This window comes from Gopherus evgoodei, chromosome 4 (genome assembly GCF_007399415.2).
Source record: "Gopherus evgoodei ecotype Sinaloan lineage chromosome 4, rGopEvg1_v1.p, whole genome shotgun sequence".
In the NCBI taxonomy this organism is placed as follows: domain Eukaryota; kingdom Metazoa; phylum Chordata; order Testudines; family Testudinidae; genus Gopherus; species Gopherus evgoodei.
Genome location: NC_044325.1, coordinates 19,378,390 through 19,509,111, shown reverse-complemented (window position 1 = coordinate 19,509,111; position 130,722 = coordinate 19,378,390). Strand labels below are relative to the sequence as shown.

Sequence of the window (130,722 nt, the reverse complement as noted above, 5' to 3'; positions counted from 1 at the left end):
TTAAACAAACTTGTTTGTCTTTGCAATTGTCAGAATAAGAAGTAGGAGTGAGTGGACTGGTAGGCTCTAAAGTTTTACACTGTTTTGTTTATGTGTGCAGTTATGTAACAAAAAATTCTGCCTTTGTAAGTTACACTTTCATGATAGAGACTGCACTTCAGTACTTGTATAAGGTGAATTGAAAAATACTATTTCTTTTGTTTATCATTTTAGTGCATGTATTTGTAAAAAAAATAGTAATATTAAGTGAGCACTGTGCACTTTGTATTCTGTGTTGTAATTGAAATCAATATTGAAAATGTAAAAAACAAAAATATTTAATAAATTTCAATTGGTATTCTATTGTTATAAGTACAATTAATTGTGATTTTTTATCACGATTAATTTTTTTGAGTTAATCGCATGAGTTAAGTGCTATTAATTGACAGACCTATTTGTATTGTAAGTAGTTGGTAGCCAGTTAGTTTATTTGTACAGGCTAATGGGCAGAGAAGTACAAAGGCTGCAGTGATATTCTGTCTGAACACCACCCAAAGCTCCTCAACTGCTGTACCAAAATCTCTTTACTGGTGTTAGTGTTACAATTACTGCACCCCAGGCCAACTTCTGACCTTACCTAAAACACAGCCTTTCATTGATACTCCCTCCCCAACAACACCATCTCTTCCCAAATCAGAAAAGAACAGAATTAGGGGCAGCGAGCCATGACTAAGCATGATCACTGATTTAATGAATAGCAAGGGTGTCAGTAAACAGCCATTAGCAGTCTTCCTTTTTCTGTAAGTGCAGGGGAGTAAGACATCCACATTCTTCTGGGATGAAGCTAGAGTTGGGCAAATATTGCAAAAGTCGTTCACATTCACCTGATTTTTTTAAATGAGTTTTCTTTCAACATGCTCACACGTCTTTTATATTTGTTTTCCATGCACATTTGCGTAATCAAGGTATATTGGCACAAATGTTTATGCAAAGCAAACAGAAATACTTTTATGTGCAGTTTTGAAAGATCGATTTGGAGTTCTTTTAAACAATACTATGACTTTACCTTACAACTTACAGCTAAGCAACACTGCTCACATTTAAGATATAAGCCCAGGGACTGATTCAGATCCAAAATACAAGGCTAAAGAAATCTTTAAAAAGAAATTAAACTTTTTAAATCGGTAAGTTTGTAAGCAAACTGGGATTTCTCTGAAAAATAGTTTGCAGGACCCTCTGTTCCAGCAGATTGTTACCCCTGCTGCATCTCTGGATGGGCAACAGTGAGGTGGGGGGCTAGGGCTGTGGCCTGAAAGAAGGGCAGAGGCCAAAGGGGCACAGCAAACCATGACCAAACCAGGTAAAATCCCTTGCTAGAGGCAGAAGAACTGTCCCTCCAGGTTCCTTTCAGCTTCCTCCCTGCCTCAACATGCTGCCTCTGGCTCCTCCTGGGCCACAGCTGTGCTCTGACCTCGCTGCTGGGGGTCACAGAACACAGAAGGGGAGCAAATGCTGCTGCAAGCAGCATTCATGAATCTTTTTTGACACATTACTTGGGCAGTATTGGAGAGGCACATGCCACTTAGAAAGGCTGTTCAGTGACTCCCCCTCCCCCACAGTCCATCTGCTGCATTGAGTTTATGCAGAGTGACTGGTGGCAGCTTTGAGGGGAAGTAGCTGCATTTCCCATCCATACAGCTTCTCCCTACCACACAGATGGACATAAATCGAAGAAACTAGCTGTAAGATTCAGAGTGGTAGCCGTGTTAGTCTGTATCAGCAAAAAGAATGAAGAGTACTTGTGGCGCCTTAGAGACTAACACATTTATTTGGGCATAAGCTTTTGTGAGCTAAAACCCACTTCATCGGATGCATGCAGTGGAAAATACATGTTCTCTGTATATATATCTTCCTACTGTGTTTTTTCAATTGCAGTTATTTTTTTGAGTTAATTGTGTGAGTTAACAGCAATTAGACAGCCCTGATTAGAATCCTTTCATATTCCACCTCCCTGCTGACAGTATCCTTTGTAATAAAAGCATATGCCTTGCTACTGATGTCACCTATGCAATTCTGCACAGAAATGATGCAGACTGCATCCCGAAGGCAAACATGCAACTCTTCTGTTTTCTCACACAATGGCTGGAAAACACAGAGCTCCTTATATCACAATTACAGCTCTGTCACGCACCTCAAAGTAAACCAGAGAGCTCACAAATACACCTCTATCCAGCTGAGCTAACTATTGCCTCTGCCAGTCATTGACCACACTGGAGTGTGCCTGCAGATAATGAATGCTTAGACTAGGGTGATGGATTCTTCCTAAAAGTGTGGGGGGAGGAAGGGCGGGCATGAGTCCCTGCCCCCTCTATGGCCCCACTCCTGACCCTCATCTTCCCCCGAGGCCCTGATGGGCAAACCCATGTCATCACCTAGGGCAAGTGGAGGGTCCGTGGCTGCCCACGTGGCACTTACCCCAAGGTGGCTCCGGCTTATGTTACATCTCAAAGTAATCTGTATGTACTCATATCCCAAACACACCTTTACCAAGCCAGCCCAACTACTGCCTCCGCCATTTAGTTCAGGAAAATCTAATACATTGACTGCACTTGGAGTGTATGCAAATAATTCCCATTGGCCAGTGCAGCTTCTAGGAAACAAGAGGGAAGGTGGCATGGGCAAAGTTCTTTTCCCACGCCTTTTTGTCCTTTAATGGCATTTGATGGAATCCTGTAGTTGAGAGTGAAGGGGTTGTAAAGGAGGTGAAGAGAGTTTAAATTTCAGTGACTGCAGAGTAAAGGTATGTTTTAACAGGGTATGTTGGGTCATTACTGAAAGACAGCAGAGTTAAGGTTACATGGGTAATCATAACTGTATATTTCCTGGTTTTCAAGTTTGAGTTTTGCTCAATTCAGCATTCTGAAAGGGGATGAGCTACCACCAAGCAATCTTAACTCTGCATTCATATAGCTTTCCCCCCCATTGAATAACTTGCCAAGTGTTAAACCACTGTAAAAGTTAGATGGCCAAAACCAAGCCAGTCTTCTAGGTAATCTCTCAGTGTGGACACTGTACAGACGGTTTTACTCATAACCCTTAAGAGCGGTAAGGTATCACTTCAAATAAGTTATTGTCTAGTGTCTGCTACCAGCTAATACCTCAATAAGAACAGCAAGGGCAGGCCTGTAATTTGAGATACATAGGATAAGTAGTCTAATATAGCTGACTGGTTTACAGGGTGGAAAGTTTTTTACCTAAGGATACGTCTTCTCTAGAGTAAATGAGTTCTGATATTTCCCCAAAAGTTGAGGCAAATCTATGCATGCTCTGACAAAGATCTATGAAAACTCATTAACACAATCCTGTCTAATGGATAATCACAAAGCAAAGATCTGATGAATGTAATTTATAATACAATAACTGCTAAAACTGCCACTCTGGTAGAGGCTAGTGTGGAAGGCAGATTTCAGAGTTAGTTATATAACTATTTGCTGCAGGTCAGAAACAATGACAAAAAGTGTTGAAGATAATAGGGTAAATAAAAGAAGTGGGGTCCAAACTTTGTTTAAAAGCCTTAAAAATGAGCCAAACAGTTGTATATATAGCTCTCACATGTCTGAGGCAGATCACCAATATTCACGGCATCTCTCACTAGTGGATAATTGTATATGCTTTGTAAAATCTCACATTTCTGAGCTCACATTTAAAGTTTTTTCTTGACAAGTGCCCTTACAGATTTATATATAGATTTCCCTACACGCCCCCTGAATTTCCCCAACACCAACCCACCCCGCTACACACACTTTTGTGAACTAATTACATGCAGTGTTGCCAATTTAGTGATTGTTTGGAAATTTGAATTGAAATATTAATACACACTTTAAAAGCATATACAGTGTATGATAAAATATGTGTATCTGAAAAGGTATAATCGATTTGAAAAGTATAGACTAGCTTCCTTATACAGCTGTGGTTTTATGATAGTGTCAGTGCATTCATTTTGGTGATGTCGGCCAACCTAATAATTTCAAATTATGATTTGTAAGCAAAATCTAAATGAGCTCTCCCTGACAGCTAGTGATGAGCTAGGGGCTGGAGAGAAAGGCTTCAGGACCAGATTGTATTTACATTGACACCTAATCTAACTAGGTATCCAGCAAACAGAGCTGCATTACTGAAGTGATATATTTTGGCTAGGGTTGGGTTACAAATCACTTGAATGCGGGACGGGAGGCAGGGGGAAATGAAATTTTATTCTTATTGTAAGAGTAAAGGGCAGTAGAACTGTACTTAGCCTGTGCTGATTGAGGGCATCGAGAGAGAGTGTATTTTGCTGGAAGGATTTTAATTTGTATTTGTGCTGGGGGGAAGGCTTCTCTCTAGTGTCTATAAGTTGAAAGACCCTGTAACTTTACCATCTAAATTACAGAGACAACTTTTACTTTTTCCTTTCTTTTATTAAAAACTTTTTTTTTTAAGACCTGATTCTTTCCCCCTTGTTGAGGCTCAAGGGAATTGAGTCTGTACTCACCAGGGAATTGGTGGGAGGCAGGGAGAGAAAGAGGAGGGGGGAAGGTGCATTTCCCTTTGTTTTAAGATTCAAGGAGTTTGAATCACAGGGATCTTCCAGGATAACCCAGGGAGGGAAAGCCTGGGAGAGGCAACGGTGGGGGAAAGGGTTTACTTTCCTGGTGTAAGATCCAGGGGGTCTGGGTCTTGGGGTGCTCTGGGAAGGTTTTGGGGGGACCAGAGTGTACAAGGCACTGCAAGTCCTGGTTGGTGGCAGCACTACAAGATCTAAGCTGGTAATTAAGCTTAGGGGGGGATTCATGCTGGTACCCCATCTTTTGGATGCTAAGGTTCAGAGTGGGGGTTATACCATGACAGCTCCCCCCCCCCCCCGGAGCACTGCTTTACCACATTATAGCCGAATTCATGTTATATCGGGTCATGTTATATCGAGGTAGAAGTGTATTTGACTTGCTCCTCTCCACTGTTTAAAGACAGAGCTGATTAGGCTCCATAGATAGACCTGATTATCAGGTCACTTAAAACAAAAGACTAAGTGCTCAGACCTGCTGTGGGACAGTGTTTCTGTGGAAGCGATGGTCCAGTCTGTACTAGCAGCGAGGTTTCCCCACTGAGAGCTCAGCTGAAATCACAGAGCTGGGCAGAACCTCGAGACCAATTATCAGAGGTCACAGTAGCAGGTGGCAGCAGAAGGAGATGGTGCAGGGCCACTGGCAACAGAGCAATAGAGTGAACAGTGGCCAGAGCAAACAGTGAGCAGTTGGAGGAACGAGCAAGGTGCCTTCCTTCTCCCCATGTGGGAGGTGAACTCATGTGACAGCACCTCTGAACTGTGAGTCTCCACTGGCCAAGGACAACAACAGTGAGTGTTAATGAGGCTGTTAAGAAGGCTGGAGACACAACACAGTTCATGCGAACAAACATGGCTGTGGCATCATACTTTCTATTTAAGCAAGAGAGAGCACACACAACAAAGCACTTAACATTGGCCTCCAGTTTGTAACTTTTTCATCCTGAAGTTGAACACTGGTTCCGAACAAGACCAGCAAATGCTCACTGTCTTTCTGCAAGAAACTCAACTGACCGGCTAGAAGCCTGTGGCACAACGGAGAAAGCCTCAGTTGAAAAAGTGAAGAACTCTCTCACCACATTCAAAAAATTTGGATACATGGCTGATCAATGTACCAATGCAAATGGGCATCAAGTATTAAGTCATTGCGTATGTTATCTTGATGTCAGTGATAGGCCAGTAGATGCATTTCTAGATGTTCAAGTTATAGAAGACACATCAGCTGCATCTGTGACAACCCACATCTTAGAATAGTTAAATGCTTGTCAATTGGACCCCAAAGAGATGACTGCTTGTGCATTTGATGGAACTGCATACTTTTCTGGAAGACATAGTGGAGTACAAGCTTTGCTCAGAGAAAAGTGTAACCCTAATCTCTCCTATACACACTGCAGAGGCCATCTACTCCAACTAAGGTTAGTATGAGCAGCAGACTCTTCAAAAGACATTAAAAAAGGCTATAAATTTAATGTCTTCATTATATTATTTTTTCAGCAAGAGTCCAAAAAGACTGAATATCTTGGAAAATATAGAAGATACACTGGGACTGAAGTTCAAATTTGTCCATCCTGGGAAAGCCCTCTGGTTTTCTCATAAGTGATCCTTGGCTGTTGTCTTAAAATTACTCCAGCCATTATTACTGGCTTTGGAAAATATCTACCAAGATGGGATGGATCTAAGCAATGAGGCTGGTGGATGACTTTTGCCACTATGTTCAGGGAAGACAATTGCCATTCTCTCTTGTAAGTCTACTGTTGAAACCAGTTGAGTCATTAAACAATACCATCAAGGCATCTGCTACAATAGTAGATCTTTGTCCAGAAAATAGAAGCTATATTTGGATCAGAGAGATATCCACTGAAAAAGTACTGGAAGAAGCAAAGACTTCTGTCCAGAAGTTGACTAATGAAGGCATTTATATTGAATTCTTAAGTGAAAAGGACAAGAAGTGTTTGTTAAGACAACTGAAAAAGTACACAGGCTTGATTCTTAAAAATCTATAACAGTGACTTCTAGATTTTACTCAAACTCTACATAGCTTTTACAGATCCCTGTCCTATAAAACACTGACAGTTGAGCGGAGTGAGGCACTGCCAGCAATGGGCCTGCTATGTGCTCAAGATATAATAGAGAATTTGAACATAGAGTGGAATATCATACAAGGAATTAATGAAGATTTGACTTCAACTTCTTTTTTATCATCACTAGTGGCTCGACCCGATCTTTGTGCTAAGCTTCCTAGGATGAAAGAAGTAGGAATTCATCTCTTGCTACTCCCAATCATAACAGCTACAGTTGAGCATTCTTTTGCCTCATTGAATAGAATTTTGTGTTCTGAAAGAAGTCGCCTTTTGCCTGATCACGTGAATGAACTAATGAGCATATCAATTGAAGGAATGGAAGTATCGGACACACGAGAAACCACCAAAGATGAACGCACTGCATTTAATAGGTTCATTAACAGAGTTGTGCAAAATTATAACAAGAAACCAAGAAGGATGTAGATGTAGTGCTTCATAGAAGGCTTGAGTAGCCAACTTTAATATGTGATGGTTTTAAAACATGAGTTAAATCTAATAAAATGGTCATGAAACATTTTTCAGTTTTTACTATGGTGCCATACGGCCCCCTTTCACCCTCACAGTCTCACCCCTTATCAGCCCTGACCTCTTCCCCCCCCACCCTAAATTCGAACACCCCTCCCCTAATTTCAATTCCTGGGGAAAACACTGGCTCTATACTTTCTCACAGAGGAGAGGTCACCTTCTAATTTTCCCTATTTTATCTCAGATCCCACAGCATGAAGTACTCAAGGATTAAATGTTGTCTTTCTGTTTGACTACACCCAGTGCAATTTGAACAGAATACCATCTTAACTGCACTTCTACCCTTGCAATAAATATCATGGGAACCTAAATGACCAAAAATGATCAGGACCTCAATTTAATATCTCAGCTGAAAGACAGTACCTCCAGCAGCCTTTATTGACCTTTGCATTAGGATAGCATTGATTCAAAAATAAGTAGAAAGAATGCCTTCTACTGGATCAATGCCACTTCCTGTAACACCTATGTAGTCCCTGGAGGTCTCCCATACAACTACCAAATTAGATCCAAAACCACCCAAGGTGATATAGATACAGTATTAAATAGAACTTAAATCTATTTTGTGATAAGGTTCATGGCTGTATAAAAAAAGTGCTTTTTCTTTTGTTTAAACATTATAATATAATTTATGTCTAAAAGTGTAGGTTTTTTTCTGCAAGTTAGCTTTAAAAAAAACAGCTTACTATAGAAAATAACCAATAGTTTGCACTTCAATAGTTTCTTTCATCTGAGAATTTCAAAGATGAATCTAAAAAATTTAATTTGCCCTCAACACCTGTAGTAGGTAAGAACCCTCCTTCTACAGAAGATAAAAACAACCCCCCCACACACAAGTAAGCCAGTGGGAGGTTAAGTGACTTGTGCAGAGTCACAGAAGTAGTCACTGGCAGATCTAAGAACAGAACCGAGGTCTCTTGCCATACAGTTCTCTGCCTCAAATACAAGATCTTCGCCTACTTCCAGGAGTTAAATGGAGGTATGATTAATGATTTAAGTGTTTCAAGGACAATATAGTACATTGTATGAAGATTTCATGTAGTATTTTTATAGCAACTTATTCCCTGTTAATTTTTATTTAGACTAAACATCTGTATCTTCTCACCTTCATCTTCCACATAAGTTCAAATATGGCAACGGAAGTACTATTTTGGATGCCAACATCTTTGATATACTGAACTGCAAGCAGCATTAAAGTAGCCAGAGCTGTGTGAACTCTGAATTCTCTCTTTTTAAAAAAGGCAATAAAAGTAATTGTCTTCCCATCTGATGGGCTCCTCATACTGGTCCTTGTTCTAACAGCCTAAACATTAACTAACAAGTTTGAAGGCTCCGTTTTGCAGAAGTACAACCTGCCACTACACTCTCACTCTCTCTTCACACACACACACACCCTCTTTTAGAGGCTTCCACAGCAGTCCCATAATTCATTAAACGGAAATTCCTCCAAGACGTCATCTGTGACCAATGACTGCAAAATGAATTTGGATTCAAAATATCCCATTAATTGTAAAGTGACAGTTTATTACTTAAATGCATGCACACTGCCACTACCCACACAGTCAAAAGGGACCTTCAAATATAGCCAACATAAGGGATACAGTTTCTTCCTAATTATGTTTTTTCGAGTTCTCCTATCACTGTTCATGCATTTGATTATTCTTCCCTATGAAGGTGATGTTTGAACTTACTGGAAATTTTTCCTATTATAAGAAGCCATCTCTGGCTTCATGTTTTCCAGTGGATAGATTAGTCAAATTTTAACATTTACACAACTGCACGCAAATCTCTGGAGTTCTCCTGGAGCAGTACAAGAATGCTTCCCCAAACAAAGGACACTATTCTGCCTATCTTACTTGATCACAGCTCCTTCTGAGCTCGATGGGAGTTTTGTCCAAGCACGTTCTGAGTACAGCCTTACATTAGTAAGCTAGCACTAGGCTGCAAGCCATGGGCATTCCAAGAAAGGGTATAGTTGGTAACATAAAAGCAAGATTGGGTGCAACTGATTTCTTCTTGCTTAAGGCCAACAAGAGACGCCAGAACTTGACACAGCAGAAGTAAATTATGTTTCTTGTAACAAACAAAAAAATTCATGGTTTTATGACCTTGAACACAGAACTTCCTGGAAATAAGAGGTTTAGCATCTGTCTTCCCTTGTATGGAAGTAGTAAAGAATGACTATTTCTTCTGTTATAGAGATAGACTTAAGACTGAGTTTAAAGATACTAAATGTCATGTTTTCATATATTGTATCAAACTTTTGAAATTCTACTTGTTTGAATTTTTTGATATAAAAAAACACTTTTAACAGCCCATTATCAATCATGATAGAGTAGTTTTTGTACATGGGCCAGTACATTTTTTGTATAAATTTTGGATGGATAGTTATGTTTCTAGTGTAAACAGGGCTGCTTTAAAAACATTTGTATTTGTGCTTTACACTTGGTGTCTGAATATAAATAGATCTTTTGTTTCAACCTGTATTTGTCACCCAATACATTTAGTTATCAGGGAATATAGAGGAATTGTCTAATTTCAAAATTAAAATCAGTTAAATCAAATCAATATGAGACATGTGCTGTTTCAACTGTGGCCTGAAAAAACCTAAGCCTGTAGTACTAGTGTAAATTTTGAGAATAGTCTAACATGGAGAACGTGTTACAGCAAGTTAACCTTGACCTACATTTGCTAAACCCTTCTAGACACATGTGGCTTTGGAACAGTATACAGACTGGCTTGAAAAGAGAATTCCCATTGAATTTGGAGACCACCATATGAAATACTAACTTGCCTCCTGAAGGATGAAAACCACAGCTGAGTTATACTGTCACTGCACCTGAGATATCTGAAAAAGGTGCTTTTCAGCCCAGACCAGCCACACTCAGTTCTTTCCTTGCCTCCCAATCTCCCTCTTGATATAAGTTGCTGTTCATTTCATCAGTCTGGATTCTTATGCTTTTTGCCCTTGCTGAATGCCTGAAACTACAAGAGCTCCAACTACTATGGATTCTTAAATGACACAGAGGATGGGGGACAAAACCATAGATAGGGTTAGAAATTTAACTTATCTGAAAAGGAAGAGCAGCTTTAGTCTTAGCTTGGGCATCATGGCCAAGATTATCTTTCTTCTACAAATTGTAATGTGACAGTCATAGGTAGGGTGACCAGATAGCAAGTGTGAAAAAATCAGGACAGGAGATGTGTGTGGGGGGGTATTGTGTAATAGAAGCCTATATAAGAAAAAGCCCCAAATATCAGAACTGTCCCTATAAAATCAGGACATCTGGTCACCCTAGTCATAAGATGCATCAAAAGAAACAAGTTTGCCAGAGGCACCAGTGAATCTTACAGAAACCTTAAACGATCTAAAGAAGCTGCCTTCTTAGCTTGTAGATCTAGAATAAAATCTCAGCATAATGCCAGAAATGTTGATAGCTAACTCTGTTCTATTTCTGTGCAAAGTAGAGCCTATCACAGTCATACATGCTAGTGCTGACTCCTGATGACAGTTTTGTTCTAGCCAGTTCGGTCCCAGGATATTAAAAAGAAAGTGAGATAATATCTTTTATTCAACCAACTTTTGTTGGTGAGGCTTTTTCTACACTGGACTTTCTTCAGCAAAACTTTTGTCGTTCAGGGGTGTGAAACCCCCCCCGCCCCCGATCCCCAACGACAAAAGTTTTGCTGACAAAAAGCACCAGTGTGAACAGCGTTTTGTTGGTAGGAGAGCTCTCTCCTGTTGACAAACAGCGGCTGCACTGTGTGCCTTTCAGCAGCATGGCTGTAGTGGCACAGCTGTGTTGCTAAAAGGTGTATGGTGTAGACATAGCCAAAGAGAGAGACACTTTCGAGCTTATACATTGTTCTTCTGGGAAAGGTATTCAGTGTGTCACAGTTGAATACAAGATCCAACAAATAGTTTAGCAAAAGTAATTATCCCATCTTCTAAGAGACAATTCAATGTGAAGTATCAGAGGGGTAGCCCTGTTAGTCTGGATCTGTAAAAGCAGCAGAGTCCCGTGGCACCTTATAGACTAACAGACGTATTGGAGCATGAGCTTTCTATGTGAAGTAGCCCATTAACACCCTCTTTTTCTCCTATGAGGGTGGGGCTAGTGGGTTACAGAGTAAGGTAAAAAAAAGACATAAATCCAGTATCTTAAAGACCATGATTTTTAGCGTCTGCTAAAGTTATGAACTTAGTTCCCTAGCTCATCTTTTGAAAGTACTGTGCGGGTTTCCCTTGAGGATAAGAGCTGACAGGTTAGATATAGAATGATCGCTTCACCCACAGGTGAGATAGTGTTTGTCTTTCCTCAGTTCATTTGAGAGCACAGTGATTGTCTGGTTTCACATACCTAGTTAATAGGGTATTTATTGCATTAGATAGGTACACCACCTGCGTTTGGCATATTCAAGACCCATGGATCTTGAAAGGTGCATTGTTGACCTTGTAGTAGTAGAGATAGGTCTGCAGGTTTTGCATCTGTTTTTCTGGTAAGGGCCCGTGCAGCTTTGAGTTGGTGGGTCTTGGGCTGTAGGGAGCTTGTTTCTGATGTTGATGAGCTTGGAGAGAGTGGGAGGGTTATGTGAAGGCTAAAAGTCTGGATGGTAGTTTGATGATACCCCATATGGATTCCAGTGTGAGGTGGTAGGTGGCAACTATGTGTGTGTGTGTGTGGTCAGAGGGGGTTTTATTTCTGTACTGAAGCAGGTTCTCTGAGTATTCGGATGGCCTGTTCCATGATGTGAGCTACTTCGCTGGTGGAGTGTCCTTGTTTGGTGAAGGCAGTTTTGAGTATATTAGTGTATATCCCAGAATGCCTCCCCAGAGCATAGCACCTGGCTAGAGATAGCATTTCTTGGTGCATTTGTGAAGGTTACTGGATCTATAAAGGTAGTTGTGCTGATCTGTGGGTTTCTTAGTTGCCTGAAGTGTTCCAATGCTGAAGCTGATTGTGGCAGCTGGCAAGTAGATGCTAGTGGGGAAATGTTCCAGAGAGTTTAATGTACACATGGTTGGTGGTTGTTGATGAAAATCTGAGGGTGTTTGTTATTTGTCTAGAGGATGAAAATACCATCAGTGTATCTCATATCATTTGCAAATGTATTACAAAACCAATTATCTTGGACCTAGCACATAAGTGACTAAATGGACTACAGAATAAACAGAATTAACAGATTTACGACAGAAAAAGTGAAACAAGTTAGAGTATAGAGGCATAGGGAAACTCAATTAGTCCCGCAGACAGACAGAATACCAATGAAAACCTTATGTTAAACGTTGGCTGGAAACTTCTGGGAAAGTCTAGAAATGGAGCTTCAAGGTGTGACCAAAAAGTAATTTAGCAAATCTCTTCAGAAGCATGTTTTCTTTTCAAGTTTCTGTTAAGTACTCAGGCATTACTGTGCTCAGCATTACAATACTTAACTGATTTAGGAGTCTATATTTCACTATCAAAAAGGGATTCAGGCACTTAGGTGCCTAAATCCAAGGTGCAGTAATGCCTAAATACCTTCAAAAAATCTAGGCCTCAGTTTAGGGTAACTGACATGCAATATTACATATTTAAAACCAACATTTTAAAGTTAATTTTAGGAGTCAAGTGAAATAAGATGCATGTATCTTTTGAAAGGCCAATTCTATAAATGCATACATTAGCCAAAGCAGATAATACTTGGCTTAGCTGGAAAGACTCTCTGCACACTAAACAGCTAAGTATAATTGCATAATAGAAAAAATATTCTCTCAGTTCATAGAACATGCTTGTCAAGATGCTTAGTACAGCTATGCTGCGTTTAATCTGTGCACTTACATATTTGACAAGTCCCATACACAACTGTAGACGCATCCTAGCTCAGTCATTGTACAGAATGCTGAACATGTGTCTTCCCTACATCTGTAATTTAACGTAATCATTCTTGAAAAAGCTAGCCCTTTAAAAGGAAAGGCATCAGCAACTTCCACCTGCCGAAGACAGAAGAGTCAATTAAGAATGTTTAAACATCAAACCAATCTTGGGGGAAGATTTTCAGATTCTAGGTACACAACTAGAGTAATGCTCCTCTGTATGCCTTTTGAGCATCTCGGGGGGGAAAATGCCTCAGATGTTTAACCCTAACTCACTCTCACCCTTTGGATCCATCCAGAAAACAGACATCTTAAGCAAGTTTCCATGAGTATTAGATTTGGGAAGGAGTGAGTCATCACCATCCATGCTGTGGTCACACCAATTGCAACGTAAAACCTAGGTTGTATTTATAAAACAATTATTTGACTACAATAAATAAAGAGAAAGGTTACAGCACTTATATCCAGTTTAATAAGGATTACCTGCTGTGTCACCTTCTAATTTGTGTGTTGATGCAAATATTTTCTAATCTAAAAATTCTTAAATATTCGAGCCCTCTGTAGTACATTTTCAATTCAGCCAAATCGTACCAATTTAACTTGCAAGTTTTCATGTGGTGCTCCATCTAGCTACTTTTCATAATTCCAAGCAGAATTTTTATTAAAGCAATGTTTTACTACTAAGCAAATAAAGACCACCTCATGTCCAAGTTTAATAGAAAACACACTTTTTTCATGTTCACTGAAAGCTCACATACCAACGGTATTGTCCGACACAAACTTGAGTTAAAAATATGCATCCACCTACTGTAGTGGGAAAGCTTAGCTACTCAATGCTGCCTTTTCAACCAGCCATTTTCAAAAGCACTTAAACTATTAAAATTCTAAGTTAAAGACACATGCAGCTACACACTAGAAACAAGAGTATTTATATTTAGAAACAAGGTTCATGGAAGTGAGGAACTGGAATGTACTTAAAATCCCTAGTTAGAGATTTGAGAATCACAAGACAGACATGAAGTGTCAGATCACCTGTGGGAGGACAAAAAGGTCTGCTAAACGCAAAACACGTTTATTTTTTCCACGTTGTTCTCAGTCCCTTGATACACTAGTGAAAACTACTGAACTATCTGCAATCTCTTCTCCCTATACAGACAATACCAAAAGGTTCCAGGAACAACATCTTTCCCTCCCTTTCTTATCATATATTTTGATTTTTTTCCCCAGCACCGGTTTACCAAGGTAAAAATTGCTCATTTTATAGCAAAAAATGAGCATCAAATTTGATTCTGGCCCCCCCAAAAGTGCCCTTAGGGACAAGATGAATTACACACACTCTAAAACGAATGTGTAAGTCCTTAATGAAAGCAAATACTAACCCACATTATATTAACTTTGTTAATCAAAAAATAGTTTGATAAGAAAGTCTAGATAGAGTGGGACATACTAATCTAGACAAGACATCGGAACACATCATTAGAGATTTAAAGGCCTCTAGTAATACTTTTTGTAGTAATTAGCGCAAGACAGTTCTCATATAAACAACTATTTGATGGTCGACTTCAATGATAAACAATTCATTTGATGACATTTACATATAAATACACATAAATAAAAACCTGTATAATTTAGGTCTGAAATTAACAAAGATGTGGTTTGAACTGGAATTGCACCTAGCTGTATCAGCTTTTCCTCTAACGATGCTCAAGTTGTATAAAAAGCATAATTGTACAATTCTTAGTTTAGTAAAGTACTACTCTATAAAACAATGAAAACAGCGCTTACATTTTAATGTAACGTATAAAACGTATATTTACACTTACACACTTGGCTGAACTACATAAGGTAGCTCATGGTAAAAATAAATCCCTTCTTCAAAGTCTTTCAAAAATACATCAACTGCAAATATTTATGATTAAAAGTTACTAAATTAGCAGCTGACAGGACATTTATAGTAAAAATATACTTTAGGAAAATAGCTGGAAAAATCTAAACATTGATAAACACTTTAAAAACTATATTTAAACGACTTTTTTTGCACAGAAAGACTAAAAACTAGGATAATAGGAACTATTGCATATTGCTCCTCAAGACCCTGCAGTAACTGCCAGCAGAACAGAGGAAGTGGATAGAGAAGGAATTAAGTGGTGGTAGGAATGAAGTGTTGATCCAGAGTCAGGAGGTAAAGAAGAACCCAGTCTTTCTAACTGCTGCCTCTTTGGGGGGGGGGGGGAGGGGAGGGGGGGAAGGAAAACAAAAGAGAGAAACCCTCACTGAACATACACCCCCTTCAAAAAGCTAGAAATTTTGCAAAAAAAAAAAAAAAAAAAAAAAGCTCAATTCTGAAAGCCTTGGGCTCTAACTTAAATCATTTACAGTATGTATTTACAGTCAAATGGACAAAACAGAGTGACACTACAAATTGCATGTAACTTCAAAATTAACGTTCTGCAATATGAAGCGCTTTATATATTTTTTTTTATAAAATACATGTGCAGTTTAGATAGAATAAACTAAGTCCTCTGTTTCCTTGAAGGATCTTTGTCTTCTGCACATTTAACAGTTTCAAGATTCAACAAGGATCTCCACAATATGATCAAGCTCATTAAGATCAGATTTACAGTTAGACTTAGAATTTGTGGATGTCTGAGAAGGAAATGTTTCGAGATCACAGTGTCCCATTTTTGTGTTGCTCATCATTCCTGTTAATACTGTATCTAGATCATAGTAAGAATTGTCAACTTCTGAAAATAGATCTTCAACTGTATTAGGACTTTTATTCTCTAACGTCTCAAATATTTGATCTAATGATTTTTGAAAGTTTCCTCTATTTTCTTGTGGGTTCTCCATTTCCCACATGTTACTTTGTAGGTTTTTTGGAACTTGAGGTGACGTAACTGTTGACATAATTTCTGAATTATCTTGTGACTGGGTACCCTCACAGTCTTTAGTGAAGGTACTGTAAACTGGAACAAGTTTTCCTTCAGCTTGTTCCTTGGATGAACGGCAAAGGATATCTGTTGAAACTAGACGATCCAGAGAAGTCTGTCCTGCACTCTGTGTATTTATCATCTGCCAAGTCCCATCCTGGGTCATTTCCTCTTGGATTTGCCGCACTGTATTGGCTATAAGTACCGAACGACAAAGATTAGGTTCAACGAGCATGTGACATAATTGAAGTTTGACCAAAGACATATCTAAAAGCGACTGTCGCTGAAGATTATATGAAGGGATAGCCTTAAAGCCAGCCAGAGTTCCTTCAATATCTTCTTCACCATCAAAACATTTTCTCTTCAGTCCTCGCACAAACATTGTGTCCTGTGGAGAAAAAAATAGAGACTCTTTAGCACAATCCAGTGGCCTAACAAGTTAAACACTGCAGAAATGAAACTACTGCAAAAAACACTTCAGAATCTTTCATTTCAGAAACAATTAAAATCACTTGAAGACATAAGAATTGTCATACCAGGTGTTAGCAATGATGTATCTTGTACAAGATGCTTCAGAGGGATGTGTAAAACACAATGGACAATTTTACAGCAACATACCTACATAGGAAAGTGTTTCAAAACTACAGGCAGCCAGTCAGTGATTGATTTATCTTCTGAAATGTGTGTGTTACCTGTATCTGCAGTTAGACTAGATAGCTCTGATAAGCATACAAATGTTCTCTGAATTTTACTGATATCGACCACATCTTAGAGTTGTGAGTGCCACAAGGTAATTTGTTAGGTATTTAAAAAAAAAATTTTTAAATTGGCCTTGAATTTCAATGGGTGCCCCGATTCTAATGTAACAGTCAGGGTAAGTCAGAAGATACATCTGTACTGTGGGTATTGATCAATCTATCAGGGATCGATTTATTGCATGTAGTATAGATATGATAAAATTGATCCCCAATCGCTCTGTCAACTGCTGAACTCCAGCTCAGCAAGAGGCGGAAGCAAAGTCAACAGGGGAGCGGCAGCAGTCAATCCTGGCCGCGAGGACGTGAAGTGATTCTAAGTTGATCTAAGATACATCGACTTCAGCTACGCTATTCTCTTAGCTGAAGTTGCATATCTTAGACCGACCCCCTCCCAGTGTAGACCAGACTGCACACAATGTTCACTACACAATTTACTATTCTATACACCTTTATAGTGCCCCTTCTTAATCCCTCCTCATATAGAAGTCTTAGCATGCCTAGGTTCAAAAAAACTAAAGCTCACGGAGGACAGGTCCACCCCTGGCTATTAACCAAGATCATCAGGGACACAACCCCATCCTCTGGGTGTCCCTAAACCTCTGACTGCCAGAAACTGAGACTGTGTGACCGGACGGATCACTCAAAATTAACCTATTCTTTTCAGGCCTCTGAAACACCTGTCACTGGCCACCGTCAGACAGCATACTGAGCTAGATGAACCACTGGTCTGACCCAGTATGTTTTATGTCTGACATATTTCCCCCCCCCTTTATTTTTTTTGAAGGGGTAACCAAACCTAAACAAGTTATTCAGATGAAAATGTACTAACTTCCCCCATGACCTCATCAGTATTTTTCTCTACTTCCCTCAGTACACACTAATCTCTCATTTTATGTTTCTGACTGCTACTGTGCATCAAGCAGATGTTTTTCTATGAGCTCTCCTCCACTTCTTTTTCCTGTGTGGTTAGTTAACTCAAAACCCAACAAATGAAAGATAAATTGTTCCTTCCAACATGTTAGGTTGCATTTGTCTACATCGACTTTAAACTAGGGAACAGAATGGCAGGTCAAAGGGCTTCAAAAATTCCTTACAATACAATGCTCACTTAAAAAAAAAAGTATCAAAAGAGTCCTGTGGCACCTTATAAACTAACAGATGTATTGGAGCATAAGCTTTTGTGGATGAATACCCACTTCATCTGATACTTTTTACAGATCCAGACTAACACGGCTACCCCTCTTTTAAAGTATGTCACCGGAGCGTTCACCCCTCTTCCAGATCGTTAATATATTACACTGCCAATACTATGGTTCCGTGGGTACCTCACTTTAAAATTCCACACACACAGTGAAGATGCTTGCCCTGCTAAAATTGTGGTTCTCAGAAATCAAGTGTCTGTTTGGACAGACACACTCCTGGGATAAGTATGCCTTGCTTGTGGGATACTGGAAAATTCTGGAAAGCAGTGCATATCGGGGCTACTTACCCCACGCTTGTGTGGTTAATGTCACCTTAATTCTGCATTTCCTGGTTTGCTACATTGTTTTTCCATTAACTGTGATGTTATGGTAAGGGATATATTTGACCCTACTGACCATAAACTGTTTTTCAAACATTTGATATTTGAAAAGTAAACTCATTGAATGGAAAGGAACGTGGAACAAATATTAAGAACCTGCAACCTAACTCTACCTTACTGCTTTGTGGGGGAATTCATATATAGGAACAGCATCAAGCAGAGATGAAACTAAATTAAAAAAATTCAGATTTTGCCAGAATGTCCCACTGGTTTCTATTGCATTGATTCACTTGCAAATTGATAACCCACATCATAAGTATAGAATCTTGGTGCCCAATTTCTGAGACTGCACAAAATATAGCTGATTTTAAAGTTTCACTTAAGAAATTACATACCAGTAACTGTGTTTGGTGGAGTCCTTCCTCTTCTCCCATGCTACAGAACAAGATTCCATACAGCAAGTCTTATAGCTTCACCTACCAGGCAGCAGGAGACAGGAAGTCAGTCAATTACAGGAGTCAAACTTCATCCCTTGTTTGCTATTTCACATACTTGATATAGTCTCCATTACTTGATTATCTGAGTGCCTCACAAACTTTAATGAGCTGAGCCTTGCAACACACCTGTAAGGCAGGGCGGTGCTATTATCCCCATTGTACAGATTTTGAGCAAAGAGGCTGAGTGATTCACCCAAAGTCACACAGAAAATGTGTGAAAGCAAGAACTTAAACTCAGGGTCTCCTAAGTCCTAGGCTAATGCCCTAACCACTGGACCATTCTTATTCCTTTCTTCTCTTCTTTCTTGGCCACTGAAATAGTAAACTAAATATTTAGCGGTCACTTGGGGTATTGAAATATACATAAAAATTACCTAAGAGGGGAGAAAAGAAATCTCTGTAAAACAAAAGAAAAAACATGCAGAATACTCCCATTTACCTGAAACCCTATTATCCAAACCTCCATATTATCCAAATCCCTTCCTTGTCCCAACGTTATTTAATGTTGGGAGATAAGGAATTTAGATAGGGCAGAGGTTCCATTAATAGAGACCCCCCAGCCAGGACTGCAAGAAGGAAAAGGATGACAAGCCCCAAGCCACGGGAAAGCCACCCTGCTGCTGAATGGTCCTGCAGCAGCGCAGGGAGCCCTTTACAGCCCTGCTGTCCTAGGAGCGAGTGAGTGCAGGGTTGTGACAGCAGAGCTTCAGGACTCCCTGCACTGTCACAGAGCCAGTGACACTTGATCCCTACAGGCACAGGGAAGGTTGCATTTTTGGCAGGGCAGAACAAAGCCTAGCCTTGGCCAGAGATTTCTGCTCTGTCCCATACCTGCAAGGATTGGGTGTCACTGGTCATGGCACCACAGAGAGCCCTCTGCAGCCCCACTGTCATGGGAGCAAGCGGGGCAGAGCAGAAACCCTCGGTCAGGACTGCAAAGAGCCGGCCTCTGCATGTCTCCTCCCTCTCTATTAGCTGAGCTCCCAATTATCCACATAAAAGCTGCGTGCCTCATGCCACTGGAATAACTGGGGTATACTATATACTAATTTTGTCACTCTTCTCCCATTCTACATGATTATAATATAAGGATATTTAAGTGGTAAGCTGTGAAATAAGGAGGTGAGTTTTCCTATAGTAGCAGCCATGAGACCTTTGACTAAAATTTGCCTCGCAAGGGGATAGATTTGCTAGCATATAGCGTAAGAGAGATATGTTTTGTTCATAAAAGCAAGTAGACTTTCAAACTTTATTTAGCCCCAAATTTGTTTTGATAGACCTCTTAACATATTGACTATGAATGTTCTTTGCACTAGAGTTACTGGATCGGGAAAAAATAGCTAATTCATTTGAAATTCTGAAAGCTTCAAGGGTAAAGTATGAAAATAACCCAAGTTTTCTTCTAGAAACATCTGTCATAAATAAGAATTCAGTGACCCCAGCTCAATTAAATAAAAAGTGCAGGAGGGGAGAGATTTCCCCAATAATGCTACTTTTTACCAGTTGTACACCCTAAGGACAATGTTACAGAATGCATCTGGACTACATGGTAGTCATCTGCATCCTGAATCTGACTGAACCCTCTTAAAATAAAATCAAGACATTCTAGTAAAGATCAAGCAACATTAAAAGATGCTGCAGATTTGAGAATAATTAACCAAGATAGGAGTGTTTTCTATTACTATATAGATATTTGAGCATTCTAGAAAATAAAGCCTTACTTCAGAAGACAGTCGTCAAAACAACTGAATGAAATGGGAATGCCTGCTGAAGAGAACATGAGCTTTCGATTCAAGGAGGTGAGGATTCATTATCAGGTCCAGGAACTAAAGGACAAAGTGATACTATAGAGATGGTTTCAGCCAGTCAAACTGGAACTTCAGTAATACACACTCGGAAAGCAACAGGTACCCAACACAAAGAAAACAATACACGTGACCTGTTGCATGTGATTTTTGCTCACGAGAACAAATAGGTTCTCTTTGCTTCCTCTTTTTAAGTAGAGTCCTATTTTTCATAGTTATATGGTAACAAAGCCTACTGCAGATTCCACTCACTGACACACAATTGTGCCCCAGAATCTAAAATTTAATTTAAAAACTTGAGTTTTTAGTCCTTCTGATTTTTTTTTTAAAAAGCATGCAATATACACATATTGCTGTTTTTCCTGCACCTGCAGAGAACCCATAGTAGTTATGAACTGGCCATTCACCGCAAAAGGGTGCTAACGCTAACAACTAAGGACATATCTACATTACAATCTTAAATCAAGCTAGGTTAGGTCAATTTATACTACCACACTCCTTCTGTCGGTGGTGTCTCCCTTCACCTGGAGTACTTCCACTGACTAAAGAGGGGCAGTGTAGGGGCCTGAGCGCCAGATGCCCCAGGGCTTCTTGCTTTGCCACTCTCCAGCTGGGGGCAAGGGAGGGAGGGAGAAGACAGGAGGAAGAAAACTGCCTGGGGCTTCTGATCTCTGGTGTGGAGATCTGAGCTTCAAGTCCAGTTGGCTGCTATGCTCCTGACAGGGAACCAAGAGTCCAGGTGGGGGCAGTCAGGCTTCCTGCTGGGAGTGGTGGGGAGTGGGTGGGCAGAAGCCCAGGCAGGAGCTTGGGTGGTGGCCCAGTTTGGAGTGGACACCAACAGCTGATATAGGTAATTCAGTGTCTATATAGGTCATCCTAACTATACTGACACAAGCCCTCTGCCTCTCGTGGAGTGGGAGTTATATTCAGTGTGGCAGTACACTTACATCAGTGGGAGCAAGGCTGTAGTGTGTATATGGACATAGTTCAGTAGACATAAGGTGCCTTATGTCAACCCAACTATGTACTGTAGACCAGGGCTAATAAATTTAATTGTAAACACTTGTTTCTCTGCTGATCACTATATCAGAGCAATTCAACAAGTGTGCTTGGTCCACACTGAGCTGTTGGACTTAGTGACAGATGAAGTCAAGACTGTTGTCTGTTTGGAAGATAAAAGTTCAAGTACCCTGCCTGCAACAATTTCAAGTAAACTTTAACCTTGTCTAAAAAGGGGAAGAAAAGTTACAGCCTTTCCCTAGCACTCTACTACATGAGTGCCAAAAGCCCAAACTGTTCTGTTTTCCTGTTTGCCAAAAGCTGCAAGAGTCCCTCGATTTTGTGGTTAATCTTTGACAGCTCCTACAATACAGATATGTCAAAACAAAAATCTGCGGCAGATGGACATCTGAAAATTTAAAGAATAGCATGAAATATATTGGATTGAATATAAAAAGTAGTTCAAGGAATAGTATTATTGTGCTGAATTCATTAAAATAATTAAGTTTTAAATTTACTTAAATCAGGCACAGAGCTTCCAATTTGCTGTAGAAACACAGTGACTTTACCACAGAATTTAGGTCCAGATTTTGTTAAAGTAGAAATGACTGCACAAACACCATTTCCGAGACACAATACCCAAGCAGAGCATGTGGTTGTGGGAAAAGGCAACCCTTAGGAGCCCAGTGGGGACAGTGCCAGGACACTCACCCCCTAGCAATATAGAGTTGTGTGTGATGGATGTGGGAGTACAGGGATGTATATAATGGTAATGAGAGGATGGGACAAAGGATAGTTTAGTTTTCCCCCTAACATACAGAGGATGTAGCTGAAAGAATAAAAAGTTGCATGTGGGGGTGAGAGGGCCGGAAAAGTGCAGAGGTGCATATGGCTGTCTGCGGGGAGCAGGGGTCATCCCCCGGGGATTACAAAGGTGTCCTCCCACAGTGGCAGGGCAGTGCCCCCCCCCCCCCAAAAGTGCAGGCCCCGCGAGGTGGCAGGAGTCACTCTCCCAGAAGCACAGAGCCGGTATGGGCTGGTGATGGCAGAGGACGTGAGGGTGAGGGGGGAAAACACCGCCCCGGAGTAAGGAGGTGGGGGAGGAGCCAAGGGCTGCGGCGGGGATTAAGAACTGGGGGGCAGGGTGCGTGTGGGGAGCTGCTGGCCAGGGTGAAGGTGGGTCCCGGTCAGCGCACTGGACCTGCGGGGCAGCACGCGCCAGGGGGGCACTGAGACTGGGGGGCGAAAGGGAAGCAGTGAGTGGAGACTGGGGAGTACTCGGGGGGCGCCTTCCCCGCCGCAAAGCGACCTACCCCGCTCCGAGGAGACACCGGGCGGCAGCAACTGCTGCTCGTCGCCCCTCTCTGCCCTAGGACCCCGGGAGGGGGACCCGCCGCCATTTTGAATCCGCTCTCCACCCCGGGTTCTCCCCCGCCTACCCGCCTCCAGACCCGGCGCCTCATTTCCCTGCCCGCGGGGCAACGACAAATCCCGCCGGCGGCTAATCGCGGGCCCGCAGAGCGCTGAGCCCGACCCTACTCACCGCCTAGTCGCCTCCCGCTCCTCCCCGACCCGAGCCCGGCTCCCGCCTCAGCGACCGCTCCGCGCCTGAGAGAGGGGGCGGGACCAAGCACACTAGCCAACCCCGCCTCCCCCCACCCGCCATTTTATTGTCAAAGCCCACAAAGAAACGGCCGCCCGCCCCCCCCCGCCCGGCCTGCCATTGGGGAATGCCTCCACCATGAAGCCCCGCCCACAGCTAACAGCTGGTCGTCATTGGCTGTCTTTTGAGCGTGTAGCACCGCCCACATGGGATTCAGCCTTCCATTGGGTGATGGGTTACCATGGTGCTCAGCCCCAGCCGCCCCTTTAACGTGCTACTGGCTGAGGGGTTACCATGGGGCTCAGACCCGCCCCTTAGCTGTAACTGGCTGAAGGAAAGGACGAGGTGGAGTCTAGTGTTCAAATATCTGCCAATGAGCTAGGCGGGACTGCCTGGGCTCCTGGCCATTGACTCCAATGCTGGCAGAAGTGGGGCCTGGCTGAGAGCAGCCCTGTAATCCCTCCTTCCCGCCACGTGCCCGCCAGGAGGTGGTGGCAGAGGAGCCCCCACCTCACCAGGGCACCTGCCCTTTTGCTGCACCATGCACATTATAGCTGGGCACAGTGTACCCTTGGCCTACTGCTTTCCCCCTCACTGGAGGCTTCTCTGCTCTCAGCATGAAACCTAGTGTGTCTGGCCATCTCACAAATTCCTTGCCTGGCCTGTCTGTTACACAGCAACACCTCCAGCACCTATGGCCGGAACCGCAAGGGAACGTATAAACAGTCCTGGGTCAGGCAATGGTCCAGCTAGCTCAGTACCCTCTTCTTCTGGCAGTAGCCACTGCCAGGTGCTTCAGAGGGAATGAACAGAGCAGGGCAATTATTGAGCGATCCTTGCCCTGTCGTCCGATCTCAGCTTCTAGCAGTTGGTGGTTTAGGGCAGTGGTTTTCAAACTTTTTTCCTGGGGACCCAGTTGAACAAAATTGTTGACGCCTGCAACTCAGTGGTCCCCAACGTGGTGCCCACAGGTGCCATGGCGCCTGCCGGGGCATTTATGTGCGCCTGCCTAGTGCCCAGAGCCTGCTGGGGACAGAGAACTCCAGGACTGCGGGCGCCGGCGTTCTCTGTCCCTGGCTGGCCCGGGGCTGCGGATTGTTTCCGGCTTCCCCGGGGTTGCAGGCTGCGGGCACCGGTTTTCTCTGTCCCCGGCAGGCATGGTGCCGCAGCTTAAGCCAGAGAGAAACCATGGCCCCGCGCCTGCTAGGGACAGAGAACTCTGGGGCTGCAGGAGTCATTCTATGTTAAAGTAAGAATAATAAATATATTTGGACCAGCAGTTCAACAATGTTTTACTTTTTAAAAATAAATAAGATGAAAACTGTTTATGATATTTATTTTGTAAAAACTCTTTAATTTTTCTTACAGGTAGATAAAAAAGAGCAAATTCATATGGTAAGGTGAAAGAGTAATTGCCGAATAATTTAATTAATACCTTTTATATGTAAAATTCCCCTTTTTATCTTATGGATTCATATATAATATTAAATATGATTTTTTCATATTATTTAATATACAAATACAAAATAAGCCTTGAAAAATTGTTGGCGCCCGCCACACTCTTCTGAAAACATGAATGTGCTACTGGCCACAAAAAGGTTGGGGACCACTGCTGCAACCCAACGGTGCTGGGGATGAGGGGTTTGGAGTGTGGGAGGAGGCTCAGGGCTGGGGCAGAGGGTTGGGGTGTGGGGTTGAGGGCTGTGGAGTGGTGCTGGGAATGAGGGGTTCAGGGTGTGAGAGGGGGCTGGGGCAGGGGTGCAGAAGGGGGTCAGAGTTCTGGACTGGAGGTGCAGCCTTGGGTGGTGCCAGGGATGAGGGGTTTGGGGTGCAGGAAGGGGTTCTGGTTTGGGGGGACTGGAGCAGGGGGTCAGGGTCAGGGCTTTGGGCTGGGGATGAGGCGTTTGGGGTGCAGGAGGGGCTCCAAGTTTGGGTGGGCTTAGGGCTGGGGCAAGTGGTTGGGGTCAGGGATCTGGGTTGAGGATGAGGGGTTTGGGTGCAGGAGGGGCTCCAGGTTTTGGGGGGACGCAGGGCTGGGGATTGGGGCACAGACTTATCTTTGGCAGCTCCTGGTCAGCAGTGCAGCTGGGTGCACCGCGGACCACGTTGCACCCTGGAAGCAGCCAGCAATAGGTCTGGCTCCTAGGCGGAGGTACGACTCTTGCCTGCAGGGACGCCCCCCATCCCCATTCTCATTGGCCAGTTGCCAGCCAATGGGAATGCAGAGCCAGTAGTGGCCCACCTGCCTAGAAGCCGGACCCGCTGCTGGCTGCTTCCAGGGCAGAGCACGGTGTCGAAAAAAGTCCCAGTTGGCAGTGCTGACTAGAGCAAGGTGACCCAGTGCCTTACATGCTGTGACCCAGTAGTGGGTCGCAACCCACGGCTTGAAAAACACTGGTTTAGGAACATCCAAAGCATGAGGGTTGCAGCCCTGATGATCTTGGCTAATAGCCATTAATGGACCTATCCTCCAGGAATTTATCCAGCGGTTGGCAACCTTTCAGAAGCGGTATGCCGAGTCTTCATTTATTCACTCTCATTTAAGGTTTCACGTACCAGTAATATATTTTAACATTTTTAGAAGGTCTCTTTCTATAAGTCTATAATATGTAACTAAACTATTGTTGTAGGTAAATTAAATAAGGTTTTTTAAATGTTTAAGAAGCTTCATTTAAAATTAAATTAAAATGCAGAGCCTCCCGGACTGGTGGCCAGGACCCAGGCAGTGTGGGTGCCACTGAAAATCAGCTCATGTGTTGCCTTTGGCACACGTGCCATAGGTTGCCTACCCCTGAACTTATCTAATTCTTTTTTAAGCCCATTTTATGCTTTTGGCCTTCACAACATCCTCTGGCAATGAGTTCTACAAGTTGACTCAATGTTGTGTGAAAAAGTGCTTCCTAATGTTTGTTTTAAACCTGCTGTCTATCAATTTTATCAGGTGACCCCTACTTCTTGGGTATGTGAAGGGAAAATAATATTTCCCTGTTCATTTTCTCCATACCATTCGTGATTTTATAGACCTCTCATCTTCCCCTTTATTCATCTCCTTTCTAAGCTGAACATATCTCAAATCCCTATCCCCATTGGACATGGGCTTCATTCTTCTCTTAATGTTGTCCTCAAGACTCAAACATTTTCACACATCTAATTATTTTTCTCTGGCCAATCTAGCTAATCTCATAGTGCCACCAAATCTCACGATTTGAGAAGAGTCATTCAATATTTGGTGTTTTTCTTAAAGCCTCAGCACCTAGACTCAGGTGATTATGTGAAAATCTCTGCTTTAAATTTTTTTAAATTACCGTAAGTTTGCAACTCTCATAGTCGCGGAGACACTCTGGAAAATGCAAAACTCTCGAGGCAACTAAAAAGATTTTTAAAATCTCATTTTTGAACACTTGGAGTTGGCAATACTGATTCAGTCTTGATGTTGTTGCCCTCTGTAAACACTTTGTTCCTAACGCTTAGATGCTGTAAGCTTTCCCCAGCTCCCTACCCACTGGTTGGCTCTCAATTGAGCAGAAAGGAAGGGCAAGTCAGGTCTAGTTCACAACTGAAAGCTGCTCTGCTGTTTCTGGCCCTCAGCTGGTAGAAAGAGGATCTGCAGCCTTGAGGGAAGATTTGGGGAGGAGAATGTAGGACAGAAAATTAAACTCTGAAAACGGAGAGGAGGAGTAGGATGAGCTGTAGAAGGAGCAAGAAATAAGACAGAAGTTGGAGATTAGGTATAGGGAAGGTTGAAAACAAGTAATAATGGTCTGCGCAGAGTAAAATTAGCCAGAAGTTGGGAACAGGTTTAGGCTAAAAATTATAATGTCTTTTTTATTCTTGGGTCTAACCTGCACTGCTCTTACCACAACATGGTGCAGAGTTCCCAGGCAAAACACTAAAAGAAAAGAAAGTGATATCACAGAGGAAAAATTGCCACATGTTCAGACAGACAGACACTAATTCCTTCTGGCCTAGTTGCAAAGAACTTAGGACCGATCCTGCAGTAAGCCCCGAAAGGGCTATCCTTGTGCTAGCATAGAGCTCTATTACTGGGTTTAATAGGTGTGGTTCTTTGCAGGACCAAGACAGTAAAGTAAAGTGCAAAGAAAGAAGTGTTAACAAACAAAGGGCATAAACGAGTATATAAAGGGACTTAAGATTTTTCTCCCTCAAAATTATTTTTTCCTTGAAGTTAGAAATATCAGGTCTCAACATCTCCTAACTTTCAAAAAGTTCTCCAGCAAAATGAGGGACCTAGTTAGATTCTGATACAACAGGAGACTGAGCAGGGAAAAAGTTTTACTGTTTAAAACTCTGATTTTGTCAATGCAAACTGACATAAGGCCAGGGAGAAAAACTGTGAAAGATTCAACCTTCTGTCTCTTCAGTTAAGGTCCGAGGAAGCTCCCATGGCAGATCTCTAGTCAAGGCATGACAAGACTTGATATTTTTAGGAAAAAAATGAAACAATCCTTGTGTTTCCTTTATACATGAGAAATAAAACCTAGCAAATCACAATGATATGATCTGGATAAACCTATACAAAACAATGTAACCCAAGAGATTTACTAGAGAACAAACCATCACAAAGCTAAAAATAAAGCAATAACCAGTACAACAAGGCTGTGTCACCTTTACCCTTTCCACCCACTCACCCACCACACTGAACCAAACTCTCTTGGGTTGGAAAGAACATAAAAAGCTAGACTGCTAGTTTCCTATACAGAACTTTCGTATTAGCAGGCTCCCTCAGCACTGTGAAATGCAGCCCCACCTCCTTGCTCTGTGCTAGGCTGTGCTGGGTTGGGTGACCTGCCAGGGACACAGATGCTAATGAGCGCTGCTGAAAGCTACAATCTGTCTGCCACCTCCCTGCTGGATTGCGTGAGCCCCTGCTCGGCTAAGCATTAGGCAGGGGTGGCAGGTTTGTTTAATTTTTGGTGGTGCCCAGAACAGGTCAAAGTCTCGCCCCTTCCCCCCCACCTTGTAAGCCAATATATATTTTTTAAAATAATATAAAAATGTGAGGGCTCGGGGGTGGGGCTGGGGATGAGGGGTTTGGGGTGTGGGAGGGGGCTCTGGGCTGGGACAGAAGGTTAGGGTGCGGGGAGATGAGTGCTCTGGCTGGGGACGAGGGGTTTGGGGTGTGGGAGGGGCTCAGGGCTAGGGCAGAGGGTTAGGGTACAGGGGTGAGGGCTGTGGGGTGGGGCTGGGGATGAGGGGCTTAGGATTCGGAGGGGGCTCAGGACTAGGGCAGAGGCAGGGGCAGCTCTAGGTAGGACCGGCGCTAGGGGTTTTAGCGCCCTAGGCGCACGGCAATTTCGCCGCCTCGCACGCTGGTCCCGTGGCTCCAGTGGAGCTGCCGCAGTCGTGGCTGTGGACAGTCGGCTGCTCCGCGGCTCTTAGCCCTGGCTCTAGGTATTTTGCCGCCCCAAGCATGGCAGGCAGGCTGCCTTCGGCGGCTTGCCTGCAGGAGGTCCCTGGTCCCGTGAATTCGGAGGCAGCCTGCGAGAAGTCCGCTGAAGCCGCAGAACCAGCAGACCCTCCACAGGCATGCCGCCGAAGGCAGCCTGCCTGCCGCCCTCACGACGACCGGCAGAGCGCCCCCCGTGCCTTGATTTTGAGTTTGTTTGTACAACGACTAGTGCAAGAGGCTCCTGGTCTGTGACTGGAACACCTTGGAGCTACTGCAGTACAAATATTAATACAATAGAAATTAACGTCCCTTAAGCCTGGCATCAGATCTGATCCTGCTCACGCTTACACACGTGAGCAGCGAATGAAAATACTCCTGTGAGTTAAGTTACTCACACACGTACGTGCTTACAGGATGAGATCCTTAGAGTGCAGTCATTTTTAGGAGAGAAACTCCTTAGAGTGTTTCCTTTGGGCACTGTCTCCTACTGGGTGTTTGTACATCCCTTAGCAATGTTTCTCAACCAGTGGGTTATGATTAGGGTGATGCTACTTCCCAGTTTGGCTGGGACAGTTGCTTTTTTAAGTCCTGTCCTGGCCAGCCTGACTTTTTTGGCAAAAGTGGGCATTTGTCCTGTTTGCTCTTGCTGACTTGATCAGTTGGCAAGAGCAAACGAGACAAATACTCACTTTTGTCAAAAAAGTGTGGTGTGGTATGGAGGAATATACGGGGGCAAGCAACGATGTCAGCCCCTTGCAGGGGAGCGGGGCAGTGTTCCAGCAACCCCAGCCATGAGGGCGGGGAGGGCAAGGGAGGGTTCCAGCGACCCCCATCTCGCACCAAGGGAGTGGGAGAGGGCTCAGGCCAAGCCAGCATGGTGTCCCATTTTCCCTTTGGGAAATGCGGTCACCATAGTTATGACCCCAGGAGGTGGTGTCATAAAAGTCAGTTGACGGGGTTGAGATGCTTTGAAATTTTATTATAATGCAAAGCAAAAAAATCTCTCTCCCCCTCTCCCTGCCCACCCTTACCCTTGAAGGTCAAGTATTCTTTGTCAACCTCTGGAAACACACTCGCAAAGAAATTATAAAACTTAGCTTTGTTATCGCCAATACCTTTTTACTCTTGCAGTAGCTGTAAGGGGATTGTAAACATTTTTTACTTTAAATAAGGAGTTGCCAACCTGAAAAAGTTGAGAAATATTAGCCTAGCACCATGGGTCCCTGTTCCTGAATGGAACCCCTGACAGCTACTGCAATACAAATAATAATGAATGAAGAAAAAAATGTATAAGCTTAAGTTCTGACTGTGACAGATATGGCAATTTCCTGCAATACCTTTGGGAGATTTTACTGTATTAAGTCTGTGTATAATTGTGGGCCAGGGATTGTATGCAGTTACATGGGGGAGGGTGACAACAGTCCTCCAGGAACTACGAACAGTGGGGGGTGATTAGGCAAATTCACTCAGATTGTAACACCTCCAGAGAGGTACCACCACCTGGAAAGACTCGCATTTACTGGTTCAAACTGGATTCTCCAGAGCCTAATAAAGAAAGGACAAAAACAATGAGGAGGTGGAACCTTAAAGAGTGACAGATTTATTTATTCGGGCATGAGCTTTCATGGGTAAAAAGAAGTGGGGTTTTTTTACCCACAAAAGCTTATGCCCAAATAAATCTGTTAGGGTATGTCTACATCTACAATTTTGCAGCGCTGGTTGTTACAGCTGTATTAGTACAGCTGTATAGGGCCAGCGCTGCAGAGTGGCCACACTTACGGCAACCAGCGCTGCAAGTGGTGTTAGATGTGGCCACACTGCAGCGCTGTTGGGCAGCTTCAAGGGGGGTTCGGGGAACGCGAGAGCAAACCGCGGGGAAGCAGGTCTCCTTCCCCGGGTTGCTCCAGTATTCCGCGAACCCCCCTGCAAGCAGATCTCCTTCCCCGCGGTTTGCTCTCGCTTTCCCCGAAGCCCCGTGCAAGCAGGTCTTTCCTTCCCCGCGGTTTGCTCTCGTGTTCCCCGAACCCCCCCTGCAAACCGCGGGGAAGGAGACTTGCTTGCATGGGGGTTTGGGGAAAGCAAGAGCACACTGCGGGGAAAGAGACCTGCTTGCACGGGGGTTCGGGGAACGCAAGAGCACACCGCGGGGAAGGAGACCTGCTTCCCCGCGGTTTGCTCTCGCGTTCCCTGAACCCCCCTGCAAACCGTGGGGAAGGAGACCCGCTTGGGGGGGGATTCGGAGAACACCGGAGCAAACCGCGGGGAAGGAGACCTGCTTGATTACCAGAGAGGTATCCTCAGGTATGCTGGGATACCTTCTTATTCCACGGAGGTCAAGAAAAGAGCTGGTAGTGTCTACACTTGATTACCAGCGCTAGATCACTAGCGCTGGATCCTCTACACCCGAGACAAAACAGGAGTATGGCCAGCGCTGCAAACAGGGCCTCACCAGCGCTGCAACTTTGTGATGTAGGCAAGCCCCTAGTCTTAAGGTACCACCGGACTCCTCATTGTTTTTGTGGATACAGCCTAACACAGCTACCCCTCTGAAAGAAAGGACAATTTAAACTGGAGTTTAAACCTTCTGTCCAAAGCGGGTCCCAAATTCTTCCTGGGAAGGTTTGGAAGGCCCCATAAGACTGATGAGTGAGCTCTCACAGGCTTGTAGCATGCATGTGGGAAATTTTATTGATTTTATATGTTTTCTTTGTAATGATTTCACCTTAAGAATAAATGTGCTTAGAGGGCACTGTGGGGTAACTTACAATGTGGGTAATTACACTCTTTATAGCTTCTAAAGAGAGAGCAAAGCACAGATGCTGGCCTGTTAAGGTAGTCTGGGTTGCTGGGAATAACACAATGCAGGCGGGAAACTGTGCAGCTTGCAAAAATCCTGCTCACGGGGGTGGGAGAGCGACACGGATCTCCATCTGAGAGGTGACAGTGAGAAGCCTGGCGCCTAGAGTGTGTGTACCCCTGAGGGAGCAATACACGTGCACAGTTGCCCTGAACTGTGGCACCCTCTATAGCAGCAAAAAGTTTCTGCTGACGTGAAACAGTTAAATAGGTAATGCTGACACTTCATTTACTGGTTTCAGAGTAGCAGCCGCATTAGTCTGTATCCCCAAAAAGAACAGGAGTACTTGTGGCACCTTAAGGTATGGCTACACTTACAGTTGTACAGCGCTGGGAGTTACAGCTGTCTTTGTACAGTTGTGTAGGGAAAGCGCTGCAGTGTGGCCACACTGACAGCTACCAGCGCTGCAGTGTGGCCACATTTGAAGCATTTGCAGCGCTGTTGGGAGTGGTGCATTATGGGCAGCTATCCCAGCTTTCAAGTGGCTGCAACGTGCTTTTCAAAAGAGGGGGGTGGGGTGGAGTGTGACAGGGAGCGTGGGGGAGACAGAGAGAGTGGATTTTTGGAGCTGACACTGTGTCAGCTCCTTGCCTTGCAAGTTCTAAGGACTGGAAGATACACAGCACCAACCTGCAATCAATTTAAAAGTTTCGAGCCCTTCCCCCACCCTTCTCTTATTCACTAAATGCAAATTATGCACTCCTAAATAGCCGTCAGACCACATAAGCAGCTGCTCAACACGGACACCCACCCTCCCCCTCTGCCGTGTGACTTCTCTCTTCAAGCAAACAGCTGTGAGCCTTCCAAAGCAATTCCCCTGCCTGCCTCCGATCGAGCAAACAGGAGCTGTGTTTGTTTTTTAGATAAGCAGCTCGGGCAAGCTCGGAGTTCAGCCATTCTTCCTGTTTCTTGTGAGCAGGCATTCTGGGATACCTCCTAATACCCTGGAGGCCAATAACAGTGCTTTTGGTGACCACACTTGATGAGCAGCGCTGCATCACCAGTGCTGCAATCGTTACACCCCAAGCAGACCAGATGTACAGCCAGCACTACAGCCAGGGAGTTGCAGCGCTGGATGTGCCTTGCAGGTATGGACAGTTACTAAATTGCAGCGCTGTAAACCCGCCACCAGCGCTGCAACTCTCCAGTGTAGCCAAGCCCTTAGAGACTAACAAATTTGTCTGAGCATAAGCTTTCGTGGGCTACAGCCCACTTCATCAGATGCATGTAGTGGAAAATTCAGTAGCTGGCAAACACTAACCCAGGAACCTATCCTTGCAACAAAGCCCGTTGCCAACTCTGTCCACATATCTATTCAGGGAACACCACCATAGAACCTAACCGCATCAGCCACGCCATCAGGGGCTCATTCACCTGCACATCTACCAATGTGATATATGCCATCATGTGCCAGCAATGCCCCTCTGCCATGTACATTGGCCAAACCGGACAGTCTCGACATAAAAGAATAAAGCGACACAAATCAGACGTCAGGAATTATAACATAAATACCAGTTGGAGAACACTTCAATCTTCCTGGCCACTTGATTACAAACCTAAAAGTCATAATATTACAATAAAAAAACTTCAAAAACAGACTCCAAGGAGAGACTGCTGAATTGGAAGTAATTTTCAAATTGGACACCATCAAATTAGACTGGGAGTGGATGGGCCATTACACAAAGTAAAACTATTTCACCACCACCCCCTCTCCCCCACCCCACAGTTCCTCACATGTCCTTGTCAATTGCTGGAAATGGGTCATTTTCATTACCACTACAAACAGTTCTTTTTCTCTCCTGCTGATAATAGCTCACCTTAACTGATCACTCTCCTTATAGTGTGTATGGTAACACCCATTGTTTCATGTTCTCTGTGTATAGATATATTTTCCTACTGTATTTTCCACTACATGCATCCAATGAAGTGGGCTGTAGCCCACGAAAGCTTATGCTCAAATAAATTTGTTAGTCACTAAGGGTACGTCTACACTACAGGATAAATTTGATTTAACATAAACCAGTTTTATAAAACAGATAGTATAAAGTCGATTGCATGCGGTCACAGTAGGTACATTAATTCGGCGGTGTACGTCCATGGTCCTAGGCTAGCGTCGATTTCTGGAGCGTTGCACTGTGGGTAGCTATCCCATAGCCATCCCATAGTTCCCGCAGTCTCCCCCGCCCCTTGGAATTCTGGTTTGACAGCCCAGTGCCTGATGGGCAAAAATCATTGTCGCAGGTGGTTCTGGGTACAGCCTCACCCCTCCCTACGTGAAAGCAGCAGACAACCGTTTCACGCCTTTTTTCCTGGGTGAACTGTGCAGATGCCATAGCACTGCACGCAGGGACCCCGCTCAGATCAACACCGCGATCATGAACGTTGTAAACACCTCGCGCATTCTCGTGCAGTCTATGGTGAACCATGAACTGCAAAGCCAGGCGAGGAGGAGGAGGAGGCGGCTACAGCAGAGCGACGACGAGAGTGATGAGGACATGCAAACTGAATTCTCCTTAACCATGGGCCCCTGCGCTTTGGAGCTCCTGCTGGTAATGAGGCAGGTTCTACCCATTGAATGCCGATTTTGGGCCCGAGAAACAAGCACAGACTGGTGGGACCGCATAGTTTTGCAGGTGTGGGACGATTCGCAGTGGCTGCGAAACTTTTGCATGTGTAAGAGCACTTTCATGGAATTTTGTGACTTGCTTTCCCCTGCCCTGAAACGTCATAATACCAAGATGAGAGCAGCCCTCACAGTGGAGAAGCAAGTGGCAATAGCCCTGTGGAAGCTTGCAATGCCAGACAGCTACTGGTCAGTTGGGAATCAATTTGGAGTGGGCAAATCTACTGTGGGGGCTGCTGTGATGCAAGTAGCCAAAGCAATCATTAAGCTGCTGCTACAAAAGGTTGTGACTCTAGGAAACGTGCAGGCCATAGTGGATGGCTTTGCTGCAATGGGATTCCCTAACTGTGGGGGGGCGATAGATGGAACCCATATCCCTATCTTGGCACCGGCGCACCAGGCCACCCAGTACGTAAACTGCAAGGGGTACTTTTCAATGGTGCTGCAAGCACTGGTGGATCACAAGGGACATTTCACCAACATCCACATGGGATGGCCAGGAAGGGTTCATGACGCTCGCATCTTCAGAAGCACTGCTCTGTTTAAAATGCTGCAGCAAGGAATTTACTTCCCAGACCAGAAAATAACCGTTGGGGATGTTGAAATGCCTGTAGTTATCCTGGGGGACCCAGCCTACCCCTTGATGCCATGGCTCATGAAGCCATACATAGGCAGCCTGGACAGTGGTCAGGAGCAGTTCAACTACAGGCTGAGCAACTGCAGAATGGTGGTAGAATGTGCATTTGGCCATTTAAAGGCGCGCTGGCGCACATTACTGACTCGCTCAGACCTCAACCAAACCAGTGTCCTCTTTGTTATTGCTGCTTGCTGTGTGCTCCGCAATCTCTGTGAGAGTAAGGGGGAGACCTTTATGGCGGGGTGGGAGGCTGAGGCAAATCACCTGGCTGCTGATTACGCGCAGCCAGACACCAGGGCGATTAGAAAAGCACACCACGGAGCGGTGCACATCAGAGAAGCTTTGAAAACAAGTTTCACCACGGGCCAGGGTACGGTGTGACTGCTGTGTTTGTTTCCCCTTGATGAACCCCACCCCCTTGATTGACTCATTCCCTGTAAGCAACCCACCCTCCCCCTTCGATTACAGCTTGCTTAAGAAAATAAAGTCACCATCGTTTAAAAATCATGTATTCTTTATTAAAAAGCTCATTATACAAAAAGGGAGAGAACTGGCAAGGTAGCCCGGGTGCAGTTTGGGAGGAGGATAGGAGGGAAGGAAAAGGCCACTAAAATTATTTTAACGTAATGACAGCCTTTTGGTTGAGCTGTCCACGGGGGTGGAGTGGGTGGGTGTACAAAGCCTTCCCCCACGCGTTTTTACACGTCTGGGTGAGGAAGATATGGAACATGGTGAGTACTGAGGGTGGTGACACAGGAGCTGCAGCCGCACTCTGTGACCTCGCTGCTCTTCCTGAAGCTCCACCAGACGTCGGAGGATGTCAGTTTGATCACGCAGCAGCCCCAGCGTTTCATTCCGCCACTGCTGATCTTCCTGCCTACACCTCTGATCTTCCTGCCGCCACCTCTCATCTTGAGCGTCTCTCCTGTCCTCACGTTCACTGGCATCTTTCCTGTAATTTGATACCACGTCCTTCCACTGATTCAGATGAGCTCTTTCATTGCAGGTTACTTCCATGATTTCAGAGAACATTTCGTCTCGCGTCCTCTTCTTCCTCCGCCTTATCTGAGCTAGCCTTCGGGATGGAGTAGGGAGGCTTGAAAAATGTGCAGCTGCATGAGGGAGGGAAAAAAGGGAGAGAAATTTAAAAAGATACATTTTACAGAACAATGCTTATACTCTTTCACAGTGAATAACACTATTCACCTTACACAGCACATGTGATTTCACTACAAGGTCGCATTTTGCATCTTAAGTTTGAGTGCCTGGGCTCTGGTGTTACAGATCTCACAGATGCAGGTCCGGGCATCAGAATTCAGCTTGCATGCAGCCATGGTAAGCCATTGTCTTTCGGCTTCAGCAGCCTTCCCTTCCATTCACAGAAGCCCCCCCCCACCCCCCCTCCAATTCTCTAGGATGATCGCTTTACCCCCTCCCCCACTGCATGGCTGGTATCATGAAAGATCACTGCTAATCACCCCCCTTACCCCCCACCGCGTGGCCGGTAGCTGGGAAGATTCCTGCTAGCCAAACGCGAGAAAGCTCAGTGCTATCCTTCCTCCTCTCCCCCTGCTTGGCTACATGCAAGGAAGGATTTCTTGTAAGCAACAGGCAAACACTCCTGTAAGAAAAAGGCCATCTCTGTCCTCTTAATTAAAATCCTGAATTTCAACCAGGTTACCATGAACGATATCACTTTGCTGAGGATAACAGAGCGAGATAAAGAACGGATGTTTCTTGAATGCCTGCAATCACCGGGACCATACGCAGCTATGCTTTGTCATGCAATGATACCCGATTACTTGCTACATGCATGGTGTGGTAAAGTGTCCTACCTTGGTAGACGGAACAAGGCTGCCTTGCCCAGAAACCTTCTGCAAAGGCTTTTGGAGTACCTCTGTCTGTTACAGCTGTCCCCCTGCTGCATTCCTTTTTCCCCTCTCCTTTCTGTTTGTTCTGTGTGGCCGCCCCTCCCGGCCATTGTGCTAACTAAAGTCACAGCCCTATTCATAGGAATGGCTTGTACAGACTAACTGGAGCCATTGCTCTGCCTAGGGAGGGGGCTTCTTGCTTCTTTGTTTGGCTCCTTTGTTCAGACTCGGGCTCGGTGTGGGGGGCACTCCCCAGAAATGCAGTGGCCAACTAATTAAGCATATGAGTCATACCTGTGGCTCAGAACATGCCCAGGCATGCCTATGCTTACCTGCAGCCTTTCTCTGCCTTCTCTCCTCCCCTGTATCAAGAGGAGCCAATCAAAAGTACTGATGGGAAACTGCCTAAGTTTGCCTTTAAAGCCGGACATTTTCTGATCAGACCTCGGAGAAGGTCCTTGCTTTGCCACCTGGTCTGATCAGCTAGGGGTTTTGGGGGGGCCCTCTCCCCGCTCTCGTTTGTTTTTGAGCGTACCCATGTTTTTAAACTCCCCTCCCATGAACAACGAATTTGTGCCTGGAGATCTCCTGATTATTGTAAGCGAATCGAGTTCTCTCTCCATCCTCCGATGCTACTGCTGTTCCTGCCTCTGTGCTTGCTGCTGTCCTGGGGATTGGTGAGAACTCCCTCTTGCAGACTCCCCCTGTCCTAGCTGCTGGCCTTGTTTCCCCAGCAGACAGACCCAAGCTCCTTGGTCTGTATCTGTAATCTGTTTCTTGCTCCGCAGCACCTTTGCTGCTAAAAATAAGCCTGTGCTGCTGCTAAGCTGTGCCTTCCTGGACTGTATCCTGGGCCGCCGGCTTGCAGCCGCGCCACCGCTGCAGCCGCCACCCCCCCCCGGGGGCTGTACCCTGGGCACACACCACTCTGCCCTCTGGAACTGCTCCCCCTCCCGATCAAAGAATCGGCATAGTGTAAGGTGCACCTATTAGAATCAGGTTCTTAGTCTAGATAAGTTGTAATTTCATTTTGCGTAGCTGTGGTTAAGTTAGGTTTAAAGAATTGTTTGTATTGTGCTCTGTAAGTTAGGTTTACAAAAGAATTGTTGCATTGTGTTCTGTTACTTGCTAATTTGTGCAGTCTTGGTTAAGTTAGATCATAAATAAGATTTTGCTGTTGTCTGTATAATTGTGGTTAAGTCTGTCTTCCTGCTGCCCTAACCCCCCACCCCCAAGCTTGCCCGTATCTCCCCCCGAGCTCCCCAGTCACTCGTTGCAGTCTCTCTGCTGTTTAAAATTGCAGCCTGTCTGCTCTCTGTGTCTCCTTGAGTTTAAATCTCCCTCTGCAGCACCTCTGCCTTTGGTCTCTGCTCCACCACGTGCTCCTCTTCCCCCATCCCCCAACCTCATTCCTCTACCACTGCCTTTCTTTCTCTCTCTCTCTCTCTCTTTTAATCCCTTCACCCACGTGTTCACCCCGCTCCTACTGCTGCCAAACCTCCATTGTATTACTGAAGTCTAGCATAAAACCCCATTGGTTACCCTCTTTCTCTCTGACACACCTCACATTTTACATCTACGCCACTGTGACAAATTTTTACCTAGAGTTGTTGTTGTTTAACACATTTTACCCATAACTGTTAGTTGGTTATATGCTGCTGTGACACACCCTTTACATAGAAATTGTTAGCTACCTGTTATATTTATACTTCAGTGTTAATTGGTTACCAACTGTATTGTACCCCACTGTATTGTACCCCACTATTGAAACCCCCTGTACTATTTACTAAAAGAAACCCCTCCCCAATTGTCTACCTTAACAAACCCCATACCCCTCACTATTGAATTTTCCCTGTTTTTGCATTTTCTTAATGAAGTTTATTTTGTACCCCACCAGTGCAGTAGTTGTCCCCCAAGATCCCCTACCTGCTGGCAGGGTCAACTTCCAAGAGCACTTCATGGAGATGTCCCTGGAGGATTTCTGCTCCATCCCCAGACATGTTAACAAACTTTTCCAGTAACTTTACTGCCCGCGAATGCATCCCAAGCCCTCAGGGCAAATCAATCATTAAAAAAAGCTTGCTTTTAAACCATGTTTTGTATTTACAAAGGTACACTCACCAAAGGTACACTCACCAGAGGTCGCTTCCATGGTTGCACTGTCTGGGCTAGTGGCTTGGGAGGGCTGAGACGGTAATTCCGTCTGGATCAGAAAAAGCTCCTGGCTGTTAGGGCTAACAGAGTGCTGTGTGCTCTCTTCAAGCTTGTCCTCTTCTTCCTCCTCCTCACCTTCCCCGTCCGCATAATCCTCAGGCATGGCTGAGATTACAACCCCCACTACGGAATCCAAGGATGGGGGGGTGGGGCGTAGTGGTGGCGCAGCCCCCTAAAATTGCATGCAGCTCAGCGTAGAAGTGGCATGTTTTCAGCCCTGCCCCAGACCTTCCGTTTGCCTCTTTGGTTTTCTGGTAGGCTTGTCTGAGCTCCTTCACTTTCACTCTGCACTGCACTGAGTCCCTGGTGTGGCCTCTCTCCTTCATGGTCTTGGAAATTTTTTCAAATATTTTTTCATTTCGTCTTTTTGAACGGAGTTCTGTTAGCACAGAATCCTCTCCCCATATAGTGATCAGATCCAGTACCTCCCGTGCGGTCCATGCTGGAGCTCTTTTTCTATTCTCAGGAGACTGCATTGTTACCTGTGCTGATGGGCTCTGCGTGGTCACCTGTGCTGATCAGAGCTCCACGCTGGCCAAACAGGAAATGAAATTCAAAAGTTCGCGGGGCTTTTCCTGTCTACCTGGCCAGTGCATCCGAGTTCAGATAGCTGTCCAGAGCGGTCAGTGGTGTACTGTGGGATACGGCCTGGAGGCCAATACCATCGATTTGCGGCCACACTAACCCTAATCTGATATAATAATACCGATTTTAGTGCTACTCCTCTCATTGAGGAGGAGTACAGAAACCAATTTAAAGAGCCCTTTATATCGATTTAAAGGGCATCGTAGTGTGGACGGGTGCGGCGTTAAATCGGTTTAACCCTGCTAAAATCGGTATAAACACGTAGTGTAGACCAGGCTTAAGGTGCCACAAGTACTCCTGTACTTCATTTACTGTCACCAGTCTCCAGATAGAGGCCCCAGGCCTGCAAACACTTAACAGCTTTACTCATGTTACTACAGTTACATGCATACTTAAATCAGTGGGACTACTCCTGTGAACAAAGTTATGCACCTTCTTAAGTGTTTGCAGACTAGGGCCTTAGATGAGACAGAATAACTACCCCATTGAGATAAATGGAAGCAACTCACTCCTCTTAGGGCTACTGTTTCAGTTTGCAGACTCAGTAAGGCCCCAATCTTGCAAACACTTACACATATACTTTACTTTAAGCTCATGAGTAGTGTCACTGGATTTTTTTCTCACTCTTGTTGCTGGGTGAAGTCAGTGGATATATTCACACACTTAAAATTAAGCACAGGTGTGTTTGCAGGATCAGGGCCAGCACCTTAGCAGGCCACATTTGGAATAGAATCATAGAAGATTAGGGTTGGAAAATACCTGAGGAGGTCATCTAGTCCAACTCCCTGCTCAAAGCAGGAAGGGTTTTGTTTGCATCCATAGGGGCTAGAAACCAACTTGAAAAAACAAGAAATCTTAAGTTTTGAAGAAACTAATGGTTTTAGACAATACCACTGTGTGATTGATCAAACCACTCCTGTCTACAACTGCATTAAAGAACTCCCCACCAAACTACTGTACTCTGCAGCTGTACTTAGCCTTAGGGCATGGCTACACTGGAAAGTTGCAGCGCTGGTGATGGGGTTACAGCGCTGCAACTCAGTCTGTGTCCACACTTGCAAAGCACAGCCAGCGCTGCAACTCCCTGGTTGCAGCGCTGGCTGTACACCTGGTTTGCCTGGGGTGTAGCAATTCCAGCACTGGTGATGCAGCGCTGGTCATCAAGTGTAGCCACCAAAAGCCTCCAGGGTATTAGGAGGTATCCCAGAATTCCTGTCCACAACAAACTGGAAGAATGGCTGAACTCCAATCTCCCCGTAGCTACTTAGCTAAAAAACAAACACAGCTGCTCTTTGCTCCAGCGAGCCAGCGAGCGGAGGCAGGGGAATTGCTTTGGAATGTTCACAGCTGTTTGCTTGAGGAGAGGGGCGAAGGGGGAGTCCGTGCTGAGCAGCTGCTTATATGGTCTAAAGACTATTTAGGAGTGCATAATTTGCATTTAGTGAATAAGAGACAGGTGGGGGAAAGGTCAAAACTTTTAAAATGATTGAAGGTAGGCATTGTGTATCTTCCAGTCCTTAGAACTTGCAAGGCAGGGAGCTGAGAACAGTGTCAGCTCCAAAAATCCACTCTCTCTGTCTCCTCCATGCTCCCTGTCACACTCCACCCCACCCCCCTCTTTTGAAAAGCACGTTGCAGCCACTTGAAAGCTGGGATAGCTGCCCATAATGCACCACTCCCAACAGCGCTGCAAATGCTGCAAATGTGGCTGCCCTGCAGCGCTGGTAGCTGTCAGTGTGGCCACCCTGCAGCGCTTTCCCTACACAGCTGTACAAACACAGCTGTAACTCCCTGCGCTGCACATCTCCAAGTGTAGCCATACCCTTACCTGTGAATGTGGGGGGTTAGTAGTTACAGAGAAACTGCCACTCCAAATCAGACTAGTAGCCCATTTAGTCCAGTATCCTTGATCTGTCAGTTACAGAGCTTGACTGACACATTTAGGGTTTATTTTTCATCTAGGGAAGCTGATTGTGCCTCCTTTGTTTAACTTGGCACAGCAGCCGATCAGGAGGGTGTCTAGTAGGAAGTATGTTATGTTCTTTAAACTTCATATAGCTAGGATGGATTGCCTTAAAAATAGCCAGTAGTCTTTGTCAATATGGAAAAACAACTCGGAAGAACTTCTGCAGACTCTCATCTTCCCAGGGCAGGGCTCAAGCTCATAGACTTTAAGGTCAGAAGGGACCATTATGATCATCTAGTCTGACCTCCTGCACAAGGCAGGCCACAGAATCTCACCCATCCACTTCTATAACAAACCTCTAACCTATGTTTGAGTTATTGAAGTCCTCAAATTGTGGTTTGAAGACCTCAAGCTGCAGAGACTCCTCCAGCAAGTGACCCATGCCCCATGCTGCAGAGGAAGATGAAAAACCTCCAGGGCCTCTGCCAACCTGCCCTGGAGGAAAATTCCTTCCCGACCCCAAATATGGTGATCAGCTAAACCCTGAGCATGTGGGCAAGACTCACCAGCCAGCACCCAGGAAAGAATTCTCTGTAGTAACTCAGATCCCATCCCATCTAACATCCCATCACAGACCACTGGGCATACTTACCTGCTGATAATCAAAGATCAATTGCCAAATTAATTGCCAAAATTAGGCTATCCCATCATACCATCCCTTCCATAAACTTATCAAGCTTAGTCTTGAAGCCAGATATGTCTTTTGCCCCCACTACTCCCCTTGGAAGGCTGTTCCAGAACTTCACTCCTCTGAGGGTTAGAAACCTTCGTCTAATTTCAAGTCTAAACTTCCTAGTGTCCAGTTTATATCCAGTATGATCATTCCCTGGGAAACAGGCCCTGTTATTGCAGTAGTTCAACTGGGCACATGACAGCTCTAAGCTTTGGAAGGCTGCCTGCTCCACCTATTAAAGGGGTCGGAAAGAGAGGGGGCTGGAATAAAGTTCTAGCTGCATTCCAGCCAATGATGAGACAACAGAAAAGGGCCATCGTTGGATGACAGTGAGCCAGATGGACAGTGATACGTTGCTAACATGCTCCAGCAGAAATGTTCTGTCTCACATATAAGCTACGTTCCCTGGGTAAAATATTGTCCCTTCTTATTCCCACATCCTAAATCTACTAGTTCCATACTCTCCCTTCTTCTAACCCCATTAGTCCTTCTAACAGCATTTTCTGGTCTAGTGTATCAGTGCTTTCCTCCTTGAGGTGGTTTCACTGATCTTTTTGCTACTTCGTTTACTGAAAGTAGGGCATACAAGTCTTGATCTCTGGCTGGATATCATCAGTCTGCATTCTAAGAAAGAGCTTGCCCTACCAAGAAGGTATCAAGAAGTCTATTTCCTCTTAGGGTATTCATCCAGAAGCAGCACAGTGTGAGTTTTCAGAAATTTAGCTACAATGGCATGTCACACGCTGGCTACCTGTATCATGTCCCCCTCTAGTGGCTAGAAGCTCTTATTGTTGTCAGGTAACAACATTTCTCCTTTAACTCCTGTTGGAGAGGCTTGTGCTTTTGGTTCAGAAGGTCCAGTCTCTGCGAACAACCCTGATGAGGTCATTACATACACCTGCTAGCTGTGTGATAAAACTAGTCCATGAGGTAGTTACTGGTGATGGTGTGTAGCATAAAGATCTGTGCATTACATAGTACTTGTCAGCAAAGAAACAGTATAAAAATGCTGCAGATTGTTTAGGGCTTTCTTTTAACATCCTAAAGCACTCTCCTGGATAATCACCATAGTTGGTTTATTACTGTAAGGAGAGGACTTGTTCTGTTGTTGCAAAGCATCATGTCAGAAAGAACTTCTAACAACATACTTGTTCACTTCATAACAGGTATTTTTTTTAAACATGTATTTTTAAATACTTGACACGTGCATGCTGGGCATCCCTGTGTTGCTTAAAAAAAGGTGTTCCACCATAGCACAGCATAAATACCATAGGATATGACAGTTGCTATAGCAACTAAGAATCTACTATTATATAGCACCGACTAGCTCATAAAACACGTGGAGCCTTTCAGTGCCTCAGTACTCCTGACTTTGCAGTAACGTAGGTACCATATTGTCTTCAAAAGAGTTTGCCAGTTTAGAAATGAATGTCAATTTGATTATATTTTGCATCTTTTTTGTCAGCCAACTCTGTTGTCTTTTGGGAATGGCAAATCCATAGGAACAAAACAGACTGAAACAAATACGGTCTGGAGAGGAAAGGTTAACAAAGTAATTGTCTTATCATGCAGTCATTCTGAAACAGCAGCTTTTAGACCCTTGCTCTGGTGCTGCCCTTTGTTGTTCTCTAGCATCTGGTTTTCCAAGGTTGTAGTAAGACAGTGATTCCAGAGCACTGTTCTGCTTTCAAACACCAGTATTTCCAGTAGTGTAGTATCCTATGCAGAAGAATTTTCCGTGAAAGGCACAATACAAATGCGTGATGTGGTGGCCAAGTTAGTGCAGCTTCACCAATCCCAAGAGGTAAAAAGCAGAAATCAGGACCCCAAATCATGAACATAGCTAAAAATTATGACTTTTTTCCCCAGAAATAATACATTAGGTTCTTTTTCTTTGCCTTTTGGTTTCTGAGCCTGTAGAATGCACTTGGCTCAAGTTTCCAAGGTTTCTATGCAAATACAAGGGCTAGAAATGTACTTTAACTCCTGAGATTCTCATGCAACACCTTAATTTCAACAGCTCAGGCTTTAAGAAAAACACCAACTATTACAAGACTTGCAATAATAGAGTTGGTAACCTTGCAATAGACAATGATGCCAATGTACCTGGACTTTTTCTTTGGAAGTGCTATTTCAGTACTTATTTAACGTTAAGATATCAAGGTGATTGGCTCCACACAAATACCTTAGATCATGGGTTTGCAACCTAGAGGGAGTCAGAAAGAGATCCAGGCAGGTTGCACTCACCCTGCCTTTATTACTTTATTGTTAGATAAAAAGGAGGTCTCTGTACAGTGGACTCCTTCTCTGGAACAGATTGAGACCCCCTGCCTTAGATTGATAAATATCACAACCCCACCTTACATATGGCTCAGCAGATACCTAAATATTCAGAGCATCATTAGCGTTTTCAATCCCAGTCAGTTGGAGGTGCTGAAATTGTCCTTTTTCCTGAAGCTACGTCTCTAGACTCTAGAGGTTTAATTCTTAGAAACAAATACAGATCCCCAGTTTTTCATTTTTTAAATTTGTGAATTATTTTTCCCCATAGACCACGTTTATCACAGCGTAGATCAGATTTGCCCTTTATATTTCCTCGCTCTCCTTTTTTTAAACCTTAGTATCATGCAGGCTGAGAATTCGTGATAGACAAAGAAAAATGAAGAGAGACGCTCGTTTTCTTTCCTCTGCTGAAAGGTCCAGCATGTCCTAGAAGTGAGACGAAATAGATTAGGGTTTGGTGCCCTCATGTGGCCATGTGCATTGTTATTGAAACATGACATTCAATGCATTGAAATGCAGCATGAATCAGACCTTCTTGTTGACGTTTCTTTTCCCTTAGCTGCATTTGGAAGCCAAATTGACAATAAAGCTGCCAGCTAGACAATTTCAAAACACTTTTAGGCCAGGCCTTTTTGCTTTGTATATTAAAACAGTTATATTTCCTTGTACCAGGTTAATATAATATCATTTAAAGTTTATAATATAGAGACTAGTGCTTGATTTATACTGGCTAAACAGACCACAGGTACCTGGAACAGAGGGAAACTGGCAACTCCCTGAGGGCATACTGCCACATCATCCCAGGGATCTTATGAGCTCCCTTTGTAGTCATGCCACAGTATTGGAGGTCTGGATGGAGGCAGAGGCGTCACTCTCCACAGCCTCTATTGTGTCCATAGTCTGTTTGACACAGACCATAATATGATGTCATAATAATTAAAAAGTAACAACAATGAAAATAATATGAATGATGCATTCCTGGTATATAATGTTATCTCTGTGTAGCCCAAGGTCCCGTGTGCTTCAACAATTCACCTGGGAACTACAAGTTGTGGACTACAAACTGCAGCATATTGGGAGAACTTCCTGGTTACTGCCAGGATGTACCTCTGCCCCCGCCCCAGCAGGAGGTCTCAGCACTGACTGAGCTGGGAGCATGTAGCAGGCAAGGAGAGAGGAGGCTGCTGGACTGAAATCCTGTTCTATGTTCTTTACAGAATAAAGCTCTGTTCCTGGTGTTTTGTCTGAGTGGGTCTGGTCAGGGCCATCCTTAGGATTTATGGGGCCCTATGCAGTATTATTAAACAGGTGCCCTTACGCTTGATGGCAGCTGGGGCTCACGTGTGTATATTAGACAAGGGTGGTCTTTTGAAGGATTTATTTAATACACGATATGTCTGAAGATCCAAGCATTTAAGGCTAAAGATGAATACTCAGATTGTGCATCTAAAAATCTATGCAAGGATTTTTTAGAGACGTGATTTCATAATCTTCAGCAACTCACTAGTGAAATATTTTTAAAGAAAATTTTAAACTAAGGTCCCATAGACTAACATGTTCTGAATAGATATTACAGTATTGCACAGCTGTTTTTGTCAGTAAATTCAGAAACTGACCATATACCTGGGCGTTGGCAAATGCCTGTGAAATGGCTTCATTACCACTTGAATGGCTTTTTAACAGTTTCAGTGTTATGTTAATAGGTCTGGCAGACTGGAAAGCTTTTTCACTTTTAAGTACTAGATCCCCTTTGGAGGGAGACTTAGCAGGCTGCAGCAGCCGGCTGTGGTGAGAGCCTGCAGAACGGGTCAGAACAGGGATAGGAAGAAGTGGGGGGAGGAGGGGGGAGGGAAAGGAGATGTGGACACTAAGACCCAGGGGTGCCCCAAGTTTTCCGGTGCCCTACGCAGCAACAGATGCTGCGTATGCCCAAGGACAGCCCTGGGTCTGGTCTCAGGTGAACACATACTGACACACAACACAGAGCACACAAAGGAGCCTCGGCAGGCTTCCCCTATCTTGAACAACCTCCCACTGGGCTAGTGAACAGGAGAGGGGGGATGCGGGTTACATCAGCGTGAGTGAACTGGATGCCTAATGCTGGAGCCTAGAGACGTTAAGGTTATCTGTTATAACTGTAACCCTTCTGCCCCTCTGAGTTGGCAGCAACAAGGGCCGGATTCAGTATCCAGGGGTTCCGTTTCAATAACACAATGCATTACCAGCTCGAGCCCCCACCCAGTGACCTGGGACACTTACATACCGCCCCCCTGGGCGCCTCTAGGAGGCAATACTTCCCTTCTCGCAAGCACGGAGTCTGAGTGTAGCAAAATCTTTTTAATAAAGGAAGGAAACAATGCAGCATCCCACTGGAGAAACACCATAAACAGGATTATAACACAAATCATAAACAATAACAAAAAAACAACCCCACCCCCAGGTACGTTTGGCAATGTCCTTTTCCCCTTAGGGTCTTAAGTCCAATCACCCTAAAGTCCAACAACCCAAAAGTCTCTTGTCAGTGCCACCCCAGAATTCAAGAGTTTATCTGCAGAGTTTCCCCCCACCCCCAGCCTGGGTGGAAAGTGGGGGGGGGAAGTCCACACAGGGTGTTAAGGGGCACCTTATGTGGGCCAGGGCCAACTGCTCCGCCTCTCCGTGGAGTTCTGCTGCAGCCTTCACCATGACCAGCTCTACCACACCAGCTATGCTGCTCCTCCAGCTGTCCCTGCAAATCGCTTCACTCCGCTCACTGTTCCATGGGCTGCTCCAACACACTGCAAACTGCTCTGCTCTGCCAGCCGCTTAACAATAGGTCTTCAGGCTCCTCCATTAGTTAGCACAGCACTCAGTGATCTCAATTCAGTTCTTTCAGTGATTTCAGCTCTTAGTAGGGGAGTCCTGGTGCTGGTGCACCATTGGCCCAACATGAATTCAGCTCAGCAGTCTCTAGATAGACTCCTAATAGAATTAAAAATTAGCTCTACTCTTTAACAGTGGAGAGATGAGGATATGCAATTGGTGTTCCAGACCCTCAAAAGGGGCCCATACTATCAGATACACACACACCAGTCCCCAACCTCTCTCCATTCATGGGGTTTTGGAACCCATGTCCCATGTTTAGCAAGTACCACCCAACTGAGGTTGAGTCATTTCTGTCACAAAGCAGTCCCATCCCAAACTGCTGTGGGATTATGCTAAGTGTGTGGGAGGGGTACATGCCAATGCAAATTCTTAAAATTCTTTCCACACTCTCTACAATTCACCACCAGATGTCAGGGTAGCGCTCATCCTGACTCTGCTTACATAACTACTGATCATTTTACAGCATTGTCAATTACAATAGAGAGGTGGACCTGAGTCACACTGTTTGAATCCAGACAGGAATTTTCCCAACCTCTGGAAGTTTGAGGGGTGGGGATCATTGTTTCTCTTCTTTCTTTCCACAGACAAAAACATACGTTCTTTTATTTTCTTGGCAGGACTTTCCAGCTCTGTTAGACTAAGGTAGCCATCCAGGTATCTTCAGGAGAGACCCTGAACCAGCATACAGAAAAGAAAAGGCCCAGGAATGCCCCGCTACATGAATGGTCTAGGTATACTTAGTCATGCCTCTGCACAGAGGGCTAGACAAGATGACCTCTTGAGGGCCCTTCCAGCCTTACATTTCTGTGATCCTGATGCCTGCCACAAGGTTCAGATTCTGCTCCAATCTTCCACTGACTTCAGGGGTGTCTGGATCCAGAATTTGGGTTCAACCTCAAGTCAAGTTGTCTGTAATTGCTTCATATGTCCTCATACATGAGATGGATGTGATAAGATCTGATTTCTTTTATGCTGTTATTCCTCATGTGGATATTTGGATAAAAAAGCAGGTTTTCACCCTGAAGAAAAATAAATTAGAGGCAATTCCATAAAGGAGGGAATCCAGTTCTAGTGCTACACTCAGCTGATGCAGCAACTCCTGGTGTCGAATGCCATCAGGTGGTTGAGGGTCATCTCCTTAGAATACATCCTCGGACATCAGCAATACCAGGAGGGATGAGCTGGAGTGCTGATGAGAAGCGCAGTGGGGAAAGTATCTGAAATACTTTCCTCATGGATTGTATTTTCCAAATGGACACTCTACCCTAAATACTAAATTAATTACTGAGGGAGAATCTACACTCATTCCTATATTTGCTTTCTACGACCAACTCTCTGTATAACTTTTCATGAGTGATGTATCCGAGTATTTGGATTCTAATATCTGAACTGTATTGTTAAATTTATTCACCTTAATTTGGGTTATTGCTCGGGTGACCAGACAGGAACTGTGAAAAAACAGGATGGGGGTGAGGGGTAATAGGTGCCTATATAAGAAAAAGTCCCCAAAAATGGGACTGTCCCTTTAAAAATGGGACATCTGATCACTCTAGTTATTGCTGATTATGCACAATATGTATCTTATGACTTTTTAAAACAAACTTTGTATTGTGGATAATCTAAGCTCTATACCCAGATGTACAGAAACTCTTTTCTTAACCTGTGTACTATATAATTTTTTTTAACATTAGCTTTAATAAAATTTTTAAATCTGACATTGACTAACATGCCAGCACAAAGCCCAAAGCCTTATCACAATTACTGACTTCCTCATGTGAGAGGGAAATTTCTAGTCAGGCAATGTGGTTCTTTGAATTGAGAAACACTGACATAATAATTCTGTTAACTCTTGGGAAGACCCTTGGCTGAGTCATAAGGGAAAGTGCATTTACAAAGCCCCATGCGGTATGTGGAGTTTCCAGAAGTACTGGAGATGGTCTCCCAAAGCCTTGTCTTCTGTTGCAGTAGGGTTTGGTAAATCTCCCCTTCTAATTGACCTGCAGGACTTTCATCTATCTCTCCACAGACCTGGCAGAGACAACTTCTTCTCTGTCCCACGGCGGGTGCTCTGGCTTTCACTTCCCCTTTTATTCTGGGTTATTCCCCACCCCTACATATGTATATCATGACGTCCATAATTAAACCTCAGGAGATCAGGGAGTACATTAAGCTGAGTAATTATGAGAAATACTTGTTTTAGATTTATACAGTAGTCTGCTTAGTGGTAGCCGATTTGTATATTCTGTTTAGGTGTCAGTCTTCTCTGAAGATATTCCTGTTAATGCTGCAAACATATCTCCTAAATTGCAGTAAATTTACTACTCCTCGAGGGGCTATGTACCGACAGTCACCAAAACTCTTGTCAAGGAAAGACTTGAGTTGAATGGAAGAATTAAAGAAACAGACAGGATTTTATGCATAGCTAATTGGAAATGACCTGGTGTACTTTAATAGCTCATGGAGCACCTATCAGTATTGAATCTTAAATGCTTACTTACAAATGTTTGAATCATGCAGTAAACAAAGCTACCTGCAGTGGGTAGTATTAGCCTTAACTGCTGCTGCCACCAGAAGTATTCACAAAGCAAAAGAATCAACCCAAATTAAGCAAAGGAATGCATAGCAGATGATGCCCTTAAACTTTGCTATGCCTGGGATTCTACAGGCTGTCAAAGCCATCCAGGCTCATGGTCCTCTGCTCAGAAAGTCCCATAGTGACAGCAGGCGCCTCTCACCTACCTTAATTGCTGCTGTGGGGGAAGATGGGAAGAGGCTTTGTCAGACAATCAGATCACTCAGGCTTGTAAAGATTCTTGCCAATACTCTGAGCTGCCACCACAAGTGAACAGGAGTTATAATGGTAGATGCTATTAGTATTACTGGTCATTATTTGTGTTGCAGCCAATGGTGTCCTATTTGTCTCACTGAACACAGGCACTTGTCCCAGAGGGTTTATACTCTAGATGCAGACATTACATACATACTGCCATTATTAATTTACTCTTTTGATTGTGGGAGCATGTAAGGGCCAAGAAGTGCCTTAAAAGTATCCCAGAAAGGTCCAGAAAGAATTTATGAAGTGGTTAAAAAGCATGTCAGAAAATTCCCCAAAGGTCCAGAAACAGGCCCCAAATCACCTTCGGAAGGTCAAAAAGCTCCAAAATTTCCAGAAAAGTTAAAAGGTTCCAAAACTGTCCCAGAAAAATTGATGTAAACAATTTGCTCTGGACCTGTCCCAGCAAATGCTGAAACAGCATTATTTGCCTTTCAGTAGCTTATGGAGGCCGCGACTAAGAGCTGAGCTGTAGTGTGCTAGGCACTGTACGAACACATAGTAAGTGTCGCTCTCTGCCCCAAAGTGAGTTACAGTCTAACTAGACAAGACAGACAAAGGGTGGGAGACAGGAAGGATTATTATCTCCACTTTACAAATAGGGAGCTGAAGCACAGACTGATTTAGACTGTGAGCAACTGTAGGTACGTGTGTAATGTTAAGCACACGCATTAGTGGTTGCAGAGTTAGGGTCTTCACCAGTGTGTACATGGCTGTCCTGTGCCTTGCACACTCAAATGCCAACTCTTTGTCAAGAAAATGTTAGGGTAAGACCTTGTGATTTGATAGATTTGATCTTTTCTGGTTATAGGCCTATTCTGGGCCCTGTTATGTAGCGAGGCCTCCAAAAGAGATGCGTTCTTTCCGGTACTGAAAAGGCAGCTGCCTCTGACCGCTTGTGTACAGCATTTGGGTTTCACATGATGTTCCGTGACGTATTTTTACCACATTTCATATCTTAGACCTTCATCGCTCTGCAAATGTTTAGCCTTTTTGCAAAACCATGTTGGCTTTTTTTCTTTTTTTGTTTGTTTTTTGCTTCATATCTGTGAAACTCTCTGGAAGGGTAAAAAATCTGACTACAACCCCCAACAGTTATCAATGAGCTAAATGAGATGGATGAGGTATAAATTATTAGTTTAAAATCCTAGTTAAAGGTTCTTGTCCTTGCTGGTAATGAGAGCAGCTGCTCCAGTTAAAGTGTCAAATAATATTTCAGCTAAGCTTTTCTTTTTACAGCTCGTGTCAGTTTCTTTTTAAATGTGTGTGTTATAGGGCTAGTTTGTGCCCTTGCAGTGGCTGATTACGGCACAAGCCCACAGTGTCTGTGCCCAGGGCCCCTAACCAATTTGGGGGCCCATGCAGGAGAGCTGGAGCCTTGGCCCTGCCCCCTGCTCTTCCTCTCCCCCGGGACTCTGCTGCCATGCTCTTTCTCCTCCCCTGAGGCTCTGCCCCCTGGCCAGATCAGAAGTCGGAGCCTGGCTGTGGTAGGGTGAGCATATTCCCTCCTCCCTCCCCTGCGTGAAGCTGACCCAAGCCCCTCTCCCCTGTCTCCCATGTGGAGTTGGCCCAAGCCCTTCCACTCACCCTCCCAACCCCTTTTTGGCAAAACTGGGCATTTGTCCCATTTGCTTCTGCCACCTGATCATCAGTTGGCATGAGCAACCGGGACAAATGCCCAGTTTTGCCAAAAAGTCAGGCTATTTGGAGCAGGGCTTAAAAAGGGGACCATCTCAGCTAAAGGACAGGACACAGGGTCACCCTGGGCTGTAGTAAGAACCACCCAGAGAGACCTGGCAGATGTGGGGAGCCCGGAACCTTCCAGCTGCCCTGGGCAAGAGGCCAGGGTGCTCGAGAGCAGCCCCCAGCCTGTGTTCCTGCCCCCCAGAGCACATGAAGGGTCTAGGGCTCCCCACAGTGGCCTGGGCTTCCTGGGCAGCTCTTACCATGGCCCGGCTTCTGGTCAGGCCAAGGGGGCGGGGCCTTGGGGGGGGGGGAGGAAGAACAGAGCGTGGGAACCTGTGTCAGGGGTTCTTTGTGCCCAGGGTCCCAAAAATCTTAATCCGCCTCTGGACCCTTGTGCAAATACAGGGCAAGGTGGTCCCCTCTCTTGTAAAAGGGTTAATTGCACAAGGGGACCAGAGAGACTGCTACATTTGTTTCAGGGTGCATGTCACCCCAGCAGGGATGGGGAAGGGACAGGCCATGTCCTCAGCAGCCCTAAATCCTGACCACAAGAACCATCTGGGCACGCTAGGAGGTGCAACATAGAGGACACTGCACCCTGCACACTCCCCACGCACACCAGGAGGTTTGAAGGGCAATTGCATCTCATTGAGACATATTTCCTCTCTGAGCAGTCTCTGGGGCGGGGAGGCTCTGCATTGCTCCAGGCTACATCAAAAAAGCACAACCTAGCCCATGCTCTACAGGAAGACAAAGTGGTTAAGAAGAAGAGCTATCAAATTGCAGCATGAAAAAATTACTTGGAGTCCCTGAAAAAAGTACACAGGCCAGTCTGTGCGGGATCATGGGAGGTGTGAGCTTAGAGGCTCTTGTTAGAAACTTGGCCCTGAGTTAGTTTTCACAGACTTATTGAACTGAAGAGAGTTTGCCATGCAAAAATGCTGGCAGACACTGAGTCAGGGTAGCCACAAGCACAGCAACCACAGACTTCAAAATCTCCTATCTAGCCATCAAGGAGTTTGAGCTTACGCTCATCATAGCATGTCTATTTCCTGCCTGTTAAAGAACTTCAGGTACCAACTACACAAATACCGCATGTAATAATACCTTTTAAAGCAGAGTTTAAAAGCATCACTCCTACTACAATTCATCTATTGGAAGGATTTCTTAGTTTTTCAAACATCTTAGCAGTAACAATATCAGCACACTGAAGCCCAAGGCATGGAAGTTTTAAATAAGTCTACTGTTTTTCATGTTCTCACAAAAAGTGGCTAAAAATAAGATGATTATTTTGAAAGAATCTGATGAGTCACTGAAAAAATCCCAGTCAGATAAATTGGTTGCAGTGAATTATTTGAGTGGCTCTAATTACCAGTAAGAAATGATTCATGTTAATAAATATTTACCAGAGATGCTTACAGTCACCACCAAGGTACTCATCCTCCAGTCATGTTATGAATGTCTGGGCAACAACACAGCGAAAGCAATGGTTTATTTTTCCCAGCCAAATCAAGTCATGAAAATTAGGCTTGAGTAAAGATTGAGGTAACACTATGTAGGACTTCAGAATGTGGCCCCTGTTGCACATCAAAAACTCTCACCCTCTTTAGTGGGAAGCATGGGTGTGCAGGGAATGGAGGATTGGATCTCTGAAGACCAGTTACAGGGAAATCCAGGTTTCTTCAGGAACAGAGCCAAACCTGATGCTATATCCTCACCGACTTGTCTCCAAACTCAGGCTTAGTCTAGCAGTCTGGAGGGTCACATGGGCGTCACGTCCAAGTAGCTATGATGAATGCTCTGTGTGTGTGTGCGTGTGTGTGTGTGTGTGTGTGTGTGTGTGTGTGTGTGTGTGTGTGTGTGTGTGTGTAGGTGGAAGTAGAATTTTCCTCCCTAAGATGAAATGGCACCTGTCAGCTTTTAGGCAATACCCCTGTAGCAGGAAAGGCTGGAAAAATGCACATCATCACAAATCTCCTGTGCTCCTCTTTCCTGAGTATTGCCATGCTGGGGACTTGCATGGGACAGAGCCATGTACTGAGTTCCCCTTTTTGTCTAGGCCATGGAGTCCTTGGAGAAACTTGAGATAACTAGCAAAGTCACACACCCTTGCATTTGTATTACAAGACCCAGCAATTCATTGGACTTGATATTTTTAGTCATTTGGAGCTAAAATGTCTTGGTGCTGAAGTATACAGTACCCCTTTTGTGCCTATGAAGAGAAGTGGAGGTTTGAAGTACCCTTGCAGTGCCTGATGCAATGCCCATTGACTTCAGTTGACGTTGGATCAGACCCTTGTAACATCCGTGTCCCTGCATTTATGACATTAAGCCAGCTCCAATGTTAGTAACTGTAAGCCAACTTTTAATTTCAGTTCAGTGCAGCTTTACCATCAGAAATACATCAGGCTGACATTTCCAAAATGAGCAGATGATGCAGATGCCCAATTCCCATAGATTTTAATCAGATTTGGGAGTCCAGATCCCTTCAGTGAATGAAAATCTCACCCTTAATGTCTTAAATTTAAGTAACGAGGAGACCGGTGGCATCTTAAAGACTAACAGATTTATTTGGGTATAAGCTTTCATGGGTAAAAACCCCCACTTCTTCAGATGCATGGAGTGAAAATTACAGATGCAGGCATAAATATACTGACCCATGAAGAGAAGGGAGTTACCTTACAAATAAAGGACCAGTGCTGACAGGGCCAATTCAGTCAGGGTGGCTGTAGTCCACTCCCAATAACTGATGAGGAGGTGTCAATACCAAGAGAGGGAAAATTGCTTTTGTGGTGAGCCAGCCACTCCTTTCTTGATATTGGTCCCTTCCCAGCAACATTGTATCTATTTGTTAATAATGGAAGGCCTGATTTTCAGAAGACTTCATGAGAAATTTTAGGTATTCAGCAATTTCCAAAAAATTAAGTCATAAATCTGGGGAAAGTGTAATCTCTTGTGTCTATATACAAGTATTGGAAAACAACATTGCTAATAAGAAACACATTAGAATTCATTCTGTTACCCAGCAGTTCTGAATTCTTGGGGAACCAGGGCACAGTACCCAGCCTGTCTGACTCATGAAAGACCTTTCCACCCCCAGCCTCTGCTTGTACCAAAATTGACTAGAAGAAAGACTTACAAAAAGCAATGAAAAGGCAGTGGTAGACACACTTAAATCCCTAGGACAAGGATGACAGGATTAAAGAAACTCCCCTAGCCTCATTTGCATCAAAGATGGGACAGGGAGACATCTCCTTTAGCATACAGAACGGAGAACAGAGATTCCAAGTCAAGAACTGCACGGAACTCTGGGACCAGAAAAGCAGGGAAGCACTGCATGATGGGGGATCTCTGCTCCAGATGTTAATGAACCCATGCTGCACACACCCAGTTCAGTAGCTATCAGACAAATCTAGTAATAAATCCTTTCTTGGTATTCAAAATCGTGAAGCTCCCTAACTGCATTGTGAGCTCCCTCCAAGGAACACGACCCAAAGCCAGGAATGATCAGCTCCTATTGTCTAGCCTGAACAAAACAACTCTGGTATACTCCCTTAAGCCATCAGTTTACCCATAAACAAATCTAGTGTTCTCCCTTGAACCACTGTTGTTTCTCTACAAAAACCCCTATGCATGCTCAAGTAAATGTTCTGATGCCTGGATCAAAAATCTGCACCACTGGGACTTCATCTTCTCCTGAATATAATTTAGGTAAAGTCCTGCTGGCTCAAAGGTATCTTTTTCAAAATGCAAAAAGGAATAGAGAATGATGCATTTAAATGGTAATACAAGTTACAATAAATGTTACAGTAAATATGCAGTCATATCTGATTCTGGTTTAGTCCAAGAAAGCAACATTAATTAAACAAAAGAAATACTGGAGCAACAGTACAAATAAATTACAATGACATTACTGTATTTTATAAGAACATTGAAAGTCTAATTTAAATAAAGAAATACCAAGGATATTTCAAGATAAGATTTCTTGTCATCTTTTGCCCACTTTATCTAGGGACTGTAAGAGTCTGAAAGGCATGAGATCTCATCACAGACCATGTGCTGCCATCTGACAATTATTTGTTTTCGTTTTTTTGTTCCTTTTTAATTTGTCCTCATGAGACATGCTGGATTGAAGGCACTGGACGGTACATATCTCCATTTATTCGCAGGGACAGTGTAGCCAGCAATAATGAAAGTTCCTCAACTCTGTCTCACCAGCATACCACTACCCTGTCCTGGGGAGCTCTTACGTAGTGCCAGAAGGTAGATCAGTCTCACTATCTCACTACCTTGCTGTTAATAAGGCAGCCAACAGTGCCGTGGACTACTATCTGCTAGTACCTGAACCAAACACTAACACTGAATGATCAGCTCACAACTTAGACTCTACAGTTCTATTGGCAAGGGATTGATGCCAAGCCATACCTTGCAGATATAAGCTTCAAGCTGAAACAAACTGTGGAGGAATTATCAAAAATAGTCATAAATGTACTAGGTGCTACAACTTCTTACAAGCTTTGTTAAGTACAGTACAAGATTTGAACAAACATAAAGAATCAAAAACATTTGAAATATACATTTCCATGGATTCCAGACCTGTACAGTAGCTTGATGCAGGGGTTTTATCTGTATGCTCTAAGCTGATAATTTATGGTAACGCTTAATGCAAGGAACTCTTCTTGATTTCTGCCTTCCCTGATGATGTCAGGTAAATTAAATCCAAATGTCAAAGCTTATTAGAAATATTTACAGGGCTTTAATTTGGATCTACCATTTCCAGTGTTTAACTACAAATGCTACTGCATGCATGTAAACCCTGAGATGTTCCTTTTTGATTAGAACTAAAAAGTCCCCTTAGAAGCTAAAGTTGGTGCTGAAAGTGTACGAGAAAAGGATTGAGCCCTGAGAATAAATTTGTCAAGTTTTAGTCTGACTTGAAGGAAACCAGTCAATTGACTGTAGCTGCTCCTTGCAAAGTGTGGTTTAGAATGAAAATACTGGTGGGCTGTGGTTTAAGTAAGTTGGGAGGCAGACAGCAGATCCCTCATCTGATAGGCATTAGTACTCCTCCAACATAGCCTCCAAGAAATTAGTGCTGGGACCATGCATTGGGACAAAGCCATATCAAGATGATGAGATACCCCAAACATGTGACCTCCAACTCTTTTGGGGGACACCTTAATCACTGCGAGAAGAACCCTCATTAAGGCACTGTTGATGGTTGAAACCTCTACTGTTCATTTGAAAGTGTGATGAAATTTTGATTTTCTGATGTCTGTGCTGCTTCCTGTGATTCTTTTGAATTTTTCAACTTGAGGCTGGTATTGATGGGTGACTGATATCTCCATTTTGTCAGACTGGTGTAGAAATCTTTTCTAGCATGTTCACTAGCCAATACATAGATGATTGGATCAGCAACGCTGTTAGCAGTGGATAAACATAGAAATGCCGCAGAAGTAGAATATATGTGGTGTTCAAATGAACATGAGTCCTTCTGATGCAAAAGAAAGTTTATGGATCTTATCAGGAGCACCAAGTGGTAGGGAGCAAAGCAGATCAGAAAAATGGTGATGATGGCTATAGCCAAGTACTTCACTTTGGCTTTTTGGCGTTTGCCCAAACTGCTGCTTATTTCGGTACTTTGGAAAATTCTGTGGTTTGTGAAAATGAGGATTGTGCAAGGAATGGCAAATCCAATTAGGAACCTGGCAAGGTTGAAATAAGCCAATTGCAAGTTGAGTGGCAAAGTCTCAAAGCAGGTTGTACGGTTTGAAGTCTGTTCGCCATCCTGTAAAATAAATACTGGGCAGTGGATTACTAAAACTATAGAAAAGAGAATGAATGTGATGAAGATTGCAGTTCTCTGCTGCCTCGTCCCCTTGGATTCCAAAGCATACACCACTGCTACATAGCGATCAATAGAAATGCAACACAAGAGCAGAATGCTGATATATATATTGCAGAAAAAGATATATCCTGTTAGCTTGCAAGCCATTGACCCCATCTCCCACTTGTGTTTGTTTTGTACATAGACAGCCCAGAGCGGCAGGGTACTCAAGTACATCAGCTCGCACAGCGATAAGCCAAAAATGTAGATGGCAAGAACGTTCTTCTTTTGGATTTGTACGAATGTGAGCCATGTAGTAAAGCAATTCGCTGGCAAGCCTAAGGCAAAAACAATACTGTAGCACACAACCAGCAGTATCCTGCTGTCCTCAAAGGGCATTGCTGGGCAGCAGACTTCTGGACTGCAGGATTCATTCATTATGGGGACGCAGCATGTGCAGAAACCCCAGGATAGCTTTTTCCAATTTGTGTTTCCTGTGAATTAAAAGACACGATGGAAAGTTAGCAGCTGTAAAAGACCATTAAAAATGTGACAGTAGAGGTAACGGTCTGATAACACAGAGCTAGATTGAACAGCCCTTCCTCACCTTGATTTCACGGGCACTGCTTACGTGAACGGGTGCTCACCAGGACAGTTACACAAGCTAGCCCATAGGGAGTTTGTGGATGCTGCCATGTTGCAGGTGGTTTTAAACCAGAGCTACTCCACTGAAGTCAAAACTGGTGTACGTGAGTGGAGGATCAGGCCCATTGAGTTTGTGACTTCTTACTGTTCGTATTGCAGGGGTGCCTCGGAGCCTCAATCACAGACTAAGGACCCCTTTGTGCTAGGCTCTGTACAACCACAAAACAAATGGATGGGCCCAGCCCCAAAGAGCTTACCATCTAATCGAGTTTACACTCTCTTTCCATAGGGCCCACCTGAGAACTACTCTTTTGTGACTGTGACCTAGTACATAAATCAGAGAATCTGTGACATAAATGAGATGCTGCCTTCTCCTAATTGTCTGTTTGTGTGATCAGGTTTCTTTCTCCACCTCCCACAGATCTGCCACAGGCAGGGTGAGTAGTGCCATATGCTTACCAGATGCCTTCCCCCACCCCCAACTCTTTGCCTACACACCCGACTTCTGATTTCAAACCCTAATGGATCTGTAGGATAACAACCTGTTTAAGCTTTTCTGTCGCTGCCTGCTGTCCCAGTGCTTTCGAAGGGAGATGGGGGGTGGGGGAGAAATGGTACCCATGTCCTATGGAGGAAGAAGTGTCAGGGAAAGCAGGAGGCTTTGGGAACTCATGGCCAATACAGGGCCACACTGAGCACCAGTCATTTTCCCAGTTATGTATAACACAGGATTCATTTTCACACCGTTTCCCAATTAGTCACATTATTTAAAAAAATATCCCTAAAGCATGCTATTCAGTGCACAGAGTACAACCTGCACTGTTTTAGTTCAATGAGGAATAGGAATGATTCTCTCCATCGGAGGTGCTCCAAATGCTTCACAAACTTGAAGGGCTCCGTTGCACATTGGGCATGGCGAGGAGCTACACTACCACGAGAGACTGTGCCTTGGAGCTCATGTGTGTGCACATGAACCACACGCACTTCTAAACCTGTGATGGGATGCATCCATCTTCCTCCAGCATGCTAGGCCCACTCCAGAAGCTGGTATGTAAGGGGGCAGAGCCACAACTCCACCATTTCCCCACCCACCCCAGATCCCTTTGATGCTCCATGTTCAGAGAGGCAGTAGACTGCTAACCTGCTTGTGTAACATTATTAATACAAACTGTGACCATATAGATCAATGTTGCAACCAAGGTCTTATAGTGGCACCAAATCTTGTACAAAGGAGATCAAGTAAGGTATCTATGAAAAGGTTGTAATTTGCTGGTTATGATTATGCTCTCTATATGTGTGTATCATTTTTGTATTTGAAGTTATGAATATTGGCTATGTACTTGTATCTCAATGTATTTGATTTTAAGTAGCATTAGTGAAGCATTTAGTCAGTTTCTTGAGAAAGGAATCTTCAGATTAAGTGCCCAATCAAGATACACTTAACTGACAATGGACCTTGGGAGACTCCAATCCACATATGAGGAGCTCCCTGGGAACGTTCAAGGCAGCATGTTAGCAATGGCTGCTCTACCTGTAAAGAACTGAGTCATGCATGGACACGTGACTACAAATGCCACCTTAATGCTGTGATTTTCCACAAAGGGGTCCTTCCACAAGGCAGAGAATATAAAAGGCCCTGGAAACCTCTCCACTTTGGCTTCAATCCTACTTCTTACCTCTGGAGGAACTTTGCTTCATTGAAGCTCTGAATAAGGGACTGAATGACCCGTCCAACTTGTGGATGTACTCCAGAGACTTGATTTGAGCCTGCAGCTTATTCCATCACTGCTACAAGCCTGAACCAAGAACTTTGCCATTGCTGTATGTAATTGATTCCTTTAACACATTTTAGCACTCATCTATATTTCTTTTTTATGAATAAACCTTTAGATTTTAGATTCTAAAGGATTGGCAACAGCATGATTTGTGGATAGGATCTGACCAGTATATTGACCTGGGTCTGGGACTTGGTCCTTTGGGATCAGGAGAACCTTTTTTCTTTTACTAGGGTATTGGTTTTCATAACCATTCATCCCCATAAGGAGCAGTGCTGGTGGTGATACAAGGGAACTGGAGTATCTGAGGGAATTGCTTGTATGACTTCTGGTTAGCCAGTGGGGTAAAACCGAAGTCCTCTCTATTTGGCTGGTTTGGTGTGCCTCAATAGTAAAGGAACTCCAGCTTTGGGCTGTAAGTGCCCTGCTCTAAGCAATTTGTCTTGAATTGATACTCTGAGTAGTGTCCCACCACAGGCAGCTTTCTTGCAGTGGTGTAGCCATGCTAGGATCCACAGAACCAGGTCAATCAAGCTTTGGATCAGAATACCACACTATCCAAATTGGAATTTTGGTATTGAGAACTTTGTTGGTTAAAGATCAGTGACCATGACCCGGAAAGTATCAGCAGAAGCAATGAAACTGCAGGCCCTGAGAGAGTCTGCAACTGGAACATAAACAAAAACTGGCAGAAATTTGAATGAGAGAGAAGCAAGCCTTGGCCCAGCTGGAAAAAGAAGTCACTGAAAGACAGAAAGAAGCTGCCGAAAGACAGACAGAAGCTAAAGAAAGAATGGCTGAACTGGAAAGAGAAGCTGCTGAGAGAGAGGAAAGGGCTCATAGAAGGCACATGAAACAGCTGGCGCAACAAGAAACACGCTCCAAGTCAAAAAAGCAATGGAAGAACAACAGAAACTGTATCAGCTTGAAAGTCCAGTTTATAACAATGTTGGTATGTTGTATTACTCTGAGCAGTTTTCTGTATTAACCCATTATGCTATGACCAGGGGGAGGGGGACTCTAACCTGGTGGGAAATAGCTGTTTGTCGGTGCAAAAAAGCAATTTGTCCTGAATAGATACTCTCAGTAGTGTCCCACCATAGGCAGCATCATTACAGCTTGGCCTTTATGTGACCTATGCAAGGTCCTTGCTCTCCCCACAATGTGCACCCTGGTAAGTGCTGAGCAAAACTTGATCCTAACTAATTAACTCTTATAACATCCCAATGAGGCAGGTAAGTAACAGAGACGGGAAGTATAAGGCACAGGGAGGTGAAGTGCCCCAAGCTGCACTGGAAGCCCATGTCTGAGATAGAAGATCTGGCTCTACCCTATCTGTCAGCCTTGTGCCCTGTTCCCTGGGAGCCAGTTTCTGGTTCCTTCTCTCCTGGGGAAGAGCACCATCCTCCACAAGAAATCTCACTGACTTCAGTGCAGCCTAGCACGACTCACTGGGGGAGGGCATCATAAGCTGGCCCTAAACCATGCTGCCTCTTTAATAAAACAGTCCCAGAGCTGCCACCACCATCAAATGCTCCCCATCAAACCGAAGAGCAAAGACACAAGCAAGACGCCAGGTGCTAGTGGGGACTGCAAAGGCAGATTCCTGAAAGTAGCCATCATGTAGGGCCAGCCTGTGGTCCCCTTGCTCACTGGAGTCAACGGGGATACCCATGGAGTAAGATGGGACTCATCGGGGTGCAGGGGGGGGAATCAGAATTTGACTCTTTACAGATACCTTTGCCTTTTAATGCACTGTTTTTGCTCTCACTTAGGGATTGGATTCTACCCTCCATTCCCAGCTATTCACCTGGAGAAGCCAATCATTTCAGTGAAGTGAGGTAGCAGTTCAGACGAGTAAGGGAGTTCATCAGGCTCCTCATCAGAACGTGGGCAGCACCTGTCTGACACTTCTTGGAAACAACAGGAAATCACGGTGCAAATGGCCCTCGCTTTTATAAATAAGTTGAAGACACGAGAACAAAGAGAAGAATGTAAACAAATGTCGGAAGCGAAGGCCAAGGAAAGGAAGAAAAGCACCGTGCTCTGAACAGGAAGGCTAAGCACCCTTGTGGGGCCACTAATGATGAGAACAAGACATGGAGCACGTCATCAGCGTTAATCACCCTGGCCTAGGCGAGTGAGGGAAATGCTAGCCCATAGCATTCCAACTGGCCACCTAGACACAGCCCAGTGTAAGGGGATGTGGAAAGGAACCAAAATATGATCAGATTTGGCCACCTGGAGCTCCTGGGCACATGCAGGTAGCATGCTTACTGCTCTGTTCCTTTACAGTTTGCAGCTAACCGCCCCCCTGCTCAGCTGGCTAGCTCTGTGGCTCAGGGCACAAGTGCTTGTCAGGAACAGGGCCTCAGCTCCTCTTTGCCATTCCCTTGCCCTGTTGGGGCATCCTGCACCCCTAGCGTTCAGGCACAGAGCAGCCCCTGCACTCCCCTCATGCAGGGATTGCTGTTTTGCGTGGCTCTAAGAGGTGAACATTTTTCATTTTTTTTTTACTACATTTTTCATAAAATGATGATGGGAAGAAAAGAAACCACTGGAAAGCACTGCCAAAATCTTCATCAGGATTGCTACAGAGTGGGTAGAAATTGCTGAGAGGCTTGAAAACAATCAAAATTAAAAAAACAAAACAAAACATACTCCCCCGCCCAATCCAGTGTTTTCTTTTTAAGCAGCTCTATTCTGGCTTTTCTGTGGGATGAACAATTGATTTGGGCAGGTTTCTTTTACTCATAGAATCAGAGAATATCAGGGTTGGAAGGGACCTCAGGAGGTCATCGAGTCTAACCCCCTACTCAAAGCAGGACCAATCCCCAACTAAATCATCCCAGCCAGGGCTTTGTCAAGCCTGACCTTAAAAACCTCTAAGGAAGGAGATTCCACCACCTCCCTAGGTAACCCATTCCAGTGCTTCACCACCCTCCTAGTGAAAAAGTTTTTCCTAATATCCAATCTAAACCTCTCCCACTGCAACTTGAGACCATTACTCCTTGTTCTGTCATCTGCTAGCACTGGGAACAGTCTAGATCTATTACTCCTGGGTTTTCTCTGACTCTACACCACTATAACGACCAGGCAAAATCTGGCCTGTAGGCTTTTTCTCCATGAATTTTTTTAAATCCATACAAACAAAAGGGAAGGCTGTTGTTGCAGGTGTTGTTGTTTTGGGGAGGTTTAACAACCGTCACTCATAATCAGGCGAGTGTGAAGGGCTATGGTTTTGCTAGGTAGGAGCTCATGTTGTTTGGTTCTAATCCACATGCAGTCACATCCCGAGACTCAGGTTCAAACTGAGCCAAAACCTCAAAGCACAGAAAGCGCAGCCCAAGAGAGCAGAGGTGGCTGAAGCCTCCCTCAGGCGCTGGTCTAACTTATGGCAGCCTTCCCCAGGCTGTCTATTGACTACTTCACAACCCAGAATCCCCCCATAATGTCAAGCACTACAAGCATGGCCCCACCAACTATCCCACCATCTACACTGGGGCCTGAGAAGGGAAGCCGCACACAGCTACACTACTCGTGTGTGTGTGTGGGGGGGAAGTTCTATGCTGGCTCCTCTGTGGCCCCTATATACCACTGGAATGATGTCTAAGGGGGCAGAATCCATCCCACTTTTGCAACATTTTAAAAAGCTAAGATAAAAGCAAATGAGCATTTTAAAAAAAGGTTTATGGACAAGCTGCGGAAGTAACACTAGCTTCCCTAATGAGCTGGCACTGTTATGACTATGAGCCGCCAATGTGATATGGCCGTTAAAAAAGCTAATGCGGTTTTAGGATGCATTAGGCGAGGTATTTCCAGCAAAGATAAGGAGGTGTTAGTACCGTTATATAAGGCGCTGGTGAGACCCCACCTGGAATACTGTGTGCAGTTCTGGTCTCCCATGTTTAAGAAGGATGAATTCAAACTGGAACAGGTTCAGAGACGGGCTACTAGGATGATCCAAGGAATGGAAAACCTGTCATATGAAAGGAGACTCCAAGAGCTTGGCTTGTTTAGTCTAGCCAAAAGAAGGCTGAGGGAGGATATGCTTGCTCTTTATAAATATATCAGAGGGATTAATATTAGGGAGGGAGAGGAATTATTTAAGCTTAGTACCAATGTAGACGCAAGAACGAATGGGTATAAACTGGACACTACGAAGTTTAGACTTGAAATTAGACGAAGGTTTCTAACCATTAGAGGAGTGAAGTTCTGGAACAGCCTTCCAAGGGGAGTAGTGGGGGCAAAAGACATATCTGGCTTTAAGATTAAGCTTGATAAGTTTATGGAAGGGATGGTATGATGGGAGAGCCTAATTTTGGCAATTGATCTTTGATTATCACCAGATATGTATGCCCAGTGGTTGGTGATGGGATGTTGGATGGGATGGGATCTGAGTTACTGCAGAGAATTCTTTTCTGAGTGCTGGCTGGTGAGTCTTGCCCACATGCTCAGGGTTTAGCTGATCGCCATATTTGGGGTTGGGAAGGAATTTTCCTCCAGGGCAGATTGGCAGAGGCCCTGGAGGTTTTTCGCCTTCCCCTGCAGTGTGGGGCATGGGTCACTTGCTGGTGGATTCTCTGTAGCTTGAGGTCTTCAGACCACAATTTGAAGACTTCAATAACTCAGGCATAGGTTAGGGGTTTGTTATAGAAGTGGATGGGTAGGGTTTTGTGGCCTGCTTTGTGCAGGGGGTCGGACTAGATGATCACATTGGTCCCTTCTGACCCTAGAATCTATGAATCTATGTTATGTCACCTCCCATCTTCTGTGTTGCATCTGGCTCCTGATCCTGTAAACACTTACACACACAAGGAAGTTTACTTCATTGGGACTATGTGTGTAAGTGCTGCCATAGAATATGGGTGGTCCAGTGGTTGGGGAGCTAGTCTGAGACTTGAGAGACCAGAGTGCAATTCCTTGCTCTGCCACAGACTTCATGTGTGACCACAGGCAAGTCATTTAGTCGCTCTGTGCCACAGCTGCAAGAGGGGGATAACAGCACTGCCTTACCTTACAGGCTCAGATACAATGGTAATGGGAGCCGTAGGAGCATTCTGGGTAGATTAGGCCCTTAGACAGTAAGCTGCTTGGGGTAGCAAAGCTCTATGTGCATCTGTAAAGCGATATAAATAGTAACAGGAATGTAAGAGTTTATATATATATAGCTCTGTGTAACTCACCACAACCAGAGGTTTGCTTGCTGTCAGGAGTGTCTGAGTGAAGACAAATTTCCAGGCATGACAAATGAGTGGGCAAAGTACAGGAAGGAACATGTGTGTTGGGTTCTGACACCCTCACTCCTAAATGCCTTACTCCTACAGTAGTCCTGGCACTGCTGGGGGGGTAAGGTGCTACTTAGTGTGAGCGCAGGGATAGGAACCCGGCTGTGTGTTTGTAGACGAATTAAAGAATCAGCTCTATGCAAAGGAAACAAACTAACTGAGCTGTCGTATGACGGCACACCATGCCCCACAGAATAGGTGTTAGGAGCCAGTGGCCACTACATTAATCAGGTTGATTAGCTTCTGCCCCAGCAGGGGCCACAATGCCTCATGTTTTTTCGCTGGAGAGTTGAACTTTCCTGCTCTCAGTGTGTTGATCCAGATAGAGTTTTTTGGAACATCAAGGGTCAGAATGATTCGACAATGAAGCAATGTTGATTTTGTGATGGAATCTACAGATGACTAAGCAACTGTTTTGAGGCTGTCAAACTGTTCTGTATAGGTTCCTATACTGTTGCAATCACCATAGTATCTGAGATCCTTTCAGTAGTGCATTAAGCACAATGTGACTTACATCTCTCATGCATTATTTGTTCTCTCCCCTTCTCCCTAGGGGGTGAGATGTGTGCAGTGGAGGGTCTTGTTTTGGTAGGGTTTTAGGGTATATTTTTAAAACTGTTGCTATATATTTATATTAACGGAGGTAGATCAAAGAAATGCTCCTTGCACTTGGAGCAAAAGGTGGTGAGTTTTGTGATATGCCGTAGTTCCTGGGGGTGTACACTGAACAGTCTGGGAGTGCCTCCGGGAAAGCCCTGTCTCCTGCTCAGATGAGCTTTACCCTTATTCTAGAGAGCTCCGTTAGGCACAAGGAGCAGAGTTGTTGACCATATTTTTTATCCTCGAGTTTTATGTGGTCTTTTATATACCTAGTCCCAGGCCATGGATCGTCCTGAAGATAAGAACTGAGATTGTGACTTTGATTTAAAATTCTACGGGAAGCCAGTGCAGAGAGCGGCAGAGAGGTGCGATGTGCTTGTGGTAGCCCATGTTGCTAAGGAGATGGGCTGCGGCATTCCATACTAGCTGGAGTTTCTGAGGTGCTGAATTCTTCATGCCCATGTAAAATTTATGTTTAATTATTTAGGTTTAAATTTATGACTGTGGCATAGCTAGTGATTTATGACTAAGTCCCAAATATACACTTGCTTGAAAGTTGACATACAAGGGCTTAACCTCAGAACAAATACTGTGTGATAAACTTATAAAAAAGAAAAGAGTCTATTAGTGTTAGTATGGCAGCACCCAAGGACCACAATCAAGTGGAAGGTCCCAGTGCGCCAGGCACTGTACAAACACCGCAAAACCAGTTCTGTCTTAGAGAGCTCATAATCCAAGACAACATGTAGCTGATGAATAAACTACAAAGCAGGGGACAAGCTAGCAGGAGAGACCAATGCATCTGCATATTCACAGTGGTCACTAATCTAGCCAGTGCCAGTTTGACCATTAAAAGTTATAACAGTGCAAAAAGCTTTTTTTGTATGTTTGTTGAAGTAACTGTTGTTTATTTAATGTCACCTTTCTGCACTGCCTACACCCACCTGCTGCTAGTCACCGAAAGGACACATTTCTGCCCAAGAATACCTGCAGTGTAGCATAGGAATCAGCTGCAAGGCAGAAGCAGGAAGGAAGTGGTTACAGTAGGTGGTGCCCTATTGACCTGATGGACAAGATACTGCTAAAAATAAGTCATAAAGCAACAACAAGGGCTAGGTATGCCTTGAGTAGAGGCCAGTGCAGAGTAACCCATCCTCTATGGAAGCATCAGGAATCATTGTTCCTCAATAGTGCCTGGAGCAGCCTGACATTCCTCAGAAGGGGTGGGCTGCTCTCTTCCCCTCCTCAGTCAGCCAATGAGGGAGAATCACTGCCCTGGCTCCTCTCCATACCTCCCAGCTGTTCTGGGGAATTTGTGGCTAGGCCCTGGAAGGAGATGTGTACTATTTCTTTGAGTTTATTTAGGTCTCTGTAGATAGCAGTGCTTATTTTTTGGCCTTGGGCATACTGTTGAAACCAAAAAGCGGATGCCAATAAACTTTCTCCTTAAACGACTGTCAAATGTCCATGAGAAAATCTAAGGCGGTAAGAAAGAACAGTTGTTTGCATTGGTATAGGTGTGGCAGGGCCAGTGCTACCATTTAGGCAGCCTAGGCAATCGCCTAGGGCGCCAGAATAAATGATGGGCGCCGTTTTGCCAGAGGGGGCGGCAGGCGGCTCTGGTGGAGCTGCCGCAGTGGTGCCTGCGGAGGGTCCAGTGCTCCGCGGCTCTGATGGAGCTGCTGCCGTCGTGCCTGCGGACAGTCGGCTGCTTGCATGGCTCCGGTGGACTGCCGCAGGCATCACTGCGGCAGCTCCACCGGAGCCACGGAGCACCGGACCCTCCGCAGGCACCACTGTGGCAGCTCCAGCGGAGCCGCGGGACCAGCGCGCTGGGCGGCGAAATTGCCGTCCGCCTAGGGCGCTCAAACCCCTAGCGCCGGTCCTGAGGAGCGGGCAAAGAAAAAAGAGCCATTAAAAGCCTCTTCTGGAGAGACAGGCCCAGATCCTCAAAGGCATTGGTTTCAATGGAGTGTAAATATCTTTGTGGTTCTCAGCCATGATCTTTGATGTCATTTTGCAGCTTAGGTCCACAGTGCACATTCTTTTCACAAACAGTGCACCTTTGGAAATAAGCCTTTCAAAGCACTAGTGTTGTGTCACCAAATAAGTCTAAGGTAGAGCTATGTTTCAGAACCTTATAGTCAAGTATGAAGGGGAAATTGTTTTCCACAAGCAACCTTCTCCTCTGTCACTGGCACTGTATAAATATGATTATTATTCTGCACTTGTGCCATATCCCACACTCATGTTTATATCACTGTGTAGAAAATAGGCAAATATCTCAAAAAATGTTCTTAGACTATTCTTTCAAATAAAAAAAATGATCTATTTGAGTTGTGTTTGCACTTTTTTTGTATTTACTTCCTGCAAATAGTCTAGTGGGTGAGCTTTCCAGAAGCAGTGTTAATGAACATGGTTGAATTTTGAGTAAATGGTACAGATTTTTCAGAGGCAGTGAGCTTTAGCTTGTAAACATTAGTACTTGCATCAGAATCATGTTCCTAAGAGTGATGCCCATCCAATGATTACCTCATCAAAGATCAACAGAGAGTCCTGTGGCACCTTTAAGACTAACGGATGTATTGGAGCATAACCTTTCGTGGGTGAATACCCACTTCGTCATGTCATGTCATGCGTCTGATGAAGTGGGTATTCACCCACAAAAGCTTATGCTCCAATACGTCTGTTAGTCTTAAAGGTGCCACAGGACACTCTGTTGCTTTTTACAGATCCAGACTAACATGGCTATCCCTCTGATACTTCTCACTAAAGATGACTTTAGATGCTTAGCCGGACTTCCAGTGCTTCTGAAGTTCACGCATCACTGCCAGAAATTTCAAATGAAAGACAGGAGGAAGCTCATAGACGTCATGTAAACAACTGATTGTATGTAACAGCACACTTTCCTATTGCTGGGCCTTGGAGCACCTGCCTGTAACACCTTCACATCACGGCTCACCTGTAACCCATATAAATGCATCACAGTGTTGACGGGAGTCAAACTGCCTCTCTAGTCTGCACTACAATGCGGGTCTCCACTGGCTAGTCTGTACTTGTTCCGTATGCAGAAGGCTCACTGAGAGAACTGAGTGAAAAGTTCAGAGTCAATCATTTACTCAACAGTTGTAGGCTGGGCACTACAGTAGTAGCCTGTCTGCTTTACTGTGCTCCAGCCGTTCCAGTTAAATGTAGCTGCACACTGGGGCGCCTCTATTCCCTTGGGTCTACTGAACACAAATGACACAACTCAGAGTAGCACATGTAAATTCCTACCCTTCCAGGGCCGGATTAACTTTTTGTGGGCCTGGTGCCAAACATATTTGTGGCCCTCCTTGGGGAATGAAGAGGCTGGGGCAAAAGCACAGTGAGCAGGGTGGATTTGATTTAAATCATGATTTAAATCACTAGTTAGGAAGACTTGATTTAATCATGGGTTTCTACATAAAAGTCCATTCTTGTTGGTTGTTATAACCTTAAAACATATTCTTCACAACTCAGAGATAGATGTAGGTTTCATTTTTAGAAAGTACACACTATACATTTTTAAACCGTGATTTATTTTGAAAACTTTTCAGGTGAGTTTTGCAGCTATATCAGAAAATGAATGATTGTTTGGCTATTTCATTTACCAAAGATAATTGAAGCAGATATTTATGAAGTTGTTGGGAGGTGAACTATCTCCAATTCAAGAGGTTAATCATTAATAACTGGAGGATTTTCTTGCTAGGCTGTATTAGGAGGAGAACATCACTGACAGACATTTAAATAGTTTTATTTAACTAAAACAATAACGTTAAGTATTCTGGATTTTTTTCCTTCAACAGCAAACATAATATTTTAACCAAAAAAAAAAATGTCCCTCACTTCTCACATTTATCTCCAGACTTCTTCTTGTCCAGAGCTATTCTGCCCCCAACAATCTTCTATTCACTGAACTTTTTGAAACTTTTCACTTTAAGGGAGGTAAGGGGTTGACCCTGTGTACACAAATTTGCAGAGGGACAATAGAGTTGAGGTCTGTTATTTCTTACCTGTATACATTACTTATTTATTCAAAAACATTTTTGCTGTTAACAAGCATGTTACCTCTGGAGACACAAATCCACAGTTTGAGAACTGCAAAACTAAGCATCTCTGATGGTATCTTCTAGACTGAGCCCAGAGTCCCATTGGGTAGATAGAAAAATTAACCTAAACAATCTATACAGAAGTCTGCTGAACCCCATAAGATTGGGTCCCTAAGCCTGTAGAACTGATGAATGAAATTGTTTGTAATTGTTCACTTTATTAATGTAACTTCATAAGTACAGTTTACGAATGAAAAAACATTCATTCATAAAACCAGTTACCCCAATAACTGGCTAATTGACACTTAAGATGCTTGTTAAGAGCCATAGCTGTTCAGCCAGTTGCCCTTGGAAGTTTCACTGTCAATCCAATTCCTGCTTAAATCACTGAGACTTGGGCTTGGTCTACACTACATGTTTAAACCGATTTTAGCAGTGTTAAACCAATTTAATGCTGTACCCGTCCACACTACGAGGCCCTTTATATTGATATAAAGGGCTCTTTAAATCGGTTTCTGTACTCCTCCCCAACGAGAGGAGTAGCGCTAAAATCGGTATTACCATATCGGATTAGGGTTAGTGTGGCCGCAAATCGATGGTATTGGCCTCCGGGCGGTATCCCACAGTGAACCACTGTGACCGCTCTGGACAGCAATCTGAACTCAGATGCAGTGGCCAAGTAAACAGGAAAAGCCCCACGAAATTTTGAATGTCATTTCCTGTTTACCCAGCGTGGAGCTCTGATCAGCACGGGTGGCGATGCAGTCCCAAATCCAAAAAGAGCTCCAGCATAGACCATACGGGAGACACTAGATCTGATCGCTGTATGGGGAGACAAATCTGTTCTATCAGAGCTCTGTTACAGAAGACGAAATGCCAAAGCGTTTGAAAAAAATCTTCAGGCTACACAGTGCTGTGTGACAAGGGTAACAGAAAGCCAAAGAATCAAATGGATGCTCATGGAGGGAGGGAGGGGGTACTGAGGACTCCAGCTATCCCACAGTCCACAGCAGTTTCCGAAAAATATTTACATTCTTGGCTGAGCTCCCAATCCCTGTAGGTTCAAACACATTGTCCAGCGTGGTTCAGGGTATAACTCGACAATTTACTCCCTCCCCTCCCATGTGAAAGAAAAGGGAAAGAAATTGTTTCTTGACTTCTTTCAATGTCACCCTATGTCTACTGAATGCTGCTGGTAGATGCGATGCTGCGGCAGTGAAGAGCAGTATCCACTCCTCTCCCCTGCCCGGTGGCAGATGGTGCAGTAGGACTGCTAGCCGTCCTTGTCATCAGCCCGTGAGTGCTCCTGGCTGGCCTCAGGAGAGGCTGGCCGGGGGCGCCTGGGTAAAAATAGGAATGATTCCCGGTCATTCCCAGTAGATGGTACAGAACAGCTGGTAAGCATCCTCATCATAGCAATTGGGGGCTGAGCTCCATCAGCCCCCTCCCTTTCCTGTGTAAGGAAAAGATTCTGTACTGCCTGGAGTATCATAGCAGTGGGATGCTGGGCTCCTCTCCCCCGCACCGCTTAATGTTCTGCCTGGACTGTCATAGCAGCGGGAGGCTGCCTCCTCCTCATTTTATCTCACTAAAAAGTCACTGTTTCTTATTCCTGCATTCTTTATAACTTCATGACACAAATGGGGGGGGACACTGCCATGGTAGCCCGGGAAAGTTGGGGAGGAGGGAAGCAATGGGTGGGGTTGTTGCAGGGGCAACCCCTGTGAATGGCATGCAGCTCGTCATTTCTGAGGGATCTGACATGGAGCAGCTGTGCTCTCTGATACACTGGTTCTCTAGTACACTTGCCCCATATTCTAGGCAGGACTGATTCTATTTTTAGATACCATAAAGGAGGGATTGACTCGGGGAGTCATTCCCATTTTTGCCTTTGCGCCCCTGGCCGACCTCAGCCAGGGGCACCCATGTTAGCAGCAGACAGTACAGAACGACAGATAACGGTCATCTCATTGCCAATTTACAATGGCAGCAGACGGTACAGAATGACTGATAACCATCTCTGCTATCACGCAAAAGCAAGTCAATGCTGCTGTGTAGCACTGCAGTATCACCTCTGTCAGCGGCATCAGGTAGACATACGGTGACAGTTAAAAAAAAAAAAAGCTGAACGGGGTCCATGGTTGCCGTGCTATGGCGTCTGCCAGGGCAATCCAGGGAAAAAGGGCGCAAAATGATTGTCTGCCGTTGCTTTCCCAGAGGAAGGAATGAGTAACAACATTTACTCAGAAACACCCACGACAATGATTTTTGCCCCATCAGGCACTGGGATCTCAACCCAGAATTCCAAGGGGCTGGAGAGACTGTGGGAACTATGGGATAGCTATGGAATAGCTACCCACAGCGCAACGCTCCGGAAATTGATGCTAGCCTCGGACCATGGACGCACACCACCGAATTAATGTGCTTAGTGTGGCCGCGTGCACTCGACTTTATACAATCTGTTTTACAAAACCGGTTTATCTAAAATCGGAATAATCCCGTAGTGTAGACATACCCTCAGTGTGGATTTGTAAATGCAACAAAGAATCCTGTGGCACCTTATAGACTAACAGACATACTGGAGCATGCATCCGACGAAGTGGGTATTCACCCACGAAAGCTCATGCTCCAATACGTCTGTTAGTCTATAAGGTGCCACAGGACCCTTTGCTGCTGTTTCAGTATTGTAATTTCTGTTCATTGTTTGCCATTCACTACACTTGTCTACTTCTGTTCACTGTTTCCAATATTGTAACTCAAACTTCATTTTGCAACACTTACTCCATTTTGTAAAAGCTTGCTTCAACCTTCATTTTTGTAAAACCCTGTTGTAATCTTATTTTTTTAGTTTAGATGTGTGAATGAGGTATGTATGGATGATGGAATCAATCTCCAACACCAGCCTGTCCTGATGAAACAGAGTTCAAACACCAATGGCTGAAGATGCAGACAAGAGCCCTAACAAACTAAGAAGAGTCCACCCTAAGAAGAAAAGAACAAAGGTACAATAGAAGGAAGATCAAAGCCAGGCCCAAGGCTGAAAGTCACATCTGCAATTGACGGGTAATCAATCACACCAAACCCAGAGGCAGCGTCACACAGCAAGACCTATAGACCAAGGGTAGACAACCTATGGCATGAGTGCCGAAGGCGGCACTCGAGCTGATTTTCAGTGGCACTCACACTGCCTGGGTCCAGGCCACCGGTCTGGGGGGTTCTGCATTTTAATTTAATTTTAAATGAAGCTTCTTAAACATTTTAAAAACCTTATTTACTTTACATACAACAACAGTTTAGTTATATATTATAGATGTATAGAAAGAGACCTAAAAATGTTAAAATGTATTACTGGCATGCGAAACCTTAAATCAGAGTGAATAAATTAAGACTCAGAGCAGCACTTCTGAAAGATTGCCTACCGCTGCTATAGACTCTGGATTCAAACTAAGGCCTACAAAAAGGATGGGTGAGATGGAGGACTTGGAAGGGTAACGTTCTACTGCCAACATGGGAGGGCAGATCCAGCCCTTTCTTGTGCCCAACTTTCCTGACCAGTTAGCCGCCACAAGCTACGATCCCAAGCTGCAAACTCAAGCCATGAACTCAAGCAATATTCAGGACTGGTAACTCTACAGAAGCTGCAGAACATCTGATGTGTGTATTGTGACAAAGTTCCTCCTCTACCTTAGTGGGTCCTGTACTTGTTGGCGGATTTGTTCACTTCAGTGATCTTCCCCTCTTGTGGAACCCACAGTCTGGGTCAGCTCCTCCTGTGTCTGATCACGCTTGCCCTCCTCAATCCTCCAGCAGTACACTCTTTCACTCTCAGCTTCTTGCTCCCAGCTCCTCACACATGCTCCTTCTTCTCTGGCTCCTCCCTGCCTGACTGGAGTGAGCTCCTTTTTAAACCTAGGTGCCCTGATTAGCCTGCCTTGATTGGCTGCAGGTGTTCTAATTAAAGTAGATATCTCTACTGCCTTCTAGAAATATCTTAATTGGCCCCAGGTGCCTTGATTAACCTGGAGCAACTGCCATTTGGTTACCAGGGTCCTACTGGCATCCAGCGGGGGTGGGCGGGCAAAGCCCGCCCACTTCTAAAGGGCCTCCCCCCAGCCTAAGGGGAGGACCCACAGGTCTGGGACACCAAGTAATTACGGGGGACAACTAATGAAAAAACAGGATCGGGAGTGAGGTCACAGGGCTAAACGAAGGGAACCTGATGGGGACACCTAGCAGAGAACCCTGGACAACGCCCACTGCTCCTCGAAGACGTCAAGGGAGCCAGTGGACGCCGCCCAGATGAACTCTGCCCGGATGCGTGAGCAGACGGAGGAACGGAAATAGGCCCTACAGTCGCAGGAAATCCCGTCGGCCAACCTCCTCTCCCTGGTGTTGTAGATGGCCACTTTGGCCAGGGCCAAGAGGAGGTTGAGAAGGAGATCCCGCGACTTCGTGGAGCCACGGATGGGGAGCGTGTAGATAAAAAGGTGAGGGGAAAAGTGCAACCAAAAACGCAGGAAAATATTCAGGAGGAGCCGGAACAGGGGCTGCAACCTGGCACACTCCAAATAAACGTGCGCCAAGGTCTCCTTCTCACCACAGAAAGGGCAAGTGCGAGGGACAGACGTGAACCGCGCCAAGTACACGCCCGTGCTCACGGCTCCGTGAAGGAGCAGCCAACTGATATCCCCGGCGGGCCTCGGGACCAGGGCAGAGTACAAGCTGGCCCACCGGGGCTCCTCACCCTTGAGAGGAGGCAGGAGGTCCCGCCATTTGGTATCGGGGCGGGATGCGAGGGTGAGGTAGTGAAGGGTATGGAGCACGAGCGAGTACAGATGTTTCCGTGGTGCGGTCTGGAACAAAACCGGCTGCAGATTATGCAGCCGGCTGGCAGTGAAAGGGTGAGGGGGCCGATTGGGTCCACGGGGCAGGGGCCCGATAAAAACGTCCACGGGGCCTGGGGTGGAGGGTGGGCGGGGGGTGCCCTCTCGCAGGACCCGGTCGAGGTAAGCCCGAGCAGCAGGCAGTAAAGCGGCCTTCACCTCCTGAAGTACGCACTGGGGAGTACGAGGTCTGGAGAGCCCCATGCGCTGAGCGAGCGTCAGGGGATCCAGCCAGTCTCCCCGGTCGTAGTCCAGGAGGTCTCCGACCCTGGTGACTTCCGCCGAGACCAGCCTCTGGCACACCGTGGGGGACTCCGCCACCTGCACACGAAGCTGGGGATTGTGTATCAGGGGCTCCGCGAGGAGGTCAACCCCCACGGTGGCCGCCACGGACCTGGTCGTTGAAAAGAGCTTCCAGGTCCGGAGGAGGTCTTGGTAGAAGACCGGCAGCCCGGAGAGGTCTCGCGGAAGACCTCTCGGATGGAGGTAAAAGAGCTGCCGGTCGTATCGGAGCCCTCGGAAGCGGCGGAGGAAGGCGTGCGCCAATACGCTCCACGCCGGACTACCCGCACCAAACAGGAGCCTCTGCAGGGCCTGGAGGCGGAAGACATGGACCTGAGCGCGTAAGCACTTCAGGCCCTGCCCCCCTCCTCCAGGGGCAGGTGGAGGATCCCTGCAGAGACCCAGTGCGTCCCTGGCCAAAAGAACTCCAGAATCGCCGTCCGGAGGTTGGCCAGGAAACCCGGGGCCGGGACCAGGGTGTTGAGCTGGTACCAGAGCATGGACAGGACCAGTTGATTAAGCACAAGTGCCCTCCCCCGAAGGGAGAGGCACCGGAGTAGTCCTGTCCATTTCCGGAGCCGCTCCGTCACCCTGCCCTGCAAATCCTGCCAGTTCTCCGGCGGAGATGGATGCGTGGCAGAAAGGTAAACGCCGAGATAGAGAAGCGGACCCGCGCTCCACCGGATGGCCTGAAGCGCGGGTGGGAGGGAGCTTGCCTGCCACCCGTCCCCGACCACCAGGCCAGAGCTGTTGACCCAGTTGACCCGGGCAGAGGAGGCCGCCGAGTACACAGCCTGGCAAGCCTCCACCCGCACCAAGTCGCCCGGGTCCTGGACCACGAGAAGCACATCGTCAGCATACGTCGACAGGACCAGCCGCAGCCCCAGCTCCTGAAGCACCAACCCCGTCAACCTCTTGCGGAGGAGACAGAGGAAGGGCTCGATCGCCAGAGTGTACAGCTGGCCCGAGAGGGGGCACCCCTGCCGCACTCCCCGCCCGAAGCTGACCGGCTCGGTCAGGGTCCAGTTGAGCCTGACCAGACACTCCGCAGAAGCGTACAGCACCTGGAGAAAACCCACAAACAGGGGTCCGAAGCCGAACGCTCACAGAGTGCCCAGGAGATACCCGTGATCCATCCGGTCGAACGCCTTCTCCTGATCCAGGGACAAGAGGGCGAACGACAGACCATCCCTACACCCCAATTCCAGAAGGTCCCGGACCAGATACAAGTTATCAAAGATGGTGCGGCCCGGGACGGTGTAGGTCTGGTCTGGATGGACCACGTCCGCCAGCACGGACCCTAGCCGCATCGAGATGGCCTTCGCAACAATTTTGTAGTCCGTGCTGAGGAGCGAGACGGGACGCCAATTCCGTAAGTCGCGGAGGTCCCCCCTCTTCGGCAATAAGGCCAGCACAGCTCGCCTGCACGAGAGAGGGAGGACCCCGCTCTGCAAAGCCTCGGCCCAGACGGTGACCAAGTCTGGGCCGAGGACGTCCCAGAACACGTGGTAGAACTCCACGGTCAGCCCGTCCAAGCCCGCAGATTTATTGGTGGGCATGTGACGGAGGGCTTCCGAGAACTCGGCCAGAGTGAGAGGCAGCTCTAGCCGGTCCCGGTCGCCCGTGCTGACCGTCGGGAACCCGTCCCAGAGTACTCTGCAAGCGTTAGGATCGGTCAGATCCGGGGAGAAAAGAGTGGCTTAGAAGGCCCTGGCCCTCTGGCACATCTCCGCTGGATCCGTGTACCAGGGATTTGTTTAGCCTGGGACTAACATACCTGTTTCTCAGTACTTTACTGTAGCCATCTGGCCTTGCCCCATCACAGTATGTGTATATATAAGTATTAAGGTATTATCTAGTGGTTATAGATCAAATTGTTATCATAATAAATGTGGCATCTTTGCCTTGCCCCTTGAAACAATCTTGTGTAGTTTTGTCTTCACAACAAGCCATGAACTATTAGAACTCTTTTACAAAACTTTTCTTAAACTTTACATGAATATATTGTCTCATACTATAGAATCAGAATTTATAACCCCTGTTCCATGATATAATGTATCTTAATTAACACTATCTTTAAATTGGATTTTTTAGGGGAAAAACTATTTACATTATAAAATCTGATTTTTAAAAAAAAAACCTTTGGTTTTTATCTACCCTGACAGCTGGGCATGGGTGAGGGGGAAGGATTGGTCCCCAGCTGGAGCGAGGGAGGGGCCAGGAGTAAGATGAGCACAGTGGGGTATGGGGGGAGGATTAGTCCCCGCTGACCGGAGCAAGGAAGGGACTGGGGGCAAAAACACAGTGGGGCAGGAGCTAGGGTTGGTCGTTGGAGCAAAGGAGGGGCCGGGAGTAAACTGCAAGTGCAGCAGGGCTGGGGAGGGGGTAAATAGGATCCTCCCCTCACCCCTGCCCACATAGAGAGGGTACCTACCTTCTCCCTGGTTCTAACCCATTCTCTTCACCTCTATCTGCACCGAGCTGAGGGTGAGGGGGCAGGGTCTGGGAGGCAGTTAAGATGCAGGAGCTGGCTGTGGGTTGGAGTCTGGCCAGGAGCTAGAATGAGGGAGGGGGCTCAGGGTTGGGGCAGGAGGTTGGGGTGTCAACTGCTTACCTGGGGCAGCTCCCATTCGGTGCGGGGGTGCAGGTGGGTATGTTGGGGGGAGAGGGTGAAGGAGCTCCCGTTTGGTGCTCCGCATGGGGTGGGGATGTGGGGGGGGTTGCAAGAGTCAGGCCATGCAGTGTGGGGGGCTGGGTATGTATGTGGGGGGATGCAGGAGTCAGGACATGGGGTGAGGGGTTGGGTATGTGTGGAAGTGCAGGAGTCAGGGCTGGGGTCATGGGGGGGTGCAGGAGTCAGGGCTGGGAGTTTGTGAGGGGGTGCAGGGGTCACGGCTGGGGAAGTGGGCTGGGGTTGTGGGGGTGCTCCCAGCCACCTGCCCTGAGCAGTTCACAGGAGAGGCTGGAGGGGGTAGGCCCCGATTCCACCCCCTTTCCCAAGACCCTGCTCCCGCCTCTTCTCCATTTCCTCCGTTCTCTCCTAAAAGTTATTAAATGTTCAATGCCAAGGAATGGATGGGGTAGAGGACTGAATTTTCCACAGTCTCCCTCACAAAATATATCACCACTTCACCTTTAGTAATTATCCTTTTGAGGGGAAAACCAGGCACTTCTCTCTTTTTGCAAAGTCCTGTGACCTCTTTCAGCTAAAGAAAACGTGTGAGTGCTGGTGATGCAATAGCTCTTTACTGCTCTCCCTGTTATGGCGTTGGGGGATGAGTAAAGGTGGGGGTGCAGTGTTAAGGTCCCCCTGAGCCCAATACCTGCACACTTCAGGCAACAGCAGCTGCTCCTGGAAGGTGCATTTCCCTCCCTAATGTTAAGCCGCCTGATGCTCCCAGGACTTGGAGGGACAGCGTGGCTCCTTCTCTAGCCCAGGCTGGAGCTGGGAGGAAGGACATGGGTGCTGCTGTGCAAGGTCCCTCGCCCCCATTAGGAGTTGGAGCAAGGACAGGGCACCAGGGCAAGGAGTGGGGAAGTGGGAGGGGGGAGCTGAAGGGGAGAGGGAGCCCCTGCAGGGCAGGAGGCGCAGTGGGAGGGGGACGGGGAGGAAGATCTTGGAAAAGGGGGCAGCCTGTAAAATAATTGTTTCTTTCTGGAGAAGCAGCTGTGGCGGGGACTCACCCTGCTCGGGGTCCAGGCGGTGGCTGCTGCTGCTCACCCCCACTCCCCACAACAGCTGATCAGGAGCAGGGAGAGAGAGAGAGAGAGGAAGAGGGGCGAGTACACAACACACTGGGGAAGAGGCGTGGGAGAGGGAGCTTTGCTGCCGGCTGCCTTGCAACAGCAGGACAGAGCCCCAGACACAGCAGCACCAGGCTTCCCGGAGAAGAGAGGTTGGGCCGGGAGTGTGGGCCTGGCGCCATTGTAAATCTGGTATTGCTTCTAGTGAGACTTACTCAGATGCTCACCTTGGCCATGATTCAACAGAGCATTTAAGAATGTGCTTAACTTCAGGCAGATGAGTAATACTATTCCATCTGCTCGAAATAAAGTGAGTTCATGCTCTGGGACCTTGGTCCTTACAGGGAATCCTTGGGACTGTGCAGAGCACTCTGGATTTAATTCATAAATCAGATTCAGTACTCAACATTCACAGCTTTGTGCAGGTATAGGGTGAGGGTGATACCTCAGATATGATACTCCGAGTACTTCACCAGAGTTCATATTGAGACCCTCATTTTGAAATGTTGCTTTTCACAAAGAACAGAGAAGAGGTTCATGGTTTCATTTTGACGGATTCTGAGCAACCACAGCTCTGATTGACTTAATCGAGAGCGGCTGTTGCTCAGCCGTACCATCTGTGAATTTGCCACCAGTATTTCACAACGTATTCACTGCTAGAAACATTTTGCATCCGCTCACATCTGATTAAGAAAGAGAATCTAACCCCAGCGGGAAATGGCTTAAAAAGATGATCTATTTTTTTTTTATCTATTGTTCATTAGATTTCCAAATCTCTCTCCTGTGAAACAACTGTCTTGCTCTGCAGAGGAAAAGGAAGTGACTTACAAAAATAGCTTGTGACAGACCCAGACCAGTGGGGTACAGGAGTCTGGTAGAGGGCAAATATACTGGTCACTGGATGAGCAGTTTTCTGTTCCCTGAGTGACCAGAGCAGGGGCTGACCTAGTGTAATCAGGAACCTGCTAGAACCAGTTAAGGCAGACAGACTGATTAGATCACCTGCAGCCAATCAAGGCAGGCTAATCAGGGCACCTGGGATTAAAAAGGAGCTCACTCCAGTCAGGTGAAGAGGAGCCAGTGGAGAGGAAGTGTGTATGAGGAGCTGGGAGCAAGAGGCACAAGGAGCTGAGAGTGAGAGGCTGTGCTGATGGAGGACTAAGGAGTACAAGTGTTATCAGACACCAGGAGGAGGGTCCTGTGGTGAGGATAAAGAAGGTGTTTGGAGGAGGCCATGGGGAAGTAGCCCAGGGAGTTGTAGCTGTCATGCAGCTGTTACAGGAGGCACTATAGACAGCTGCAATCCACAGGACCTTGGGCTGGAACCCGGAGTAGAGGGTGGGCCTAGGTTCCCCCAAACCTCCCAACTCCTGATCAGACACAGGAGAAGTTGATCCAGACTGTGAGGGAAGATCACTGAGGTGAGCAAATCTGCCAAGAAGCACAGGACCCACCAAAGTAGAGGAGGAACTTTGTCACAAGCTCCTATTATGAAAAGCAAAGGAAGTTGCAGGTACAGCATGATACTGCAAGAGTTAGGAGGATGCACTACAGTGGAGCAAGGCACTGAGCTGAAAGTCTTTGGATGGATTCATTTGGAGAGGAGGAAGGAGAGAAGAGGAAAAAAGACACAGTAAAGATACATCTACACTTGGAGCTAGAGGGGTGATTCCCAGCTTTCATGGAGCTAGCAGAAGAAAGCTAGTAGTGTAGCTGGGGTAGTACAGAGCAGCAGGATGGGCTAGCCCCCTAACTGAGCACAAACTGCCTGGATCCTGTGTGTATATACTTAGGGCAGATAGCCAGTGCCACTGCTTGCCATGTTACCATGGCTACCCTATTATTTTTAGCAATGAGAGCTAATGCAAATATGTCTGCTTGAGCTGGGAATCACACCCTCAGCTCCAAGTGTAGACGCAGCCGTACCGTGAACAGAATCAAATCCGTATAAGAGTTAAGGGAAGAGACATGGCGGGTGGGCTAATATCTTTTATTGAACCTATTTCTGGTTAAGTAGATGTCGCTGCTAAGTTTTGCTTCATGTTGTGAATGTACATTTCAGATGGCAAAATTTGATCTTCCATTGCTGTATCCAGTGCTGTGATAGCCGTGTTGGTCCCAGGTAGGGTGACCAGACAGCAAGTGTGAAAAATCGGGACAGGGGATGGGAGGTAATAGGAGCCTATATAAGAAAAAGACCGAAAAATAGGGACTGTCCCTATAAAATCAGGACATCTGGTCCCCCTAGTCCCAGGATATTTGAGAGACAAAGTGGGAGAGGTGAGAACTTTTATTGGTCCAGGTTCTGTTAACAGTGGTGGCGATCTTAGGGGATGGCTGACTGGGACAACAAAAGTTGATCCAATAAAAGGTATCACCTCATCCACCTTGTCTCTCTAATATCCGGGGACCAACATGGCTACCACCACCCTGCATATGGTTAAGAGGGATGTATTTTGTTTATTCCTGGCTCCTAATCATCCCTGCATGTGAAAGGCTGTCATTGGAACTAGAGAATTTGGGATATTTATATGGATCATAAAACATCCAATGCTACACTGATTAGGATAAAAACCCACCCCCAAGCATTTGGAAAGGATTTAAATCCTCAGGCTTTAAGGCAAAAGCCACACTAGCTAAAGGGGAGAGGGGTAGTTTCCCCTTTGAGGTTTCTTGCATCTTCTTTTAAAGCAGCTGGTACCAACCAGTGTCAGACAGGACATCTAGATAGATGAGTGGGCTGATGCAATACAGCAATTCCTGAATTCCTGGGTTCTGCATGGAAAATGACCGTGATGCTAACAGAGCAGCATCACTTGCATTCTGTGCCTTTTCTGAATCCTAGTTCCAGCCCAATCGTGGATTTCAGCCCTGCCTGGGGGAAGCCCCCTCCGACTGGCTGCCTCTCTCACTTGTCCCTCTCCTGGGAAAGAGCAGCCAGTCTGGGCTGCTGCAGGAAGCAGGCAGAACTCTCTCTCCCTCTCCTCAGGAGCCAACACTATTCCCACCGGAGGGGGTGGGGGACACACAAAGGGGTCAGCATCTCAGACTGTCTCTGCTCCCTCCTTCGTCTTCTATAGAGTGAGGGACAGCTCCTCTGCTTCTGTCCCCTCCCTGCACCACCTTTCCTGGGATGGGAGTTAAGACCCCCTGGCAGAGCAGAAATGAGCCTGGGGGGAGGGGAAAACAGAACAGATATGAGGGACAGAGCTGATGTGGGGCTAGGGGACAGGACTGATGTAGGAGTTGGAGCAGAATTCTTTGTGGGTAGGGGGACAAGCAAATGTAGGGGTGAGAGCTCCTACACTGGGGGCCAAAGTCACCTTGATAACTATAGGAGAGCTGACAACACTAATTGTTACATACTGGGGGCGGGCAGGGAGGAGATGTCAAAAATCAAGACAGATAAAAATCCCACAATAATTTTTTAAAAATCAAGATTTGTCTGACATCGCTTTATACCAATGTGGTTGGCAATACGGTGTCCTTCTTCGAGGCATCAGAGGACTTGGCAATTTTTGGCTGTGGGAAAGTGGGGGCTGATCTGATTGTTTGTGCCTAAAAGGTTGTCTAGAGCAGGGGTTCACAAACTGGGGGCCAGGACCCCTCAGGAGGTCGCAAGGTTATTACATGGGGAGTTGTGAGCTGTCAGCCTCCACCCTAAACCCCACTTTACCTGCAGCATTTATAATAGTTTTAAATATATAAACAAGTGTTTTTAATTTATAAGGGGGAGTTGCACTCAGAGACTTGCTATGTAAATGGGATCACCAGTACAATAGTTTGAGAACCGCTGGTCTAGAGAATGTGTTGCAACATGAGAAGAGAGACTTTACAGTCAGGAAAGTAACCAGGAGTCCCTGCAATGTCATCCTTGGCTGCAGATTGAAGTTTGAAAGCAGAGAAGTTAATGGGTTAAGGAAAGCAAAGCATCTGAATCAGTCAAAGTAGCGCAAGTGAGGCTAACCTAACACAGTGTGCCAAACATAGGCTCCTGAGGTTTGATATCACACTGTTGAACCCCACCCTCCTTAGCTGCAAAGAAATTCTCAGGCTTTCATGCTTGGATGCCTTCTTAAAGTTCTCACGTACCTCTAATGAGAGTCTTGACAGTAGAGAACATACTAATAATTTTCTGCAGATAAGGCATCTGTGACTTTACCAAGCAGAACTTGATAGCAAAATTCTAGGTGTCTCCTCCTCAGCTCATTCTTGGACCACAAAGTCTAGCAAAGAAGTCAACATGTGGTGTTCCATCAGACAAACATCTAATATCTCTGAAAGACCTATCAGAGGTCAGCACAGCAGGTCAAGCACTGAGGCCCTGCTGCCACAAAGCACTCATGATGGGTATGGGAGCTCTAGGTAATGAATATTGCTCTGTTTAGTTGTAGGGTTTCTGAGATGGAGGGTAGGAATGTCAAGGGGGCAGGCAGTTTCAGCTAGGGTTGCTCCAGGTTTTCTCAGGATTGTCCCTTTTTTGAGGTAGGCATCCTGGAAAGTCTGTACAGCTGCCAGCTGTTTTATGGGTTTAGGGTCATGCCACATATCCTTGTTTTTTGTACCTCAGGCGTGGCAACCTTAGGGGATGGCTGACTGAGACAAACCAGTCTCAGGCAAAAGGAAGACATCATATATAGACCTTCTAATAAAAGCCACTGAGATAAATGGCAGTTTGGCTCTGACTCACATAGGGAGGTTGAGACTTTAAGAAACAGGAGTCTCCCCTGAGGATATGTCTACACTGCAATCGGGAGGTATGACTGCAGCATGTGCAGATGTACCCAAGTTAGCTCAAGTAACAACAGCAGTGAATCTGCAGAAGCATAAACAGTTGCCTGGGTTTCCCCAGGATGCATGCTTGAGTTGCCGCCCCACACCACTGCCATCACTTCACTGCTAGATGAAAGCTGGCTGGGGTATGCCTAACCATGCTGCAGTCACACCTTCTGATTGCAGTGTAGGTGTACATAGAGAAGGGAAAAAACGGACTCTGGGCCGGGTGCTTTCTGGAAGGCAAACTGAGATCAGGCTGGTTCCAGGAGCTCCTGGGCTTGCTAGAAGAATGTCAAGTTGGGCCTGTTCTGTTCCTGTAACTCCAGAGGGAAGTCCGTCTCACTGAGCTCACAGTGAAGAGTAAGGTTAGCTAAACTGAAACATGCATGTAGGCTCTTTTAAAAGAATCTTTTCTGATGCTTTGTTCCATTTGCTAAATGAACCTACTTGTTCTTAGAAGGCCGTTTGTCACTGTGTATCACTGGTCACAGACTCCCAGAGGGAAGAGACACAGGTGTCCAGTCCGACCTGCATGGCAAAAAGTAATTGGCTTAGGTAGGGTGCTGTACCCAGATCAGTAAGAGTGGGAGAATTGTGGAGCGCTTTTCTGGGATAGGTAACAGCATGAGACCTGACACCTGGGAGAAGAGGCACTCTGGGACAAGCAGGGCAGGCACCTCTGTAACCATCAGAGCACTTAAGCAGGTGTATCACTTTTCTCAAGTGCACAATCCCATTGATTCCACAAGACGTTCAGTCCCATTACACGTGCTGAAATGCTTTGCAGGAGCAGGGATCAAAACCATTTTTGAACTAGATTTGTCAGCTTCTGCTGTGTAATAAATATGCACGTTACCATTACCTTAAATGAACTCTGAGTCAAAAGAACAGTAGGCCTCTGTTTTATGGTTTATGGGCCTGATCCCAGGGAGTGCTGAGAACTCTCTACTCCCACTAAAGTGAACAGAAGTGGAGGAGTCCAGTACTGTGAACCTTGGAGGAACAGGAGCCCAAAGCCTAACCCTGCTTCCACTAAAGCTAACAATATCGGGGTTCTCAAACTCTCTCCAATTAGGGATCACACCTTAATACATAAATTGCCTCATGGAACACCTCTCCTCCCATTCATAATCATGCAGACCAGCTCACCTCCCAATGGCCATCAAGTAACAGCCCCCAAGGAGCTACAGCACTTTCTTCTATGGAAAAGTAATAGCAGGAAAACACTCTGAATGTAGCATGTGGGGATGTGAAACAAACTGCAGTCACCTCTGTCCACAAATCAGTTCTAACTTAACCTCCTTATTGCAAATCTTTTGGTTAACTGCCATGCTTGTTGTCTTTGAACAGACACCAAGAAACAGACATAATTCACCTTGCATGGGCTGTTTCCCCAGCTGCATTGCTTTGGCAGACAGACTCCCACATACTCTGCTCTTATCGTTCCTACCTCTGCTTCGACGGGCCGGGCAGACCTCATCCAGCCTGCGTTCTGCCTTGCACATCTGCTACATTTCTGCTCAGGGGATCCATTGCTCATAAGAGACCTCCCTCACCCCCTTTACTTTTCCTCATGAGACTTGTTTTCTTTACCTATTTCTTGCCCCATCAGTCACTACTTCCCAGCTGAGCGGCTAAGCAGTGTTACTGTAGACATGTCGGGTCCCAAGATATTGAAGAGACAAGGTGGATGAGGTAAATAGCTTTGATTAGAGCAACTTCTATTGGTGGGAGAGACAAGTTTTCGAGTTTACACATAGTTCTTCCCCAGCTCTGGTGACACTGCTAAACACAAGGTGCAACAGATTGTTTAGCATTAGTAGTTAACATGAATTCTAAGAGACCAATTGAGGTTAAGCGGCCAGTCCTAGGGGGGAAAGAAAGGGAGGGTGGAAGTGGGGGTCAGGGTGGGGGAAGAGGAACTGTTAGTGGGTTATACATTGCTGTAATAAGCCATAAATCCAGTGTCACTATTCCGTCCATGATTTTTAGTGTCTGACAAAGTTATGAATTTAAACTTCCAGACTTGTCTTTTGAAAGTGTTGCGCAGGTTTCCTTTGAGGATGGGGACAGATAGGTCAGATATAGAGAGATCATTTTGTGAAATGTCTGGGATGTACCCCTTAACACACAAAAAGACCTTCACCACACAAGGACACTCTGCCAAAGGAGAAGATTGCACCCTGGAATGGACCACTCAAATACACTGAGGAAACCTGTTTCAATACAGAAATAAAACCTCCTCTGACTACACCCCCCCAATTGTCACCTACCACCCTCACTAGAACCCATATGGAGTGTCATCAAACAACTACCACCCATACTCAATGGGAACCCTATTCTGAAAGAAATATTTCCTGCACTCCCTCTTCTGTTCTTCAAAACAACTCCCCACCCCCTGCAAGCTCATCATCAGAAGCAAGCTCCCCACAGACCACCTCAAAGCAGCACCAGACCCTACCAGAACAACAAATGCAAAACCCACAGACACTTTTCTACTGCTACAATGATCAAAACGCCCCACGACACATCCTTCAAGATCCATGAGTCCTACCCATGTGGCGTACCTCATGCTGTGCACTAACTGCTCCAATAACAACTGACACTCTTGAATTAACTCACACAGGAAAATGATAAAAGGCAAAAACACTGCTGTGATGCTCTGTACCTTGGGGGAACACCCTGCACCCCCATGTTCATCCTTATAATATGATTGTGTGGTATCCAAAGCAAAGTTTGTCATGTTGGGTGTCTTCAGAAGGCTCATAGTGCACTGAGCATTGTTGTTATAGTAATGTTATAGGTTGTAATTTCATGTAGATAGTTATGAGGCTGAAAGTGTGCCCTCATGGCTTAAAACAAGCCCAGGAGCTTCACACCTTATGAGGGCATATATGGGACAAACCCAGCCTGGCCTCACAGGAACAAAGGACACAGGCCTAGGCAGCAGCAAAAGGATCTGTTGGACTCTCGAGTGAGTCACCTCCCTTCCCTGGGTCAGTTTGGGACTACGATGAGGTAATGTTCAGGTGACTCTGAAGGGGTTGGGGCAAAGCCAAGAAGGAAGAAAGAACATGATAAAAGGGAGAAACATTTGCCATGGTCTCTCTCTTCCACCTCCCTCTACTGGCACCACCACCAAGAGACTGAAACACTGATCAAAGGGGAGAGCCCGGCTGAAGGGCAACCAGAAGCATCTAAGTTTGTAAGGGCACTGAAAGTCTTAAAATCAGCTTAGAATGCGTTTTGCTTTTATTTCATTTGACCAAATCTGACTTGTGCTTTTACTTACAATCACTTAAAATCTATCTTTTGTAGTTAATAAATTTGTTTATTCTACCTGAAGGAGTGTATTTAGTTTGAAGTGTGTCAGAGACTCCCCTTGGGATAACAAGCCTAATAAATATCAATTTCTTTGTTAAACTGACAAACTCATATAAGCTTGCAGAAACCAGTGGGCATTACTGGATGCTGCAAGTCAGAGGTTCCTAGGATTGTGTCTGTGCCCAGAGATATTGGCTAGTGTCATTTGGTTGCACAATGCAAGCAGCAGTTTACATGCCAGAGGCTGTGTGTGAAAAGCCCAGGAATGCGGGTTCTCACAGCAGAGCAGGGTAAGGCGTCTCCCAGAGTCGAGGACTGGCGTGACCAAGCAGATCACTAGTCCAGATAACACCACAGGAACGTCACAACCATCTCACTGGTGGGTGAACACTTTCCTCAAAGTGATCTCTCTGTACCCGACCTGTCAGTCCTTATCCTCAAAGGAAACCTGCACCACATTTTCAAAAGACAAGCCTGGGAGCTTAAATTCATGATTTTGCTAGACACTAAAATGCTTGCACTGAACAGATACTGGATTTATGGCTTATTACAACAAGCTATAACCTACTAACAGCCCTCCCACCCCTTCCCCTCCTATGACTGGATGGGTTAACGCAAGGGATTCACAACCTTTCTTTCTGAGGCCCTCCCAATATGCTCTAAAAAATCCATAGTCCACCTGTTCCACAACAACTGTTCTGTATATTCAGCAGCTTAAAAGTCAGGGCCAGGGTTAGGGGGTAGAATGCAGGGCAATTGCCCAGGACCCCACACCACAGAGATCCCAGCAAAGCTAAGTTGCTCAGGCGTCAGCTTCAGCCGTGTGGGGCTCGGGGTTCAGCTTTAGCAACTCTAACGACGGCCCTGCTGTCGGGTTTATTTTGGCGGATCCCCTGAAACCTACTCGCACCCCTCATCCCCGCCTCTGGGGCCTTTGATTCCTGGTTGAGAACAGCTGGGTTAACAGGCCACTTCACCTTGGATAGTCCTTTGAAACACATGTTAACTACTTCTGCTAAACACTCTGTTCCACCTGGTATTTTGCTGTGACACTCTGAGTACGTTTCCCAGACCTGAAGAAGAGCTGTGCGTAAGGTCGAAAGCTTCTCTCTCTCACCAATAGAAGTTGGTCCAGTAAATGTCAAAGGAATGACAGTTTCCGGGCCAGATTCCTTGGGTCAGCAGGCTGACACAAAGGAGCCATAAAGCAGGCAGATCTGTCCAGCTGAGGACTTCCCCAGTATTGGGGGAATTTCCAACTACCTCTTCCAACATCTCTTCTTGAAGGGCCCAGCATAGTGGGCAGGGCTAAGAGAAAGGAACCTGGCTGGAGTGCAGCTGATTTCCAGTAAACCCCTGTTAGTGTACTGGCCCATTGGTACCGTAGCACATTGGCATAGTTTAGAGCAACCTGAGGATACTATAAACCACATCAGCGGCTGGGTTAGAAGAAAACTAGCCCCAGATTTGCAGAGATACAACCAGGTTTTTTATGATCATGAGCGGTGGGAGGAGGCTATGCCTCCCATAACACAAGTCATGGTCCCACTCATGCTCCACCCTGATGCCCTGCCCTCGCTCCCCCTCTCCACTGAAGCTCAGGGCTTAGGCCGGTGGCCAGGGCTGGAGCTGTCAGGGGCAGCTTGGGCTGGTGCTTGGGCCAGCCTAGGGGTTGGGCCAGTTGGCACGGCTGGGGCTCCTCTGGTCATGAGTGGGAAGCACTTGGGGCTGTGGCTAGCGGGCAGTGGGCTGGGGTGGAAGGGGCAGGGCCAGGGGGCTGGCTTCCCTGAAGGGGGGGTTCACCTGCCACCCATGTTTCTGACCCATCCTCAGCTGCACCCCGGTGATATTGGGCACAACAGCAAATCTAGGTCTAAATCTAAAGTGGGGGGTTTGCTAGCTACCACCCATAGTGGCTGCAGTAGCAGGCTGTAAACACAGCTGGGAAAGGAAACAGCAGGGAGCTGTATTATAAAGCAAAGAAACAACAACCACATCTGAAGAGGATGAGCCTATGAGAAGTGAAATTCAGAGAGTTGGTGCATTTGACTTGTTATGAGGGAAATGGTGTTGCACTCCATTGCATTCTGATGGGCAAAGAAGAGATCCTCTAGGATCTCAGAAGCCCTCGCCACCACAATCAGGATTTTTAAATATGAAAAAACAAAAAGAGGACAGTGGCATAAATGGACAAATTCTGCCCAATGTGTTTCCAACTCACACTTTTATCATGAGACTCGCAATATTTGGTGTTATTCTTTAAGTCCCAGCTGCTAAATTAAGCAATTGCACAAGAATCTCAGCTTTCATTTAAAAGGAAAAATAAGTTCAGAATCCTCCTATTTGCAGGGAAAAGCTTTAAAATAGGACCTGTGTCCTAAATACTTAGAAACCAGAAGGCAAATAAAATGAACCCAAAACACATTGTTTTTTTTAAAAACAAAAAACCCTCCCTCATGATTCTTAAGCCAATCTCCTGGTTTTCTGGGGCTGCCTCTTGATTTTTGAATGTTTGAGGTTGGCAACATTGCACTGAGATACAGATGGGAAGAGAGGAGAAACCCAGGTGCCAAGTCAATAAGTACTGTGCCGCCAGTGAAACATCATTTTACTAATAAAATACTACTCCAATACATTGAGAAGGGAGAAGGTCTGGCATGAAAATCTGTTCTCAACACTAGTCAGACAGTCTGACTTCACCTGACAGAACCTGCCTTCTTGTGTTCAGCTATGATTTCATCAGATTCAAAGTCTCTGCACTGAAGGTTAAACCAAGTCCCACAGTCAACCCAGACCCAGGCAGTATTTTTATCCCATGTACTATTAATTATCATCAGCTGCCACTGACTACAGTTATTGATGCTTTTATTCTCACATTCTTTTCAGTGAAGAAATATGTTTCCTCTAGTAAAGGGCATGTTATCCTTAAGAAAAGAGATCATAAGCATCCCCATCAATTGTAATGATCTCTAATTAATATAGTACTGACCATTTTTTGTGGTCTTAGTACCTATCAAACTCGATTTTACAGAGGAGTTCTACTTTGCAGCCATACATAAAAAGAGCCCGTCTTGCATTAGCACATGTGGGCTGCCGCGTGTCTGCCCACATTTAAAAATAAAGCATGGAGAATCGGTAATAAAAACAAAACACAAATCACTTTAAATAGAATGAATCACTTGCCTTGCTGTCAGAAATCAATCTTATTTCTGCCCTTCTTGATGTTCTTTCTGGGAGGAACATTAAGGAGCTGTGAAGCTGACTGCACCAGCACTGACTAGCTTATCGTGTGTAAGAAACCAATTCCAGGAAGTAACCACCAATAGAGTGTTATGCAATTAGCAGCCTCTCTACTGAGTAAAACAAATGGCACATTCAGCAGGAAGAATGAGTTTCTTTGTGCATATCCATACATTATTTGATTCTGCTGCCTTTACTCATGCAAAGAGCACCTTGCTCCTCATTAGGCCCATTGACTGCAGCAGGAGTTGTTGGGCGCTTGGAACATTTGAAGAACTAATTACTCATTTCGATGTCTAAATATGGATTTAGGAGTCTAATCTGGGCAACTGTATTTTGAAAATCTCAGGCTTTATTATTACTAAAATAGAAGACACTAATTGAAACACCTGCAGTAGGAAATATCTGCATTAACTACACCAAGGATTGCACCTGAAACTATACCAGTTTTCAAAATACGCTCGTAATAGCGTAATTGAGAACAGCCAACATAAATCTGTTCTGCAGTATAGAAAAGAGGAAAGATTATCAATATTTCAATAGAAAAACGTAGTATCAACAGAAAAGGTGCAGGGGGAACTGACCACTTTGGGGGATACAGAATCTTGTACCACTATGTCAGTGTTCTGAATCCAGCCCAGGGCAATAATTCCTGATGATCCTAGTGTACTCCGTGCAGAAATAACATGCCTAGGGAACAGGAATATCTGAGTTTTCATGTCAGTGTCCCCAACTCTCCTGGATTTCAGGTGCCTGGGTTATCTTCATGGATTGCTGTGCCATGCATTGCTTCCAGAGATGAAACTGCTATCACTCACTGAAACTGCTGGGTCCTCCAGAACAGGGGTTGGTGCTCTGATAGGAAAATATAGTATGGGGAAGATTCCCTTTGTACTGTCACTGCCTTTTACAATGGGCCATGAGTCTAAAATCATGGTCACCTCGTGGGGAGGAAAGGTATGTGAGAACGACAACTCTCCCACCAGCCACAAATGAACATTGGCTGGTGCCTTTGGACTGTGTCAGGCTCCATCATTTATCTCTGGGGAAGCCTTCTTCTCATGCATGTAGCAGCCCATATGGAAAGCCCTTGTTGTCAGTTTTTACCAAAAATTTTCCCGGGTTTTACATGTAACCCTTCTGCCAGTCAGAGTTGGCAGCAACAAGGGCCAGGTTCAGTATCTAGGGGTTCCTTTTCAACAATACAACACAAACGGGCTCAAGCCCCACCCAGTGACCTGGGACAATTACACACCACCCTCCTGGGCACCTCTGAGAGGCAATACTTCCCCTCTTGCAAGCACAGAGTCTAAGTGTAGCACAAAACTTTTAATAAAAGGAAGGAAATAATGCAGCATTAATTTGGGAAAACACCACAAACAAAGTTTATAAAAATAAACCATGAGCAAAAGACCCAGCCCCCCAAGTAAGTTGGGCTGTGTTCATTTCCCCTCAGGTTCTTAAATCCAGCAACCCAAAAGTCCCTTTAACCTGCCCATCCCTTCTCTGCACCCCACTCATAATTGCTGTATGAAGAACCATAGATTATTAGGGTTGGAAGGGACCTCAGGAGATCATCTAGTCCAACGCCCTGCTCAAAGCAGGACCAATCCCCAAATGGCTTCCTCAAGGATTGAACTCACATCCCTGAGTTTAGCAGGCTAATGCTCTGTCCTTGGACAATGCAGTCCCAGAATTCAGAGATTCATCCGCAGAGTCCACCTCCCACACCAAGTGGAGGGTGGGTATGAGGCACCTTACTCGCTCTGTTGCTTGGGCACTCATTCACCACCACTCTCTTCAGGGCTTTTCTCTGACACTGTCTGCCAGCCTCCTTGCTGGCCACTCACCACCAGTCATGCCAAGATGTCTTCAGGGGCCCCACTTAACATAGCTCTCACTGATTTCAGCTCTCAGTGATTTCAACTATTAGTGGGGGAGCTTCACTGCTAGTGCATACTGGATAGGCTCTTGCATCACAAATACTGTCCCAAAGCAGATCTAATTCTTAGACCTAGGTATTAGTGATTCCAGCTGTACAGCATGTAATAAAACTCTCAGTTGAGTCAAATTAGTTCTGTTACAACACAATGGAGGAGGAAAGCAAGAGAGATAAATGATGACATGGTATCTGGGACCCATAGGCAAAACCACACCACTGGGTACAAGCACCTGTTACCATTCTCTCTCAACTCACTGGGCTTTGGAGTCCATTTCCCCTGCCTAGAGAGTGACATTCAGTTGAGGGTGAGTCCCTCAATCAGGAAATGCCAACTACAGTTCTGCTGCCCTTGATTCACACAACAAGGATAACAACTCTTTATTACTCCTGCCTCAATAAAAAGGAGACTGGGATCCAACACCAGCCAAAGGTGACCATTTAGGCAAGCAATCCCATCATGCTGAGCAGCTAGGCAGAGAGGGTGTGCCCATGCAAACAAGATCAGCTCCTGAAGTCTTTTCCACAGCTCACCACAAGAGAGCAGGGGAGAGCTCATTCAGATTCTGCTTACATTCAAAATCCACTGTTCAGTTTTTGCTATTTTTCACCTACATTTTGGAAGTGCTAGTATTTCCCAGGCCCAGATCCCTTCTTCAGAAGGTGAGATGGCAGCTCGGTAACCTGGATGGCCCCGGTTACCAAGCTGCTATTTACTCTTCTGGAGTGGGAAGCTGACTCAGAAGGACTGGAATGACCCAAGCACAGTGTCCATGTTAGTCCTATACCTACCACATGCACATTACCAGCATTACAGATAATTATCTCTACTAGCAGCATTCACGGCAAACATGAATTAGTGAACTCTTATTGTGACCAAAATGAGTCAAACATGAAAAACCGTATTCAACTGTTTCAGAATGTGAGGTGACTTTGAAAGTTAAAAAGCCTCTGAAGAGTGATATTTATCCCCAAACCCACAATATTAAATTTCTTTGCATCATTTTTTAATTTTTTGTAATAAACACTCATTAAAATTTCTCATAAAATTTCAAACAAAATAAAAACTGAAAACAAAGGCCCTTACCCATATGCTATGCTCTGGTGTCTCCCATAAAGATGTTCCCAGCCATTCCTTGGCATCACACCACTGGGAAATACCATGGAGCAGAAGGAAATTTCTATCCCAGCTGGCTCTCCTACCCATGTGGCTGTGGTGTGGGACAGTGCTATCTGAGGAACCAAGCTGATACCAGTTAGCCTACTTTATCTGCACTGGCAGGGGGCAGTGAGGGATGCGGCAGCTGGGCCTGCACTCTTTATGTGGCCTTGAGAACATGAGGCAGGACTGGCTTCTAGAGTTGGCTGGGCTGTTAGTGGGAAGCAGAGGAGATTGTCCTACCTGCCCTTTTGCCTGCAACAGCTAGTTGTAGAACTTGGTAGCCTCTCTGATGGAAGGCTGGAGGGATGGCTTTATGGAAGGAAGGATGGCTTGGGGGTTCATATGCTGGATTGGGTCTCTGGAAAGCTGGGTTCAATTCTTGATTCTGCCACAGATGCCCTGTGTGACCATGCACATGTCACTTAATCTGTCTGTGCCTCAGCCCCCCAGCTATAGAAGGGGGATAATTCCTCCCTACCTCCTGGAGTATTGTAAGGATCAATTCATTAATGTTTGTGAGGTCCTCAGGTACTACAATGATGGGAGTCACAGAAGCTCCTAGCCAGACAGAAAAGGCTTAGCAGCAGGAGGGAAAGGCAACTATGGAGCAAAAATCCTGGTGGTGGAGGCAGGTAGGAGCCATACAAGAGTATGAAATGGTGGAATTGAAAGTCTGAGGGAATGCTTCAAGGAACACCTGCTTAGGTGACTGTGCTGCATGATGGGAGAAGGATGCCTGCAAAGCCACAGCTATTTACATGTAGGAATAAGATAACGTCTGTGGTAATTCAGCGGAATGGGGCATGTGGTATTTCACAAGACCACTGACCCTCACTCCTGCAGCTTTTTAATGATGTAAGAGAAGAATGGGCTAGAGGTTGGGGTACTAGCATAGAACTCATGAGAAGCTGGGTTCCCTGCTTCAAAATGGACTCCCTGAATGTCCCAGGGCAAGTCTATAAATTTTGCAGATGACCCAAAAACTAGGGGGGTGGTTAATAATGAAGAGGGCCACCATATCATAAACCTAGTCCCAGATTTGGACCTTAGCGTCCAAAATATGGGGGTTAGCATGAAAACCTCCAAGCTTAGTTACCAGCTTGGACCTGGTAAAGCTGCCACCACCCAAAAAATTAGAGTTTTTTGGGGCACTCTGGTCCCCCCAAAAACCTTCCCTGGGGACCCCAAGACCCAAATCCCTTGAGTCTCACAACAAAGGGAAATAAACCTTTTCCCTTCCCCCCTCCAGGTGTTCCTGGAGAGATACACAGAAGCAAACTCCGTGAATCTAAACAGAGGGAGTCCACCCTCTCTATTTCCAGTCCTGGAAACACAAGCACTTTCCTCTTTACCCAGAGGGAATGCAAAGTCAGGCTAGTAAATCTAACACACACAGATTTCCCCCTAACTTCTTCCTCCCACCAATTCCCTGGTGAACACAGACTCAATTCCCTGGAGTCCCCCCACTAAAGAAAAACTCCAACAGGTCTTAAAAAGAAAGCTTTATATAAAAAGAAAGAAAAAGTACATAAAAATGGTCTCTCTGTATTAAGGTGACAAATACAGGGTCATTTGCTTAAAAGAATATTGAATAAACAGCCTTATTCAAAAAGAATACAATTCAAAGCACTCCAGCAACTATACCTATGTAAATACAAAAGAAAATATATAAATCACTATCTGATCTTTGTACTGACAACTTGGAAACAGAAGATTGGAAAGCAGGAAATAGAAATCACTCCTCATAGCCGAGAAAGCATACAAGCAGAAGACCAAAGAACAAAGGACTCCCACACAAAATTCCCTCCACCCAGATTTGAAAAAGTCTTGTTTCCTGATTGGTCCTCTGGTCAGGTGGTTCAGATTACTTCTTTCCAGGTGAAAGAGACGTTAACCCTTAGCTATCTGTTTATGACATGGGGCATGTGGTATTTCACAAGACCACTGACCCTCACTCCTGCAGTTTTTTAATGATGTAAGAGAAGAATGGGCCAGAGGTTGGGGCACTAGCATAGAACTCATGAGAAGCTGGGTTCCCTGCTTCAAAATGGACTCCCTGAATGTCCCAGGGCAAGTCTATAAATTTTGCAGATGACCCAAAAACTAGGGGGGTGGTTAATAATGAAGAGGGCAGGTTGCTGATTCTGAGCAATCTAGATCACTTGGTAAACTGGGCACAAGCAAACAATCTGCCTTTTAATACGGCTAGATGGAAATGTATGGAAACAAAGAATGCAGGCCATACTGACAGACTGGAGGACCCTCTGATTGGCAGCAGTGACTGTGAAAAGATTTGGGGGTCATGCTGGATAATCAGCTGAACAGGTGCAACCAGTGTGACACTGTGGCCAAAAGAGCTAATGAGATCCTGGGATGCATAAACAGGAATCTTGAGTAAGAGGAGAGAGGTTATTTTACCTCTCTACTTGGCACTGGTGCAACCACTGCAGGCATACTGCATCCAGTTCTGGTACACAACTTAAGAACAATGTTAATACACTGGAGAGGGTTCAAGGAGCCATGAGAATGACTAAAGGGTTAGAAAACCTGCCTTATAATGATGGGACTGAAGGAGCTGAGTCTATTTAGCTTAAGAAAGAGAAAGTTAAGAGGTGACTTGATTACAGTCTGTAAGTACCAGCACAGGGAACAAATATTTAACAATGGGCTTTTCAGTTTAGCAGAGAAAGTTATAACACGATCCAATGGCTGGATGTTGAAGTTAGATGAATTCAGACTGGAAGTAAGGCGTAAACTTTTAACGTCAAGATTAATTAGCCATTGAACAATTTACCAATGGTTGTGGTGGAGTCTCCATCACTGACCATTTTAAAATCAAGACTGGAGGTTTTTCTAAAAGACCTGCTACAGGAATTATTCCGGGGAAGTTCTATGGCCTGTGCCATACAGGAGATCAGACTCAAAATGGTCCCTTCTGGCTTTAGACTCTGTGAAATCCACTTACCATCTTCAGTCTCTGTTCCCCCTCGGTAAATTGGGAATAACAGCACTGCCCTGTCTTAGAGGGGTGTGCCCTGCCACTGCATGGGCTTCGAGCACTGGTGCACCTCTGTCCCTCCTACTCAGGGCTGTCTCTACCCATACGCAAAGTACGCAGCTGTGTAGGGCAATTTGGGGCACCACATCTCCTGGTGCCCTGCACAGCTGCGTGCTGCTCCAGCCCCTGCCCCGCCTCTTCCCCATGGGCCCTGCCCCTGCTCCGCCCCAGGCCTGGCTCCTGCCACCCCTGCTCTGTCCCAGCCCAGTCCCCACTCCACCCTTTTCCCAAAGCCCCTGCCCTGCTCCGCCCCCACTCCCCTGAGGACTGCACCAGGGCTGGGCCTGCACTCACTGGTGGAGGGGAGTACAGTGACTTGGCCCCAGCCGCGCAGCCGGTGAGTGCTAGGGAGTGGTTCCCCCCTGCCCCTAAGCCAGACCCTGCCATGAAGACCATGTGGGGAGGGGGGCTGTGTAGGGCCCCGGAATAGCTAGGGATGGCCCTGCGCCTACTCTCTGTTTGTAATACGGGGGTGTAATACTTTGATTTTGTTTCAGTTGTGGGGTTTAGTGGGTGGATACTGGGTGGTGCTGGTGGCCTGGGATATACAGGAGATCAGACTAGATAATCTAGTGGACCCTCCCGGCCTTAAACTCTATGGGTATGTTGCAAGGATAAGCATGCTAATGACTGTGAGATGCTCAGCTAGGAGTGGGGGCTGAATAAGTATCTAAGCTAGGTAGATAACTGTGTTTCCAGGTATATTTTTATTGTTGTGATGAAACTAAAATATTCCCTTTTAAAAATAAAAGTAGTGTTTGCCAGGGTGGGGTAGGGGTAGAGACAGAGCTTTGGGTTTAGCTCAGCTGTGGGAGAAGTTTCTGGGAAAGGATCTGTCCGCAGGGATCACTGCCCCCTCCCTGAGTCCCCCCTGTTGTCTCACTGGGGAAGTGGGAGACTGTGAAATAGGATGCTGGGGCCAGCCCCCAAACCTGGGAGATTCCAGGACAGTGTAGGAGACCTGGGCTATTCAGATGAGGCCTTGTGTCTCTGCATCAGCTCTGGCTCCTGGCTGTGGATATTGGCAGGGGCAGAGAGGAGACATCATGTGTCAACCCTGTCCCAGTCTGGGCACTGCTCCACCTGCCCTTCCTAGTCTCCATACTATCCTTGTCTAGGCACCAGACCTATCGAGGACACTGCAGTGCAGGGTATGGGGGTGGGGGGATAGTGCAGTAGAGGTGGCTGGCTGAGCCCCATTTCCATGCAGGCTATTCATGGGCAAAGAGTCCACTCTGAATACAGCTCTGGGGGCAGAGGGGCCATGCAGGGGAATGATTGCTGTCACCAAGGATAAATTTTCCATAAACCCTGACAGTCTCACCAGCAGGATGTATCGGGGCATCAAGTCATTGCACATGGCCAAAAGTCGCATGCTTATTCTCAAATATACAGTCAAATACATGCCTGACTGTGCATGTACTAGTGGTCACATGCACACACAGACGTGCAGGTTACCGTGCACCAACGCACACACTTGTATGTTTGGTGAGTGGATTTTCTGATGCCCCATTGAAAATTCTCTCCAAAGAGAGATAGAAAAGGATAGTGTGGCTCAGAGCTCAAGGAACAAATCTCACGGGTACCCCATGGACATTCCAACTGGCTCTGGAAAGGTCACAGTATGGCAGTGTGATCAGCCACCCCTTGCTTCTGACCACTTCTCCTTCCAATGAACCCCAGACTGACACCACAAACAGTTATTGTTCTTGACGTCAGAGACCCAATGCCAAGAGTCAAACTTGTCAGACGCATTCAGAGGATATTGACAGGGCTCTTTTTACAGTTGGCAACTTTGCCGGCACTGCAGGAAAAAACAGGGCTAAACTTAGTTGTTCTTTAATTATGAGTGTTTCCATTGTGGGCAAAACTGAACAAAGCAGTTTAATTGGAGCTTTAAACATATAATGCACACAGAAATATTTCATACCTACCCTGGATATGGTATCCAGGCAGAACCGACCAATTAGGGAGACATTCAGGAACCAGGGAGATTCTGCTCTTGGTCGAAAGCCCACTGAGGTCAATGGAAAGATTCCCATTGATTTCAATGGGCTTTGAGTCAGGCTGTGCAAGAATACTGGCATTTAGGGCTACCTTTAATTGTTGTGAAGTGCTTAAATATCATGTTAAGTGCCTTTGAAATACAACATGTATAAAAGACAGACTATTTAAACAGGTAGGGAGGTCCCTTTCTAGACTCTCTTCTGCAAGTTGCTTACATCAGTGCAGCAGCTGCCAAAATGAAGAGAAAGGAGCCAGGGACCCTAAAAGCTATTTTTCTTCTGCTATACAGTGAAATACTTTCAAAGAAGCCACGTGACTTTCACAGCACACAAAGGGAAAACCCTTGGGTGCCACTGAGAGGGAACCAGAGATAGCTGTTAGAGGTTAGCAGGGGACGAAACCATCAGAAGGCTTCCACGTGGTGTTAGTTCTGTGAGCCTTTCTGGTCTAGAAATTCTGCAGGAGTTTTGATACTTATTTATTCTGATCAGGCTGGAAATGACACAATGAATGGCTTTTCTTGTGGGTTTTTTGTATGTGTGTGTGTTTCTATTTCCATCTGTGGCCAAAATCAAGAAGTTCAGAGACATGCAAAAATAAACATAAAACGGGGTTGGGAGGCAGTTATTTTTTAGTCAGACCTCAGAAGAGGCTCTGGTTTGGTGCACGTTTTGCAAGGAGCTGCAGGTTGGTTCTTATTTTAGTTTATTATTTTAGATGGCACCACAGTGCATGGTAACGGTCTTACCCAATGTTAATCTTTTGGTGGATTTAGAGTCCTTTTGCACCTATATCTGCAGAAGGGCATCAGAATGGCTCCACTCCCTAGCAGATACACATGTACCCCATTGTGCAGCTGTCCCCTATAATGACCTCATTAATTCAATGGTACTTCTCTGCAGGCCACAGCCAGTCATTCTGAAAACAGTCTGTGGCTCATGCAAATTTTTCTTAGAAAACCAAAGCTTTTGGAGAAGACAGGCTTTGAAGAATTATTAACTAATAAATAATGATTTTCCCAGAAAAGAAATGTGGAAGGACAGATCTTAGGCCAAAATTCTGCACCCGATTTATCCTGGTGCGAAGGAGAGGACTTTGACTCCTTTGTTGGTATGTCCTGCATACAACACACAAAGGTACAGTCCCTGCACAAAACGGCTGATAACTTGAGAGTGAGGAAACCGAGGGATCTGCAGACTCACTCAGAGTTTTACTACTCTTAAGAGATGAGCATGATTCATTCCAAAAATATGGGCTTGATAGGAAAGAGCAGATTGCCCAGTTTCCTTTTGGTCATTTGGAAGGACATTAAACAAGATTTCAACAGCAGACCAATCTGGAGCAGGCAACATGAGCTAACATATATCATGGAGACACTGATGAGACAGCCTGGGATCCCAGATGAGAATGTCTTAAACAAAGGCAAGACAGGAATGGGGCATAACCATATCCTCACCAGCATCCTGTCTCACCATGTAGAGAGCTCTCCACCAGGGCAGTGACTGCAGCAGGGCGAAGGAGGGTCAGAACACGTCCTTGTTTACTCATCAACCCTACAGCGTGACAGGTGGAAAAGTCTGTGTGAATCTCTACAGGCATGATTCAAGCCCACTGACATCAATGGGAACTTCTCCATTAGCTTCAGTGGATGTTGGGTCAAGGCCTGGGTATAGGGTGACCATATTTCTCCAAAAGGGAAAATGGGACACCACGTGGGGCTAGCCCAAACTGCCTTTCCCCTCCAAGCAGGGCTGGCCTGAGCCACTCCCCTGCTCTGTGCCCCCCCCATGGCATTGCTGCTTGCCCAAGCCTTGCCTGTAGGGTTGCCAGGCATCCAGTTTTCGACCAGAATACCTGGTCAAAAAGGGACACTGGCAGCTCTGGTCAGCACTGCTGACTGGGACATTAAAAGTCTGGTCAGCGGTGCAGTGGGGCTAAGGGCATCCGGTTTTCGGGCATCCTGCCCTGGCTCTGCAAAGCTCCCAGAAGTGGCCGACATGTCTGGCTCCTAGGCACAAGGGCAGCCAGGGAGGCTCCACACAGTGGCACCACCCCAAGCACCAGCTCCACAGCTCCTATTGGCCAGGAACTGCTGTGTGCACCATGCAGAGCTGCCTGGCTGCCCCTGTGTCTAAGAGCTGAACATGGTGGCCGCTTCTGAGAGCCATGTGGAGCCAGGCCAAGCTGGCAGGGAGCCTGCTTTAGCCCTGCTGTGCTACTGACTGGGAACTGACTGAGGTAAGCAGTGCTCAGCTGGAGCCTGCCCCAACTTGGAACCCCCTCCTGCACCCTAATTCCCTCCTGGAGCCTGCACCCCACACCCCAACACTGTGCCCCATCTCTGAGCCCCCTCCTGAACCCCAAACCCTTCATCCCTGGCCCCACCCCATAGCCCACATTCCCAGCTGGAGCCCACACCCCCTCCTGCACCTCAAGCCCCTGCCCTAGCCCAGAGCCTGCTCCCGCACTCTGAATCCCTTGGCCCCAGCCAGAGACTCCTCCTACACCCCAAATCTCTCATCGCCAGCCCCACCCCAGAGTCCACACCTCTAGCTGCAGCCCTCACCCCATCCCACACCCCAACCTGTCCCAGCCCAGTGAAAGTGAGTGAGGGTGGGGGAGAGCGAGCAACGGAGTGAGCAGGGATGGAGTGGGGGAGGGTGCTCTGAGAAGGGGTGGGATGGGGCAGGGCCTTGGGGAAGGAGTGGGGTAGGAGTGTTTGGTTTTGTGCAATTAGAAAGTTGGCAACCCTACCTGCCTGCTCCCCGCCCGAGCCCTGCCTCCCGCACTGTGTGGGGCTGGCATTGCTGCTTGCCCCCCTGCACATTCCTGCCCACCCCACTTTTTTTGATAAAAGAGGGCATTTTGTCCTGTTTGCTCTTGCCAATTGATCAAGTTGTCAACAGCAAGTGGGACAAATACCCACTTTTGCCAAGAAAATAGGGATGGCCAGGACAGGGCTTACAAAAGGGACTGTCCCTGCCAAAACGGGACATATGGTCATCCCACCTGGACAGGAGGGCTGTTAATGTAGCTCCATTACAGCTGCCAAAAAAGCCAGAGGCTTCTGTGCAAATGGCAATGGCCTTCTCCAGGGTCTGCTGCATCTGCGGGAGTGCCCTGTGGCCAGTTCAGGTGGAGGAAGTGGAAGGAGGCAAGTGCTGCCCCACGATGGAACAACTGGCTCACTCTCTAAGAGGAAATGCTCATGGAGCGCTCCCTCCTCTCAACTCCCTCCCACAGGTTTTTCTGCAGGAGGAGCTGGTCAGATCTTGTGCTATCACGTCTGTGCTCCTGCAGCTCGTGGCCGTGGAACAGAATGAGATGTGCAAACGCATAGATCAGGAGTTGGCAACCTATGTCACGCGTGCCAAAGGGAGCATGTGAGATGATTTTGAGTGGCACACGCACTGCCTGGGTCCTGGCCACCGGCCTCAGGGCTCTGCTGCCGGAGTGGGGTCCTACTGCTGGCCCCCTGCCACCCAGAGTCCCGTCCGCCAGCTCCGCTCAGCCCGCTGCCAGTGCCAGGTCTTGGCCACTGGTCCTGGGGGCTCTGCTGCTGGCCTGGGGTCCTGGCCATGGGCCCCCTGCCATCTAGGGTCCCGGCCACCAGCCTGTTCAGCCCACTGCCAGCCCTGGGTCCCAGCCACTGGTTCCGGGGGCTCTGCTGCCATCCTGGGGTCCCCCACCAGCCTGGGGCTCTGCTCCTGGCCTTGGCCTGGGTTCTGCAGCTGCCCCCAGCTGCGGCCCACTGGACCTGGGCTGGGGCAGTGAGGGGTACAGACAGGGGCAAGAGGGAGTGCAGCTCAGCATCCCCACTTTAAAAATTGTTCCAGCACTACTGTACTTAGATATTTTAAAGTCCTGATTTGCTGCTTACATCATTATCAAGTCACACGGAACAGTGCACTGCATTTGATGTTGTGCATGCCGTCCGTCGTGATTTCCTCCTCCCATTGTAATTTGAGGGGTACATTTGACAAAATGTCAGCTCCTAATAAGGCAAAGTTAAATGTCCATTCAGTTCAGCCTTCTTGGACAGACACATTTGGATTTATTAAAAAAAAGGACCATGCTGTTTGTGCTTTCTGTTATGTGAAAGTGTTATCTGTCGCACATCAAGTGTTCGATGACATTTTCAAACGAAGCACGAGAAAACCTTTCTTGATGAAGCAGACAAGACTGAATAAATCAAAAAGGCAGTAGCAGGATATGAGAAGCAAAGCGGTGTTTTTAAATGCTTAAGTGTAAGTAAAAATCAAGCCACAGAAGGAAGTTACAAGATTGCACAGTGCATTGCAAAAAACGGAAAGCCGTTTACAGATGGGGAATATATAAAAGAAGTTTTCCTCAGCAGTTTGGAAGTTTTGTTCAATGATTTGCCAAATAAAGATTTGATTGTACCTAGAATAAAAACCTGCCTGTCTCTGCCAGAACAGTTGAGAGATGTGTAAGCGAAATGGCAGAAACATTAAGGAAAAGCAGACGACTGCATTAAAGGACACAGCAGTATTTAGCATTGCAGTTGATGAGAGTGTGGATATAAACGACATTACATGTTTGGCAGTTGTTGCAAGATATTGTGCTTCCAATGAAATTCAAGAGGAACTTTGTTGCCTTAAACCCCAGCATGGCATAACAAAGGGGGAAGATATAGCAGAAAGTTTTATAAACAATTTTGAATAATGAGGAGTTGACATCAGAAAAATATTTTGTGTGACAACAGATGGTGCTCCTGTCGTGGTCGGAAAACAGAAGGGATTTGTAAAGTTACTTGAAGATCAAATTGGCCACCCGACAATCAAATTTCACTGTATCATCCATCAAGAAAATCTGTGTGCTAAAATTTCTAATTCAAAGTTTAATAAAGTGATGAATACAGTGGTGCAAATTGCGAATGTTCTTGTTGCTCAATCTGCTTTGACTCACAGACAGTTTCAAGCATTGCTAGAAGAGATTTACAGTGTTTATAATAACATTCCACTTCACAGCAACGTTTGGTGGCTAAGTCGTGGCAAGATTTTGGTGTGCTTTATAAACTGTTTTGATGCAATCAAGGCCTTTTTGTCAGAAAAAGTGTTGGGTCTAAACTTTTGGTGAACTTTGGAGCCAAAAAACACCCAGACTGGCCGTCTCTGCATAATCCTTTCTGAACCTTTTTTTAAACAAAGCACTAACCTGCAAACTACTCATGACACCCCCTTCCTCAAGTAGCCATTAGCCTTTTATCTCTATGCATTTACTTCTTAAACTTGCTCTTCCTGTAAAATCTTGATTGATTATGCATGACCATTATCTTTTGTTAATCACTTTGTTTACTTCTGTGTATAAATATTGATGCCCACCCCTAATAAAGGGGCCACACTTATTCTAAAGCTTTTGGGGTAGTGTGTGCCCGTTGATCAACGCATTTGTGTCTGGTCTCTGACAGAATTGTGGGCCCATATTCCAACTCCGCACAACCTCGGGTGTTGGAGAGGTGAGTGAGGACTTGCTTTATTACCTAACAAAAGGACAAAACTAACCTGAACTGGATGATGACAAATGACTGTGTAAGCTCACCTAAACGAACTCCAGGGTACAGAGCAAACGGTTCTGGATCTTTATGAAGCCTGGAAAGCATTTGTTGTAAAACTAGCAGTTTTTTCTTGGGATATTGGAACTTCAACTTTCCGCTACTTCCAGCGCATAGAAGAGCTATTGACACGTTGCACTGTCAGTGTTGATGAGACTGGAATGTACATGCAAGAATTGGAATCAATTTTCTGACAGATTTCAAAATTTCCAGCGATTTGGCCCAATGTTTTCTTTTCTAATTAAATCAGAAAAGTTCAATGAAAGTGACTTGGATTTGTCTGTATTTCAGTGGATGGGTGTGGAAGATTTTGAAATGCAGCTCATTCCGTTAAAAAGCTCAGAACTGTGGGCATCAAAGTTTGGAGATCTGCCAAATTTGAAGCTATCGAGAGAGATCTTGGGGCCTCTATTCTGACCTGCTGGATGTCCCTGCCAGTGAAATTTAACTGTTTGAAGAAAATTGTGTCTGCAATACTCTCAGCATTTGGATCCACGTACCTGTGTGAGCAGGTATTTTCACGCAAAATCTGTTCTCTGTCCCTCTCTGAGCTGGTTAACAACTGATCATTCCGAAACCTGTGTGCCGCTTAAAGTATTGAAATACGTGCCAGACATTGGAAAACTCAGCAAGGAAAAGCAAGGGCAAGGATCACACTAAACTGATAAGATCTGCATTTTAATTTAATTTTAAATGAAGCTTCTTAAACATTTTAAAAACCTCATTTACTTTACATATAACAATAGTTTAGTTATATATTATAGAGAGAGAGACTTTCTAAAAACATTAAAATGTATTACTGGCACACGAAACCTTAAAATAGAGTGAATAAATGAAGACTTGGCACACCACTTCTGAAAGGTTGCTGACCCCAGCGTAGATTTTAAAAGCACTGGTATTTTAATGCAATGTTTATTACGTTCCCATTGAATTAACAGGTAAGCCTGTCCAAGGTCTGCTATGTAAGATTATTACACTTGTGCACAAATATTTGTCAGATTAAAACAGTATAATTCATCTCACATTGGTGCTTCATAACTCATTTTGCCTTAGAGTTTCATAATGACACCTGGAACTTTCAACCATCGTCACCCTAGGAATGACACGATTTCTGTCCCCAGGGACAGGGAATTCCTTAAATCAAAGCACTGACAGTGGATAGTTAATCATGTCCGCACTGGGTGAAATTCTTCCTTCTGCATAAAGAAGAATTTCATACTCAGTTCAACTTCCTAAATCCTATCCCAGCATGCACTTGGATTAATGTATCATCTGGGAAGGATTCTCCTGGGCTAGAGTATTCTTTGGCTGTTACCTAGTCCTTGTCAGGCATCTAGAATCTTACTTAGACCAGAAGCTGTTTGGGGTGAGGACCCCCTTCTGTGTTTGCACAGCACTTAGCACTACGGGATTTTGGTCCAGACAGAGGCTCCTAGGTGCTAAAACAATACAAATAATAGTAAGGCTGTGACAGTAGTGTGATACGTATTACGTCTGAAATCAAAACATGAGTCACAAACAGCCTAGGTTAAATTAAGTAATGCTATTTGGAATTCATTGGGCTCCCTTCTTTCCCATTCATGAGAGGTCATATCCCCAAGAATGCATATCACTGCATATTGTTATTGCCACAGGATGAACTGTCTCGAAGGGACAGTTTGCTCCACTTGCAGAATAAGGGAGTGTCAGGCAGTACTTGCAGCTCACAGGCTAGCCGCACGAGTTCAAAGCCATGCACTGCCTTCACGTACTGATGTGAAGAACATTGCCAGGGAGAAACACATGTGGTTCTTTTTTAAAAAAAAAACTAAACAAAAAACAACCTCCCTCCTGTCCCCACCCATTACTGGGCAAAAGTTAACACCCAAGGTCAAAAGGTCACCCTTTCAAGAGATTTGCTGCATGCACTGTAAAACAGGAAATGTGTGCAACAGAGACTTTAATTTTTGCAATGAAAGAATCTAGGTGATCGGTGTTGCCGGAAGGACTGCGAGCCAAACTCCTACGAGAGAGCTAATCTAGCATTTCTTGGGTGGTAAGGAAGCACATTCATCCCTGTTTGTAAAGGGACTCAAGTCAGCTGCCTGTTTTCTTTACTTTAGAAATCCAAGTTTAACCTGCCTTATTTTTCCCTGGAAGACTCCGTGCAGAACTGGAGAACTAATCAGACTTAAAAAATCTGCATCTCCTCTAAAAAATCGTAAACACCAACCGAGGGATGCTTGATCCGTTGAGACGGGAAGTGACTTTTATTCTGACGGTCCAAAACTCTGTTTTTGTTTCGTGCCAGTTTAATTCATGGCACCTATAAACCATTGAAAGAAAAGAGGCATGTGTTAAGGATTCAAAATGCCCCTCCCCCTTTTAATCAAAGACTGAGGAATCCCATATTCTAAACAGGGCACTGAAGCACAGACAGATTAAATGTTTCATGTGAAGTCTATGGAAGAGCCAGGAATTGAACCAGAGCACCTGTATCCTAGCCTGCTGCTTTAACGTAAGACCATCCTGTCTTTTTACCACACAGTGCAGCTGCATCATTTTGAAATTGTAGCCCTGTTCTGTCTTCCCCACGGGCCTGTCTGTGCTTGACAAATGGCCACTTGATATGTAACATAGGTACAAATGGCCACTAGTGCTTATATTGCATCAATTCCCCTGAGCATGGTCAGGGAGCCTTCCGCTGTGATTACATAGCAGTGACTCTCCAGAACTGACTGGCAATAAGCCAGTCACTAAACGACTGTATTAAATCCAGGCCTTAGAGAAACACTGATATGTATTGTCCTTGTTCAAAAACTAGCAGAATTTATTAATTATTCTTCTTATTATTGTAAGGGTAAGTTCGTGCTATACAAAAGGGGTGTGTGTAGCTTTCAAAATCCTGTGCCATGTTTGGGGGATCTGCAGGAACCTCAGGAACAGTTTGCAGCTTTGATTACCAGAGCTGTGGGTGCTTATTGTTGTAATGCACTCGGGAGAATGCTTTCGGTCGGAAAGCAGGAAATGTTCTGCAAAACCCAGATAAAGTGGAAAATAATAGTTTGTAAATGGTTTGATCCACTTATTCATATGCATGGGACCAACCCTTCAACAGCCTCAGGAAAGGGAAACAGGAAGCCAGGGGAAGGGGGAGGAAATTAGGAGTTGAGAGCAGCAAAGTTTAATCAGTGGTCTGGACTTAAATACTGAGATCCTCTCTCCAAAGCAATGTATGTCATTTGACTTTAAAATGCAAAAATCTTTGATGAGTCAGGCATCTGCAGCAAAGACAGGCCTGTGGATCCACTCTCATTTGTTCTGTAATTTATGTCACTCAGAGTCCAGATAATCTCCACTATTACCTCATCTTTGAAAGCCAAGGTGAACAGGCAGGAATTAGTAGCTCTCCTTGGCAGTCATAGCAAAAGCAGACGAGGATCAAATGGGCTGGAGCCTGACTAACCCTCTCGTCCCTAGAGACATCTCCTCTAGTTCAAAGCACGTGAAGCAGATCGGCAGGGCAGCCTAGAAACATGCATTTCTGTAGCCCATGATACACACAGGAAACTGATACCAACTGTCACTCTGACACCTTTCATGAATGTTACATTCACTACCAAAAAACCCCCAACAGTGCATGGGAAACATATCTGAGTGCTCCTGAACACTGAAGAATAAGATATTTCCTATTTTAAATGCAGCATTTTCCCCTTGATTCATAATCTTTAATGGACTTCAGAAAAAAAAAATCCGACTAGGGCTATGTCTACACTACAGATCTTAGAGTGGCACACCTGTACCACTTAAGGTCTCCTGTGTAGCCGTTCTATGCCGGTGGGAGAAAGCTCTTCCTCACATCATAATTAAACCACCCCAAGAAGCGGTGGTAGCTATGTCAGCAGGAAAGCGTCTCCCACCGACATAGCACTGTCCACTTTTGTCGGTGACACTTAAGTTGGTCACACCCCTAGCTGACAAAAGTTTTGCCAAGAGTGCTGGTGCAGACAAAGCCTCAATCTAGATCAGGGGTTTTCAAACTGGGGGTTGGGACCCCTCAGGGGGTCACGAGGTTATTACATGGGGGGTCGTGAGCTGTCAATCTCCACCCCAAACCCCGCTTTGCCTCCAGCATTTATAATGGTGTTAAATATAAAAACAAGTGTTTTTAATGTATAAGGGGGGTCATGTTCAGAGGCTTGCTATGTGAAAGGGGGTCACCAGTACAATAGTTTGAGAACCACTGATTTAGATCAAGTGAAAGAGTTAACAATATGCATTCTCTTGAGACCACTCCCTATCCCTTCCCCAAACTAATCCTCCAAAGGAGACAAGGAAAACCCATGTTTATTTTCTTGATATTTCTAAAGAAAAAAACAAGTAGGGAAAAATATTTAAAAATAACCCCCCAATTCAGTAGGCTTCCTTTAGCCATCAAAAAGGATCAGGACACAAGTTTGATTTTTTCAAAAATATCTTTTACAACCATCTTTACAAATGCTGTGATTTGAGCCTAGGAATAATTTTCTCACAGTGTAATTAGCAACACTGGCCTTCTTATCAGAAATTTGGAATTATGGATTACTTCCACGTAGTCACCACAATTCTTTTAAACAATGCTGGAAATGCAAGTTACAGTTCCAAACAGTTTCCAAACAGCACTATTATGACCTGCTAGAGAGAGACTTTTGAGGATATTTACGAAAGAACTTTTTTAAGCAGAAAGATTCTTTATTCTTGTATTAAAAATAGCTGTTTCATTCCATGCTCTACTGACACTAACAATTTTATTAGCTCTGTAAACAGTGACCCACAATAGGTTATACAGTATAGCTTTACACGGTGAATTTTAAAACACAAAGGTGGAGACTAAGTGCCTTTCACATCTTGAGAAGTGCAAGTATCTGATAGCGTAACAGATCTTGTAGAATGTGGGGCCTACTGGACAGAACACTAACTGGGGCAGAGGGAGACATGGTTTAGTTCCTAGCTCTGCTGGTGGCTTGCTGGGTGACCTCGTGCAAGTCACTTCCTGCCTTGTGCCTCAGTTTCCCTATCTGTTAAATAGGGATAACGATACTGCCCCCCCTTTGTAAAGTGTTTTGAGATGACTAGTGCTATATAAGAGGTATGTGTTAATATTATTTTTTTAATAATGAGGTAATAAATGGGATGAAATTGAGGCTCCATTGAAGTCAATGGCAAGATTCCCACTGATTTCAATAGGGCTAAGGTAGCATAGAGTCTTATCCTGAGTGTGTATCTCAGGTAGCCACACAATCAGAACCTCCATTAGCTAATCCAGTCCAGTCTTTTATAGTGCCCATTTCACAAATGTACATTACAATGTGAGCAGAAAATTGTGAGCCACTTTGATAACTTCCTACGATTTCAACCTTTGGTGGTGCATACAACAGGCAAGTCAAAACTGTGTTCATTTCTTCCCTTGGTCATATGGCTCTTGGGATCCTAATGAAAAAAAAAAGAATTAGGATTTTTCCTTTGCTAAGAGGGACTTCTGCCCACCCCTCATTGGGTCGGGGACACTGCAGAACCTGTGTCTAAGCACTGAGAAAGACACCAGAAGGTTGTTTTTTGAAATTTAAATAGAGTTGAAAGGCTCAGATATCAAACGGCCTCTAACAATGTGGACCCGCATTACACATGCCAATGGGTCTATGTCCTGTTTGTGTGTGGAAACGTGAGCGTTTAGGTGTGTAAATAGGTTCAGCCTCTAATATTGCAGGCACATGGTCACATACCCTTTGAAAAATACAGCATTAAATCTGCTACAGCCAGGCAATGACTTTGCTCTAGACTTAGGATATGGCTCCACTGGAGCCGGAGGTGTCATTTCCAGCTCGGGAGATACACCCACGGTAGTTCTGATTGAGCTAACATGCTAAAAATAGCAGTGTAGCCATGGCTACATGGGCAGTGGGCTTGACTAGCTGTCCCAGAACAGACACTCCGTCCCTCTGCCTGTGCAGCCACAGCGACATAGCTAATTTTAGTGTGCTAGCTTGATCAGTGCTAGCATGGGTATATCTACCCGAGGTGGAATTCACAGGCGCCGATTTTGTAATTTCCCAGGGGTGTGTGTGTGCTTGACCCTCGCTCAGCCCCAGGCCCCGCCCCCACTCAACCCCTTCCCCCGAGGCCCCACCCCCGCCCTGCATCTTCTCACCCCTGCTCTACCCCCTCCCCACAAACACAACCCACCCTTGCTCCCCTCTCCCCTGCAGCACCTCCTGCCTGCTGCTGAACAGTTGATCACTGTGGGCGGGAGGCACTGGGGGAGAGGGGAAGGAGCTGATCGGCAGGGCCACCAGTGGGTGCAGAGCACCCACTATTTTTTCCTGTGGGTGCTCCAGCCCCTGATGGAATTTACACGTCTAGCTCTAGTGTAAATTCTACCCATAAGGCTCAGAGAAAGCTGCAGCTACAGGGATCAGTATTAACCACTGTCATATCATTCACACCACAAAATCGACTGTCTCTCACATGCTAATGTGCTTTGTGTTTAACAGTCACTGGTGATTCCAGCCGTAGGCAGACTTGAGGCTGAGACAGAGCTGGGTCTCTTTTAAGGTCCAGTTATTTTTATATGATGCCCTGTCATTATGCATTGTATTGTGGTAGCATCTGGGAGCCCTAGTCCCGGACCGGAGCCCCATTGTGCTAGGCGCTGTCCAAACACAGAACATAAAGCGGTCTCTGCCTCAAAGATGCAAAAACTCTTTGGGCCCCAATACCGCACAGCACTTCAGTAAATGCTTAGGTCCACCTCAAGCATGGCATGTGCTTAAGTGCTGTGCTGAACTGGGGCCTTTGCTAAGGAGTTTTATGTTGTGTGGAGTTCTTAGTGTGTTGAGTTCTTGGACCCTGCTGATTAGCTCCTCTTCCTCCTGCTTAGTGCCTCCCACCTGCCGTGGATCAGCTGTTCAGCGGTGTGCAGGAGGCACTAGGGGAGAGAGAATAGAGCGAGGGCCTGGGGCAGAGCAGGGGTCAAGCGCCCCCTGGCAATTCAGAAAGATGGCGCTTCTGGCTCTACTCCAGCCCCTGATGTGGGCATAGGAGTATAGGAATTGAGAATAAGGGTCTCGGTTTCTCAAACACATGCTGGCTCCCCCCCCCTTTGAATCCTTGCTTAAGACACACTTCTTTCTGCTTCCCCACACCACTGGTCCTTCCTCACTCTCACTTCCCTGAGCAGTTTTCCAGCATCTCTCACCGAGTTTGTCTTATGTCTCCCAAAATGCAAGGTAAATGATTTGGGGCAGGAAATGTGCCTTATTCAGTGTTTGAAAAGTGGCACATTAATTTCAGGTTTCATTTGATAAAAGTAACAGTGATGGGTAAACCGCAAAAGGCTCAGTTCCCATGCAATATCTGGATGCTAATTTGAACTGCATAGGTTTGTAAAATTAGGCTTGAAAGCTCACGAGAACAGAACTTCCCATGAGGCTTCTGGTCCTTCCTGCTTCTGATTAGGTGAAATGGAACGTGAGAGAAAACAAGTTTCTCATGTTGAATCTGGGTTAAAACTTTCACTTCCAGTTCCAGTCAGATTCTAGACATACACGAATTAGAGTAATATTTATGACTGTGATGCTGGCAAGATCCCCATGCCTCACTTCAATGCTGACAAACACATAGCTGGAATCAGTCATGAGTTACTATTGGTAAAATAGATATTAGAGTTAAAAAGAATATGCTTAGTGTTCAGGGTTTATTGAATGCCTGCAAATTGCTGCATGCATTAGTCATAGAAGTCTAGGATTAGAAGGGACCTCTATAGGTCATCTAGCCCAGTCCCCTGCACTCAAGGCAGGACTAATAACTAGACGATTCCTATCATACGTTTGTCTAACCTGTTCTTGAAAACCTCCAATGACACAGATTCCACAACCTCCCTTGGCAAGTTGTTCCAGTGCTTAACTACCCTGATAGTTGGGCAGTTTTTCCTAATGTCCAACCTAAACCTCCCTTGATGCAATTTCAGCCCCCTGCTTCTTGTCCCATCTCTAGAGGTCAAAGATGACAATTTTTCACCCTCCTCCTTATAACAAGCTTTTATGTACTTGAAAACTGTTATCACGTCCCCCCATGTTCCAGACTAAACAAACCCAGTTTTTTCAATCTGTCTTTCTAGGTCATAGTTTCTAGACCTTTAATAATTTTTGTTGCTCTTCTCTGGGCTTTCTCCAGTTTGTCCACATCTTTCCTGAAATGTGGCTCCCAGAACTAGACACAGTACTCCAGCTGAGGCCTTATCAGTGCGGAGTAGAGCAGAATTACTTCACGTGCCTTGCTTACAACACTCCCGCTAATACATTCCAGAATTATGTTTGCTATGTTTGCAACAGAGTTATGCTGTCTACTCATACTTAGCTTGTGATCCACTATGATCCCCAGACTCTTTTCCACAGTACTCCTTCCTAGGCAGTCATTTTTCTTGGAAATTGTCACTGATGTGACAAAATTTGATACTAATGGCATTGCTACTGAGATAAGTTGCATGACTAGAAAGTTAAAATCACTGATTTATAACCCATTCAGGAAGGATAGTGTGGTAAAAAGACGTGTGGGGTAGGGGGCGGGCAGGATGGCTCTTTATGTTAATGACCTCATTACTGTATTAGATAACTCATGCACAGGATCTTGCATACATGTGGATCAGAGTGCTAAGTAACAAAGTCCAAGAGGAGGTGCTGGTAGGGATCTGTTTTAGACCACTGAACCAAACCAGAGAACAGGATGACTTATACCTTAAGCACTTGTCTGTAATGTGTGGAAAGAAAAACACGGTGTTATAGGGACTTCAGTTTGGGGGGACATATGCCAAAGGTCTCATGCAGCCAGTGGTAAAACACCATTTGTTGCTGAAAATTATAGATGATGATTTTTTATTTTCTAACACAAAAACTATTGCACCCAACATGAGGTAACTCTGTTTTGGACTGTATGATGGATGAAGATGAATTCATCTCTGGACTGGAAAGTGGTGGTTGCCCAGGGACCAGTGATCATGACCTGATTATGCTCTACATGGGCAAACAGATGATAGTGTCCATCAACAATATATATACCTGGTTCTTCAAAAGGGGCTAACTTCCCAAAACTGAGGAAAATTACGAGCAAAATTGATGAGGAGGAAAACTGTAGAGAGAAAATAAAATTGGGAGCTCTTTAAATGAGTTTACAAGATGGCCAAAAAGCCACAATTCCACAATCAAAAAGGAGGACAACTTTGACTAAAAGCCCATCCCTACTTTAGTAGTGAAGTGAATGTGGCAATTCAAAATACAAGAGCAACAACAACAAATGGAAAAAAGGGCAGATAGCAATTAGAAGTTATGAGGTCTCAAAAATTGATAAGGGAAGCTAAAGACATCTGGGAAAATGCATTGCTGACAAAAAGGAATTTAAGTAGGAACAAAAGAAATTCTAGCAATGGCATAGGCCTATAACTAGATAGAGATGCTAATCATGCAGAAAAATCAGAAACATTGAATAAATATTTCTGTTCTGTATCTGGAAAGAAACAACATGATATATTCCTACTCATGAGGACCATGAAATACTTCCCAGTCTGTTAGTAACTAAGGAGGACATGAAACAATATCTACTAAGGATAAACATTTTAAAATCAGCAGGTCTTAGTGCCTTGCACCCAGAAGTCCTAAAAAAGCTGGATGATGAGACCTCTGACCTGCTGATGCTCATTTTTCATAAACCTTGGAATACCAAGAAAATTCTAGAAGACTGGAAGAGAGCTAATGTTGTGCCAATATTAAAAAGGACAGATGGAATGACTCGTGTAACTATAAGCTGGCTAGCCAGATATCAGTCATAGGCAAAATAATGGGAAAGCTGATATGGGATTCAACTGATAATGATATTGCTATCTTTTCGTTCTTTAATGCCAGTCAACATGGAAAATAGGTCTCAAACAAACCTGATTTCATTCTTTGAGGTTACAAACTTAGTTGATAAACGTAACTATAGGAGGCTTGTAGGAAATTTGACTTAGTACCACTCAACATTCTGATTAAAAAATTAGCACTATGCAATCTCAACATAGCACACATTAAATGGATTAAGAACTGTCTAACTGATAGATTTCAAAAAGTAGTTGTTAATGGGGAATCGTTATCAAATTTCTAGTGGTATTCCACAAGGATCGGGTCTAGGCCTGTTTTATGTTAATCCAAACTAAGTTCATGCTCGCAGCATCCACAGGGGGGAGTTACAGCTTAGTACTTTAGCCCTGGTCTACACTGGGGGCGGGGGCGGGGATCGCAACTTCAGCTATGAGAATAGTGTAGCTGAAGTCGACGTATCTTAGATCGACTTAGATTGACTTACTTGGCGTCTTTGCGGCTCGGGATCGACCGTCACCGCTCCCCTGTCAACTCCACTTCTGCCTCTTGCCCTGGTGGAGTTCTGGAGTCGACAGGGAGCAGGTTTGGGGATCAATGTATTGTGTCTAGACAAGACACGGTACATCAATCCCCAATAGATCGATCATTACCCGCCGATCTGGCGGGTAGTGTAGACATACCCTTAGTATGCATTGCTATTTACCTACCCTGTAATCTGAACTTTGTGGCAATTACCCAAAATTACAGAAGAAGTTTGCAGCAGAGCTGGAAATTGATCTTGGCTCTTCTTCTCTCTAGTCTAGTGCCTTAACTGCAAGACCATTTATCTTCTGAGCCATAAAATTCTGATCTGGATCAGAACTTTATCAAAGATCAACTGAGTTAGGATTAGAGGTTTGTGTTCAGACCTACTGCTAGTAATAATATAAATTAATGGGATCAGGTGTGGGAGTTAATTACAATTTTTTGAACCACAGATAAGGATTAGTTTGAATTTTGGTCAAAAGTTATTTGATCGGTTGAATGCAGGGAGGTGGTTATTTAATGTGAATAGCTCAACCATCCTTTCTCTTGATATGATATGAGCTGTAAATATCCCAAATCCCAATGTAAAGTAATTTCATCTGCCCAGTTTTTAACTGATGTAAATTGGTAGACTAGTTCCATAGGAGTCAATGGAACTACGGTGAAGTACCCTCAGCTGTGGACCTGGTCCAGCAGTATTCTGGAAACCTGCAGTGGGATTTTCTTTTGACCTGTCATCATGATAGCGGCATCTGGTATATTTTTAACACGTTGGGATTCCCCCTATTTCTTCAAATTTAACAGAATTCTCACTTCCTTTAACTTTTTATCATCTGACCCCAGTCTCACTCCACCTCCTATCCAGTTGAAGAAGCAGCTCTGAAAGGAGCTGTCATCTTTTTCTTCTGCAAGAGACCCAGTTTTCTGAGTGCTTTCTGGCTTGTTCTTTCTCATCTGGAAATCCCCCTTAATTATGCCATGAATAAACTTTCAAATAAACCCCAGCATAAAGTGAACTGAATTTCAGTAAGTGATTTTGAACATCATTCAAGTTAGTAAATCAGTTTGCTGTGTAAAGTGGTGTAAAGGATTTGGTGGGTGACCGATATTACTTGTGGGCTGGAGGTACTGTACTAAGTTTATCTGCAGTAGAAAGGCTGCTAAACTTTAAGGACTCATTCAGTATACAGGAACATAGTATATGGCAGCTGCAAGATAGGAATGTGTTTATTCTGACAGCAAATAGAATAATAATATAATGAAGTCACAGACAGTCTTCTTAGATACTCCAGTCTATCTTGCCACCCAGGCAAGCTGGACTATGTAATAAATGGTTACTTATACCAAAAAAAAAATCACAAATATTCTAGGTGACACCCAGTCCCAAGGGACCAGTCACTCACCCAGGTTGATTTGCATCCTGTATTTCACACAAAAAATAACACTGACAGCCAGTTCTATAGTAAACTAACTAAAGGTTTATGCGCTAAGAAAAAGGAATGAGAGTTAATGAGAGGTTAAAGCAGGTAAAAAGATATGTACATGTGAGTCAGTCTCTATAATTTCAAAAGGTAGCAGAGATGTAGTAATTTGTCAGTTTCCCAGAAGTCTTTTTAAGGCAACCCAAAGTAACTGTGCAAATCTCTGTCTTCTCAATTGATTATTCTGTCCTGTTAGAATACAGACAGTCAAGAGATGATGAACTTTTCATTGTGTCCATATGTATAGCTTCCTCTCACAGAAAACATGCTGACAGTTCAGCTACCCACGTGGGCTCTTTCTTTGATGACACAGAGCTGTATGCATTTACAGTCTTTTATCTCTGATCATCACACACAGTGACCACTTGCCTTAACGTGCTCAAGAATTAGCACTTTCCTGTTAAAAGTTCTTCATTTGCATTACCCAAGGCTTATTACTCATGTGATGGCTTATTTAGTTACAGGGGTATATATATACACAACGTAAATGTTTGCTATTACATTCTAAGGCAGTGGCTCTCAACCTTTCCAGACTATTGTACCCCTTTCAGGAGTCTGATTTGCCTTGCTTAAGCCAAATCTCACCTCACTTAAAAACTACTGGCTTACAAAATCAGACATAATAATACAAGTGTTATAGCACTCTATTACTGAAATATTGCGTACTTTCTCCTTTTTACCATATAATTATAAAATACATTGATTGGAATACAAATATTATACTTACATTTCAGTGTGATACTTGAACCTGTTTTTCATTTGAGAGACTTGTCTGAAGCCTGAGGTCCAGGCAGCAGGGCTGAAGTAAGCAACTTAGCTTCAAGGGGGTCCCTACAGCATAGAACCCCAGCCATTTGCCCTGCTTGCCACCCCCTAATAGCAGCTAGGCACCTGCAACTTCCCAAACCTGTCCTGTGACCTTCCCCCCAGGGGCTGCAACCTCAGGTTGAGAAATACTGATCTAGATGAGTTAAGTACCCCCTGGAAGACCTCTGACTATTCCCAGGGGTACACATACCCTTGCTGAGAACCACTGTTCTAAGGTACAGATAAGTGAAAACAATGCATGCAGCCTCCCATTAGTTTTCATGAAGTTTAAACACCAAATACATTCTTATGCATTTAACAATCGCTTTGATCTGTACAAACACATGAGTGAACTGGCCTGAGTTCCAGCTGTGAGTTTGTCAGTATTCAGCTGATGCCTATGGCCATGGCATGAGCTGGCACCTGGTCTGCCAACATCACAACAGTGTATTATAAAAGAGCCACTGACAACTCATGGAAAACACTGGCAGATCTCTGTTGAGAACACTGCACGTTATTTTCTCTCTATCTTCACTTCTTTTTAATTACTAGGGATGTTTGCAGGAAGGCACTGCAGGAGGGAAAGGAGCTGATATGGAGAGCGGCTAGTGCCTGCGGAGCACCCACTATTTTTTCCCCGTGGGTTCTCCAGCCCTGCAGCACCTACAGAACCAGCACCTGTGAGCAGAGCTTTTGCCATCCCTACACAGGTTGGGAGACAGGGACATTATTACATGAACTGTGACTGTATAGATCATGGTTGCAACCAAGGTTCTATAGTGGCACCAAACCTTGTACAAAGGTGGTCAAGTAAGGTGTCTGTGGAAAGGTTATGATTTGCTGGTTATGATTATGCTATCTGTATGCATGTATCATTTTTGTATTTAAAATTATAAGTATTGGCTTTATACAGCCTGTATTTCAAATTTATGCTATGCTTCTGGGTGACACCCAGAAAATTTGGCATCAGCACTGCCTATCCTGCTTGATGGCCAGTTAAGGACCATCAGCTACACAAATGACCCACTGAGAGAAGGCAGATACACCTTGTAACTCAGCAAGGCATGCAGGGACATGCCTATGGACAGAACCCTAAGGTTTTTCCAGGCCATGTGCTGGGTAGCTTGTGTTTGGAACAAAGGAAGCACAAGCCGCATGGCAAAAGGACTATAAAAGGCAGCTGCATCATCTCCATTTTGTCTTCAATCCTGCTTCTTATCTCTGGAGGAACTTTGCTAGAAACTGAACTCTGAACAAAGGACTGAATGACATCCAAGCTGTGGACGTACTCCAGAGACTGAAGTTAAGCCAGCAGTTTATTCCATCTCTGCTACAAGCCTGAACCAAGAACTTTGCCATTGCTGTATGTAATTGATTCCATTTAACCAATTTTAGCTCTCATCTATATTTCTTTCTTTTTATGAATAAACCTTTAGATTTTAGATTCTAAAGGATTGGAAACAGCGTGATTTGTGGATAAGTTCTGACTTGTATATTGACCTGGGTCTGGGACTTGGTCCTTTGGGATCAAGAGAATCTTTTTTCTTTTACTGAGGTATTGGTTTTCATAACCATTCATCCCATAAAGAGTGGTGCTGGTGGTGATACTGGGATACTGGAGTGTCTAAGGGAATTGCTTGTATGGCTTCTGGTTAGCCAGTGTGGTGAAACTGAAGTCCTCTCTGTTTGGCAGGTTTGGTGTGCCTTAGTGGAGGAACCCCAGTCTTGGGCTGTAACTGCCCTGCTCTAAGAAATTTGTCCTGAATTGATATTCTCAGTAGTGTCCTGCCAAAGGCCACATTGTTACAGAGACCCTGTTGTGCAGAGACCCACTCCTGCCCTCTTTTTAAACCCTTTTACATTGCCAGAGCTCTGTGAAGGATCCTAGGGTTAACTGAAACCTGGACCCAAAGAAGAAGAATTATAGAATCATAGAATATCAGGGTTGGAAGGGACCTCAGGAGGTCATCTAGTCCAACCCCCTGCTCAAAGCAGGACCAATTCCCAACAAAACCATTCCAAGCACAGATACACCCAGGTAGAGGGTGCAGAGCCTAGAGAAGAAAACTGGGAGAAACTTAGGGAACAAGTGGGGAAGGAAGAAGACAGGACAGCAGAGAGATGTTGGGCCTGAAAGTGAGGACAGGGAACCAGTAAGAGACAGGCAGTCAGTTAAGGGATTTGAAGGACAGGGTGATGGGAATGGTAGACTTCTTCAGCAGTGGCATTTTGGATAGGCAAAAAGGGAAGTGAGAAGAGTAGGTGAGGGAGAAGGCAGGAAAGGAAGCTGTTATAGTAATCAAGGGGAGAGGTGAGCAGGGCATGGGAGAGGGATTTCACTATGAGCACAATAAGAAAATGGTCACACTTCAGGGATATTTAACAGGATGAAGAGTGAAGGAGGAAGGGGAAGGAGAGGCGGGGAGAAGAGGACAGCAGATTCCTCACTAGTGATGGAGAAGGACGTAGTGGGGAAGAATCAGGTGTGGTTGTGAAAAATCACATTTAGGCTGGGGGTGGGACATCCAGGAGGGCACAGCTATAGATGCCCAACTGGACAGGGAAGCAGAAGTCAAGCCAATCAGGTAGATTTAAGAATCATCCTCAGAGAGGTGATAGCTGAAATGAGGAATACAGAGACATTTGCCAAGGAAGGGACTGAGGACGCAACCTTAAGGGACACTGACATATTGAAAATGACTGACACTGCTGCAAGATGGGCCAAAGAAGCAGCTGTAAGTGGAGAAACAGGAGACCAGAGAACTGCAGAAGCCAATAGAGCAGAAAGAGCTAAGGAGAACAGGATCAAGTGGGCTGGAAGCAGCAGGTGGGTCAAGAAGAAAAATAGATGAACGCTTTGGACTGAACTAGGTCATTCCTGACCTTAGTGAGTCAGGGCAGCTTTGGTGGAGGGAGGGCAGAACCTGATGGGAGGGGGCTGTTGAGAAAGGGTTTATGCAGCCTGAGTAATTAACAATTCAAAGACTTTGGAGACCATGGGAAGGGGGGCGAGGGGACAATTATTAGATAGGCAGGTGATCCCCATTCAGAGTTAATTGTTCTATTCTATGCCTGCTGCCTGAGTGGGAAGAATCTGCAAATGTACTAAGTGGGATAGAAATTCTGATAGTTTTACAATTGGAAATTTAGGAATAAATTGATTCTTTTGGAGAAAAGATTAAAACAAGCCTTTAAACAATTCATTAAAAGGGGACAGTTAAGTAGTAATTTCTAATTTACTAGACATTACAAATCTCTCCCCAACCCAGCATCATAATACGTGTTTGAACAGTGATACTCAAACTGCGGCTTGCGAACCGCAGGTGGTTCTTTAATGTGTCTCCTGCGGCTCTTTGCAGCACATGATATTAAAACACTGTGATTTAGGTATTAACCAACCTAAGTTTGTAACAAATTAGCCAATTGTCATTGATAAAATAATAATATTTGGTCAATCATTTAGCTGTGAGAATAATATTTTATATATACACACACACACATATATATACACACACGTACACACACACACACACACACACACACACACACACACTATTGTGGCTCTGTTAGGTTATGTTGATCACTAATTTGGCTCCTGAATAGGGTCACCTTATTTCCCTATACTGAATATGGGACACCTCGTAAAATTATTCATATTCAAGCAAGTTCAACAGCAATCAGAACTATGCAGTACAAACCTTTACATTATCAAGCTGACTGAGCCCCTGTTAAAAAGAAATAGTGAGGAGCAGGATTTTTTTTATTTACCTTCTTATCTTTAAGACTTTAGGGTTCACACGGGGAGGGGTGACACACACACCCTATCTCTGCTCCCCACACACAGGGAGAGGTCACGCACACACACACACGCACACACACACACACACACACACACCCCTCTCTCACATGGGGGAGGGGAGTAATGAACTGACCGTCTCCCTGCCTGGTGCTCTCTGCCCTGCATGCCTGGGCCCCCAGGATGGACTTGCCTCTCCTGGTACCTGGCGCCATGTCTTCCCAAAGCAACACACAGGGGATGGCCGCAGGGTCACATGCCCTGCTGCCCAGATTTCTGCGAGGGTTCACACCAGTATGTGGCCAGCAGCAGCCTTTCAGCACTGTGTGGAAGGAAAGGGATGGGAGCTGCTTTCAGCTGCGCGGGGGAGGGGAGTGGGATGACCTAGCTGAGTCTTTGCAGAGCTCATCTCCCCACCCCAGCCCCCTATGTGGCTGAAAGGAGCATGTCCCTTCCCACCCACAGAGTGTCAAAAGGCAGCTAACACCTCCAGGTTGCTGCTGGCCACTGACATAACCCAGTCCCCTCCGGCTACAGCATAGGCAGGAAGGGGTTAGGCCCTAAGGCTGCATTGTGAACCAGGGCCAAAGGAACCTGACTGCAGGGGCTTCAGTGAACCTGGCCGGAGAGGTGGTTCAGCAGCGGACGGCGCCTAGGGGACGGAGAAGCCCTGCACTCCCTGAGGGTGGGACGGGCAGGTGAAGTGGGTGCTTCTGCGGGGGCTTCTGTGGAACCTGCAGGCTTGGGGCATGAACAGGCTGGAAATCACGCCCTCACACACCACTCCAGAGCTTAGCTGAGGGGAGGAAAGACTTCCCTGTGCCAAGGCTGTGTGGGGCTTTGGCACATGCAGGGCTTGGCTCCTCCTGGCCAGTGCCCGGGGCCAGAGAGTCTTTCCCAGGGTGCCAGGCCAGCCAGAGGCAGTGGGGGAAGGAAGGAGCTTGCCGGCCAGGCTGTTGTGAGCTGAGAACTCTGACCAGGGGCTGGTTCTCTGCACAGTGTTGGGAGCAGGACATGCTCCACGGGGGGATATATGGAGAAGCAGCGATGCTGGGGGTGGGGGGCACGAAGGGACAAAGCAGGGAGATGATAGCAAGAGGGGAAGCACATAAAGAGACGATGGATGGGCAGAAGAGGTGACATGTAACCGGCTGCCGCTTGGCGCCTGCCCACACTCACTGGCCATTGCAGTGCACAGCCAGTGTGGGCCAGAAACGGGACAGGGGGCGGGGTCCTGCTCGCTGAGAGCTGGCACGCAGTGGGGGCTGCACTGGCGGACCAGCAGGGCGAGTGGCCGGCCCCTTTCACTGCATCTTTGGCCTGCCATCAGCCTTGTACCCCTACTCCCATCAGCAGCCACTAGACCTCCCAACTCATTGCTGGTGGGCAAGCAGCTGGCAAGCTGGGATCCAGCCAGCAGCAGGACCCATCACTACTGATTGGGGTGTGGGGAGGAGGGGAAGAAAATATTGGACAATTTGCCCATTAAAAAAAAAAAGTTGGGACACCTGCAGGAGGGCTTAAGTACGAGACTGTCCCTTTAAAAACAGGATGTCTGTTCACCCTACTCCTGAACCACTGAGATCTAAGTATCACTGTGTTAGAAGTATGTTAAACTTATAACAAATAATGTATCTTTCCTAGCAGGACATCTAGTGCTTATTCGGGGTATTGAACCTCGTTAATTAATACTGCAGGGTGCTGCAGACATGAACACTCCCCACTACAGCTCAGCAAAATTTTTCAGACCAACCTTTTTTTTTCCCTGCAAAAAAAATGCAGATTCTGCAAAACCAAAGCATTTCACAAATTCATGCTGATTTTGCAAACTTATTCTGATTAATCTCCCCACCCCAAAAAATTCAGAAAATGGCAAAATTCATCCTTTTGATTTGTCATTCCTGAATTTCCCTCCATTTTATTTTTAAAAATTAAAAAATGTTTAAAAGATGAAATAAAACAAAAACATTGAATTGAACCTAAAACATTTTAAAAAATTTTCATAACAGCCACTGAGCCAAAAAAAAATCCATCATTTGCACAATTATTAGTAACAATTATTTCCTTTAGACTCAGCTGAGCCTTTCCAAAACCCTGATGAAAATCAATTCATTTCACAATGCAAAAAGGAAGAATTTTGATATTCATAACATAGGGAACTAATGCAGAGTGTAGTCGAAACGAAAATGACCTCCTTTAGTTCCTGGTTGAACTCTCCTGTCTGCATCACTGGGAAATTGAAATGGCAATAACACTAGCATTTGCTACGTCCCTTTTTCTCTTTGGTTCGGTCTCTGGAGGTTCTGAATATTTAGAAACAGGCAAATCACGTTACTCAAACATTCAGGTCCCAGTCCTTCCTTTAGTGCATATGTTTCAACAGAAGTTAGGCACGCAAGATCTGCAGGAGGTGGCCCACAGATTCTAGAGGATTCAACATACGTGGAAGAAAAAAATGGGATCACCAGAGATTATGTGGAATCAAAATCTCCTGTCGCCCCTCCCCCCAACCCCGGTCATAGTGTCAGATTACCCGGTTTAGGGATTATTTTTAAGCATAGGCACCGACTCCGTGGGTGCTCCAGGGCTGGAGCACCCATGGGGAAAAATTAGTGGGTGCTCTGCACCCACCGGCAGAACAAACTACCCTGCCCACCCCACCTCACCTCCTCCTCTGCCTCCCCCAAGCATGCTGTGTCCCCACTCCTCCACCTACCTCCCAGTGTAGCAAGCTCTGGGAGGGAAGGAGGAGGAGCGGGACTGTGGCGCGCTCAGGGGAGGAGGCAGGGAAGAGGCGGGGCAGGGGTTTGGGGAAGAAGTCTGAATAGAGGCAGAGGGGGCGGAGTTGGAGCGGGGACTTTGGGGAAGGGGTTGGAATGGGGGCAGGGCAGGGATGGAGTCAGGGTGGGGCCGGGTGTAGAGGCGGGTCGAGCACCCACTGGCTCCAGTAGAAGTTGGCACCTATGGTCTTAAACTGGGCTTTCAAGAAATGGAAACCCACTGACTGCTGCATCCAAACACACTGATCACTTCTGTGCACATGGCCTCCACGGTTTCTCATCCAGAATAGTGCTATTTTCCATGCAGACAAGTGAATAACTGTGTTTGTCCCTGATTCAGAGTCACATCCTTTGCAACTCAAGAAGACAAGACATCACTCAAATGGAAAAACAAAACCCTACCAAAATAAAATATACTACACTTCCCACACAATTCTTCCCTTCGGAGAGAGGGTGAGAGAAAGACCAAACCACATGTAAACAGAGATTAGTCACAGTTGCTTAGAGCATGACTGTCGGGGTCTGTTTCCCACTTTGAACTTTAGCGTCCAGAAAGTGGGGACCTGCCTGTTCCCTTCTAAGCTTAATTCCTAGCTTAGATCTTATCACGCTGCCACCAACCCAAAATATAGTGTTTGGGTACACTCTCTGTCCCCCAAAACCTTCCCTGGGGGACCCAAGATCCAACTCCCATAAGTCTTAAAACAAAGGGAAATAAACCATTCCCCCCCTTCTTTCTTCCTCCCAGATTTTCCCCTCACTGGGTTACACTGGGAGATCACTGTGATTCAACCTCCTTGAATCTTAAAACAGAGAGGAAATTCATCTTCCCCCTCCCTTCTCTCCCCTTCCCAGACTCTCCCTGAGAGAGAGACAGTGATCCTAACACAGAGAGAAATTAACCTTTCCCTCCTCCTTCTCTCCTTTTCCCCCACCAATCCCTGGTGAGTCCAGACCTCGTCCCCTGGGGTCTCACACAAGAATAAAAAAATCAATCAGGTTCTTAAAAGAAAAGCTTTTAATTAAAGAAAGAAAAAGTAAAAATTATCTCTGTAAAATCAAGATGGAAAATGTTACAGGGTCTTTCAGCTTCACCTAGACCAGAGGGACTCCCCCTCCCAGCCTAAGGATACAAGTTACAGCAAACAGAGTTAAAATCTTTCCAGCAAAATACACATTTGCAATAAAGAAAACAAACAAATGCCTAATCCTCCTGCTATCTTGTACTTACAGTATTGAATAGAATAGACTTTTTCAGAAAGATTGGAGAGCATGTCTGGTCCCTCTCAGACCCCAGAAAGAACAGAGCACAAAACAAAAAAACACAAACAAAGGCTTCCCTCCACCAAGATTTGAAAGTATCTTGTCTCCCGATTGGTCCTTTGGTCAGGTGTCAGCCAGGTTCACTGAGCTTGTTAACCCTTTACAGGTAAAAGAGACATTAACCCTTAACTATCTGTTTATGACAATGACTGTCAGGTGTTTGGTTCCTATGATTTTGAGGGCGGTATAAGACACTTAATAGAATAGAATAAGCAACTGTGTTTGTTGGTGAAACTCTTCCAAGGTTTGGCCTGCAGTAATTCATTAATATGTCCTAGAGTGGAGTGTTGTCATGAAATCTACACAGGTCTGTCTTATCTTATGCGGGGGTTCCGTTCCGTGGTTAGCGCGTAAAGCGAAAACCGCGTATAATTAAAATTACATTGAGTTGAATGGCGGGTAGAATCACTCGCACTAGAGAAACAGTATTTAAATTGTTATTTTTTTCTTTTTTTTTGTTTTTGCCAACCATGTAAAGCTGAAATCGCGCATGTTAAATGCGCGTAAGATGCGACAGACCTGTATTTGCTATGGGGACACAGCTAACTTTTGCCATTTACCAGATGAACTAGTTGTCTTCAAAATAACAATTTTTCTCTGTGAAAGTTCACCTATCAACAATACATGGTTCCATAGTTCTGTGGGCCTTGTGACATGATAAGCAGTAAACAAACTCAATTTGCACCTAACTAATACAGAGAACACCAAATAACAAAAATACGCCAAAATCTGAACACATCTTTTCCCCCTAAGAATGGAATGCAGTGCCACATCGTTTAAAGAGCCAGAATCCTCCTTTGGCAATTATAGCAATTAGATTAGGAAGGATGAGAAATGACATTTTGCATGATACCAGTGTTGTTAACGTAAATTCCTCTCATATAGTCAGGGCAGGGGATTTATCTCAGTCAGTGGTGGACTGTCCCGAGAACCGTCAACCAAAGAGAAACAAGAACATGTAGTGATTGCAACATACAGCTCGGTTAGCTGTTCTGTTCTCCACTGAGATTCATGGAGTCTGGGATACAAACATTTGACTTGCCTGCAAGTTGGTTAGCAAAATAGTCATAGATATGTTCTGCACTGAGCAGGAGCAATTAGTGGCAATAAGAGTTTATCTGCTAAAGCCCCGTGCATGGAAAGGAGACTGCAACCGGAGCAGAGAATGCAGCTGCCTGCCTGCAGAGGGGCACCTAACTGGGACTGAAGCTTTTGGAGTAGCTTCTGCCGCAGTTCAAGGTGTAGGTGTCCTGGCAGGGAAGTGTAGAGATCACCTCTCATTCTTTATCTCAGATAAGATCAGCTGGGAAGTCCTTGCTTTGGAATTTAACAGAAAACATGCCAAGGTGGCTGTGGCTTTTACGCCCTGCATGGCAGGTAGTGCAGAAGCATCCTTTCCCAGGCAGAGCCCCAGGGAGCAGAGGGACATTGTGGAACCACACAATAGGGAGTCAGAGGGGTAGCCATGTTAGTCTGTATCAGTAAAAACAATGAGGAGTCCTTAAATTTGTTGGTCTCTACCATGCCACAAGGACTCCTCGTTGTTTTTACAATAGGAAGTATTCCTCATTTGCCCCCCTGTGGCCTTATGGGCTGCTCACAGTTGGAACATTTCTGATCTGGCTCCCCGGCTCTCACGCTATTCGGGACACAACACAGGACCCATTTGTTGGGATTAGCCCATGCCTGGCTGGTTTGGTCTCCAGCTCATTGTGTGATTTCATTTTCTGTAACAACTCAGCAGCTGCTTCACAAGGGCAGCCAACACTTGAGAAGAGGGTTAATACATGGAAATATTAATAAATAGAAGGTCCTCGGCTTAGCAAAATAATTATTGCTGGGAAATACTTAGTTCTTACAGCCCTGCAGTTTAACTGGATGGATCTCTCTTCTCTGCAGTATCTTTCCTATTCCTTATGCATCCTATCAGAGGAACTCTGTATAGCATGGTTTTTATTTTTGTTTTGTTTTTTGCAGTCACAGAGAAAACCACTTTCAGCCCTTATGTTGCTATTAGCAAAATCTGTGGGCACTAAGGCAATACATTCCTGACTGAATCATGTGTACACTGAATGCCTGGCTGCCTGTCGCCATATAGGCCCTCTCTCTGCGACCAGTTGGGAGAAAAGGGCCCCCTCATTTTGTCAACTAAAGGCTCGTTGAGCAGATCTGCACTGCTGTGTCTCTCTCAGGCTCAGGAGGTTTTTCTCCTCATTAACAGAAATTTGCTTTTATTGTTATACTTACGGGATATGGAACCTGAAAGCTAAAGCAGCTTAGTTCTGCCTAGAAAGCTCCTGGGGAAAAGCCCGTGTATGGCAGTAGAAGCAGCACACCAGAGGTATTCACTGCTGAACCATAGTCGGCTTGTACTTTTTACTTGGTTATTTATTAAAGAGACCCTGCAGCCAAGTGAGCAGACTTGCGCTCTCTCGCTCTCTCTCTCTGTGAGCATTTAAACTGCTCTCATTTACATTTTGTGTGTGTTATGCTAGGCTGGCTTCCTTGATGAATATCTTCAAACCAATGTTGCCCATGTAGAGCTCTTCTTCCTACATGATGGAAAGCATCCCACACCTTTCCACAGAAAGGAACTGTAGGTGGTACAGAAAGGCAGTGGCAATTTACTGATCTGAAAGGAATGGGGGTGAGGGAGAGAACCCCCACCCCAGTGAATCTTATGCTATCAGGAATAGTTTTTGTGGGTCATTCGCCATCCACACTATTCAGAAGTTACTCAGGGATGTAGTGAGTTAGCTAAGAGTTTCCAAAAGAGGCAGATTCAGGCATGCCCAGCCAGCGGAGGCTGCACACGCTGCCCCATTGCTGGTAGAAGCTATTTAGAGGTTCTCATATGAAAAAGCAACATGACTGGGAACAGGGGCGGCTCCAGGCACCAGCGCAGCAAGCATGTGTCTGAAGTGGCAAGCCAGGGGGGGGCTATGGCATGTCGGTCGTCATGAGGGCAGCAGGAAGGGAGCCTTTGGTGGTGTTTCTGCTGGAGGTCCACCGGTACCACAGCCTCAGCGGCGGGTACACCGAAGGCACAGGACCGGTAGATCACCCACAGAAGCGCCGCCAAATCCACGTGACTGGCGGACCTCCTGCAGAAACGCCGCCGAAGGCTCCCTGACTGCTGTGCTTGGGGTGGCAAAAAACAGAGCAGCCTCTGACTGGGAATGTTTGCACTAACATACCGCCCAACCATGCTCTCAATGAAGCCAGTGAGTGAGTGCTTTTCATGCGTGTCTTTAAGACCAGGGCACCCCTATATTCCCAGCTTTGGCCAAGTTCCCCTGGTTCTGAGCCCCACCTTCTAGGGAATGACACTGTTTGACACTACACAGGTCTGGCCCTGCAGAAAGGATGCTTCCTGCCCTACATATCCCCTTAGTCATGTATCAGGGGTATCAGTAGAGCTTCCATTGGCGGGGTGAGGGAGACTCACTAAAGGCCCCAAGTACACCTGATGGAACCCTCACTTTCCCTCTCAGGAACAGGGAGCAGAGGTGTTTTTCCCACCCAGTACTGACCCAGGTAGGAAAGAAGCGAGTTCCAACTTCTCATTCAAACTCCTATAGAACCCCAGCTCTCAACCTAGGAGTCGCAAAACACCCTGTCTTTCTTTATGGCTACATGGTTGAGGGTGTAAGAGGGAGAAAAGTACCAAAGCTTTGTTGTTATTATTATTGTTGTCACTGTTGTAACAGGGGGTTACAGTGCAGAAAGGACTAAGACCCACCAATATAGGCTGAGGAATCTCTTGTGCTCCATTAGACCCCCTTTCCACTTCCATCCCAGACAAGTACGACTTTTTAGGGACCTCAGGATTGTTTAATTGCTCCTGCTCCAGCTGTAAATCATCCCAAAATCACCAAAGAAAAATAGCAATCCCCAGTATTCTGTACTGCCAGCCATTATTTAAGATACACCTTGCACATAAAATCTTCGGAGCAAGGACATTTGAGACGATGAGGTACAGTTATTTTGCAGCATCATGGACATTTCATGCTCACTTGGATAAGGAACTAAGTGAGTCAGGCAAAGGAGCTCTTTTACTGACCTCAGTGCAAATGGATGTAGGCCTTGACTCTTCTGGGGATAATTAGCTCTTAGCTATCGACCAGTGTGTGGTGGAGGCTTTTTAGAAGTGAATTTAGGCTGAGATTTTTAGAAGAGCCTAGGGGACATGAGAACTTTTGAAAACTGCAGCCTCAGGGCTTGTAGAAAATGCCAGCTCGAAGACTGAACTCTTGAATTTACCCACACCTCGGGTAGAAACTCCCCATACTGCTCCATCATTGTGCCCAGTTCTCACACACAGGGTATGTGCTCACATACTGCCTCAGCTTTGTCCCAGAGTTAATCTTAGGGGTAAAATGATAACTCATTTCTCTCCACAGTCGTTTTCTCCCTGTCCAACAGGTACCAACAGTGATTGTAGTGTTGGTGATGTCCACTAGAACAGTGGGTCTCAACTAGGGCCCAAAGGCCCCCTGAGGGGCCACAAGCAGGTTTCAGGGGGTCCACCGCATGTGGTTTGAAGCCTGGAGTTCTGAGCCCCACCACCAAGGCTGAAGCCAAAGCCTGACCAATGTAGGTTTGTGGGGGGCCCTGTAGCATGGGCCCCTCAGAAAATTACCCTGCTTGCTACCCCCTAACACTGGCCCTGGCTTTTATATGCAGAAAACCATTGCTGTGTGCTGAGTTTTTATAGCTCAGGCTAAGATTTTGTCATGGATATTTTTAGTAAAAGTCACGGATAGGTCACAGGCAACAATGAAAAAATCATGGAAGCCCGTGACCTGTTCCTAACTTTTACTAAAAATATCAATGACAAAATGGGAAGCGTGGACAGGTGCAGGTGAGCTGGGAGCTCCAGGATCCCCCTTTGCTGGCGGCTCCAAGCTGCAGGGCTCCCCCTGCTGCCACAGCAGCCTGGAGCTCTGGGGGTCCCCCTTGGTGCCAGTGGAGGTGAAGAGCTCTGGGGGTCCCCTCTGGCACCCATAGAGGTGGAGAGCTCTGGAGGTATCCTCTGGCGCCTACAGCAGCTGGGGGCAGTGGAGGTCTCCCCTGGCAACAGGAGACCCTGCAGCTCCCAGCCAGTGCTGGCTGAAGTCACAGAGGCTCTTTGGAAGTCAGGGCCCCCCACGAGAATACAGTATTCTATAGTATTGCAACTTTTTTTTATGGAAGGGGCCCCCAAAATTGCTTTTCCTCAGGCCCCCTGAATCCTCTGGGCAGCCCTGAGTGAATCTATATAGTTCATTAGCTCACTGGACCTTTATACTTAATGAATCCATTCCTGACACTCCAGGGATGTGTGCAGCAAGCACTGACCTTAGGGAGGTGAAATGAAGGCCTTATACCAGGTTTCACCACAGTGTGGCAAGCAAACCCTGTGCTTTTTCTTTTAGCTGGAAGCATTTCTCTGATCTGCAAATGCTGCAGCTCAGGGCCCCTTTGCTATGCCTCTCTCTGTTGAATGACTTTGGTTTTGTACCATTAAAAGTTAACATTTAACGTGCTACAGACGGTATCAATCCCTCCCTATGGTACCCCTTCTAAGTACAGGAGATGCTCTCATTAAGTCAAGTCCACGGCCCAGTGTTTATGAACCTGTCTTTGAAACTTACCCTCCCTCCACTTTTAGCTTCATAGTCCTGTTTGTTAAAACATAAAAAAAGACAAAAATAAAAACAAAGCCATTGGCTGGCCTGATTCAGTTCTCATTTACACCAGCATAATCCCACTGATTAAAAAAAACTATACTTTGGCTTTCTGTTATGGTGTGACTCCAGCTTTACTGTTAGTACAGCAGCTAGCACATGACGGCCCCCCAGACCCTGCTGTAATACAAACATTATATTATTACTCAGATACCCATATAAATGACACCAGAATCAGGCTCTTCTTGTCTTTTGGGGGGGGGGGGTGTTATTATAGTGTTGATATGAAAGGGATTCCGGCCTGATATTTAGTCTGCTAGCTGGAGTCCTGAGGGCCATTAAAAAAGCCAGCTCAGGTTTCTTTTATTTCCCAAAGGAAAGGAAAAAGAAGGGAGTGTAGAAAACCTCTCAGCGGTTACTGATTAACTTTTTGTACCCATCCAAAGCGAATTTAATAGGCAGTGAGTCTGACAGTTGGCTGAAGTCAGTGGAGTTGCACTGTTAAAACAGCACATTGCAGAGAAGAATAAGGTTCTCAAATAGGCCCCAATTAAGCAAGGTACTTAAGCGTGTGCCTAACTTTAAGCACTTGTGCAGTCTCACTGACTTCAATTCAGTCTCTTTTGG

General features: G+C 45.5%; 2 protein-coding genes across 4 annotated transcripts; both read right to left on the bottom strand.

The window, feature by feature from the left end:
* Nucleotides 1-13,419: 13,419 nt before the first annotated feature.
* Nucleotides 13,420-23,167, bottom strand: CDCA4 (cell division cycle associated 4). 2 transcript variants are annotated; one of them, XM_030558602.1, is made up of 3 exons: nt 23,091-23,167; nt 18,642-18,722; nt 13,420-16,354 (listed from the first exon to the last, which is right to left on the bottom strand). In XM_030558602.1, exons 2-3 carry the CDS (start codon nt 18,678-18,680, stop codon nt 15,602-15,604), a joined length of 792 nt encoding a protein of 263 aa, XP_030414462.1. In that variant the 5' UTR covers nt 18,681-18,722; nt 23,091-23,167; the 3' UTR covers nt 13,420-15,601. The 2 variants fall into 2 exon arrangements, with proteins under 2 accessions (XP_030414462.1, XP_030414463.1); XM_030558603.1 differs by lacking the exon at nt 23,091-23,167 and adding an exon at nt 22,861-23,066.
* A 32,114-nt stretch (nt 23,168-55,281) lies between these two features.
* Nucleotides 55,282-90,139, bottom strand: GPR132 (G protein-coupled receptor 132). 2 transcript variants are annotated; one of them, XM_030558600.1, is made up of 2 exons: nt 90,051-90,139; nt 55,282-57,974 (listed from the first exon to the last, which is right to left on the bottom strand). In XM_030558600.1, exon 2 carries the CDS (start codon nt 57,916-57,918, stop codon nt 56,884-56,886), a length of 1,035 nt encoding a protein of 344 aa, XP_030414460.1. In that variant the 5' UTR covers nt 57,919-57,974; nt 90,051-90,139; the 3' UTR covers nt 55,282-56,883. The 2 variants fall into 2 exon arrangements, with proteins under 2 accessions (XP_030414460.1, XP_030414461.1); XM_030558601.1 differs by lacking the exon at nt 90,051-90,139 and adding an exon at nt 83,991-84,021.
* Nucleotides 90,140-130,722: the final 40,583 nt, after the last annotated feature.

Excerpts from the sequence above, each read along its gene's own strand:
- GPR132 (XM_030558600.1), bottom strand. The coding sequence starts at position 57,918 with ATGAATGAATCCTGCAGTCCAGAAGTCTGCTGCCCAGCAATGCCCTTT.
- CDCA4 (XM_030558602.1), bottom strand. The coding sequence starts at position 18,680 with ATGGGAGAAGAGGAAGGACTCCACCAAACACAGTTACTG. Across the intron at positions 16,355-18,641 it reads TCCACCAAACACAGTTACTG|GACACAATGTTTGTGCGAGG; the intron begins GTATGTAATTTC and ends TTTTCTCCACAG.